The sequence below is a fragment of the Diorhabda sublineata genome, chromosome 8 (assembly GCF_026230105.1).
Source record: "Diorhabda sublineata isolate icDioSubl1.1 chromosome 8, icDioSubl1.1, whole genome shotgun sequence".
NCBI lineage: Eukaryota > Metazoa > Arthropoda > Insecta > Coleoptera > Chrysomelidae > Diorhabda > Diorhabda sublineata.
The window spans coordinates 3,457,122-3,601,300 of record NC_079481.1 but is presented as its reverse complement, the minus strand read 5'-3'; the positions used below and the strand labels follow the sequence as shown (position 1 = coordinate 3,601,300).

The following is a 144,179-nucleotide window of genomic DNA, read 5'->3' as shown; positions in this document are numbered from 1 at the left end:
TTCAATAGAGCGTAGTCTCTTCAATGAAACAATCTACTCTCAGTCTTTGGAGTTGTACTACTTAAAAATGAAAATTTGCGGACGAGGAAATTTTTGGGATGAGCTTTTGTGTTATTATATCCATAACAATCGAAACATTTTACAACTTAATATTATTCAGTTCATTCAAAAACTGTGGAATACTCGATACTTTACAATATCAGTGCATGTGGAGTATAATTGGAAAAGAAGAGAATCGTTTTTATTTTTTTTTAGTTTAGAAGAGAAGCTGATGATAAAAATTTTATAACGATAGTAATATAACCCATCGCAACTTTGATATTTATATAACTTTCACATATTATTTGTAGAGAGCATATTTACAGTTAGAAACTATTTTTTTCCATTATTTCATATTATCAACAACAATAGTATCATACAATGGCTAAAACGTGAAGAAAAATATAAAGCTATTTCGAAACAAAAAGTATACAGAAACTTACTAACTAGCTAATTCGATATTATGTCTGATTATACGTTGAGAAATCTCTTTGGGCGTGTTTTAACAGTTTAACCATGCTAAAATGCATTCATTTAAATAGAAATAGCTTGAATTTGCATCTCAAACATTTGTTAAACTTTTGAAATAATAGTACGTCTCGTGTATTTTGTAGCTTTGTAAGACCTTCAACCTTCAAAAGAAGACGTTAAATAGTGATTTCTAAAGGACTCCTTTTGGAATTACGGATGATGGAAACGTTTTTCATTTTCAAATGAATGTTTCTATGAGAATTGAAGGAGTGTAACTCAATATTCAGGAATAATTAATCAGTTCGGTAGTAGGCCGCCATTATTTTAAATGTATGTGAAATTATAAAAAACTTGCGAAGTGTTGGTATGTGCATGATTATTATAGTAATGAAATTCATCATATGAATAAATAATGAAAAAATCACAACAAAGGATACAAATATTTTCATAAGACTATTGTTGTTGAATGGAGAATTGAAAGTCTTGAATGCTGTTGAAATACATGATTGTTTAGTGTGATAAAGTTCAGTGTCTCCTTCGTCCTTTGACATATTTGAAATATTATAACCATTATAAGTCTTTTAAAATTATCTACAATCTTACAGAATGATCCAGAATGCTGTGCCATAATAAAGTTTTATTTTTTATGGAAATATCCTTTATTTTATTGCATATTTGGAATCAGCTTAACTTAACTAAAAAATAATCCTAATTGAAAATAAAATTATTACACCATTATTCAAAATAATGGCCTATGATGAAATATTGATTAATTGAAATTTATCAATATTTCTATCTTACGTCGATTTTGAATATTGAATCTCATGAATTGAATCAAGTTTTTACCAGAATTAATACAATTGAAAGTTACCGCGAATCTTAATTAATTATTTCTCAGACGATGAATACATATGAATTCGAAGAAGAAAAATATATTGAGGTTTGTCCACTTTGGTGTTTCCTTGCTACGTTCCCAATGAGAAAACGCTCATACTCCAGCTTGCAAAGTCTTCGTAACAATTGAAAACGTGTCATTAAAAGTAGTATATCGTAAGATATCGGATAACTCACTAACTAGTAGGTCCTTAGAGTATCACCACCAACTCAAAATTTCATACTCGATTCAGCGTTTGGTCAAAGAATATTGGTCCTATACTTTATTATTTCCCATTCCATGCCAAACTTTTACTTTTTCGGAGCGATAAATATGGCCTTTCTTCATCCAGCGTGCATTATTATCTTACTTTCCACCTTGATTCATCAGGAAACAACTGGAATGTTACTTTTGAAAAGCGGGAAATTCTTTCACGAAACTACAGTCTTGTACCAGGAGCATATTTGAGTAATTTTGGGAGAGGATCGTACAGATGCAATTTATGTGGTTTTGACGACTGACCTACTTGCTAGAGACTTCGGAATTTTCTTAGAAATAGTAAACTGATTTTGACATATTTCCTCAACTCTATTTAAAAAATCGCATTTGTAGATTAATGCCAAATGATCCAATCATTTCTAAAAAAAGTTAGCATTTGAATATTCTAATTCATTACAGACTCGTATTTCATAAAAAACAATCAATAGCATAAAAATGGGAAATTCAACTATGTTTTGGAAATTTGGGAAATGTAATTTTTTTTATAGTATTGTTATACCTTTGTTTTGAAATTTCATTATTCAAAAATTGTTTTTATCCGACAGTGAACAGAAAGAAATTCATTATTTCACAACAACTGACTCTTTTATTCATAGAAATGATTGAATAACCTTTTTATTTCAACGACATTTTATTATCTATATCAATATAATAATATAATTTGACGAATTATTGAAGCTGAATGTTGTTCAACAGTTGAGCCACGTTTTCCGCCAAAGTTGAAATTCTCTCCGCATTTTCGATTTTTACTCGCGCTGTTTGATCTAGTGAAATTTTGTGGAAAACTCTGAATTTTGTACCATTCTTGCGGTGTCTTTTCAAACCTGTAATTTTCTACGAAAACGTGAGCTGAGTATGATTTCAACAAATTCAGACAACACAATGTAACCTTACTCGAAGATTCATCTTATGTATAGATGTTCGTTCAATTAGACAAATGGAGAAACATGATATAAAAAAATAAAAAAGGTGCAAGTAAACTAAAATATACAAAATTGAGATATAAATGAAATTTTCGATCTTACCACTAGCAAAATCATACGTAATTAAAGCCACAACACCAGTTAGTGTTGGCTAACCAAGTTGCGTTATCAACAATTTTGATATTTTCGAGATATGGTGTATTTCAGAAAAAGGAAAATTTTTATTTCACAGGTCTGAGATTTTAGTGATTTTAGACTTCCATTCGTATGACAAACAGCTGTTTGAGTTGAATTATTTCCTGGCGTCGACCATTCAGGTAATGAATGAGGTTAATTACCAAATTACAAAATCACCAAATTACAGAAAACAGCTGCAAACCTGTAACATTTCATGAATTCATTATAGCAAACATAGTAACTAGTGCTTTCTCGATATCACAAACAATTTGAAAAGTATTTTCCTAAATATTTCAATCATAGAAGGGCTGCTACTTTTGCTACTTAGTTTTGAAATATGGCAATACTGATGTGAATATATCTGGCTATCATATAGTTTGACATTTTTATTGGTGAACCTTTCCAGAACGTGTTGTCACATGAGTGCTATTTGAGTTGTTTACAGATACTTAAAACATTAATCTCGGTAAGTAAATCACATTTTCTTGTGATGAATTTCTATGACTTTCGACGTGGATTGAATCAATAGCAGTGTACCGATGATTAACTTTAACTTTGGTGATGAAGCACCATCTCGAGCCACCATGTTTCGTTGGTTTTCTACATTCAATCGTGGTCGCAGGGTCGCACGTTCGCACGCAAAATCGGCTGTTGTGCCGGAAAACATCGATGCTGTGCGTCAACTGATATTGTAATATCGTGATGTGACATACCATAAGATTGAGGCATACGTGGTCATTAGTCTTTCAAAACGAGACAAATTCAACAAAAGTTGTTCGCGCACGAAGCACTCGAAGTAAATGGTTACCTGTTTTTTCGGAATAACTTAACATTTCGCTATTATAACAACGTAGGACGGTCAGTTTTTAATGATACATAAGCATTTCTTTGCCAGATTTGTTTGAAAAAATCGCTGTTACGCTGCATAGATGACAAACTTTACTTTTCTTACCAACTGGTCAGTTTTGCGTTCGAAAGTCTTCCAGTAGATTTCTTTCACGTCTCTTCCAGTTATTCCTGGATCTGGTAATGGGGTTGAGATCTCCTATCAGGGCTTTTGTCTATGTAGGTCTTTGTTTTAAGTCTCCACAAATATCAAGAATGGCGGTCCTCTACTTCTCCCTTTATCCTATAGTCTGGTCAACGAATTGTTTTCTGTATAGCGAATTAGATTATGAATCTCATCAGTTTGATTTTGGTTTTAGTAATTCACGGTTCCAGATTTAACTAGCTTGTCTTGGAATGATATGAATATTTCATGAGCAGCTAATGAGATTCTGATGATTTTTTCAGATATGCCTCGTATGTGCTTATTTTCTAAAAACATGAGTGCTTTTCTATCGATTTTCATATTTCTCTGTATTGGTTGAAATCACATACGGTATTCCCGATGTTTTCCTAGTACTGTTTTTGTCATTTAGAAACTTTGTAACGACGTTGTATTGAAAAAATACGGTAGTAATCAATAAGATGATTGATCAAGTCATAAATTATCAAATAATAATATGATACACACATATTGGAAAACCTTTTAATCATTAAAAGTTAATAGGTTTCATGAATTGAAATCTCCTTGGATTCATTTGATTGTCCGTACTCGAACAATTGAAATTTAATATTCAATTTCCTGCAAAAATGCATTCAAAAAAGTTCAAAATTTCTATATATCTGCATTATTTCAAAAAATTTCAAAAATAAGCACCGTGAATCTGTCAATTATAGTGAACAGCAGTGAAATATATATTCTATAATTTTGAAATGTGTCGGTTGATTCTGTTTTCGTTTCTTTATCATAAATTACTGGGACTAAAACAATTCTCTCACAATGAAACTTGACCTTTGTTATCAGTTATCATATATATTTATTGTGGTCTCTTTGTTAAATACCCAGTTTATATTTGAAATTAGTTGGCATGTTACATACAATGCCATTAAAAGTTGAATTTTGTTTTTAAAAGTTGTATCATATGAAAACCTCAATGTTAATGAATTTCAAAAGTTCTAACTTGTGTTTGAATTTAAAACCACAGCTAACTTTCTGACAAAATTTTGTTCGGGTCGCTTCCAAAACAAGGAAACGGTCTCTAATACTCGTTATTCAGTCAAAATTTCCAGAATAACTAAAAGAGGGAACTATTCTCAATATTTAACATAACATAGAGGTACAGGAATAAGCACATTCCGTTAATTGTGTTAAGGTGATTACAAACTTTGAAATGAAAATCATTTGCAGATATATCAAAACGTATTCATATATTTATCTGAACAATATTTTGGTTTTTATCTATCAACTCAATCATACCTCTTGACATATGCTGAATTATATTTTTCTGAAAAGTATATCGTCATGTGATAACACCAAATTAAAAGTAGTCAATTTATCTAAAAAAACTAGAAATATACGTCTACCATTTCTTAATCAGTCCCAATTTCGATTACCTTACTATTAAATTTGTTGATCTACTTTTTTCCAAGAGAAAACCAACAATGAGAATTCGCAGTCGACATAGATCTTTCGGAACATTATAAAAAACATTCACACCTTTCTTTTCCGGGGGAAAAATTACTCCCAAGAGATCGAGAACAGCAAGAAAATAAGCTCTATCTACAGAATTTTCACATTACGCCTTGCTAAGTCTGGTAAATTCAGTCTTTCGTAACTTTTGTAGCGTTGGTAATGCATTTCAAATGAGAATTATGAATATTTCAAACCATAAACGCTCCACGAGTAGTATAATAAGTATGGCCTGCAAATAGCAGTTTTCAATAGAATTGATATCCGAATAATTTGTAACTTCAACTATAAATCCAAACAATATTGTGGATTATTTTATTATAAATTTTTAAAACGGATAATATATCCATCTATTAACAAATATGCAATGGATAAATCAGATGGTGATACAAATCTGCAATGTTCCTAATAACTTGACGAATAGTTTACTTTTATTCGGGTTCGAGCCGGGTATTCTGGAGTACATTGAATAAATCTTCCAAATCCAAATTTTCCATCTAAATAGATCAGGAAAATCTTCCAAAACATTTCGAATGCTGTAAGTACTTTATAGAGCTTCGATAACTTGAAGTTGATAATTCCCAAGCTAAATTCATTCATTTATATTATAACAAGAATTCAGGTCTAAAAAAGAAAAGAAAAATTTTCTGCCGATGGAAGTATCTAGCGTATTGTTGAGTCAAGACGAAGAATAGCTTTTTTCTTAACGTTGTTTATTGATAATTATGACGATAAGTCAAGAATCATTTCAGAAACCTTGTGATTTGTAAAAATAGGTAGTGTTAATCAAAATATTACTCAAATGTTGAATTCACCGACATATTATTGACCTTAGACGAGTAATTAGAAAACTCTAGTATAGCTGTTACGCGTGATACATAGAGGTTTTCTGGGGAAAACTTATCAATTAAATTTCTTTTGGAAATGTGAGACCAAGGAAAAATGGATTCTGGTATGCTCAAACAGCAAGAGCCACTAATGAAGGAAATACCATTTCTAATTGATTCTATCAAGATCCAACAATAAGCGTAGAAAATATGGTGAGACCAACAAATCCATCTACCTCTAGTTCTTGGATATTTTTTGCGGGCAGTTGCTTTAACCTTTTATCCTTATAGATAAGTATGAGATCTCCCACCAAAGATTTACTGGTCAGAATGGACTTTTACCAAACATTACAAGGAAGGACAGCCTTCAAAAAAATTTTTTATATTGTTCTCACGGCTACCTTTACACGACAAGGTATGTTCAACTCCAATAATACCACTTGACCAACACTTAGTTAATATTTGGGCAACAGCTTTGGGAAACACATTATACCTGGAGATTTAAATGGTGATAAGTAACTGGATTTTTCAAATAATTCAAGATTTTGGAAAATTAATATTGAATTAGGAAAGAACTTAATTTTTCATGCACGATATAGGTCCATCACACTTTGCTAGGATTAGAAACCATTTTCCTAATTGTTGGGTTGGTAGAGGTGCTCCGATTAATTGGCCTCCTCGGTAAAGCAAATTCATCCCTTTGAACTGCACATTTTTGTGGAATATTGAGAAAAAATCTACATTACAGAAGTAAATTGACGTCAACAATTGGAAGTCAGGATTCCACGACATTTTGATGACTTCATAACTGATTTCCAGCCGTTAGGAAGATGGATTCCTTGGAAGGAAGACAGATTTGTATTCGAGGGAACAGAAGACATTTTGAACACCCTCTCTAATTGAATTTTATTTTATGCTCTTGTTCTAAGTCGATTTTTTTGTTATTTTTTGTTGAAGTATCAACAATGTTGTAGTATAATTCCACAAGTATTCTGTGTTCTAGTACTATTTATACTGAGTTTGAAGAACTATTCTAAAGAATAGAGTTAGTAATAAAACGATGAGAAAATGTAACAGTAGAGATTTTGGAAATTCGTAAGCTTTAAACCCCCAGACATATTAAATCGACTAACTGACGTAATTGAATAGTTTTCCATTACTAGGAAATGTGAGGATTTCGTGGATGAATTAATAATCGACACATTAACTTACCAATGTACGTAATGTAATGAATAACCTGAATACTAGTTCAAACGTCAGAGTGTGTGGAATTAACATCGAACATATTTAATGTTGAAGGTGTAACATGAACATATATGCCTATTAATTTGCTTTGATCATTCGACAATTTCCTCGAATGAATAGTTCGAACTCCACATGTGGTTGAAATGAACAGATAATATATTAAATATTGATTAAGTCTTGTGGTTGCATATGACATTCAATAATATGGTGAATCTTCTTTGCTCCAATAGTCTAGATGTAGACTTCGCGAACCAACAAAGATAGGTGTCAGATCAAAAATGTATGTTATACAAAATATTGCCATTACTTTTTAAGCCGATCTCACTAGTCCGAAAAAATATGCTTACAAATTACCCATGGTTTAACGCGAAACAATATGTTATAGATGCAATCTAAAAAATTTTTAACGTACGGTTTGGTTGCTACTTCAGTCTATAGACAGACAAATAAAAATATTTATAATTGAATTCATTATTTTTCAAAATAAACTTGTCAAGAATTGTTTTACCGTTTCTTTGGGTGTAAAAGAATGTTAACCTCGCAATTTATTTTTGATCTGCTGGAATAAAAGAAATCATTGGTGCCAAACAAGGGATTTTACGGTAAATGATCTATCAATTCAATGTTTTAACTGTTCAAAAACGTTTTTCTTTAAACTGATGTATGAGTGCTCGCATTGTCGTGGTGGAGAATGATTTGTCTACTGCTACTGGTTTCCCTGATTTTTCAGAGGATTTCTGGTGAACAAATGTTGGTGTACCATTCAGAATTGACCGTTCTCCGTTGCTCAAATGGAACGGTGGCGCCATTACTAGTTATTCCGAAAAATTAAGCTTCGAACTGCATCACGCGCGAACAACTTTCGTTCAATTTGACTCATCTTAAAAGGCGATTGAAGCACCGCGGTCAAATTTCTTTTTACCAATCGATTTTATTGGTTTTTAACATAAACACCCACATTAGAAATATTTAGTATTTATATATATTAGGAACCTACTATACTCAACGCGCAAGGCATTGATCTGGTACTAACTCTTGTCAACCCAAATAGATATGAACATATATAAACATAGATATACTCTTTTAGACAGTGCCACATTTTTGAAACATTTAAACGGCTTTTATAATGCTTGCATCGCACTTGCATATTATTATCATCATTGACTGAGTAATTTATAATAAAATTAGCCGATAGACTTTACGAATTGAACATGAATGTAAAGATAAGCGATTATATATTTAGCGAGGTGGTTTAATCACTTCGTTTTTTCACAAAATATCATAAAACTTCTTCGATTCATTTTATCAAGTTATGTTTGAAGCTGATCAATGAATATCATCCTAATATCGTTGGAAAAATGGGAAAAAAACGTACACTACCTATATATCTAGCTCAAGCTAATTATATCACTCTCAATAATTATATGACTGATATTTATATAAAATTAATTTTCGGCCGATTAACTAAATAATTATAACGAATACCGCTCGAACAATCGAAAATGAATGATCATAATTTTCAGTCGAGTTTCAACGTAATCCTCAAAAAAACACTCGAGCTACGCTCTGTTGATTTTCAACCGATTACGTCTCATTACTCCTAAAATAATATATCATTGTTTTAAGATTTCTGTGGTTTAAAACTATGTAATTATTATACCCAGTTACTACTATATGAAGTTTATACAAAATTTTACGAAAATTACCAAATCTTTAACAAATTGCTTGAAAAAAGACAAATTTAGGCGAATTTATATATTGTTTTAATTATTGTCAGAAATTGTTAATGTCAGAACTAATTTTGGCATATCCCGTCTTCTAAAAACCGTTCAAAATAATGACAGATGCTTCTGAAAATGCAACCGGCGCGATACTAAGCCAGAACAACCACCCGATCTGTTATGCTTCCAAGACGTTGAACTCCGCCGAACTTAATTATTCTTTTTCCGTCCCTATTTATTTAGCAAATCATTCAAAATTTTTACAAACCACTTGAATGGTTATTTTCTCTTAAGGTACCAAATTCACGCCTTAAGTTAGAAGAGTTTGACTATGTTATAAAATATCAAAATGGTAAACTAAATCATAAACACGACCTAAACACATTAGAAACAGCCTCTATGTACGTTAATCTACACAACATGGACGAAATTATCCAAAATGAAATCGATAGAATTGACAGATTGCCAAACTTATCAACGACTGATATAAATCCGTTGCCAGACTCACCAACAAACGACATTGACGCAATTCTTAACGAACAAAAACAAATACGAATCTTACAGAACATCCAATTTCAACCCCCTTTAGCAGGAATGAAAAAAATAGATTTTTCTTCAATCGCCCCTTGCAACGTAGGAAGAGTGCAACTGACAGGTGATCCAGCATTATTGGTTACATGTAAATTTTCTATTCGGTATTGAAGCCGCAGCTGTTACTTGCCGGGCCCTTAATCGAATTTAGATTTCTCTCTATGTACACACAAAAGCACACGATTTTATATTTGTATTCAGAATTGCAAGAATGCTATAGATTCATGTTTCAATCGTAATAACGGTGATATATATTCGTATATATTTCTGTTTTGATTTTTGTTTGTATATATTGATATTTGAATACTGAGGATTAAGTTTTACCTTCTAGTCACGATGAAATATATATAATAAAATCAATATTGTTCGAGATATTGTACATAATCGAAAATTTTTGGATATACAGATTATTAATTAAAATTTAGAATATTAGTATCTGGTAAACACATATCTTGCATATGAAAAACTCATTCGAAATGACATTAAATTCACAAAAAAATTCAATAACATGAAATATTTTAAGCTGTTAAAAATGAGAAAGTGTAGTTAGTATGAACCAACAAAAAGTGGAATCAGCCAGTTGATATTTCGAAACTATCTTGAAATAATCAATTAATTATGTATTCAATGGTTTAAAAACCTATAACTCTTAGGATACGAGTGAAGGAATGTAAAATTGTAATCATGGAAAAATGTTATAAGTCTAATTGATGGCAAATGCTACTAAACATTCATAACTATGTTGAATTCGAATCGCTCAAATCTATGAGCGAAGTAGATTAATTTATTCGATCTAAAGATTGTATTAAGTCCGACGTGCGGTTGAGAGCCTTAAAGTCAAAAACTGTGCAAGACGAGGGTAATTAGAAAGAAAATAGTAATGGAAGACTTAATGAAGCAGTTCTGTTTGACTAGATACATTGAACAAATACTACTACTAAGATTTATACCTATTAGGACCAATATATTTAATTTCAAACTCCAAATTCATTGAAAGAATCGATGCAGTAGATGAAAAATGAATTTGTAAACCTAGACAAGTGGAGGGTATGTAGAGGAATATTCTTAAGAAAAAAATTATGTTTAATCCCAATTAATATTGTTAAAATTTATCATTTTTTTTAATCCCTATTGCTTGTGATGTTAACCGATTGATTTTCGAAATATAATAACCCAATAATTGTTCACACTTCATGAGCTTTTTGGATAAGGCGAATAACTATTCGATAGACACCTTTTTGCAAATTCTCCCCCTGTATTACTCAGCATAGCAGACATTTCAAACTCTCATTATCCATATCTAATGCCTACAATTCCAACTTGGTTCAAAACATCCAAAACAAAGAATAGATGTTATAAACTGATTTGATCTTCATCGAAATCAATTTTTCATTTCATATCATTGTTCCCTCTGCGGTCAGTCAGTTGCTTTCCCGAGCTAGAGATAGATCGGTAAATATTATACTTGTGTATATTAAAATATAATTTTAAGTAATTGACATTACATAATGTTCTGTGAAAATATGTACTTTATTTAATGATTAAATAAACTTCAATTATATATTTTGAATATTGAATTTTGAATCATATGAATTTAAAATTTTACGACTCAAAACCACCACAAATCTCGATTAATTATTTCACAGACGATGAATACATAAGTATTCGAAAGATGTATTAAAATTAGTCTACTTCGGAGTTTCTTTGCCACGTTCCCAATGAGACAACGCTTATATATATGGGATAAAGTCAAAGCTAATCACGACAAACCAATTTTGAGAACCTACCGGACCCGGATAATTCAGTTTATGATTGTAACCAGTACAATGGATAAGATGAAATACAAGTACAACAGTTTAACGTGAACGGCCAAGCTCAAAGCAACGCAAATATTCGTTTAGCTTATTGTTCTGAAACGAATATAGAGTAGGAATAAGGGGGGTCTTGATGCAAAATAATCTGAAGTGAGTGATTGATATAAAAATAATGCCAATGGGTAACTTTTAGAGGAAAAACGTGCACAATATAAAGGTAGCAAAAATTAAGTCTTAACTCGAGAAAATTTATGGTTTAGGAAGTATTATTATAAATTATTATTATGCATTGGAAATAATTACAGGGGGTATTAAAGAAAAATCAAAAATTTCTTGGAGAACTATTGAATAAATAAATAAATATTTGTACTACATACTTTCGAAGATATATTACTGATATAAGGATTAACTTGATAGAGATCAATAATTATTTTTCATTCAGTAGGCTACTGTTAAATAAGCTACTGCGTGATATTCAATTAAAAATAGTAAGCGACTTAATTTGTTGATGTCAGTTTGTTGTCAATCCTTTAGAAACCCGTCTTCAATAATTATCATATCCTATTTGAAGTTTCAATATGGTAGAATTTACATTATTAGAATAGAAGTCGTTTACAGAGTAGAAGGCACTTTCCAGTAAATATGCCCTCAAATTATCGCGGAATGCGGGAAAAGGTGATATCGATTTGATTTCAATTGGCAAGTGATTGTGCATTTTTTGCATTGTAAAATATTGAGCCCTCAACTAATTCTGAACGTGGAGTGGTCGTGCTCCACGTCCCGAAGTGGATAGCCCTGCAACGACCTGAAATTGTAGAAGCGTGCTTACAAATTAGGCAAACAGATTCAAATATGTATAAGGAAGAAAGGGAGCCCTTCTGTTTAGTCCGAATAAATAGCTAACAGCTCTCTTTTGTGGTTTGCAGATTCGCTCAAATCGCACCACACGTACCCCAGAAGGGAAGGGCATATCAGAGATGCGACTCAATAAGGGCATAATAGACTGTTAAGGAGGTGGATAAGTTTAGTTCTTTGGAAACTAATCTCAGCGGAAAGCAAAAGGAACTAAACTTATTAAATAAGGCGGCAATGTGTAACTTTCTTTTCAAGGGATTGTCCACAGCAAGCCCTAAATATTTTACAGATTCAACGGCGTCAATGGTGGTGTTATCTAATAAAAAAGGCTGCAATGTATTTTTATATGATGAAACTTTGGTTTTAGAAACGTTGACACAGAGAAGTTTACAATCGCACCATGATTTAAGGGTTATTAGGTCGCTAGAAATGGCCCTGACATCAAGGTGGCTACAAGAGAAACTAGTGTCGTCTGCAAATAGATATATTTTATCACTGATGCCTCTAGATAGGATTTATAAATAGAAGGAACAAAATAGGGGCTAGCTAGGGCTATTTGTTGATTAAAATATTATAATTAAAACAATCAAAAAAAGTTGTTGCAGTGGAGTGACGGCTAGAGCACACATTATTAAGGAAGGAGAAAACAGCATCATTTGTTCATTTGTTAATTAAAAACCCAAATTGATGGGTATTCTATACTTAAACAGAAATGACAAAAGCCTCTTTTTGCCCAATCTTTGATTTTTGTCTACTCCTTTTTTTGTTGAGGCGCGAATTTTGGAAAAGAAATATTCCTATTACCGCTTATTCCATTTAAATTCAAAACTACATGATAAAAGAAAAAATAAACCAAGGAAAATAAGTAAATAAAGAAATACAAACGATTGAATGAGAGAACAAAAAAAAATTTGGAGAAATTGAATATTTGAGAAACAAAATTAGCTCAAAGACAAGAAAACTTGGATAAAATGTGTAGAGAACAGAACGTTAGCACTAATATTGACATTTGGAATAATGTGGAGGTTTTTGTTGAGAAAGAATTATATTAAGACTAATCTGTTAATGATACTAACGACAGAATTTGGTAGTGATTCTAATATAAGAGATCCATGTTTTGTTCGTTATTGAATAAACATATTAATTTCGACAACATAAAAAAAATGAATTTATGACAAATAAGTTTTCTCATACGATATACAAAAAAAAATAATAAATCCAAATTTCGATAGTCAACTGTAATCGATTCGAAATCACGTGGTATTAAGTGGTAGTAAGACATTGTTGCCATCAGACTGCTTTTTTTAGACATGAATTCGTTAGAATTTATCTATAGAGTTAAAAAACAGAAATTGGAGATAATAAAATTTTAATGGCCTTTGACGTGAGTTCATTATTTCCATCGTACCGATCAGACAGACCTCGCGTTTTCTGGAAGATTTAGCCAACTTATTTTTCGCTGAACTATTCATGAGTATTTTTCTTTCCCAAGTTGTGATACAAGTATGTGGACCATATTTTTGTTGCATTTTATCCATGAAATAGAAAATAATGGACATTAACATTTGTATTTACTAACTACGTGCAGACTGATGCATTTCATGGTATCCAACATAAGATCGACAGTCTCCATTTCCTGGTACATCATTCGATCCCTTTCTCATTTAACAGCGAAAGGTGTAGTGAAGAAAAGACTTTTGTTAAGAATGTGGCTGAACTTAACAGCTACGTTAAAATAATGTAAATAGGTTATTAATAGTTATAGATTCTGACAAAGTTTAGGTTATTGAATATGTCCAATAGAGCTATACTTTCTCTTCCGTGTACAAAAATTTTAGCAGAATACGATTTTAAGAACAGTCACAAACAATAGAAAACAAGCTTAAATTACCACTTGATGCAAAAATTCATTATGGTGGCAGTGCTTTTTATTAACATAAAACTTTTCAAACGTAACTCATGAATGTTTTCTTTTTTGTAAAAACTTTCCAACGAAATAATGAAAGAATAGTTTTAATTATCAGTATAAATTACGAGACTTTTTAACGAGCCATGCCGTAAGAAATTTCACCTTTTTGCACTTCTGCAGGTCATTTACTGAGCGGAATTGTTTTTTGAAAATAATATTCAACTTCAAAAATCGTCTATTGTCATTTTCATTTTTAATGTCTTACAGGTATACATATAGGCCAAATAAAATAATTCATGTATTATCTAGGGATCCCCCTAGTCTAAACTTTTTCATTTTATATTGTTATCTAGGGAATATTTCAGATAATATGGGCTCATTCCGCTCAATATTTTCGAATATTAAACGTGCGACGATGATGATCATAGAAATATTCTAAAGAAACATCATACGAAGATCATGTAAATTGTTGAACTTCTCTAAGTAAGTGATGTATTCAAATAGTAAATCAACGCCATTATATCGCTGCTCATATCAATAGAAGGGTTCCTGAATGAGAAATGCTAAGGAATATCTTGGAAACTGTATTATTATTCAGTGATATTGGAAGAGTTTTGGAAAAAGATACAGAGCAGAGGACGGGTTAGTTATTTAGTCTTTTGGGACGTCGACGTTCCAAAAATGCATTCCAATATCTAATTTTGAATCATGGATCACAAAGAGTTAGACTTTTTTATCACTGACTTTTTCCTCTATAAAATTTCATATTCTTTCCTGTAGCCTCTTTCATGTATTTAGGCATGAAAACAATACAGTGTTGGTTGACAAACTAGAATCGAGTACATATGAATATACCTTGACCACAAGAGATCACTTCAAATGTTTAAAACTTTTCGATTACCGTTTTAACGTATATGGAATCGGACCATTCAAGATCTAACTAATTTTCCAAACTTTCAACGACAATGTTCTCTATCTCAAATGAAAATTGATTAATTGGAGAATCCACCTCTTGATGAAGAAGCTCAAAACCTAAATAGATTTAGTTGATTCACAAGACAAATTGATATTGTAATCATTCAAATGTTCCAACAAACAGAATTCGTAACGACGATGAGATTGAAAATAAATAGATTTGAGTTTCTAAGTATAAATAATTCAAAGGATTTCCGAGGTTTAAAAGAGTCACATGGTTTCTCTACTATAGGTTTCTCAAACCCAAGTAGTGGGTATTGATATTGAGCATTGAGCATTGGGCAAAAGATTATTTTATAATGGATAATGGTTGAGGGGAAAATGGAATATGAATAATTTTGAGAAAGTTATCTTCAGTTCAGTTTTTGATCGTTATTAAACTAATCTAAAATCAATATTTGATGGCACGTGGTTCCAATTGATATTGAATTTTACCCTACTAGCAATCAAAGGCATCTTCTCACTCATTTTTGTTGTTTTTTTATTGGTTTCGAATAAACTGAATATTGTAATTGCATTATGATTGTGTTGTTGCGATGCGGGGCAAACTGACGATTCGATGTGTTTATCTCTAACCGCCATTGCAGTTAAACTCAATTTATCTGAAGCGTAACCGAGCGTGAAACGTTTGTTTACCCCGTTGATCAAATATTGAGTATTTAGTGGAAATAAACGCATATTACACCTTTCCAATACTGATAATAATCTGCATAATTCGTTTATCTAAACATATATATCTATAGAGTAAACTATACACTACCACGCAAAGTTCCTAATTGAGAGTAAAATCTCAAAATGGCCAGAAAAATTAACATTTATTGATATACCCTATCAATCAAGTTATAAATATTTTTGTTTTGTGGCAGTGGTAAGAAATGATCTTCCCCTTTTTCAATCTAAAGGGAAAATGTTTGTGGTGTTAATGGATATATAGAAGTGAATTGAGAATTATAAAATGGAACTAGATGATATGTACAATTATTCCTGAAGCTTAATATCTATTGTAGATATTAGACGTAGAATCATAGGAAAAATATTCAATATGAGGAAACTATACTAGAGTGAGTAAAACGCTTTATAACTACTGAAAGATCAATGTTCGTCGATTTGTATATTCATTATGGACAGTAGGGGGAGGGTGATCTAATATGCAGGAGCAGCGACATTTTCAGGAAGGTAAGTTGCCTAGTTCACGTATTAGTTATGGAATTTATTAGTTTTTGGTGATACAAAGATAGGTATAACCATTATTATACCACTTTAACAGACGTTTCGTAGATTAATTTGAGATGGAATTCGAGGAAGTTTGAAGAAAATGAAGTAGATATTCCATTCCAAAATGTAACGTCACTCATATGTGTATAAGAAGTCAATTAAATTTCTTATAATAGAACTAAGTTAACAGTTGTAGAGAGAAATGAAATTTTATAATATATAGTAGATATCATTGATTTAAAAAACAAATTCAAAATATTTATTCCTCTCAAAAGAACGTATCACTTCTTTCGTCATTATATATACAACACAAAGACCACTGCAAACAATTCATGAGACTGTTATTTGAATGCTATTTTGCTTCAAGTCCAGGGACTCGTTTGTTAGAGGAAGCAGATTCAGTGGTATGCAACCTTATCTATTTGGTTAGAATGATAACATGTCAGTGGTAAGTAGGACTCATCTTGAGCTGCGAATGTACAGTTACATATTTACATAAGGTTACATTATTAATCAAATATTTTGTAAAAAGCTAATATAAAATCACGTAATTGCTGATTTGCTATTCTTTTTCTCATTTCATTTCAATGGTCAGGTTTTGCCCGAACACAATTATTCCGAAATATCCTCATATAATAATTTTAGGATCATCAATATAGATATTCTGTGGCACCCTATTGTGTCTTCTATTCCAATCCTTCCCAAAAAACTTGATTCAAGTAATCTCGAACTGTATCACTGAGGTTAAAATTGCCCATTACGAAGAATATCAACAATGTTGTCGAGTTTTTTCATGATCAACATATTCTTTTGAGTTAGAATGTACGTTTCAATAGTTTACTGTACTATTTGCATTACTGTCGCAATTCTCCTTGGCCCTGTCTGCATTATGAAAAGAGTCTCAAAAAACCTGCATGATATGTTGTTTAATATAATAAACAAATATTTTTTCTAATAATTAATTCTCTGATCACTTGGTTGTAGGAAATATTTAATTGTTTACACAAAAAGTACGCTGTTCACTTGTGTACTTTGTAGAAGCAACTTAGTTCTAATTTGTGGACGATTCTTATATCAATGTGAATGTAATGAGGTTTAAAATGAAAGTTTTCTTTGCATGGACGCTTTCTTAAGTGGCTCTAGTGAAATCTGACATGTATTAATATACAACTTCCATTCTCATTTCTCCTTATGCTGCTATTCTTCCAGTAATAATGACGACGTCACAATATATCTATACAAATGTCAAAAAATCAATTTGTCACATAATACAGACACTTTTATATGGCATTATTTGTCTATTTCGTGCCCATACGATTTTACCAAAGATATTGATGTATATTAAAGAATTTATTAGAAAATGATGGACGCTAGAGAATCTACACAAAATCAAATTGTGTTTTTGGATCGAGGTGATTATACTACATGTACCATCTTCCTTCATGGATGCACCATATTGTCTTGGAGAATCCACAACGAAGAACAAATTTTTCTCAGCAGAGTTTCTCCGCTCTCCCAATATCATTACATTCGTGGAGGGATCCGTCTAATTTGGCCTCATTACTCTACATGGAGTTTTGGAAGATTTAACGGCTTTGCCAGAGATATATTATGGACTGTAATTAGAGGGCCCGAGTCTTTACCAAATGGAGATGTCTTTGTGGATGTGAGCTCATCTTCAGAATATTATACAAAATCCATGTGGTGTTTTGACTTCGAATTAATTTACAGGTAAACCAACATTTCTCATATTATTGTGAATGATTCCAACGAGAATTGTACTGCAGATCAAACGAGATATAACAGTGGTTGGTATTATTAGAATTTGTATTGTTAGTTTTATTCGGAAATATTTTTAGAAAAAATTTATTCATTACTCATTAGTAACAGACGAGTTGCTTATCCTTATCTTTGATTGAGGGCGTAATCTTTATTTGGAGCCTATTGATAACTTTTTGTTTCTGTTTTAAACACGTAATATATATGAATGCATAGATTTTTTCCTATTATTTGTTAACTTCGAATGAATTTTCACTGAAACAGCTTGGTATAGGATATCTTACATTCTTATTGACTTGAACATAAGGCTATTTATCGCGCAAAAATATTATATAAAGCCAATCTTTATGAAAAAACAATTGACGAGTGTCACTTCATGCTTATTGCATATTTTTTGAACTGTGCTAAGCAAATATATGTTCAAAACAGTAACTGAAGGTAAGACTATTGAATTTCACTCACATTTCTTTTTAGTTCCAGTCTTATTAAAAAAGGAATGTGAAATTTTTCACCTAAGGTTTTTCTCGCTTAAATTGTTTTTCGCGTACGAAGTACCCACTCCTTATATCTATCTACTTTTTCGAATGTAAGAAGTGTTTCTACCCTGTCCTCAATCGCTTTGTTGATTTCGTCTATCCAGGTTTTTCTCATTTTCTCGTTCCTTCTGTTCTGGCTTCTAGTATTCTTCTTGTAATCCTTTCCTCATTCATACCTTCTACATGTCCAAACCATCTCAGTTGATTTTCTTCTATGCATTGGTTTGTATTTAATATTTGTCTGTATGTTTCGTTCTTGATATTGTTTAATCAAGTCTTGTTTTCTATCTCTCGAAGGAATCTCATTTCCGTTGTTTGTATTTTTTTTCTGTAGTACGGGAAAGTTTGATACAAACAATTTTGAAAAATATTTGGATTGAGTCGCTCCAAGATTTATATCATGGAATTGGCTGCTTATCTTCACGAATGGACTCCCTAGGTCTATTAGTTCCTACGAAATTTTATATTCTGAACACAAATAAATTTTCTGTGGAGTGTAGCATACCATGCTGATTCTTTTATTCTGTCCCATTCGGTATTCTATATTTAGTGATGATACTTCCTCTATAATTCTGTCCTTTAAGAGATTGAACAGAAATGGGCTGAGGATGTCGCCCTGCCTGAAGTATCTCCTGCCTTTACTTTGGTCGTGTTGTTAGTATTGAGACTGCGGACTGCTCTTACGATGGTGTCTGGCGTTTCTTTCGATATCAGTATATTTATGCTATCGAAGAGGCAGACCCTATCAAATGCCTTGGTCAAATCGATGAGACAGACTTTCGCTGGCTTATTAAATTAATAATAGATATGACGTCGGTCGTGGATCCGTTTCGATTGAAACCTTGTTGTTCTTCCCTGTTCGTTATTTGTGTTTCAAGTCTTTTCTTTAAAATGCTAGTGAAGAATTTCATGCTGATGTTCAGCAGCGTTATGCCTCTGTAGTTGTCTGGGTGCGTCTTCGGTCCTTTCCTAAATATACGAATAGATATACTTTTGTGCAATTCCGTAAGTATTTCCGATGTCCATAAAATTTTGTTTTAGAGGATTTTTAAATGTTTTCTTAGCTCAGGACCGCCATATTTTAGAAGTTTGTTTGGGATGAGGTCTGCTCCAGGGGCTTTTCTTTTACCATTACCTCTTTGTTTGTTCTCTTTCTTTTCTTAATACAGCAAGCCAGTATTTTTTAAGTTACTCTTGTTCCATCTAATTTTTTCACAATTTGCTGATTTTTAATTACCGAAATATGTTTTTTATAGAATCACGCTCCACTTTAACCAATTAACATTGAGTGTAACAATAAAAAATACGAGCAAATATTTCAATTATGATTTCAACGCGGTACTTCAAGCGAACATAAAAATTAATGACATCAAAGATGTGAAAATTGTGGGACTTGAAAATTGTTCCTATGTCGATATCGAGGTACCAAGGGACAGCAGTTTGCTTAAAGTTACATCTGAAGAAACAGTAATCGATAAACACATCAATAGGGCATACCAAGATACTCCCGATGTAATTGATGTATACACTGCCAGTAACAAGTTGTTGAAGATAACCAAACATAACCTACCAGATGTCAACGTGTGGAATCCTGGACAAGAAATTGTGAGGAAAATACATGATATTGGTAATACTTATCCATTTTATAGTTGATTCCTTTAAATTACTCCATTATTTTTCAACTAAATATTAATCGAACTTTGCCTTTCTTATCAACTGGATTGGCCAGATGATATATGAAATCATTTCCCTGATTGACTTGAAAGAGTAATCCTCAATCAACATATATTACACCACCCTGCATATAAAAATTGATTAAAGATGATTAAAGGAAAATAACTCCTTCTGAAATTATTTCTGATGCTGATTATATATCTACTTTCTATTTTTTTCTGTTACGTCTAAATTTTGTACAATTTTATAATCTAATTTCACTCGATTATGATATGTATATTATGTGGAAGAAAGTATATTATACTACAAGGGACGAAAGTTTAATATTCGGCTTCGCCTCAGAAATCATGACGTGCAGAACCCGTGTAATATATACAATTTTTCTTCATACCTTGGTCAAAGGTTCGTACCTTCGTCCTTGCTACTATTTCAGGATCCTCTTGACTGTTTGTTTTATCATTGTTAAAAATATTGCATTCAGGGATATCTGGCAATATATGGCGTAAATTGTTGAAATACATACACACGTAAGTGGTAGGTAATTGATTTTTGTGGATAATTCAGTAAAACTATTGAAGCGGTAGCTCTTCCTTATTTTGTTTTTAATTTCCAGATGAGGATGAATACAAGTACTTTGTGGCTATAGAAAGTGGTTTAGCGTATAAAAAACTCCCAGTGAAGACATTCTCTGATTATAAATTGTCAATCAATTTTGAAGTGGTGAAGTTGGATGTAGAAAAAGTACAGTACAGAAATTTCTACGATTATTTTGAAGGATACTGCTAAATCAAAAAATATTTTCTTTGAATTATTAAATAAATTTTTTATTGAGGCACATGAAGAAAATTAGAAGTGAAACTCTACCTATTATGGTTGGCTTTTCAAAAAAGTCATCATTTATGCCATTGTTATTCAGTAACCAATAATAATCACGATGATTTTGTTGACTTGAAGAAAAGTCATAGAAGTATTAACTATTTCAGACTTTAGATTCTTAATTCCATACTTCCTTACACAGTCTAAAAACTAGCCTCATAGTTCCTGTGATAATTTGGTATGGAAAGCGAAAACTGTAATATTATTATCAAATAACACTTTTAGTTATTACCACCTTTATTATTGAAAATAATAATACGAAAACCTATACGCAAGCTACACACCTACTCCAAATTCATATAAAACATTTTATTTTATCAATATCTTACATGCAAAGTCCTCTCAGTGTAGAAACTTTCCACCTCAAGTAATTTTATGCAGCTACTAATGACCAAGGGGTACATTACATGAAGACAATAGCAACCAGTCGACTTCTGAAACTTATTGTTTTCATAGGAAACGCAAGCAAAATATTGATCAGATTACTTCGAATGCGTCACCTGTTGAAATACAACAAAAGGGCTTCAAAGTAAGTTTGTTGTTTCTTTCTAGTTTTTTTGTTTGGTTGTGAGTTGAGTATTCCTAAGCTGCACGATGGCTGAAATTCTTATGAAACGAACAAATCTAATCCAGTAAGACATAGTTGTTTCAAATTTGTTGACATTTTTATCAAAAATGGGGATATTTTCCTTCCCTCAAAATTATTGGAGATTGAACCATTCTGATTTTGAAAATAATGAAAAATTTCTAGTTAATTTACAATGGAAACACATTTACATAAAATTGATGGTAGTAAAATGGCCTATGGTGGTAAAAAAGTGTCGCAAAATCAAAGGACAAACCGACGCTTCCCTTTTGGTGAAAATACCGCTGTCACGTTCTCAATTAATTAGTCACCTTTATAAAAATGTGGAGTTTGATTATGCAGGCCAACGTCTGGTTAAGTCATCAGGGCCGTTGATAGAGAATATTTAAAAGTATACAATGCGCATTTCGTATGTTTTGCTTTGAAAGTCATTTAGAATTAATGGATTATCTAACAACGATTTATCGACTATTCCCGGTAGGTGAATAAGTGAAAAAAGTGTTATGGAATATCTCGATGCCTTGGAGTTCTTTTCATGAAGATATGATGGAAAGAAAGTTTTTAGGTGAAACTGGTAAATGTTAAAGAGTTGGATCAACTAGTTAATCACGAAAATTAGTTGCTTAATTGAAATAACATTTGAGAATGCAGTAAAGTAAACTATGTATTAAAATGGAACAATTAAAACCCATCCTTTCGTTGCCTATAATGCATGAAACATTATGTTTGATATTCATCACAACACAATTCTGCACAGAATTATGTTACCATTTCATTGAGAGTACAATATATTATGTAGCAGAATATAATTAAGTGAAGTATGAAAACCATGATAGATATCCATGCATTTTTAGCTTCAACTACCTTCAATTAAACTTACGACAGGATGGGTGAAACATTTTTCATGACACACATTCCACATTTGACATTTTAACTGGTAATGTGGAAAAAAATATTTCCAAATAATGAGACACACACATCGATCTACATCTGTTTCAAGTGATCCTTTTGTGATGTCACGTATTGAATTCAAAATATCTTTTATCTCATTTTACTGTTTATTTTCGACAAAGCCCTCATTTTGCATAATTTATCAAGTTTATATTAGTTAAAATTAAATGTGGGTATTATGTGTACTTTTCATTATGAACGTTCCGAGCATCAGCACCTGCCGTTGGGCGAAAGCTCATCTGTTATAATAGAGATAATAGTAATTAGGTGGGAAAATCATAATTTATCATCCACCTTGAAAAGAAATAGGTTTCGTAAATTTGAATAAAACAAACCTTTTTCTAGAATTTCTAATTTATGGTCCACACTAACTACCTTTTATGCTCTAGGTCTGGTATAGAATAACAAAAAATCACTTAACACTTTATTTAGGGTGGTATATTTTTGTTAAATAACTCGGTTATATTTTCCACTTGGTGGATCTTTCGGCATGAAACGATTACTGAACTGTATTCCAGGAGCTATTGAATGTTAAGTATAGGAAATTTTATTCGACTAAGTGAAATTTGATATACGAAAATGTTAGTTATATTAACTCCTAAAAAATTAACTATTCCGTTCGTCACGCCTTTAATTTTAGTAGAACAAACTACAATTTTATTTAAAAATATGTTTGTTCGTTAAAAGACTGATATATCTGCGCCTGTATCTATTAAGAGTGATGATTTAGTGCCGGTAATTGAACGTTAAATAGATTTAGATCAAAAGTATAAATGTTACACGCACTCAACTCTATGACCTGTTAGGATTTTCCGGATTATTATTTTGGTTTTTCACGAAAATTTTCATAAGGCTTGCTAATGGTTCTAAGATCCATAAAAGTTGAGGTATTAGTAGCGGATGCATTCACAAATTTCGTACTTCTTTGTGTATATAGTTAAACATTGTTTGTAAAAGCAGCAACAGCGCTTAAAAATAAAAGTTCAGTTTGCCACAAATGATTAGTGAAGTAGGGTGTTAATTCTAATCGACAGACATATTATACAGTAAAGCTACCCCCTATTCAGTTACCTAAATTCCGTCATTCTCATGAACAAACCTTTCAGCTCTTGAGGCCTTAGGAGGTTGGGATATATTAATCATTCACATTTTGGTTTCAAAATTTGACATGGCTACTAAAGCCAACCTTTAAAGATATAGAAACGTTTATAAAAAATAAGTGCGATCTCTTGGAGAAACTATCCACCTGGAAGGTGAATAAACGAATGTCAATTAGAAAGGTTTCTGCATATATTTTAACATCCATCGAGAACATAAATCAACATAGAAAATGTATATATAATCGTAAACAATTTTTAAAATTAACATTATCAGAATGGTGGGCAAAATTGAGAGAGTTGAAATTGTGTCCCAATTGTTTAAAACCGAATCACGTTTCGTGGAAATGTGAAGCAATAAATGTTCAAAATGCCAAAAATCCCATAATGTACTACCACATTATAATAAACCTAATGGTGGAATAGATACCGAAACAACCAGCAACATTCTTCGTAGCAACGGTTCTGGCATAGCGACTAACAGCCGAGAATGAAAACGCTGCGAATAAAGCGAACGTTTCATTGGTTAAACATGCGGTAGGTAATTCTATACAACATAAGGCATTACTTTCAACGGCAGTTGTAAAAATAAGAAATATTAATGATGAGTACGTAAATTGCAGAGTGGTTTTCAAAATAATTTTGTTACCGATAAAATCTCTCTAAAACTAGGTGTACAAGCACAACCGGTGAACTTTTTAATTAAAGGAGTAGGTCAGTACTCAGAGAACAGAAACAAATGGGTGACTATTACATTAAAATCATGTTTTTATGACTATGAAGCCAATATCGATTGTTTAGTTTTGCCTACAATAACTGAAAAACTACCATTGGATTATAATTTCAATGAAAGCGATGTTAATTTATTAAAAGGTTCCGCTTTGTTTCGGTCTTTATTATTAAATTAATAAAATTCTTACAGGGTCGCTATTAGTCGATGATCGCCCATGTACAAAAAATGAACATTCAGAAGCCACAATAAGATATCTATCGTATGCTTCAAGGTCTGCATTGGTTAATTTATCAAAAAGCAAGCGTAAAACAAAGAAATGAGCGTGATCATGAGTTTCAATGGAATTCTAGACAGCGTCCACGATTTGTTGAATTTTAGATCCTCAACAATTGATTAGGAAAAGTGGTTGCCACGATTCAATTTCCTCAACATTCTTGTGAAACTGAAGTGATCATTGTTAAAGCGAGTGAGAGTTCTATATTCATACTCACCATTGAAAATTGCCGAAGAAATTTTCTCATATTAAGATCGATTGTTCCTTTATAATTTCTCTCTTTTATCTAGAAAATGAACACAAGAGGGTTCTTTCCCACCTTCTAAAACGTAGTGAGTTTGGGATGTGAAGTGTATTAGTGCTGGCGATCAAGGTTTATTCTATTGTAGTCTATTAATTTTCAGTATAAAATGACGTATTATTCACATAATATATAAATTGTAATAATCTTATGATACTGTGAATAGTTTTCTCCAAAGATTAGTGGTAGGTGAATTATCAAGTAATTATTTAATATTAGTGTTTTCTAGACCTGAAATAATGGCTTGAAATTATTTAAAAAAATTAATCAGACATAGATTCGGACATCAAAGAATTTTAGATTGTCTTGTTCAAGATGTTATAATTATGAAACCATTCAAACACGAACAGTTAGAATAAGAAATTATGACGAATTATCACTAAAAACTTTTATCCGTGGATTAACAGGCCTTATATAAGATTTAGTTAGATTGAGGAATCCTGATACACTGGAATTAGCTGTGTTATACGTGGGAGAGGCAGAAAGATTTATACTCACTCAAAAACAAAACGGTTAATTTTAAAATAAATCTTGACCCAATCCGGTTAACAGAAAAACATTTCATAATTGAAACTACCACTAAACCTCCTCAGTACCAATACCCAAATAATAATAATAATAATAATTTATAGTCAATATAATCAACATAAAAATTTTCTCTCACAACCTATCAATATGAATCCAAATATTTCACAAATTGACAGGTTATTGAACCTCAAACAAATGTTTCCAGACTTACAAGTCAAACTCCAAGTAATACTCCTATGTTGACGTTTACTAGAAACTCTACAGTTTAAACAGTTTAAAGACAAAATTTCACTAGAAACTATTTTCAAAGTACAGGTCCCAAAAATTCCACACAATAAGAATTATATAATATAGAAACTGATGGAAGTAATCATTATGCTAATTACTCTGAGGTGCAATAAAAAATGTGCTTTCTCGTACAAATTATGTTCAGAATGCGCCTCAACTCATTTTTTCTTCGTTAAAATACCGATGCGCAAACTCGAGATAGGGATATTTTAGTATAAGAAAAGTTAGTCCCAGTACATAATACAACTTGTGACGGATTTACTAAGATGACAATAGAAGACTGTAGGCCTCGGAATTGAAGAAAAAGTAACTGATTCAAATCCAAGAAAGTAACAGGAACTTCTTACTAAAATTACTTTATAGATTGTAGCATATTTTTGATAACATTGTAACGCATTTTGAACTGTTCTATATTTTTAAAGCAGACAGAATTTTGCATTAATTCGTGAAATAACTTACAATGTTCAATTTTTTAGATTTATCTGAATTGTTTGTATACGATTCTCAATCATTTTGAACCCATAGATCTTTGAAAATTTATTAAATATAACAAAATTGCTTGGAATGTATTCTGGGACATTCGATTATGACATGAAGTGAAGAAAGACTTTGTAGATTGATTTGCAGCAATGTTTCGAATATATTGTCCCTTTTTATAAACTGAATGATCAGTATAGGAACTAGTGCTATGACAACTCAAAAGCATTTGAGTTCTTGGGAATCATTTATGTTAAGTTTGTCAGGATAACTTCCTATGAAATGATGCAAACTGAATCTATAGTTCTACGCATTCTTTTAGACCATATTTTATTATTCAACTTTGGATACATCAGATTCGTATAGCTGGAATATGTAACATCATCTCGAAAAAGTTATTCGTTGTATAAAATATATTAATTTAATGAGTATTTGGTGCTCAAACTAAAGTTTGATTTTGAACAAAATGTTCTAAAAGCTAATGAAATGATGATGACAGTTTTTTGTTAGTAATATCTTAACCCTTTTCCTGATACTGTTCTTAAATAAAAATACGTACACAATTCTTTATTTCAACTTATTCCAACCGACACACTGGGAAGTTATTGTCTGAATTTTTCTTTGTCCTCAATTGCAGCGGAACAGCAAATGGTGCGTTCACAAGTAGCTCTTATTTCAACTTTTCTACTCGTTACTTGGGGGTCCAATTAGGAAGTTTTAAGTAAAGAAACACAAGCACTCGAATAAAGGACGACATAGGTGTAAGAAGTTCGCTTATTTGAGTGCGTTGTACTTCATAACAGTAAGATTTCTCATTCTCTTCATACTAGATCCTCATTATTATAAAACTAGATAGAAACTACCACATTTTTTTCTAGTTTTTTCTAGTGGGTGTTAATGAACTTTATTTTCAAACATATTGAAAATAAGGTGTTTTTGTTATACTGGTATCAGATATTGTGCTATTCCACAATGTCTCCTAGGGCAGGACAATTACCTTGAGTTTGTAAGTCATTTCTTATTACACTTTAATCAGTTTCACCTGAATGTTTGCATGTTTATATCTGACTTTTCAACAGCTACTGTATTATCAGGGTTTGAAATAGTGAATTGAACTACAAACACGAAAATTAAAAATGACAAAAAAAAATTAAAAAACACGCAATATCCAAAATATAAAGAAAAAAATAATTCTTGGCATATATCGTTGTGGTGGAACCTTTCACGAAGAGATGTAAAAATTTCCATGTTTCATAATAGACAGTCTGTGTAGGACGTAACTTTATATCAGGCAAGCTCAAAGAAGGAATGTTCATTCATAGAACCTTAAAGACGACAACTTTTTAAGGACCAAAATTTTTAAATTACACTTTCAAGAACACGAATTATTTTGCCCAGACCAATTTATGTATATTTAGAGGCAGTTTAAACAATATATGTCAATTTTCTCTTGGAATCAATTGAAATTCTCATGGTATATCGATTATGCTACTTTTCTAAAAAAAATGATATTATTGTCCTGCAATAAAAACAAAATATCAGTTTATACTAAAAATCACATATTTTTCCAAAAATATAGTTATTTGTCTAGCTCTTAACAATAGAATTGAATCGGACGCCACGTTTCCAATGGAATACTAAAAGTCCGGTAAAGGACTAAACAATGACTTTCTTGAGTTACAAGTTTGAACATTTGTTGAAAGAACAATCTATTTCTATAAAGCATCTGATTAAAAACGTACAGTACCAGTAAACGTCTCAAAAATTCCACATTATAGGCTCAACATACTTTTGTATAAAAATATGATTACATGTTTATAGACTTCTGTGACTATTTATAGTATTGTAGTACCTTCAACCTGATCTGAATTGAAGTAAATAGGTTTCCGACTGAGATACATCTTTATATTCTATAAAATCAAATCATATCAATATTTATTATCCCATATACGATTTTACGATGGACTCAGTATAGACCCAGACTTGGGACAAGTATGTACAACTCTGGTACTAGTTTGGAAGTCATTATTGGTCCAGACTTGGTGGGAAACTGGGATGAATACAATGCCCCTAGCTTAGTTTGCAAGACTGGACCAGGCCTGGTTGCCTAGATAAACCCAAGACTGATTTGCCTGTGCCAGGCTCATTGCTTGTAAAAATAGATTTTTAATGTATTGTTGATAAAATTATAGTTTTATGACAAATTTCTATTAATGCATTCTACTAATTAATGAACATTCAAATATTAGTTAAATAACTAAACATATAAAGAAATTATACTATTTTTTATTGTCTTTTGTGCATAAAAGGATTTATTCATAAAAAATTATTGTTTTTAATGTTAAGATATTTATTATGGATAAGATATTAGAACATAACTTTATATAATTATTGAATGTTCCGCAAAGACTATAGCTGGGGCTAAGTTACCCAGACTTCAACAAGGCTTGTCAAGGCCGGATTTCCCAGCCTTGGTCCAAGCTAAGCTCCATAGTTCAAGTCTGGGGGCTCCTACAAGGGATACTGTAATATTAATGAATTTCTTTTAATATTGTTTCTTCTAATCACATATATTTGTTATTGTTATATTTGCAGATACTACACAACATTGAACTTCCAGTGAACTTTTCAATGTCGTTCACATTATAGGAAATAACAAGATTATAATTTCCATGTCACAATAATTGGAATCTGAATTTTAAAAAAATTTAAAACCTAATCGATTAATAACAAAATTCCAAAATAAAGGATTTGAATGACTTCATCTAATTCAAAATCATTATGAATTTTACGTCGAATAATTACCTGACAAATAATGGTGCCAAGAGGACCATATTGAAGTAGAAATTCTTGACAATAAAGTATCTGATATTACGTTCCAAGTCATTATGTAAAGAACCCTATGTACCTTGGTTACCCCTAGTTATTATATGAAACGTAATTGTGAACTTGATTTTATTACCAACATTATTCAATCAAGAATTAATTAACATGCAAACAAAAACAATTTAATTAATTACAGTATAATATATGTCAAACATAAATTCAATTCCAATTTGTGTTGGCTAGATTAGAGAATGTTTTGTATTCCACAATAATCACTTTAATTTTCGGCATGATCGATTGCGTTTATAAATCTACATTTTATGGGAATTGCGTACATTTTGTCACTTATTAAAATTTGAGAGAAAACCTCGCTGTGTATTCTAATTTTTGATTGAATAAGCGCGGAATTGCAAAGATAAATCAACGTTTTCAGTGTTATGTATGTTAAGCTTGCTCAATAATTTGATTTGAATTATGAGATATAAGTTGGATAAATATATTCCTTGTTATGGTTCTTGTTATATTTATTGGACTCCACGCCATCGGAAAACTTATTAAATAAAGCCGAGTTTTCCTTTGAAACTTGCTGTTTAAATTCCAAATTTGAAAATAATCGTCTTACAATCTCATACATTCATTATTTTTGATAAAGCAAAATTGCGTAATATCGTAAAATTCCGTTGAATATGTGTGGAATGAAATGGTGCAATGTGCACAATCTTCCAAATACTTGGCACAATTCATCGTCTAGATTAAAATGGATAGAAATTAGTTGTCATAACTGGACATCGACCTACCTTTTGGTGACAGTATCTAGACGTTTACAGGATTATATAAATCTACGGGCTGACACATTATAAAATTTTTACTTAGCATTTATAGAATTGTTTTAAAATATTACTATTTTTGAGCATATTCTATAAATGAAAATAATACGCTAAAATTACCCATAAATGACAACACTACAGCTGTGGCATTTATCTGTTCCATTGAACACAATTGTGAGTATTTATTCAGTGGTAGTTTAAACCATGTGAAAAGGGTTGTCTTCATTAGAAATGACAACAGTTATTGAAGAACTATAATATTGTATTCCTTGTGATGGTTTTAATGAAGACGAAAAATCTGACAAATCTGACCTTAGATCTAGAGCTATTAATATATTAAAAAAATTTTATTTCCGTATGATAAATGATGATCTGATGTTAGTAAATATGAATTACAGTCTCAAAATCTGAAATTCGATGATAACAAATAAATGCAGTTGTACTAAAAATGAATGACTTATGAAAACTCACAAACCAACCTTAAGTAGGAGTCCAGTAGTGAATTGTATTGATTCCTCTATAATATAAAATATCAGTTTTTGTTAACAAGTTATTATCGCCAATCACCACGACGTTTGTACATAATATAAAAAACTCATATGAATTTTTCATCAAAAGATGTAACACTGGATAATGTTTATATTCTGATAGTTATGGAAGGAATTATGGATAGAGGAGGATAAAGAAGGAAGTGGAAATCGTAAGAAACCTCGTTTTCAGCTTGTTCCCGCGTCTATTTTACCAACGACTTCATTTTTTATCCCGATCACGTTTTTATGATTCCATTTCACCTGAGGAAATTGTACGGACAAAATCTAAAAAAGTGCTTTTATGCCAATATGATCATATTATCCAAGAAATTTTCATTGATTAGAGATAATAATATAATATACTTTGTTTCTAGGGTAAAATTTATTGAAGTCATGAATTTATAGATTTTTCTTTGGCGCAAAACAAACGGAAACAATTACATAATTAGGAAATATGCTATTGTGCAAAAACGACGGTATAATACCATCACTCTAATGAAAAAGCAGTTCAAAATAGTACACAATAGTACGTTGATAATATAAACAACAAGCTTGTAAAAAATGGTGTAAGAATTTGATGTTGATACACTATGAAAGAGACGCTACGAAAATCTTGCCCCAATGAACAATACATATATGATAACTACATCATATGACATTGCATCATATAAATTTCGCTCAACTTTGTTTTTGTCGACTTTGATGCAATTCGCGCCACCTTGAATATGACTGAAGATTTGGGTTAATTATTTCATTCTTGAGTGCATCTTCAAGTATTTTCCCTGCTTCGTTCCTTTCCACTGTATTATTAGTTCGAATGTTTGTCTATTTCATATTTTGTCCAATTGGGAAGAATGAAGGAATAAAAATCAATGAATGCATTTTCTTCCAAGAGTTGATCCAGCCATCAGAATGTTGTAATTTGTAGTCGTAACCGCTAGGCTATGGCGCTTCTTTTTTAATCATAATGCCAAACATTTATATGAATCTCTAAGACGAAAAAAAAAGGACAATAATTAGAAAATAATTAGGAATAAAAAGGATATTATCACACGAAGAGAATATGCTATTTGAAAAAATTGAGAACTTGCTGCAACCAACAAATAATTGTTTCTGATGACAGAGTTCAAATAGACCACATAATAATAAACGTCTACAATAAATTTCCAGTGACTACTTATTTTAATGTCATAATTCAGTTTACTGGAGTACAAACCGTGCTCCCTAAATCCATTAATTTGAATTTCTGAAATTATTTGCTGGACAACTTTTCAATATCTGATATAAACTGAAATGGGCTACCTTAATCGAAAAGTGGATGAAATAGATTCAATTTATACATAGAAGATTTATATATCTATATAATAATCATTTCTATAGATGGAATTAGTAGGAAACTGCAGAAAATCATTATTCTTAACTATAATGTCAAATTATAAATTTTTCTGTTGTTGGCAATTCAAAATATAACAAACTCTTTCTCCAGAAAAAGAAACTAATGTTGAAATTCATATATTCTTGCAGAACTATTCATCAAGAAGTCACAGTGTATAAAATTAGTGTATAGGTTTAATCGATATCGATCACCGTCATCGAATAATTCTCATTTACTTGAACCTTATCTGGCTTGTCTTCACGTTTCACCTAATAATTCATTATTAGATGAACGAAAATTCTCTAATGTTTCCCTTTTATCTTCTTGTGTATGCTGGAATTGTGTCGGAACTGGTCATACCTCCACAAAATGTCGTTTAACTGGGTTTATTTTTTGTTATGATTGTGGTGCTAAAAACACCAAAAAATAAAATTGATATGTCAAACATTTTAAATATTCCTTTGTTCACGTATTGTGGCACGGTAATCACTACTGATTTATTTATTCTAACATTAAAAAAATTATTATTAACGACCCTCCAATCCATTCAATAAATTCAATGAAACCTCTAAATGTATTCAAAATAGTTCACTACCTATCTAGACTTAGGCTTTATATTGATTAAATTCTGGTAAATTTCTGGTGATATTATTCTTTATTTTCGCTAATAAGTTTTCTATCTTTTCAACTTTTTTTTATTATAGTTCGTACAAAAATTTCAGTTATATTTCCTTCAATTTCCTTCCGTTATAGCAATTTTTTCATAACAGTTTCCGTGTTTTCTATTTATTTGGGGAACAGAACGAATATGAAAGAACAGATTCCTATTAGATTATATTTTGAAAAAATACAAATTCAGTTTCATATGTTAGACCACAAGCTTCTTTTTATTCAAATATCTGTTCCATCTACTCGTTCCTACTTCAGTAATTTCCATGTGTGTCCACCTAAGGATTCAAACGGTGCATCACAAGCAATAAATTCCACAACTCAAACTTCTGGGAATCCAGTTGAGAGCTGCAACTATCTCGGATTTCCGTAGATAAATCGTTATGTTGTTTTGAATACGCAGTCAATGCGAATTTATTATTTTTTCCATAAATTTATTTGTTACTGAAACTCTTTTTATTGTTCACAGTAATAGATATTAATTTGGATAGTTCCAGTTTGTTTAATTTTTATTATTAATTTAATTCATAAGGTCTTTCCAGCTTTTTCACCTAGTCTATTCACTTTCAACGTCGTTCGTTGAAAAGCTGGTGGCTTCAATTTAATATTAATTGTTCACTCCATTGTAGTACTAGTACCACAAATAATAATTTAGTTAACAATTTTTGAGACATGTCAATATCAAACAGAAATTAAGAATTAAAATGAATTTCGGTCTCTCCTGTGTTGAAAATTACTAATTTTCGAATGATATTAGTAATCAAAACTAGATTGAACGCAATGTTGATGAGTTTTTTTTTTTAATTGTGTCTCTTTATCAATAAATATTTCTGATACTGTGACTCTCTATTATGTGCAATTTTTTATTTGAAATCCACAAGCCTTGAACCTTCGATAAAATATCTCCCAATGTAGGTTTTGTTATACTTTTTTCCGAATCTGTACTACGATATGATCCTAATATGTCTTCTCAGAAATTTGTTACGTCAATATAAGTTTTAGAGCTAAATAGTTACTTTAAAACATGTACATAGCATAAACAAACCTACAGAATTCAGTAAACTTCAAATAACTGCTCATTTACTAGATTCTATTAACTAAAACTTCCAAAGTTATCTGAAACTGAAGGTATATATGTGCACATATACGAACTTAAGCAACTTCTTACCAATATTTGGGCTGATGATTAATATAATGTAATATCATAGACAAACAAAGTACGTACAATATTCAGATTACTATTTCGTGTTTCAGTAATTATTTCAGCGATTATTCCAGAGATTTGTTTTTGAAAGTTAGGGAAGTTTTGTTCAATATATTATTAAATAGTTTTCTTACACACTCATACGGTCATGTGAGACGATTGAATTTTAATTTGAGTACTGTAAAATGATAAACAAAAAAGCCCATAATAAATTTTAGGAATTGGTGAGGACAACCAAATAGCGACGAACTTGGGACTTTAACGTCATTTATATTTGCCTAATAAGTCTACATAATTTTATTTCCACATATTCGACTAATGGAAATTACAAGGGATGTTAGACATATTGGCATAGATTTGCTTTGATAGTGATTTTGCTACCTTCGGTCTAAAACTCGAGTAAACGTTATGAAGCGGCCGTCAAATGAATGCGGTCATTCAATAAGATGACTCAATTAAGTTTGTCACTTCAGGTCTCTGTAATGGTTAATATAATGATAATTAATCATAGAGTTTATCGTTGGGGTCTTAAGAATTGAAAGCACAAGATTTAAATGGAACGGTGATGAAAGGATAGAGAAACTGTGAAATATATTAGTTTAATGAAAATTATTGAATAGTAAATAATATAATGAATTTGGAGTGGAAGAAGCATCTGTGAAAGATACTTGCGAATCCTATATACTACAGTATACATCGGAGTAATGAGGACAATAAATAAACCTCAATATTAAATGTTGATATACACTGTTAGGTGAATATAAAGAGCCTACAATTGGTAAAACCAGAGATCCTACAACTCCAATCATATGGAAAGTTATATTTACATAGATATGAAAGGAGAAAAAAGAGAATTTTCAGGAATATTATGTTCTGAATTTATGTTAGATCACATCTAATATGAGAAATATCAATATCTTTAGAAAAGCAGCTCTCAAAATGATTTATTTGTCAACTTTATAAGCATTCTGTGTTGAGAATATGAGAATGGAACTAGTTCGTACATTCAAAGAATCCTCTTAAATCTTAAATCTTAAATGTTCTGCTATTGTGCTATTCTCATTATGTGCTTTAAAATAGTGTGTATAAAGTTATAAAAAAATTATAAAAAAGCTAAAAACTTAGGTGTAGTGACCAGTTAGAAATGTGGATACCGATGGTATTGATGGTACAAAGTGTTGAGTGTTGTTCCATCTTTTCTTATGTTTCCCTTCTATCCATTCTCCTATTTTATCATTATGATGGAAACTGTTGATAATTTAAAAACTCTATGACGTAACGGGGAATTTTCGAAGGTAGGATAACTAGGATAACGTACAGGGATGTTCAAAAATTTTTATAACTAAAAGTTGCACTGTACGTTAAGTCAAAGCAAAAGGAAAGTCATACAGAATTGAGAAACCATTATGATCCCATAACAAAACAGCTGCCCACTATGAAATCCCTAAAAATAGATGTGAAAAGTTAAAAAAAACCGTTGATCATTTATTTAGTGTCAAATAAATTTGATAGTGTAACGCGCAGAGATTGGGAATCGTATAAATATGAGGTAGATTTTCCCAAATTGGACGATCTAAACAAGTTCTTCAAAAATAGGTGTGAAATTTTAGAAAAAGAGTTTTGCTGGTAATGTTAATGAAAGAAGTGAGAAGCATGCTATTGATTTGTGTGAAAGTTTTAAGCGGCTTGGCTTGAATGAGAAATTAGAGAGGATAAAGTAGGCGAGGTTGTGTTTTAACTGCTCAAAAGGTGTACATTCTTATTGGAAATGCCTACTACCGAGATGTTCGTGGTGCAGAAAACCTCACCATGTCATGCTTCACAAATTTAGTGAGTATCACGAGGAGAAACGTAATAGGTATTGAGAAGCGAGAACCGGCAACATTGCAACGACGCCAGTAAGTAATGCGGGTACTGGGAAAAATAAACCGCCAGAAAACGCCGCGCCCGTTCAGAGGAGTGTGATAAGGAAGGCATAGTTGACACGTCTTCTGATATTTCTCAAGTTTTATTTTCTACTGCTATGATAGAAATATAGGGTGGAGGTAAAAAGGTGATTTGCCGTTGTTTACTGTATAGTGGAAATCAAAGCAATTTTATTTCACAAGGGCTTTGTAAAAGGTCGAACCTAATCTCCACTCAAATAAAGCATGTTAAGCGCGTAGGACAAGGCTTGGTAAATATAAAAGAGAAGTTCGACGTTACGATAAAATCGCGTATTAATCAATATACCACCGAGGTGGGCTGTTTGGTTTTGCTGAAAATTACCGGAAAACTTCCGCTCTATAGTTTTAATGAAAATTAATTGAATTTACCAAAAAATATAACCTTGGTGGACCCAAATTTTTACACGGGTGCTGAAATTGATATTTTACTAATTCCTAAAAATTTTCATAGTTTTCCATCGATAGAACTAAATGGTCGATCGGAAGGGGAGCGAAAACATTGCTATTATGAAAAAACTACTTTTTGAAGAGTTAATGAAAATTCGAGTATCACGGAGCTCGAAGACGAGTAACTAGTTCAGCAGTTGCTGGTACCCAAGTGATCCGATTTGTGCCCAATATTTTACAAATTCAGCCTCACTATTTCAATACCAAGTGGAGGTAGTTTATTGGGCAAGCAGTTTTTTTGCTTCCTAAGTCTCTTACTGAATTATTTATTTCGATATCTTCTTTGATTACTTTGATTAGGTATAACAATACTGTCAGGAACGAATTCGATCGATTTATTGTTTTCGTTTATAATATTTTCACTGATCCATTTATCTCAAGAAAATCTATGTGTGATTCTGTTCATGAAATTACTAAAATCTCTTTTTCCATTCTCTTCAATACCTTCGTCTTTATCCAATTCTGTTTTAATGTGTAATCTTATTTATTACATTCTATTAAATGATTCGTTTTTTTATCATGATTTTTATATTCCATTCAATATCTCGTTATGTTTCGAGTGGTATTCGTCTTTGTGGTTTTGAATTGTTTCTCATCAAGCATCGTTTTCTTATAATAGAGAGATTTATGAATTCAGTGGTATTTTAATACAAGAGTCATTATAATGCTTTTAATTTTGACCACATGTATCATTCATGTGATATCTTTGTTATTTTTATAACACACTTAGTATATACTTAGGTAATAAGCTTATTAGCCCTACCTGGTATTAATAATCCTGATTTATAGAGTTGTTTACGTAAGTGGCACGTTGACGTTTGTTCTGGAGGGAAAGTGTTTACCTGAGATTCGTCGTTGGGAAATGATATTTTTCTCGTTCTCAAATAAGTCATACTTAAAGTCATATTACTTTTCATATTTCTCACAAAGCTTTGTAGGAGCGTTGGAATTTATTATAGGTAACGGGTAGTTAATGTGACGGTATAATAAGTTCAAAATTTGTATGTTAAGCTGAAATTGGTCGTATCATTTTCGCTTAGAATTTTTTTTTATTTCGTCTCTACCCGGAATAAAGTGGTTTTTAATTAAATATATATAGTAACGTTTTACTTTGATAATGTTTAAAAAAATTCAATCCCCCTTTTTTCACGTTAGCTGAATAGTAGAGATATTGAGAGTTACTACTATTTCTGTTAAACATAAAAAAGCCGTGAGCAGCAGATCTCCATCATGAAAGTCGAATTTTTCGTCGAATGAAGAATTTAACTAATACACAAACAAATATTTCCATAAAATGAATTTCTTGGAAATGATATCAATTCTCAATCATATTTCTTTACATGGAAAATAGACCCGGTGCTCTCGAACCCTCTTGTTCAATACCAATTGACAACAAAGAAAAAATTGTTATAATGACAAGAAATTTCGGAAATGGGAAGTAAAAAAAATCACCCTAGCAACGATCATACTCGTATTATTCATTAAATAGGAGGCGGTCCAATTCAACAATTACAACGATCAAAATGATTTCGGGCGTTTTGTGCTAGAAGAACTGAAGGAGAAAACTTTGAACTTGAGAAAGACAATTCTTCAACATCACCCCTACTTGCATGCGAAGTTCGAACCCTCTAGTTAAACTTTTTCTGGCCAAAAAATAATAAAATATAATAAAAATGACCATAAAATGGAGAGGGGTGGAAGATGGAAAGTTTCGACCTTAAACAGGAAATCATCTCGCAACTAATTGAACCTACATGTGAAATTTCATTTTTCAGTCGCTTTTCGTTTGACCTGCAGAGGTGAGCAAAGGTCAAAAACCACTTTTTTGCACTGAGACCCCTCGAAATATCCATTTGTTTTCAACCAAACTCTAATAACATCAATTCGCCGCCAAAAAAGCCATGTATGCTAATTTTGAACCAAATCGGACCCATATTAATTGCTCGAGAGACGAAAATAAGAATTGTAGCTTTGTAGATATATATATATATATATATAAACTACAGACATTCGAAAAACCATCATAATCGTGTTCAGAAGGTCTCAAAATATGGGAAAAATGATGTGCCCCCCATTTTTCTTTTAGTCATGCCAACTGTAATAGTCTAATATTTCCTTGAAAAATTCGACTAAAAAGATGCCCGAAGACAATATATACAAACAATTATGACCACAAACAAATACTGGTACGGACTTATAGTTTACAACTATGGGGGGACTTCAAACAACATAAACAATGAAAGGTTGGAACTTCTCGATGAGTGCCCGTAAAGGTTTAAGTGGACCATTGAGAATACTTAGGACAGTAAAGTAATTAGAAGATTATGTTAAATATGAAATGTCGGTTAATCGTGAGGTTAGTTACATTGTTTTTCTCGTGGTAAAAAAAATGTCCATTCTATACTATTATCAATATATTCGATTATATTAAACTTTTTATTTCATTTAGAAAAAAGGTATTATTGGATATGTTATATCTAACGTAACTTTAGTGTAAATCATTATATGATACTAATAATGGACTCTTAAATTATGATTATGAATAAGTCTGACTAGATTTCTGCATTGTGGCAAATCCAAGATTTATGGTAGTCCCAATTGTGGGTAACATCATTTATTTTGACTGTTGCGTCTCGGACGGTGGTGTCTCTGTTACTTTTCATAAAAGTATGTAAGAACTTTGTGAAAATTGCTTCAACTCTATTTTATCTAGATTCTGTAGTGACTGTGCATATTTTAGGTTTAATGCTGAATCTTCTACTACATCTACTCCTCCTTCATTCAAAATTTCTAATGACGATGTTCTCACAACTCTATTAAGTAAATGATATCCAAGAGCTATTGATCTGTAATAATAAAAATCAATTTTTTAAGACTATAAATCACTTTTGTAAGTATTTTGTAAACACAAAAATGTGGAAGTGTTTAACTTTGCAACTTAAAGACTCTACCGAATTACCATAATTTTGAAATGATGTCAATTCAGAGAAACCTTTGTCTTTTTCAAAAGAACTTCCATTTATTTAACAGAAATAAATACAGTTCATCATTGAACTTTGAAAATTATTATGTATGATATAAAATCAGAAAAGAAACACGATAAAAATAAAATTCTATTTTGTCCAGTAACCGGTAACAATATTCGAATGATAACAAAAGCTAGAGGTCTTCCTTTAAACCGACTTTTATCTTAAAATAAGTCTGCAACTTAAATTGACTCACATGTGTACAAAGTTTCAAATATATTCCTGAAGTATAAACCGAACCGAACACAAAAACTTGGAATAAGAGTTTCCAGTAAAAAGAAATAAATGGTAACTTAGTTTGTGAGGGATAAAAAAGTTATTCAAGGTTTCAGGGTATAGAAAACGGAAGTTTAACTTAATAACGTGTAGTATTTCACAAGTTATCAAAGAAGTAAGGTTGTTAAACACGATTGAGATATTGACGGAAACAATTTCCCGAATTTTTTAAGTTCGTTCCGATAATAGCAATATCTATTGCGTATGACCTACATGCCGATTATAAATTGATTGTTTCCGACATACATTATTACATGTTAACCGTGATGTCGAAATCTGAACTATGCGTTTGAACTAGAGAAATTAAAGCGGTAAAATAAAACACGATTTGGTGTGAAGCAAACATTTTTTTTAATAAAATATATAAATATAAATGTTCGGGAATCTATGTATTAATCAACGTATAATTAATAGATCGGTTGTTGTTATATCTTTCGTGATTATTTGTTTAGATTTTAGGTCTCTTTTCATTGATAATACAACTTTACACTGGCATTTGTCTAATAATAATAAAATTAAATCTAATATAAATATGCTTTTAAAAGAAAAATCATTTCACCTTAAATTTTACACTTTAAAAAATATGAAGTATTAAATTCTTTGTAGTTGCATTGAAATTTTTAAAATGCGAATGTAAATTTTACTTATATTGTTTCAATTTTTAATAATTGATAGCTTTCTCGTTCCTATTCCCTTCTAAAAATCTCTTTTTCGTGTATGTGATTCCGTTTTAAAAAATTTTGAATATTTATAACTCATAATTTGTTAATAATAAATATAAGTTACTTTCAGAAATATTGCTAAAAATGCTCATAAATAAGGTGAAAAGGAACGTTGAACTTACAAGAGGATGATCACTGGTGATGTCTTCTGCATACTACGTTTTTCTCGCCTTGGTTCGATAAATCGTCTCCTTTAACAACTAAAGTTGACCAGGAAACTTGCGTTTCTGTACGAATTTGATCTTGTTTGAAGCGCCAGAAATGTTCTTTGAGACACTTTTACTTTTTTTTGAAAAAAACAATGGATGAACCCGAATTTATTGCAATGAACTTATATTTATTTGATACGTATTTTGGAATCCGCTAATCGTGTAGCAGTGTCGGGTACCTTTCACATTTCTATATGTATAAAGTACAATATATTTCTTTAATTTCTTATTCCTCAGACCTTTTGATATATTAATGCATCTAAATGTTATTGATTTTAGGTCTCTTCTGTTTGAAAATTTTTAAAAGATAGATAGATAAAGTTGACGTTTCGACTTTTCTTTGATAAACGACACGTCAATACGTAAATTTTTTTCCAATCTATTGAAAATTATTTTTTAAAAAAACTGATTTTCAAACAGAAGAGACCTAAAATCAAGAACATTCAGAAGCATTAATGTACCAAAAGGTCTAAGAAATTAATGAAATATTTATATTCTTCTGAGAAGAAGAATTTCTTCAGTTCTTACATCTCAAATATGTAGCAGTAATCAATCAAATTATTAGTAGTTTTATTAGAATTTACGAAATGAAGCCATAAATTTCACTCAAATTATTTAGGTCTTTTATAGCTTTTTCATTCTTATGAATGTGAACAATTTTTAAGAATTCTCTTCTTCGTGTATCAAATTCCATTCCAAGAGTTTTTGAATCTTTATAATTGAATTTATGTTTATTTGATATTTTGTGGTTCGTTAATACAGTTTTATCTTTTTATCCTATGACTCTTAATCTATTTTCTAAATACTGAGATGTCTGCCCTATGTAGACAGCATCGTTTGTTTTTTTATTTTAATCTAGAGAAATATCTGCATAATGTATTCTGTCCTTTATGACTTACTCGTAGATTTATATCATATTTATTGAAATAATTCGATAGTTGTTGGGAAATTCCTTGTACATAAGCAATAAGAAACGTTTCGTGTCTGTTTTGCTTTTCAATTTATTATAGTATCAATAAATACTTAATAAATACATAAAAGGTCTAATGTTTTTCAATTTTATTTCCATCTTCTTATTAATTTAGTCATCAACTGTTTCTTCATATTTTATTTTCATCTTCCTGTGTGTAGTTGCTTGTTATCTACAATTGTTTTCTTTATTTCCACACATTTGTTCAATTTTTTAGAACGCTTACCGTTTTCTTTGTTTTTGAGAAAGGTTCGTTCCAGTGTTGCCGTTCACCAGAAGTGAATATACTATTCATGACACAAGCAATAACATTTATAATGGCAGAAAAATAGAAAATAATATTCCATTGATGAACATTGGTCTGCAACAAAATAAAAAAATTTCTGTTTTGCTATTAATATATTTCTTCACAAAAATCGAATCTATTAACCTCTCGATTCCTCTCGATTTATTTATCCATACATAGAACAATTTTCAGTATTTGTAGACAAATAGAAACAGATCAACCTATCAACTCATAATATATGGGCAATTGGACAAAATATCTGCCGTACGAACAAAAACGTATTATTGTGAAGGCGAAATGCTAGAAAGTTTATACAGGCTAATATAATCCAGACTCAGTATACATAATCATGAAATTTCTGTCTCAACATTGTTAACCAACTAGCGCCAAAATTTTTAAATTTTGAGAAGTATAAATCATGAATCCATGCAGCTTACCGGACAAAATAGTTGTAAGAAAACATTACCCTACTTTAACGGTTTATTGGCAGTTAAAATAATATAATAATAATTGCATGATGTTTGCAAATGACATGAAATTTATAAGTAAATATACATTACGAATAAGATGGAATTAAATTGATAACCGAGCAACACTATCTAATATTAATGACAATGGAAAGTGATGAAACATTCTACACCCATGCCAAAAATACATTTCATACTAGCGATTGCAGTTTTCAATTATTCTTCAAATTTCCTACATTTCAATGGATATACTCAGAAATGCGATTATCACACGAAAATCCAACTTTATTATAACAATGAAAGAAAGGAAAAATTATTGATATCGGGAGCAGATTACAGGTTTAGCCCAACTTCCCATTTTCATATCTTATATTTTGTAAAAAATATGTAAGAGAGAATTTGCTGCTTTTTCAAATATTCGCACACCTACTCGTAATGATTGTTATACATACAGTGTGTCTACTTAAATTGGAATCATATGGAAAACTTTTTTATTAGTGGTTTTTGAATTACTAGAACACCCCCTTGATCACCCTTGATCACCAGATTTGGCTCTGTCCAATTATCATCTCTCCCATCTAAAAAAATGTTTAAGAGGTCGTAGATTTTCTTCCAACGAGGAGGTAATAGAAGCTGTGGAGGTCTGGTTTGCAGAGCAAGAAGAAACATTTTTTTTGAAACGTCTAGAGACGTTGCCGAGGAGAATATGTTGAGTAATAAAATATTTTGACATTGGAATTTTGTTTGGTTCTATAGTAGGCTAAGAATTTTTCAATATATCCTCGTATATCATAAAATAAAATATACATATAAATATGTTAAACAACAACAATTATGGAATGTCCGAGGTGGAATTCTTCTCTTGCCGTCACCGCACATTCCGATTCGACTCTTAGCAGGAGGAAGACAATAGACAAGGCTGCACGGAAAAAGCTTCATCCAAGAATAATAAGTTACCAGAGGTAAAGGGATGACATTATATATCATTTTTCCAGTGGCTTACGAGAAATTTCTGCATATTATTGGGAAAAGTGCATAAAATATATAAAATTTTTATTTTTAGCATCATGGAAATGATTGAGAGAGAAGTATTCATTATATTTCATTCTCGGAAAGTTCTATTCTTGATTATATACGGTTCCAAATTGATAAAAACAATTATATAATTCTCGTAAATTTGAAAAGGCAACAAGAAAATAACATTCTAATAATAAATACTATAACCGCATACACCCGTTCATAATTATTTCATTGTCTCAATGGCTTAGTACAGTGAACTCGCGATTTGTTAAATATGTTATTGCTGCAAAAATCATAATATTTTCCCGACAAATTTCCTAGTGATCTCTATGTTTACAAGGTCATTTTCACGTGGAACTATGTTTTTATAGCATGTAGCTTTATAGGTATGAATGGTGAAATTATCAATACCTCCTTTTACAGAATTTTCAGTTGGAAACCCGCCAAACCAACGGTTAGTCACTTGAAGTTAATATAGACAATAGACAATTAATATACCCATATATATCAATTTTTTAAATTCTAAGGATTATAAATAAATAATACTGGAATAAAATTTCCATATGTAACACGTATCTCAAAAAATGACAAAAAGGATCAACCTATGAAGCTAAACTGATAATCTTTAACTAAATTTGTATGCATTACTGTAGGCTGTAGTACTGTGTACCTGGAAAACCTCCATAAAGAAGAAGAGTTGGATAGGGCTAAACGGCAACGCAGTTAAAGGTTTAACTTTTGAGGTATATACAAATATTTCACGTAACTATGTTACAAGTGATGACAAATACTTTTGTAGACAGTGCCACGAACTCTCATCAAATGTAATTTCCAGAATGTATAAGCAAATTAATTTTCCTGTATGAGATGTAGGATTAATACCATAAAGTAGTTCCATTTCTTAGTACATTGATTGGTTAAGTTCCTATTCAATATTAGAGGATGCAAAGAGAAGTATTTGATATAGCTCTTCGTAACTTATTGCAATAATTATAAACAATGTCCTTACAGTCTACTTCTTCGCTAAAGTAGGTAGAATCATTTCTAGCTAAAGATGCCTCTCATTTGTCGCTGTTTCAAATTGTTTTGCATTTTGAAGGTACTTACTTCGTCTTTTATAATAATATAGGCAAAAATTGGAGCAAAAGCCGATGCTATTACGGATGAACCATTTGTGAATCCCATCAGAATTCCAGAAAAATTTGGGGCGAGATCCATATGATTGACGACGTGTCCAGATTTTGCAGGCCCATGGAAAGCTCCCACCAGAACTACTAAAGTTACTGTTAGATAAGCACTGTCCGTTCCAATTTTGGTCAACGTGAAAAGAGACACAGCTGCTACAATGAGTCCTAAAATATTGTTTATTAATGATGTATATACGAGATAAATATATATTGTGGCAAAGTGTATGAATTACCAAAAATACCGGAAATCATTTTTGGGAAGACCCCCAAATTCAATAAGACTAATATGTTATTGAAACACTCATCGCAAAATAAACTTGGAAAAAACCCAGACACGTACATACTCAGGTTAAATAAAATATCGACTACAATAATATCCTGAATAGTTTCAGATGGGTTCAGATCCATGTTAATGATGACATCAAGTAAACTATATATATATTCGAAAGCTTGGAAAATATATTGAAAATGTATAACAATAATAAAATGTACTATGTACCTTTTTCGCAATATTTTAAATCGAAAATTATGAAGTAATAACCGATGCTAGTATAAAGTTTTGATAAAGTTATCAATTATTATTATTATCAATCAGTAAACACTATGAGAATTGAAAATTTTTTGTCGCTAATTCAAGACCCCATCGATAATTAAAAAAAAATGGGACTGGGTGCTTTCACAAAAATCTAGTCTAATCAATAGGCACTGGGTTACTGGAGGCCTATTTGATGATCATGATTGCGGTTCTGGGACACAAACTATTGTTTGTTTCATACTAAGGCACCCAATAGCTGAGTACCCATAATCATTTAACTTTTAATTTCACAAGGCAATAACATTTTCTCTGCAAATGAAAAACAGTCATTCATTGATAGTTATAACGTTGACTCAATAATAATTACATTTCTGAAGCCTTGTTATTTGTTAAATCAGATATTGTTAATCAAAATTTTGAATACACTTTCATATTATTAACCTTAGGCGAGTGTTTAGGAAACTCTAGTGGAGCTGTTACGCGTTATGCAGAAAAATTTCCTTGAAGAAATTTAACAAGAAAAAATACATTTAGAGCCATTGAACGACATTATCGAGAAACTGGGAATATGAGACCTAAAAAAATAAAGTCTGGTACGCCAACAACAAGAATCATTAATGAAGAAAATGTGATTTTAAATGTAATTGATCCAAATTAAAGAGTTAGCGTGAGGTAAAATAAACAAATACGTCTTTGAGTACTTGAGGGATACTTAAAGAGCAACAGCTACATCCTTATGATAACAGACAATTCCAAGAGCTCTTGCTACCGGAAAGGACGAGGCCACATTTGAAGTTAATGTTTGGGCAGCTACTTTAGGTAACAAATTGATAGGTTATCACAATCTACCTGGAAATTTAAATGGTGATATGTACCTAAATTTTTAAGCTATCACTTATTCAAGATATTAGAAGATTTAATGCTGAACGAAGGAAGATATCTATTTTTTTATGAATATTTAGAAGGTGTCTTGATTGGTTGAGTAACTATTTTCCGAATTGAAGGATTGGTAGAAATACAGAAGCTCCGATTTACTGGCCTCCTCGGTCATGCGATTTCAATCCCTTGGATTACACAGTTTGGTCATATCTCGAATAAAAAGTTTATACTACAGAGGTGAATTCACCTCAAAAATTGAAAGACAAAATCAACGTCACTTTAATAACCTCATAGCTGACTCCCAGCCATTTAGAAGATGGATGGATTTTTTAGAAAAAGGGTAGACTTGTGTATTCGTGAAAATGGGGGAAATTTTGAACACCTACTCCAATTAAATTAATCTTCAATCAACTGTTTTACACACAGTATCTAGTTTTATTAAGAGTATGGTGTAAAATTAAGTGATGTTTAAATTTTCTTGAAATTTTGCTTAATGATGAAAAAGAAAAAGTTATGTAAAATACTTCTTGGTACGAATCTGGTAACTAGCGCCCTCTATGAGAGGCATAAAAACGAATTCATTGGATGTATAAATTTCCATAACATATTGATATAAAATTTCAATACAATGTTGCCAGTAGTTGCGGCAAAATCGTAAAAAATGCATTTTACCTTAAATACGGATGGCGCTACGAATTTTCTTACTGTGCAAGCCCCAAATATCTTTCCCAAAGACGGGATCCCCTTTTTTTAAACACCCTGTATTATCAAGAGAATATGAAGGGGAGTCCGAAACATCGAAAAGTTTCGAATTTCCTATGCCACAATTTTCAACTTAGTTTTAAATGCTAAATCAACTCTAGCTGAACCTGATATTGACAGAAAACGTACCGATGTTGTTTGCTGTTTTCCTAATGAATGTGATGGTTACCAAATTTCTTGTTAATAGACAGTCTGCTATAAGAGACGCAATAAGTCCAGTTACCAATTCTATTATATACGGAAGGGATGAAAGGACGCTGTTCTGTAAATAAACATATATTATTATTCCAATCATATCAGTCTATAATAATACTATCGCAGCATGTATATCAGTAAATAAAACTTCACTTTTTGAACCATCACTCTCAGCTCCAGCACCAGGCAACCAACTCATAATAGCTGCATTGCTATTAAATAGTCACAAAGAAGCTTAAGAATATTTTCTCGCATCAAAATAGGTCTATAACTAGCCATTAATCGAATTAAATGTATTAACTAATTAAATATCTGAATTATATCGTAGGTATGTTCTCTAAAGTTTGGCAGTAGAGCAATCTTTCTTCCCAGTTCTTCTTTTTCTCAGTTTTTGTGATAAATGAGTAAGGCACGGTTTTAAATCTCAACATCAATGTTATACAACGCAATATTCAATGGAATAGTAGTAGGAAAATGACCAAATATTTTAAATTCAACGTCACTTTTACCTAAGCGTTCAATATCACATCACAAAATTTAGCCACTAGTATTTTATTATGTCATGGACGTAGAAGTATATTCTTTTCTTTTCAAAAGATACTTTCTGAGCTCCAGAATTCTGTTGGAACATTAAATATTCCAGCGGTGGATATCGCGCCACTAAATAAATGTTGATCTCGCTTCCAAACTTGGAGATATTTGCAATTACAGGTATTTTTTCGAAAAATATTACCGCTAAAAATTATATATGTTCAGTTTGTAGGAAACTTACAGAAGTCAAATCAAAATGCATAACTTTGTTCAGGTATATAGCAGTTTCGGTGATCATTGTCCAATGGGTGTAACTAAAAGCAACATTCGAAATCGTCAGAGCAAAACAAGGCGAGCTCGTGAAAATACTTTTCCATGGAACTTGTAATTTTCTCTGAAAAATACATAAATAAAATATATTTAATCAGTTGTAGAAATGTTGAGACAAAATCATTATTAAAATATTCGAAAGAAACTTAGTCTTTTTCATCTCTGTCTCAAAATCTTTTCAAATCTTTATATAAAATTAATAAACGGTGGAATTAAAAATTTCGTTATAAAGTAGTTACAGATAATCTACGATTGAAATCTCTGGCTAAGTTGATGGGCTCATTATTTATACAACACAAAATTTTACTTGAGGTTGTCCTAACAAAACTTTCCATGCCAAGCAACAATTCGAAAAAAAAAAGTTTACTGAGATGATTATGATAATAGTATAGATAAATACATAAAACAAGAAAAGCAAGTATTTTTTAGCAAAAACTGTCTTGTGTATTTAGATCTCAGATATTTTGTTTTGAGTTTTTATCAATAAGCTCGACTTGAAACTTAAAATATACTTAAAGGCGGGTTTACACGTTACGATAAATCGTAACAACTTGTCTGAACGATAAGTCGTTGCATGCAAGTCGGTGTGTGTAAACCGCAAGTCGTTACGACTTGTCTGAGTTGGAGCCAGGTTGGAAGGTTGGTGCAAATTTCCACAAACTTCTCGGGTTTGCAACGACAAGTCGGAGGGCTTCATCGATAAGTCGGAACGTGTAAACGGTGACTCCGTCAAATCGGTCACCTAAGTTCTATTTTTGGAGCGAAGTACCTCAGTTCTGCCGTTGTGAAGCCATCTAGACAGTGTAGTAAATTTTGTATTTTCTGGTTTTGAGTGAAAGTTTTTGTTGTTAATCAGTTTTTATTATAAGTTTGCTTCGGTGAAATGTCGGACCTACGTCAAGCCTCTCGGGAGTTCCTGTTAGAGTTCATTGAATTGTACCGAAACTCTACATGCTTGTGGCAAACCAAAAGCAAGGATTATTCTGACAGAAACAAGAAGGACTTAGCCTACGCCGAGTTAGTGAAAAAATATCAAGAGATCGACCCAAAAGCAGACAGATCTACAGTAGTCAAAAAAATCAACTCATTTAGAACAGTATATAAAAGGGAACAAAACAAAATAAACAACTCCCTGAAATCCGGAGCAGGTAGTGATGAAGTTTATAAACCAAATCTGTGGTATTTCGAACATCTCCATTTCTTGAATAACGTCGAACCAGCAAGGATTTCCAAAAACACATTCGATGAAACCGAAGAAGGAAACATAAATGAGGTTAGTAAACCCATTTGAACCAGGGTCTAGGGTCTTTTTTGTAAGTTTATTACAGGGAATGTTAACATTTCCTCTTCACACTTGTTGCAAGGCAAGTTATGTACATATACCATAACAGTAATTCCTCCATTGCTGGAAAGCACTTCACAATTCACCTCACACAGGAGAAAATACTGACTGACTTGAACGAAAAGTCGGTACGTGTGAACGGACATGCGATATTCGACAAATCGTTACAGCTTGTCAACGACGATTTGTCGTTCAATTTGTCGTAGGGTGTAAGCCCGCCATAACACAGCAAACATTGACGTTCCTTCCAATTTCTCTTAGTAAGAGAGCCTCTCACGTACAAGGGTCGCTACTTAAGTTTTGAGATATAGCAACACTGATGTGAATATGTAAAATCTAGCATTACTATCATAAAGTTCAACATTTTTTATGGTAATTATGGTAATATTGCAAATATTTTCGTGGGTGGATTTTTTATGACTTTGCGTAGATTGAACCAACAGCAGTGTGCTGATCAACTAGCTCCGACTTTTGTTGATGATCTCGAGCCACCGTGTTTCGCTGGATTTCCGAATTTAACCGTGGTCACACTTCGCTACAGGATGAATTTCGTAAAGATCTTTTAAAATAAGCTGTTGTTCCATAAAACATCGGAGCAGTACGGAATGTGTGATGTGATATACCGTGAGATTGAGGCATACTTGAACATTAGTTCAACTTGCATACATTCAATATTGTTCCAACTAGAACCACAACAATGGGAGCTCTCACACACCAGCCCAAATAGAACTTTTTTTAACAGTCAAAGCAACGAATTGATGGGTCATCCGCTGTTCATTCCTCGTTTGGCACCCAATGATTTCTTACTATTCCCACAGTTCAAAAATAAATGGCGAGGTCAACGCTTTTCTATACTTGAAAAAGCGGTTGATGCTCTCAAATCACATGTTTTGGAAGTACCTCAATCGAAATGAAAAAAACGCTTCGACAATTTGTTCAAACTGTTGTAAAAGTGATCTAAATTGATCTTAATGAAGAATATTTTAAAAAATAATTAAGCTATTTCCAGTTATGAATATTGGTTAGGTTTTCTCCATCTCAAGCTTAAGTACCAAACATCGTATTAACAATTTATTTGTATATATATGTGTGTGTGTTTGTATGTATATATATGAATTGCCACGTTCCCAATAAGAAACCTCTACCTAAACGCGTTACTTATAACCTATTCTGTTCTCCTCAATTCCCAATATTTTCGCAAATATTTCGGAATCTGCGCGATTGCGAAAAGAATATAATAATATTAAAGTCTCTTTTTGTCCCTCGTATGGTTAGTTAATCTCCAGCTTCGGCTAAATGCCTTGGCAACTAATCTCCTTCCTCGTGACAAAAATTATGACTTTATTGTGACAAAAAGTATGACTTAAGTACCTTGATTCAGAAATAACTATTTTTATATTGTCTAAAAACTGATACTTACTTTGACAAGGGAAGTATTTAAGTTAGTTACAATATACATTTTTTCATCGAATGAAATACTGGGATGGCTATTCGGGTTGCTGCTACCCAACCAAGCATAGATAATAGCTATCACTAAACTGACTCCATTAAGAAGATAGAACACGAATGGCCATCCATAACGTGATGAAGATATGTATCCGGATAGCAACATGCATGTAACGATACCAGCGGCTGGTCCTTAAATTAATTGAATGAGTTTATAAATATTGATTAATGTATATTTAGTAGATGTACATCATGGTTCCGCGAAACGTTTTCCAAGTATAGTTAATGGACGAAATTATAAAGATAACGGACAAACATCTCAAACATTCATAAGCTAGTTCATCCAAATTAATCAAAAGACTTAAATCCGCCGATAAAACCGGTTAATTTTTCGTTACAAAATATCTTTCAATCATTAATATATTATTCCATAAGGAAATTTCAAGCAGATTCCGAATATGCAGGTTGTCGGAGAACTTCCCGTCCCTTCTGGCGTAATTTTTGCAGTGGGTGGTCGTGGGTTATTGTGATGATTACAGCCTACTGCTTAATTAGTACTGATTAATCTTTTTCACTTAAAAATACTTTATTCTTAACGATTCGGTTGGTTCGTATAAGTTCATAAGAAATAATTCCTTAAAAATCTCAAATAATACACATCCCCACTTTTGCGTGCAAGTAAAGCGTTCGTTACAGCACTTCGCAGCCATTGAAGCCGTCTTTCTGAATCAACAGAAAACATCCATTTTTTATCCCATTACTCTAAAAACCAAAATCTGACAAAGTGCCGATTTCTACTTTTGTTTGCGGTTGTTTCTGGTTAACTCGGTTCCCGAACATTTTAACCTTACCAATTCGACTGCTTTACAGTGACATTTCGGATGAACTGATTAATCATTTTAATAATTTTTGGTAATTAAGCAGCTTGCTTTCTTTAAAAAGTCAAGTTATTCTAACGTTTATATCATCCACATGAAAGAGTAGCTTTTTCTGAGAATCGGGCGCTATTTTATTCTGAATAGTTTTTATGATTGAGTAGTAATAAATAAATAAACATTACCTGAGTAAACAAGTGTTCCTAATCTATTACGCTCTGGTGAAGGCACCCACTTTCCCAATATTCCATGAAGACACGGGAATATAAAACCTTGTGCAAATCCTTGAAGACATCTAAATGTAATGACTCCAAGAGAACCGAAATGTTTTGCTGCAATTGGTATGAAAAGGCCAAATACCGCAGTTATACTTGTTGAAGCTACTAGAAACCATTTTCCACCGTATTGATCAGCAAGAAATCCTGCTACCATTTGAGGTAAACAGTAACCCCACAGAAAAGACCCAACGACTAAACTTTTATCAGTCCAATTATAAGTCTGAATAGGAGAAAAGATTTGCGAATTAATATTCTTTGTTGATCTAGTATAGACTTAACTAAAAATTAATTATCCCAAACAAATGAATCATAGGTTCTACTATAAATATTTTTATTTGGAAATGGAATACGTTAGCGTTTTCTGAAAAATTTAATCATATGTTTGAATCAAAAGTTCAATATTTTTAAAATTCAATGAATGATTTGAAATGCACCGCGATAAGTTGGTGAATCATTTGAACTTCTGATCTAATCATCTTGAATTAGAAAAAGCCGAAAGCGGTATCCAATTGTGATTTTCTCCTTCCAATAAGAAATTATGAAGATGACAGTGTAAAATTGATGCAGGAATATTGATCTTCTTAATTAATATCTGTTATTTTCCGATACATTAACCTAATTTGGCTTTAAATGATTGGACTAAATGGAATAATGTTAAATTACATGAGCTCAATACTCACAGGAATATCTCCATTCATACTAGCCGAAGGATCTGTCATTGCTACAATGGTCACCGATAAACTTGTTCTCATCAAAAAACAACAAAATAATATCAATCCCAACATAATAACTTGTGAATGCCTCTTTCCAAACGTTGGTGCTGGAAATAAATCATCATAATAACTCAAATTTAAACAGTACTAGAAATTCCCTCATCGTTGGTTTGATAGAGGTAGTGAATGTTAACGGCCATTTCCAAATCTATTGCCTGGTTTTCTAGTTATGGGGGCTCATGAAAGCACTGGTATATTCACAAGAAATGAATTATCGTTATAAATTTTAGAAATAAACTTCGCTCAGTTGATTGCTGATCAGACCAGGTATTTTCAAAAACTAGAAATCAATAAGCGGAAGAATTTACTAAGATAAAACTGGGTCACATAGAAAATTTGTTCTGTAAGTTTTATTCCTGTTATTTGGTGTATATATGAGAAGGATCTTTCATGTACTCTCATGTACGCTCTTTTGAAATTTTCGTGTCATCAAAATAAATTTCCTCCATTTAGATTATAATCTAATGATTGACTTAGGAGACGCATTTTTTTGTGCCAAGAAATCCCTTGCACTTGTCGTGCAAGGGATCTGGTTGTTGCAAGAAATATTAACTCAGTAAGTTGTATAGTACAAATCTCATTCATTATTCACTGTAGTAATAATCTATCAAAAAATTCAGTCAATTCTCAGAATAATTGCATATTGATAAAAATATATTTATGATAATAGCTTCATACCTTTCTGATCAAGAAATTGAAGGAGAATATGAAGGAATGAAAAAAAATATATGAATTAACCGTGGCGTCCCACAAGGCTCCGTTTTTGGCCACACACTTTGGTATATGACGGAATCTGATGGTCTGTTAACAAAAACTTCGCGATGACATAGCATTGGCTTTTGTTGATAAAGAGGAGATAAATTGTATGGAAAAGAAATCTCTCAGACTATAACCAAAGAAGACAAAATTAGTGTGGCCAGGATAAGTGGCTTCTGTAAGAGGATCCTGTTCGCAGCGCCAGAAATGTCGTTTGCAACATGTCGGCTGGTAACCGTTTTCCGTTTTCTTATGTTCACGTTTCTATATACAGGAGAAGAAAGATTAAATCTTTATGATTGCTATATTACAAATAATAATAGTTCAGCCCTTGTCCTAAGAGAATATGGAAGGCGTTTTTACAATTCTCATTTTTATGCGCGTTCTATTAAATGTAAATATAAATGTAAAAAAAGACACTCAGTGTCATAAGTTTTCAGTTTAAAAATTAATTTTATATATGATGCCAATAAGTTCAATTTTTATTTTGCTGAATTTTTCAAATATAATGATTTTTCAATAAAAATTCAAATAACTCGGTTTCATGAAAGTTACCTTTTATTTTTACCGCCAAATCAAAAAAGGGAATAAAATTTAGGATGTTCTATTTAAAATTTCCAAGTTACTGTGGATACTTAAGAATTGTGGCTCCCTCTATAATCCATAAGTCAATAAGATTTTTTCTCCTTACACATGAATAAATAATATCCCAAAAAAATCATCCAAACTTCCCATAAATTATTTAAAATAAACAATCTAAATAAACCGCTTACTATAAAATAGCTGGGGATCAAACGAATTCAGTCATTTATAAAAAGTTTGAAATTGCAATATAGCCAAGCTGGGGCGGCTTAAGGACCCATTTCGCGAACTTGTTCTCCACATAATCCTAGAGGATTAAAGATCTTGGAAGTCAATGACAAAATTGAACGCTTTGTGTACTATTTGTGGATATTTGAAAAATGCAACTCATCATTTTGTGGTTGCCGTGGTACCATACACGGTGAGTCGAGAACATTGGTAATATCGTTGCGTAATTTGACTCAGTGGTTATCCCATATGTTACAGTATTTAATTGAAATACTGCGATGTGATCCGGCGGGCTGTTACGCCATAAAATTTGCTGCAATGAACGATTATCTGGATGTACTGTAGTAATTGTCGATACATTTTTTCTATGTCTGCCTTAATAATGTACTTATGTTGTCGAAAACTTATGGGGTATGGACAGTAAGTTCTCTTGAATGGTCGGCTCAATCAACTGTATACTATTTGAAGACAGTCATAACGTAGTGGGATAACTGCTGCAATCGTTGGCTCTAGCAGTTGGCAATTATTGACGTTTATTATCATGATCGATATAGACTATTGAATTATATCGTTTCTTGTGAGTTTTATATCCATTCTTTTTACATTGGTTTGCATAGTAGCCTTTTTTAAAACAATTAAAACATACTTTGAACTTCAACAACAACAACATTCCACAAGTCGATTGTCGTTATTACACTTTGGACACGAAACATTGTTTGACTGTGATGATAACTGAGTCGATGCAAATTTTCGACGGTTATCATGCTTCCAACGTTTCAAGGTCTGCATTACCACTCAAAAAAGAAATCATGCTTTCTAATGTGATAACCTTTGGTTTATCTTCTAAATAACTTTTGAGTTCTTCCCATTCACGAAATGATTTTGCTTCTAATTTACTCACGATGATGTATATAAGAAGTATATCCCAGTGGTCTGTGGGCCAAAAGACGTTTCTTTTGTTATGGGAGTCATATTAAAGATCACGTAAACATGGTTATTAATTATAACTCGCTATCACTTAAAAGTTTCCACGCAACCTGGGAGTTGGCTGCCGAAAATTTGATTGTTTTGGTTACTAATTTATCACTTTCCTCTAATGACGCACGTAAACAAAGGAATTTGTCAATATTTAAAATTTCATCATTATTATGTATGAGGCTAAAGAATGTTTCATGAAAACTAAACCAATTCTCATAACTACCGTTGAATTTTGGCCGGTAAATAGTAGGAAACTTAAAAGAATTTCGTCCATGGATGTTGATATTGTACTCTATTGTATTTTGAGCTTTACCTAAACTTGAAAGACAGTTTGGACACTTATCATCAAGTCCGAATTACTCCAGAAGGTTTCAAACTGAATCCCGATAAAATAAGTACCATCCAAAAATTTCCGATACATAAAACATCTTTAACTAATCGGCTCAAAAAAAATGCAGTTATCAACATAACTATCCTGATTATATCGATTGTTTTGACACATCTAAAAAATATTATCTGGACTTTTCACGTCCATTCGATCCCACAACTGATGCGAGGCGCTATTCTTAGCCAAGAAAAAGTCATAATTGATATACCTGTGGCCTAAGCTATCAGGACACTTTCGATTCTGAAATAATCTATTTAACAATTGAAAAAGAGCTGGCTAGGCTTATTGGGGCCATTAAACGATTCCAACATAATATTTTTTGAAGTATCCTAGTTCCAAATTGATTAGATTAAATTAAAACTCGAATAATATGATATAGTACATGAAAAAGGAGCCTTGAACACGTGTTTATCGCGAAATCAGTTGAATTGGATTGTACCCTTCTAGCTTAGAATAACTGTATTCATTCAGAAGAAAAACTAAAACCATACGAAATTATTGCAAGTAATTTAGAGAATAATTCTTCTGTTGATCTTCATATTGATAGACAGTTGAAAAATAATTATATTCATAAACACTGTGGAAAAATGTAATTACTACGTTCTGAAACCAAATATAGAGTGATATCATGAGCTAGAAGAAGTAAAAAATATGTACCGAATCCTCTATCAACAAAAATATTTGTCAAAAATAAATAAATCCAAAGTAAATAAAAAACAATCAGCATCCAGAGCAAATAAAACACGTAAACAGAAAAAATTAAACTGCAAAAATTGCTACACATCATTTTGATCTCGCAGAATACAAAAAATATATATTGCCAATAAAAAGAAAACTTATACGAAATGTTGAAATAAGAATCGAATTAAATTTTGAACATTCAAATATTTATTCAATAAAAAACGATAAACGATCATTTTGATTCTCAAGACGAAGAATGGATGAATGCAATCTTCAGAATATCACCATAATCGAAGTTATTAGACATAAAAGATATGCTTGATCTTCAAGTGCAATATGTATAACATTCTTATCTCAAAGATATTTTAGATGAAATTTTAATTACTTATAACGTAATACATATTAGATTTTGTAGATAATTCTTGGATATTTTGCAAACTAAGAACATTACATCTAAGTATAATGAAATCAAAACAATTATTTACAAAGTTGCGAAAACTGTCTTCGTACTAAAAACTTTGTAATTGAAATACGAAAATACTTTGAATTTTGGATCAATTTCAGATATAACACGTAGAGTGAGAGGAACTAGAATATTTTAATCAATTCCCATAGATTTTAATGTTAAGTTTCAATTATTTTACTATATTACCTATACCCAATAAGTCAGAATCAGAATTCAATACCAAACTAAAAGTATTTGCTAAAATGTGATACGCAGATAAAGCCTCTCAACAACACTTGTCCTAGAAGTCAGACTTTTCAATGTGCTTCTATCCTTCGAGACAATAATAAACCATCATGTGAAGAACAAATTGTTTTAAACTATGTTACAAAAAAAGCAAAAATCAAACTTTTAGAAAAACATACCAGAAATAAACCAATACCAAAAAAGAAAATCTGATCATGAAATGTTCAGAAGATGCAGAAATCATAATATCAAAGCCTTTGTGAGTGTTAAATTATGTATATAATATAGTGAGAATGATAAAATGGTTAAATTTAACTTTACTGTTGAAACATCTGTTCCAAAATCCAAGCTATTCTTTAGAATTTGATAAAACCCAAATAACAACTTACCTTTGACTACTGGTGTTTTTTCGTCTAATAGATTAGATGTAGTATCAAATTTATTTTCTTCAGATTCACATTTCATCTTGGATTTCTTTATAAAATAATTTTTCAGTGAATTTATTATTCCAACATTCGTTATAGTTTGTTATCTCTATTTTAAATCAAGAAAATTCCACTATTGTGATGTATTGTTGAACATTGTATGTACAAGGATTGTTGTATCAGTATTAATAAGACAATAAAATATAAGTTTAAATAGAAATCTACAAACCATCTATTTCATTTTAACAAGTTTTGTTCTTATTATTTGCTGAGCTTCTGCGAGTAAATTGTCTCTCTGATTTATTCATGTAATAAGAAATTTTTAATATCTTTTTTGTTTTTCTAAAAGCTATCAATTGAATTTGTGTGGTAGCATTGAAATTTATAGATTGGAACTATAAATTTTACTTAGATCTGTTTTATCATTGATAGCTTTCTTATTTTCATGTATATGAATAATTTCTAAAAACTCTATTTTTCTTGTATCTGATTCTGTCTCAAGAAATATTGAATTTTTATAATCGAATGTATGTTTTTGTGATATCTCATGGTTTTTTAATGCATTTTTTCATCGTATTCATGACCTTTCAATCTATTTCCTAAATAGTGAGATGTCTGTCCTATTTTTGAGAAATAACAACTGGAAAAAAATGCCACTAAACATCAGTTCAATTATACCAATACTATAATTATTGAAACAATTTAAAAAAGAGAGAATTCCACGAAATGGTAGCAATCCAAAGATCCTCATCTTGCATAAATGAAAAAAGGCATAAGACAACACCATTCCATTATTTTGAATTGGAACTTGTTCTAGTCGTAGTGTCAAATCATACCACTGATTGGCTTTACAAAACCACATATTCCTTCCATCAGTATAAATGTTCATAGTATGTTAATTGTTCTGGTCCTCATTGTGATGATTTTAACTGAAAAATATCAACAGTAGATTTCAATTGAGAAAAAAATAAATTTTAAATTTAGAAGCTAGATCTCGTTTTTATTATTTGTTATATATAACAATGTAAAAGGTCTAAAGAAAAGAAAGTCTGACACAGAACAAGACATATCTGATAGGGAGATAAATACATTTGAAGAGAAGACATCGTGAGCTTTGGTTCATATTAAAAGATAACACCAAAACAATTAGGAAAAGGTTCAAACATCAGAACTCGTGCTGACAACATTATAACTCAGCTGCTGAATGTGAAAGGAGAAGCTGAACAGAAGACAGTACCAGCTGTAATATGGTTGCATACTCAAATATGGAGATTGAAAAGAACCAAAGTTCTGCTTGGATTGCTTTATATTGCTGGTAAAATGAAAAGCAATCATCATAATATCGAGCACTATCGAACAGATTGCATGGGATTTGAAATATTCAGGCTGACAATGTCATTAGGAAGATTCGAATTCTTGCTCCAAAATTCTGGACGATAAAACAACGCCAGAACCACAAAAATATGATAAACTGAGAATTTTTTTTGTGAATTTATTGCTAATCTCTCATTTTCCCATATAACCTTAAATTCCCTGGCACGAGACTCCTCCTCAGGAAGTGGTATGCGGCCTTAGTTAAAGTATACAAATAACTGGTACTCAGATGGGGTGAACAGTTAATCCCTATTAAATTGGACGCCACCAGCTGTAGATTTGCGGGTAAAAAATAAAATGAGGAACCGGAAACACAGATGGAAATTACGGAAGAAGGAACGAGTAGAGAGAACAATTTTGAACAAAAGAAGCTTACGCACCAGCATATAAGAAAACTGAGTTCATATTCTTTAAAATATAACCAAACAGGAATCTGTTCTATTCTATTCGTTCTGTTTTCCAAATAAATAAATAATACTAATTTATATGAAAAGTGTCTTCCAAAAATTGCTTAAAACAAAAGAAATCCATAGATATATTTGTGTGCACAATAAGAAGAAAGAAAAACCTAACCAGCGAATATAATGAATCAAATCATCACAAACTCACTAAAATTTACTTTGATAGATGTAGTGTTGATAGGTAGACGAAGAATTCGATTCAATTTCCAGCTTTTATTAAATTTAACGAGCCTAATGTCATATCCTCGGAGAAAAAAAGAAAATCAAGCGATCCTTATCACAGCGGCGCACCATTATCAATTTATTATATAAATTACTTATTTATTACCATAAACTCTAACCTCATTAAGTTTATCATCACTATAAATTATTTGTATTTCATATTTATAGATTCTCAACTTTAACCATCTCCAATTATTTGTTATTTGATTATTTTTAATGTGAATGTAATCAGCCATAAATATATTTATCTACTTTCATAATTATCATTGTATAAGATAAAAACTAATATTTAAAGAAGTTTGTAAACTAATACTTCGTTCATTTGATTTGATATTCGTCTAGTACACCAGTCAGATTGGTATAACCATTTTTAACTTTAAATTATTGTTAAATCCTCAGTTTGCTAAATAAATTGTTTCTCGAAACAAGTTGGAGAATTGAGTTATTTAATCATAGCACACACGACATATTTGATAAATCATGTGATAAATTGTAAACCAAACATATTCGTTACCATTAATAACGATATCATGAAGTGCAGTGTTTTAAAGCACATAAATAGATATCTAAAAAAAATACTTTTGCCAACAACAGAGAAAAGCAAGAGATATGCCTAACAAAATACTTTCTTAAGTACCAGTACATCAAAAATAGTCAATAAATTGTCGTGCAAAACGTAAACGTGTTATATTCATATCAAAACCAAAATAAAGCTTATACTAAGAACAAAAACGCTACCAAACAAACAGATAATTTATCAGTACATATACACTAAAAGGGGGAGAGACTACAAGAAAATTTACTGGATCCAAGATTGCATATAGCAAAGAAGTTCGAAAAATACTTTGGTGTTTCAAAAACAACCTATATAACTATAGCTTCTAGACGATAGTTATTTTTAGCAATTGCAATTTTAAAAGGATTATTCAACAATACTAAGGTGGAGAAGTGCATTTTATCATTGACTAAGTGGTCTATTATTTATTGTATTACAACATTGAAATGTTCATTATAGGTAATAGGCTCTTTTTAAATGATTAGTAAGTGCATGTTCTCCTAATTAAGCTTTTTATCTTTGTTGGAAAAACATAAAAGTGAACAAAATGCCGACAATAGATTGGTATTCACATATGAAATTAAGAACAGCCATTTACATCATAACATTTTTTTCAGTATAAAAGTGTTTCTCACTATGTAATTTATTTGATCTGACAATATACAATTTTCACAGATTTATATTTGCTTTTGAAATATTGTTAAATTACCAGTAAAGAAGAACAGATTATAGAAATCAACCAGTAGGATTCTAAATGAATAAATATTGGGTATAATATAATTAATTAAAACAGACGTTGGTTATAACTATAATTCAGGGATAAAAATATATCTATAATACATCAAATTTATGCTGGAATTGCTGTCACTTTGGGAGAATATTGCTGAGTAATTTTGTGGAATTCATTTTCTTTCTGTTTCAAATCTGTAATATATGGATGATCAGCGTTTGTATCTTTCAATTGTGACAGATATCTATTTGTGATCTAAAAAACAAAAAAAAAACAATTAAAAAGTGTATGACTAGATCCAATAAAATATTTCAACATAAAAGACAAGTATCAAAATCATTAGCAATGTCATTAGAGAACTCTATAACAGTAGAAAGAAAAAGTGACAATATTGCCAAAAAACGCAATTTTCAATAAAAATAGACATAAATTCAAAAATATTCTGATGGAAAATTGACATGTGCAAAATTATATTAATCAATAGATCACCTAAAACATGAATATTGAAATAGGTGACTTATTGATTGATATAATTATGCAAATTGTAAATGTTCAAATCATATTTTGATAAAGAACAAAATAGGTCGAAACGTCTATTTTTTAGATGATTACTGCTAATTAATTGATTACTGCTATTTATTTGAGATGTAAGGATTAACGAAAAATTAATTTTTCTCAGAACCAAGTTCTAGTTTCATTTTATTCTTATTTAGATGTTAATGATGTAGGTGATCTATTGATTAATATAAATACACAAATTGTCAGTGTCAATATCATATAATGATAAAGATGGAAATTAAGTCGAAATGCCAATTTTTCAAAACTTATTGGAAAAAAACTAATTTCAAAACAGAAGAGACTTAAAGTCACGAGCATTTAGAAGAATAAAATACTATTTATTTTATTGTTTTAACATTTTGCTTCTTAACAGAAGCATTATCAAAAGAATTATAATTAAATAATATTATATAGATTGGATAAAATATGAATCCAAAATTTTTGCTAAAATTAACATTTAAATGTGTTCAACTTACCTCGGGAGCTTTACCCATATGACGTTGAAGTGTTATCATATTAACAAGAGTATCTGGGAAATTGGAATCTTTGTCCAATGCTTCTTGTAAAGCTGCTTCTGCTTCTTCATACTTAGCTTGTCCTATAAAAGCTACTGCCTGACCGTTGAGTAAAATAGGCGTAGATCCATATTTGTCAACAAGATCCTGATATATGTAATAAGCATCTTGGTATTTCTCACCTCCCTAGATAAAAACATAACAAATTATTTACAAAATAAGCAATGCTCCCATGTATCATTCTATAACATCCAATAGTTAAATTGATATAAGCTAAAAAATCTTCTTTACATCCTTATTTATTGTTATTTAAAATTAAAACTATGTATTTTTTGTGCTCCATGTTATACTATTACCTTTGAAAAGTGCGTATAATTAGGGATAAGGAAACAATATAAACATATTTAAAAAAGACATACAGTTTTTTCAATTATCTGTTCAATGTATACTAATTTCGTGTATGTTTTTCAGCATCCATTATTCTCATCCGATAAGGTTTCTTCATAACTATGCTAACAAAAATTTTCTTCCACATTTTCTTTTTCCAAATTTTTCAAGAAGCTGTTTTCACTAGCTTTTCCTCATTTTCTGAAACTCCAGAGGCATTATCATGCTCGGATTGCAAATACTCATCTTCAAGGCTTTCATATATAACACGTGCATCATTTTTGGCTTCATCAAACCACTGCATCATAGTTTCTTCAAAGTTTTTATCACCATTATTTATAATTGTGATAAAAACACTTCACTAACAGAAGAGTAGCCTCTGACAAGGATACACTGATTTTAATTTCTATTAAACACTTAAAATTCCCTTAGAAATTCAAAAGTGGGGAATAAGGAATCTCTCCAAAAGGATTACATTGTGTCACTATGCTGTAGGCCTGTTATTTAACAAATAATTTACAAATTTTCTCCTAAAGTAATCTGCCAAATATTACCTTTCCAATTTTATATAGAACCTTTTACAGCTTCTTCATTATTTAGAAAAAAAGGAGAAGCATTTTTATATAAGAAAACTATGATAAAATAAAAAAAGAAAATTACCAAGTATTAGTCAATAGTTTAATTATTATTCAATTTGTTGCTACTTAACTATTTAAGATAGGTTGTTTTATTATTGGTAGGATCTTGTCAATGCTCTCAATTTATTAGAAGAAGTATGGTTCAGACTTCCCTAGTATAAAAAGAGGTTGTAAAAGGGAAATAATACTTACAATAGCAAGATTGACCCAAGCTTGAGCAAGCTGCGTTAATGTAGCATCATCATCTTTATCCTGCATTTCCTTCAATTTTTTTTTAGCTAAATCAAGGCGATCTAATTTAAGTAGTATATCAATAATAAAAGCAATAGCTTCCAGGCTCTCTGAAGCATGTAATACTTTATATGCAGCTTCTAGATTGGACTCATTAATGTATATAGTTGCTGCCACAATAATTAATGTTTCGCTGTTGGCATTTATAGAGATTTGATGTTCCAATTGGGACAAAATACTTTCCTTGTTGTTTTTTTTAGATAGATACTCGGCAAGGAATTTCAAAGGTAAGATGTCATTAGAGGAACCATCGTGAATTTCATCCAATACAACTAGAAATTTATTTTGAGCCATATAGGATCTATATGTAAAAATGTCTCTTTGGGTAGCAATTTCTGGACTTGATGGCTGTAAATAATTGCAACATCAATAAACAAATATAGAAATTACATGAAGATACCCACATTTCTTAATTTTTGAGCTTCGTTTATACATTGTTGATAGTTTCCAATGTAAAAATAATTTTTTATTTCAAAAAGTTCATCCACATCTGATTGCTGACGTGCCATTTTTGTTTTAAAATGTCTTGACATTTGAATCTTGACATGTGACAGATACGGCTACGATCAACTCATAGCTATGAAGCTACCTTCATTCTTACCTAGCTATAATAAAATTTAAAAAATAACTTTTTCAGTATATTAAATTAATTAAATTATCACAAAAGATTTAATCATTATCAGAACTAGAGGAAAGAGGAAAACAATCTACCAGACCTTTTGTATAACGTAACTGTTGTGTATGTATGTTTCTTCCGTATAAATTATATTTCGTCCGTGTAAATTATGTTTCGATCCTCATTACGATATTCTAATTGTTTTTTAAGAAACCTTATTTTTTTCAGGCGAATATCTTGAGATTCGCACAAAACTTTTCTTCTATCTGGCATTGACTGCCAAATAACTAAAGGGTATATATGACACTGTCAACTTGATAGGTAAATAATTAAGTCTGTTTATTACCTGAATCCAATCTGTTTGACAAATCGATTCAAGCTGGATAAAATTACATATTTATAATTATACAGGTATATTAAATTATTAATAAAAATTTCTCACATTTTAATTTAGGAAGTTTCTTCTCTAGCAAATAGAAGCCATTTCTCGAATTGTCTTAATTTTATCAGAAAAAATAAGTTTAAGTTTTCTTTTCTCATCCTCAAGGAGATTCTTAGACGATTTAAATGACGTACATGGCCAACTCCATTCAACTTTCTGGCTTTCTCACTAATTTTTTGATAAGTAGATTGGGACATACCCGTAGTAGCTATTGTCCTTTCTCTGCAATATTCTTTCATATTTTTCAACAAAAGTAATGGAAAGTGTAAAATTTGCTAATATAAAACTTAAAACACCTCTTGATCGGCTTAGCTTTGCTATTAAAAAAGAGCTAAAACCAATTTTAAAAGGCCACTTAAATTGCCCAAGTAGTAGTCACTTGATTTTTCTTTGTTATTTCTTCAGCGTGTATCTTTTATTTCCGCTTGGAATATCTCACGATTAAATATATTTTGAACCTATAAATATCTTGGCTTCTTTTAGTTCATATTACAACCCTCATTTTTCGAAATATAACCGAGTTTTCTCAAAAACACTAATCGACAGATGTTTTATTCGTGCATTTTCTGTGTGGTTGTTGGGTATATAACTAAATATCTTTTTCATATTGAATTCTTTCAGAGAAACTACTGAAGACTAGTTGCTCTGCCATCTATTATAGGCGTTTTATTTGGAAAAAGGATGTTGCTGCCTATATATCTAGATAGTTTTAGTATTCATTAAATTAATATCCAGTAATTAGCTCTAACGATTGAACTGGTCTGACTTAGATGACTAATACCTGGCTTAACGGTGATTCTTGCAAAGGTTTAGTTTGGTTACTGCAGCGTGGTTGGTTAAGATTGTTTGGTTAGATCACATTACATAAAAAGCAACAAGGAGTTTCTAATGCATATTTATTAAATGAAGAGTCACTTAAAAAGAACAAATAATCGTTCTATTGCATCATTATTTATACAGTGAACTTTTAATTTCAATAATAAATTAAGAACTTATAATTAAAATACATTATTGTGAATTTATTTTTAAGAATGTATAGTCTTTTATAATGATTAAAATCTTATTTATTCAGTTCAGTCTTGACAGAAACATCCATCTTGTGAATTTTCCAAAATCCAATCTAAATACCTTGTGAGTCTGGTATAAACTCCTGGGTAACCGGGTCGGGCGCATCCATTTCCCCACGAAACAATTCCTGAAATATTAAAACATCATCGTCTGGGAATGAAATTATTGTCAAGTCCAATTTAAGAAATATTTATAAATGTATAACAATGATAAAATTTATTTACAATAATTAATGAAGATTTTCGGTGGCTTTAAATTGTATTAATTCTTGTCAAAACATGAAATTCATGGGATTCAAAATTCAATATTCAAAATCGATGTGAGATAGAATATTGATTATGGTTACTACAGGAATTAGATAAATTTTAATAGGCTAGGTCGTTATGAATATAGTTGATTCTTTATTGGCTCGAATATAAATGACAACACTAAACACTAACTGCTTGCTAATTATAATAATTATTCACTGATACTTAACTATTCATTAACTCAAATAATTTATCGGTTACTTCACACTATTTGTATCCGTTCACTATTACATTTACTGACTTCCTCATTGATAAACCAGCGAGTATTTATATAAAAAGAATTCCTCGATAATTCGGTTTTAGAAAGAGATTCTGCTAGAAATTGATTCTATGAAAACAATATAAGCAAATCACGGCTGTAAATGAGTCATAAAAAAATAATATCAAAGGTTTTCGGTTGTACTTAGCGCGTCCAGCAAATTTTTGATTTTATTGAAACAATCATAATATATCAAACGAAACCAAAAAGTTTTTAAAAGAAAATCCAAATTTATTAGTAAGGAGAAGGTAATTTCATAGTTATAATGAAGAAACAGTATTTATATTTATGCAGAGAACTAATTGCCAAGAAGTAAATCATATAAAGAACTTTCAATGATGCAACTTTCCAAAAAACTAATAATTGTAATGAGTTAACCAGAAAAACTTTAAAACAATAAACAAATTGAGAAAGAATGTAAACAGAAATTAACGAACTATAATGGTCTTACTACCAAATTCATAAACCTAAATAATCAGCGAGATCAATAATTATTGTATTAAGTCGAATTGAAAATCTTCCTTGTTTGTTGACTGAAATTTTCACAATATAAATGACGATAAATATTATGTTATAATGATATTTATATAACTATAACAATGATTATTACATCAAAGATTGCCAGCCACAAAATTATTTTTAAATTAGGTTTAAATATATTATCACACTTTTTAATAATGTCCACTTAAACATATGTATAACAAATTAAGAGAAAATCGCAAACTTTGTTGGAAATAATAACATACATTTTTAATAAAACTTTGGACAATCCTCATTTTTTCTTGACACTTAATTTGTTCGAGTGAGAGACAATAAATTTCAATCGACTAGTATAGGAAACCGTAAGTTACGAAAGATATGTACATTATCTTTCAACAATGAGATTAATTCGAACAAAGAGGTGAAAATAAAAATCTCTAGTCCAATATTTCACACAAAAAACCCACTGTACATGAGTTTTCATGAAAAATTATATATACCATGCTTTCTAAAACGAATCCTTCAATAATACTCTTGAAATTGATTTTGACATGAGGCAAAAACTTGTAATCTGAAAATAACTTCAACAATATTTACACTTTTTAACATGTATGAAATTAGTTACTTCTCAATTTTCCGAAAAATCAAAGATAAGACACGAACTGATGAGTTGATTATCCAAAATGAATGTCCCTCACTCACCAACATCAGTGTTATCTATGAATATCTTTAATAAAGCCAATGCTATAAAAATCAACGTCATTCGAATCGACCTAAAGTAATCTTACCTGAAATAAATTGTATCTATCTAAATAATCTATCAATTCACATATAATTATCACAGTTGCTAATGTGAAGTTATTGTCCTATATTTATTTTTACTCTGATATATTATTATTTTATGATACTGTCAGGTATATCAGTCATGTCAGTAGTTTACTTTTCAGTTTATTAAAGCCCTTAATCTTAAGGGTGTTCATTCAATTCAGTTGAATTGTGAAACAGACTTATCATATCTATATCAGATTAACTTTTATGTAAAAAGACACAACGTACCTATAAGTTCATATCTTGAGTCAGCTTTTTTTGTTATCAATGGGCCTCCACTGTCACCCTAAAAGTAAAAAGAAATTGAAAATACTAAATACATTCGAAAATATAGAGTTCACTGTTCCAAAAACCATTTTTATGCTGTTCCATCAATGTCTAAAAAGTATTATTGTCAATTTAGAATACAGTTAAGTTGTGAAGAACTCCTGAGATTAAGTATTGCCCATTATATATTTGAGGTATCTAGTTATTATCAATTTTACAAGGGAGTCCAGTTTCTTATTGAATTATATCCCCTACGAAAAACGTGATGTCATGGGCAAGCCAACATTTCGAATCATGGAATTTGAAATAATAGATTTGAATAGATATTTTTAAATTAGTAAGCATGTCTCCTATATCAGCAAATAATTTCAACTTTTTATTTCGCCATCAGACGCAAAAAAATTGAAAATTCACAATGCCCTACCCCCTAAAATATATGGTTTACCAAAACTCCACAAACCTGACATGTCCTTCGACCGATTGTTTCAAGTTTCAAGATTCAAACTTCTCTCCCCCATTATCTAATTATTTGGAAAATATTTAAAAAAAATTTTTATATCAAAACAAATACTTTATCAAAAACACATGGGATTTCAAAGAAAAAATTATTAAAAATATGAAAATTCCTATTGAGTATGTATTTATTTCGTTAGATGTGGTTTCTTTATATACAAATATTCCTATTACCATCGTAGAAAATGTATTAATGAAAAATGTGATAAAATTAAAGAAAATACAGAAAATAAAAGCTATAGAACTCACAATTACAACAACGTACTTCAAATATGAAAATGAAATATGCAAACAAATTGCTGGTTGTGCTATGGGGGCTTTCATTTCAAGTGTTATAGCACAGTTGGTAATGGAAGATCTTGAGGAAACGGTTCTTGATGTCGCATTATATAAAATTAACAATAACATAAGAACAAAATTGTATACGAATCCAACTTGGTCCTCAAGATATTCAAATTGCAATTCGTGTCATCCTATGTCACAAAAAAGATCAGTGATAATAAGTTTAGCTGATAGATCTATCCAACTATCAGATCCTTATTAGCTATTCAAAAAGCAAAAACTGCATTGAAAGAAAATAATTATCCAGATAAAATGATAAATAACATATTTAAGAAAACGATAAACAGATACTACAATCAATTTAAAAACAAAACTGAAACGAAACATCAAAACATAAAACATTTTCCATTACCATTTGTAGAAGGACTTTCCCAACAATTATCGAATTATTTCATTAAATATGATATTAGTATAAGTCATAAAGGACATACATTATTCAAATATTTCAATAAACTATCAAGTGCCTTGTACTAATTATGACGCTGTCTACATAGGGCAAACATCTCAGTATTTAGAAAATAGACTAAGAGGTCATCAATACGATAAAAAATAGAACTGCATTAACGAACCATGAAATATCAAAAAAACGGAAACGAGAATAAGAGAAAGCAATACTCGGCATACGGTAGATTTTGAAATAGTGGGTAGGTAGAATCTGAATCCTGAATTTCTATACAAAACTTTGCTATATGGGATAAATACAGAGTTTCTACTTTTTATCGTCATTGACTAATCAATTAATGTTCAACGGAGCTCCAGCTAAACTTAGTTTTATTGCTGTATTGGCAGACTCGGATTTCAACAAGTTAGAGATTACAATAGATACGGAAAAGTCAGTAAAATTCAAAATTTTTATAAACAAATGCATGTAGCATGTAGCTAATAAACAATAGATACGAGCTTGATCTTAGATTTATCTGGAAGGGAAATTTATTCTCTATAAAAAGACTTGAATGTTTTCTATCGTATCATTTAAAATGTTTTAACTTACAAGTCGCTAGAGCTACGTATTGTATGATATTAGAAAGTTTTGTGATAAGGAAAGATTACACTTTTTTATTCTTCAGAAAAAAAATAATTTTCAGATTTTAATTTTGCTATGAAAAATCATAATTAACAAATAAATAAATTTGAATAAATTATTTAAAATTTATATATTCTAACAGAATAAGTAGGGACATACCTGGCAGGAATCTTTTTGTCCAACTTTCGGATATCCAGCACACATCATATTATCCGATATCATGTTTGCAGAATAATTGGTCTTTCTACAGTCTTCGTTTGAAATCACTGGTACTTCGACTTTTTGAAGGATGCAGGTTGGCTTACCATCTTCTCTTAAAGTTCCCCAACCTGATGCTATTGCAATAGTACCAACATAATCATTATCTATAAAAATATATCTATAAGTTAGTTGAACAATAGTAGTAATTGTAAATGATAAACAAAACAAAACGTTTTCACACTATAAAATTAAAGACAATTTATTCAATCTACTTGAGCCATATCTTTACATTCTTACAACGAATTCGAACACAATTTTCTCTTCCGACTGTGTGAAGAAAAACTTGCCCTATAAGGCTACCGCATCTTTTATCATTTATCAATAATACAGAAAAAACTAACAAATTTTGTCAACTTCTAGAGAATTCAATAAATATTATTTTTCTAGTAGGAGTATCACGAATTTGGCGGTTTTTTTTATAAAAATAAGAACTTTTATGTTAGAGCGATATTAACTTGACGTAACTTTCTTGAAGCCATATACAAATTAGAACAAAAATGTTGATTTAATAAATAAAATATCACGAAATTTTTTTCGTGATAAGAGATACCACAATCGACGAGTACCATGACAGTTGCATTTTATTCTCAAAATTGAAACGAAAATTTCATCCGTTCTTAGAATACGATATGGTAACCTAAATATGTTCTCATTAAACTGGCACATCTAGAATCACGACGGATTGGTCATTACATACTTATCCTAAATTTGCCGAAGCAAATATTATAATCACTTTCTCACCTTTTTTCTTTGGTAAACAAATTGGTTTTATGAACTGTGTTATCGGTACTCTGTCATTCAATCTCAACAAAGCTATATCGTTGTCGAAATGAAGAAAACTGAAATCTCCAGCAATGGCTCGAAGAACAAATCTTGATTCGGGTTTCTTATTGTCATTACATCTATCGTGTTCACCGAAACTGACTTTTATCATGAACCACATAAACCTTAAAACAATGAAGGTGAGAAATATTATGGCAACGCATAAATGCAAATTGAAAAAAAATTTCATGTGTACCTTTTATTGAATGTTTTATTTAGATTCAATGAAATTTTCGGAGCTCATTTGGTCAGGCTCATGTTGAAATCTATTCAAAACATATAAATTATAAATAACTCTTTCAGCATTAGATGTGTGTTCTTGATTTTAGGTCTCTTCTGTTTCAAAATTAGTTTTCTTAAATATGATATTGACATTGATCAATAGATCATCAAGAATATCGAAATAACAATAAAATCAAACTAGAACTTTCGTTTAATAAGAACAATTGATTTTTCCTTAGTCCTTACTTCTCAAATATTAAATTTTTTGTAGTTTTATTAAAGCTACAAATTTTACTTGAATTATTCACATCTTTTTTATCATTTATATATTTTCCGTTGTTATGAATATGAACCATTTCTATAAATTTTCTTTTTCGTGTATTAGATTCCGTTCAAAGAATTTTTGAATCTTTATTATTGAATTTATGTTTTTTTCAGTGTTTTGATGACCTTTTAGTCTATTTTCTGAATATTGAGATGTCTGCTCTATGAAGACAGCGTCACAATTAGTACAACGCACTTAATATATAATATTACTTCTAGTCTCAATAGCTAAGTGTTTGTGTATAAGATGTGATCAGATAATTGTTTATTAGTACAATTTTTCTTTAAATGAAGTGGAATCAATTAATACAGATTTCATATTCTCATATAATTAAATTTAAACTTTTGACTGAGGTAGTGAAGAATAATGGTTGACGTTTGCTGTTACAAAGTTAAAAACGTCAAAATGCGTTAAGACCTGTTGGATAGTTCAAAATAAAAAGATGAAGCGTCAGTACACATGCAATCAGATTTAAAACAGTGGAAAAGAAATAACTCGTTCCGCTAGAAAACATACTTAAAATTTTTTCTTGCAACTTGAGATTTGCGTATAAAATCGCGATTGGATAATTATTCCCGCATTCTTGAATCGAATTCTAAAAGACGATTCTATTACCGTGATGCGAAAGAACTTTGATCGATGGTTTATAATGATTCTTTTGCGACAAGCAAGCTACATATTCTACATGTGATTTTATTCCATTTTATTTGAATCAACCTAATCCAAATTCCTAACGGTGCTAGGCTCCTTTGAAGATTTATAACTGCAACGAGCTGATTTGCAAAAATTTTACCAAATTGAATCAAGAACGCGGGCTTAAAGTCAACTAACAATTACAGGTACTAGCAAGGTACTAGCATACTTGGGAGAAACTTCTAATATGTAAACGTGTTGGTGGTTTTCACTAAATTCAGTTTTATTTTTTTGAAGTGATAATTATTTTCACCCTTATTCTTCATATTTGATTATTTCAATCCTTTTGTTTCTTCAAGATAGTCGAAATACTATTTATTTGATTTCTCTGGAAACCGTTTTCTCTCATTCCGCTCTGTATTCAATGCCATTTTGTATTTTAAACGGTTGTTGAATAACGGTACTGTTTGTTATTCAATATAGTGGACATTTAAACGGTAAACATATTTTCTTTGAAACGTACTTACACATCTGTGGTATTCGTGAATTGTTTACACCATTATTTTTACAAAAAAAAAAAAAGATTTCTTCTGTATATTCATAATGCGATTCGTTGCTATATAATTACGATACAAATTTAAGTGTAGTACGATCCACTTTAATTTCCATAATTACAGATTTTAACAAATATAAAAAAGCTGCTGGATATAACCAGTTATGGTGATCATTCATAGGAATGAAGTCATATTAGTTTCAATACATCGTCTTAGACATATTTTATATCAGAGAGATTTTAATTGTTATAAAAATTTAGATCTCGATGAATTGATAATATTCACAAAAGAATCAATAATGAAATTGAATTTTCAATTGATAGTAGAAAATATTTGGGTTATTTAACAAGACTATTATATAATCTATAATAATTTACCCCTTCACACAATGAGCTGCCGTTAAAACGTATCTGTCGTTGATAAGCATCCCACCACAGTAGAATCTATTGAAATATGATAATCTTGCCATCCAGGGAAACTCATTTTCATTGGTTGGTCTTCCGCCAACTATCCGACTATCTTCATTTTTTTCTCCACAAGCTAGAAAAAATTTGGTGTGGAATTGTAAATATTCAAAACTACGATAAACAAAAATTTGAGAAGTTATACATTGATTTCACAAATCTTATTTTTTAACACAATCAGTTATCGTTATCAAATAACTTCTTGAATTCCTTAAAATCATACATGAATGAAATATTGTTTCATGATTTCATCTTCATTATGAGGAACGATATAAATACAGTTTGTTATTCCTTTTCACTACTGGCATAACATAATGTTTGAACAGTTCTAAGTATATAGATATATCACATCTATTGACTATACTATTACAGTTTGAACTTAAGTATACTCACTACATTGACATGGGGATGAAGGCGTATCATGTCTAGGAGGTGGCCGATTTAAGGCATTTCCAAAAGTGGAGCTGAATAATTTTGAAAACGGATTTGTATTTGACGCTACCTAAAAAAAAATATCATGTTATTGTTGAGATTTTTAATTATTGGGAAACTTCGTTAAAACAGAGTACTCTCATCTCATTATATAATAATTAGTGCAGCTCATTTTTGGATTTTGGTATATGTCTATTTTCAATGCAGACACTAAAATTATTTTGAAGAATATAACACATTTCCACACACACAGACATATTTATCTGTACAATGCATTTCTTGATTAGGTAACCTCTGCCACGTGGAAGCAGTAGTACCTAGAGCAGCCATGGGACGCACTCTCATCGTATTATCCACCTTGTAGGCCGCGTGTATACGGTCGGTATAATCCCCAAGACTAATACCATATAGGAGGATAGAAACAGTTGTGAGAAACTGATGCTAAGGAAAAACTACGCTTTTCGCAGAGGTTGCTTCACCCTCGAAGTCATTCATCTCATCGTCAATACCGCCAAGAAAGCGATCTCGGGGTTACACGAAACAAAGAAATGATAATTAATTTTTAGTGTGCTACGTTTGATGTGAAGAGCACCCTTGCCATACCGAGATAGGACTGTATTAGGAAGCCTCTGCATCAGATAAAAGTTACCTATTTCAATAATATAACTTTCTTGTGCGACACGGAAGATGGTACATCTACTTCTGTGGAGTATCATGTACGAGGACAAGCTGAAACTGATATTAGCTAAAGATATAAACTTTATAACATTAACAGACAATTGGCCAGTGCTGATTGTGGCGAAGCACCTGAAAGCGATCAATTTCACTTTTGATATGGTACCCGAGATCTGTCGGTCGATATACGCAACCGGCATGTAACTAGTAGAGCTCAATACACAAAAACAAACCCTAAAGATAATGTAGCTGCATTTAAATGTTCTCTTTTAAAATATACATAATAGACATAAAGTTTATGGCTGATGTATAGTGGAAATAACTTGAATTTGAGATATTTTCCGTGTTTTAATAATTATTCGGGCAGGGAATAGAAATGATTCTTTTAATAAATGAGAAATCAGCATTCTGACCTTAAGCTAATTCATTTTCAAGTAGAAAATTAAAATATAATTTATAAGCAAACTCAAACTGTGAATATATATCGAAAAAAAACATACAATAATATTTTTACCAATCAATCGTATCAATCACGTTACGCTCTACATTCTTCGATGTACTATCATAAAATAATAAGAACTTACACGTCCAGTTTGTTGTTCTGCAACAGTCACCCAACAACACAAAACCAAGACACTGATAACTCTCACATAGTTACCCATGACTTCTAATGTGCCTCGCGATCTATCTTCGAATAATAATTTATATATCGTGAATGACTGCTCTTCAACTGTTTCACCCAGAAGACCGGACGTAAGTTGCCGCGGGTACCTACTTCTTTAAAACACATGGATAGTACAATAGAATTAGAAACATCAATTTTACTTAATTTTCATATTTCGCTGAACATTAAGTCAAAAAGTGAAATTTGTCAGGCATTGAGCTGAAATACTACAAACTTTCAATACGATCATGAAAGAAATACATTTTTATAATGCTACTAGCTTTTACCCGCGGCTTCGTTCGCATCGAATCAATCAAATAAGTATCAGAAATAATTATAATAGAAAAGAACGAACTCTGTAGCTATATTAGAATCTGAGATATAGATCTTTGAATGTAGAAGAATTGCCAAAAACCTACAAAAATCCATAACTCCACATTGAATGTCCGCGCCTAGCTCCTTTCCAACTCAACCGATTTAAGTGTTCAAAAACTCAAAAAAAAAGGTATTTCAGCGAGTGTTCTCAAACTAAAACGAACTCTGTAGTTATATTAGAACCTGAGATATAGATCTTTGAATGTAGAAAAATTTCCAAAAACCTACAAAAATCCATAACTCCACATTGAATGTCCGCGCCTAGCTCCTTTCCAACTCAACCGATTTAAGTGTTCAAAAACTCAAAAGAAAAAAGGTGTTTCAGCGAGTGCTCTCAAACTAAAACGAACTCTGTAGTTATATTAGAACCTGAGATATAGATCTTTGAATGTAGAAAAATTTCCAAAAATCCATAACTCCACATTAAATGTCCGCGCCTAGCTCCTTTCCAACTCAACCGATTTAAGTGTTCAAAAACTAAAAAGAAAGAAGGTGTTTCAGCGAGTGTTCTTACATCAAAACGAACTCTGTAGCTATATTAAAACCTGAGATATAGATCTTTGAATGTAGAAGAATTGCCAAAAACCTACAAAAATCCATAACTCCACATTGAATGTTCGCGCCTAGCTCCTCTCCAACTCAACCGATTTAAGTGTTCAAAAACTCAAAAGAAAGAAGGTGTTTCAGCAATTGTTCTTAAATCAAAACGAAGCAAATCGGTTGGATAGAACGCCTGAACGGACTCGGAATAGAAATTATCAATTGTGTAATGTAGAGTACCCATTTGCCCAAAAATATTTGGGTATTTGGGTGTAGAATCCGATTTATTTTATTTAAAATTATCATTTATGAATCTCTTGTACCTTTCACACTTATTTCAATTGTTCGAATAATTCTACTGGATTATTTATGGTCCGGTATATCTTTGTTAGTTAAGCAAGTTTATTCTTCTTCATTTGTTTTCAAGGCTTGCTGGCTTTTTGGAATTTTGTAGTCAACGTAGGCGAAGTAGCACCTACTGGTTTAATGTCGGCACGTATAAGTGAAAATTTGAGGGAAAGTGGTCTTCAAGCTTCTATATGTAAAAATATCAGTTGATGGGTGTATTTAGTGTGTCAAGTTGAAGCAATAATTATTCTACACCGTTATTGTTGGTCATGTTTGCAATGGAGAATGAAATACATAATAATCGAAAATATTATTTAAATTGAAGTTTATTTCGATTCATTTTTTATTTAGAATTATAAGAAATTGTGAGAATTGTATGACACATTACATATACAAATACCATTAAGAAAAATAAGATTTATATGATGTATTAAGATTCAGAGAAATTGATTGGAATTCTGTCTCTTATTCAAAAACTACGTATGAATGGACCTTATGATAAAAAATTTCTCAAGAAAACATCAGAACACTCATTATAAATTAGAAGAAATTGAGCTAGTCGTAGTAGCTAATAGGTAAATTAAAGTAATGATGGAAAATCTGAAAGTTCTGAATGTGAAAAAATAATTTACGTATAAAAAATAACCAAGAAGTATATTTGGATGTCAATTGAACATAGAGTACACATTTTAGATAAATAATTTTGCATAATTTCATATATAAATGTACCATAAAAAGTGATTAGTGACTAGTGAATCGTTTCAAACTATAAGAAGCTGGTAAAAACTATTAATAGGTAACTAACAAAAATATCAATCAATTATTGATTTAATAATTACGAGAAACATATCAACAAATAAAAAAATAAATTCAAAAAATTCTATTAGTAATTCTACATGAAATGAAATTAAACTAAACTCTGATATGTGGCCTAAAAATATATCTAATTCATACATAATAAATGACATAGAAGTATTAATATAAGGTAATAATTACGCGCGTTAATATAAAAATAATAATGAATAATCCCATATACAGAATCTTCTATTACACATTAATCAAATCAAATGAAAGATTGTCACAAACCACGAAAGTATTTTAATAACTCCGATATTCTTTTTATATTTGTGGAGAATTAATTCATACATCTTACCGTCAACATATCACGTCATTTCAAGTTCCAAGTTCCAAGGGCACAATCTTGGCCCAGGCTTGGCCCAACTAAGTAGAACTCTGGCCCAAGCTTGTAAGCCAGGCTTGGCCCAGTCTTGGTGAAACTCTGGAGTGATAACTGGGCCAATCTTGGTCACCAAGACAAGTGTTTGATATTTTTGTTTGACTCAAACAAGATGCATTACTGTATTACTACCAATTTAAAACACTCTATCAAGTAATCAAACTTGTCTTTGGCTTACAGACTCACACAACATAGTGCCAAAGACTCCAAATCGATCAGAAAAACGGGATTTTAATTCAGAACTTGTTCTCCCTTATTGATACAAAGTGATTTAAATCTGTCTGAAAAACAGGCTGAGCTTTTGAGGCATATTTTGAACGACTGGAATTTACTATCTCCTGATACGAAAACTTTTTTTATTTCCGACACTGTGGCGTTAAAGTAGACGTTATAGTCTATTCTGATAATTTCCTTCGGTGTGGTTGCTCATGGTTGTAATAAGAAAGACGTACGAAAATATGAGACTTTGTTTTGGAAAAATGTAATAATAGTAAGGCTAGGAAAATTTTTGACAATTTAGCAGTCATTGCACTTTTGATTGGACTACAGCGGTAACACAAACTTTTTCTATCTAAATTACTATACATATAAAGTGTGACCCAACCGTAAATCACTTATTCTTGGCCATAAAAATGTTGAAAATGATCTTGTAGTGAGCCCTGGAGACATTCTTTCGCAATGGTTGCTTATAAAGCTCAGCCAGACAAAAATTTTTGTAAAAGTTATACCTTAAGATGACAAAGGATTAGATTATCTGAAAGAGAAATTCCCCAAACCCAGAGAGGCAAAAATTACAGCTCTGGGGTATAATATGTCCTTAAAAATACATATGTTGGACTCTCATCTGGATTTTTTTTGACAAATTTCAGTACTGTGAGTAACGAACAAGGCGAGAGATTCCATCAGGATATTTTTAAATAAAAAAGATTTATCAAGGGAAATGGAGGCCAGAGATTCTGACATTTATCTGATTTTAATACAGGATTTATTTGGTTTTCATTGTTGTATCATTATTTGTTTGAAATTTTAATAAGATGGGACTGTTGAATTTCAATCATAAACCTATTAAATAATACACAACATATTAATACATATATTAGATTTTATTCATTACTAGATTTTATCTAGTTGAATTTTGCAATCCCTACTATTTTGCAAATCTTATTCCCTTCGTGGAAATAAATGTCACGTCCGCACAAAAAGTCTTGTATTCCACTTTTTCTATTACTGGAACCAGGTATCTTATTCTTTTGACGCACTATGGTAGGATGCATTATCCATCACAATATTCATCACTGTGTGCATTTTAGTGCAAAAAATAAAGTAAAACAATTACAAATATTATTTTGATTATCTGAAAAATGGTATTCTCATTCATTTTCACATACCAAATTGATTACCCAAACAATATTCTAGTGTTCATACAAATTAAGAGTTCAATAACCCAATTGAAATTTTTATTATGTTTGATATTGTGGCTAAGGACAGGTTTAACCAATTTGCATTTTATTATTGTGAGCTTAAGATTCTTGTTTGGAATTTTTTTCAAATGTATTGTTCTCATATCGTTCGATCAGAAATGAGGTACGCAATTTATTCAATGAAAATGCAAGAAATCTATAGGAAGGATACAATTCATCTGGTTTTCGATTAATCAAACAAAGAGGACCATCAGTTGTGTATGATGTGCAATCGAATAAAAAATAGAATAGCAGAGCAAAATAGATCAAATAACATAGTCTTCAAACGGCAAGTCTACTTCCTACATTCCAAGATTCACATTATTGTTTTGACGATGTATTTACAAGAAAATATTGAACAACGTTCTCAATTTGTTCGGTACATATACTCTTCGGAAATGTGTTTCAACTTAATATAAAATTAATCAATTTTTTACAAATAAATAAGGTTTATTTTTAATTATGTACAAAAACAACTGTCTTCCAAAACTCGATGCAGCCAATTAACGTATTTGAATGCTCTTGTATATACTCCTGGATATCCCGGTCTACCGCATCCCACTCCCCAGGACACGATACCTGAAAATAAAAAAGAAATTAACGAATATAGTACACTAAACGAACGTTTTTCATCAAATGCACATAAAGATGATGAAGATATTTACCAATGACAGTTATATTTCTATGCAAAATCTTTGCAGATCATATCAAGGCGTTGCTGTAGAAATAGAGATTTAAAAATCATCAATTTATATTAAGCTCGAACACTTGGTATGTTTATAAAAGACCACTAAATATTACTTCTCTTGAAGTTGAGATATTTGATTATTACTCCCCTAATTTCTTTAAAGACCGATACTTTGGTTACTAGAAGATATATATTAGTAAACGAACGAAAGAATTCTAAGCTTAATAACTCATTTCACAGGACACATTGCAAAATTTGAAGATAATTTGTTTCTTTTGGCACAAGGGTGTGCACTTTTTGAGAGTAATGCTGCTATTAAATCAAAAGTTCAGTTACTGATATGCATAGTTAACTGATTTTTCTCTACTTATAGTTATGTATAACTATAGGACTTTTCGGAAACAACAATATATATAAAAATTTCTAGTTTCTTTAATTTGATAACATAAATTCAATTATAAAGATTCAAAAATCTTGGAATCGGAATCGAATACACGAAAAAGAGAATTTTTAGAAATGGTTTACATTCATAAGAACGAAAAAGCTATGAATGATAAAAAAGACCTAAATAATTCAAGTAAAATTTCTAAATCTATTTTGTAAATTCTAATAAAACTACAAATAATTTAATTGATTACTGCTAATATTTGAGATGTAATGATTAGGAAAAATTAATATTTCTTATTAGAGCAAAGTTCTAGTTTAAGTATATGTTTCTAAATCTTCTTGATTTTAGGTGTTTTCTGTTTCAAAATTAATTTTTTTAATAATCTTTGAAACAGATTACATAAGTCTTTATCAAAATATGATATTGACACTGACAACTTGCTGATTTGCGATTTTATTAAACCTTCATCAGGAATATAAAAACAATCAAAATAGAAATTTGTTTCGATAAGAAAAATTAATTTTTCCTTTGTTCTTACATCTCAAATATGTAGCAGTAATCAATTAAATTATTTGTAGTTTTGATAGAACTTACAAAATAGAGCTAATGTCATATTCATTAGTATAAGTCATAAAGGACATAAACATTTTCCAAATAATTCACTAAACTAAAATGTAAAACATGTATATGTATATTTTTCTTCACTTGAATTTATTTGTGAACATGGATTTATATTGTTATTATTGTGTAATTTATTTTTGCGTTGTCATTGATTCGATTAATTTGATTTTCTGGATATTGATTATTTTTGAGTTTTTTATTACTTCAGGGTGATATTATGCAGAAGATAATTTCAATGATCTATCTGTTGATCCTATTATGACGATGTTTTTTTGTGATTTGGGATGGCATGAATTATAATTAAGATATCTTCCAGACCATGTTTCTTTTGTATAATATTCAGTTTTTATTATTGATTTTAATGTCTCTAAATAATTCACTTTTTCATTTTTTTCAATTTCTAAAGGGAATTAGAGACTTGGTTTGAATTTATTAAGTTATTAAGAAATGTATTTCATTTGTTACTAGTAATTACCGCTAAACACGGTCGTCAACGTATCTTTCAAAAATCACTACATCAATATCCATATCATTCAGTATCTTCCCTTCTACATATTCCATAATAATTTACGCCAGACTTGAGGAAATTGGAGGTCTCATTATACATCCGATTAGTTGTTGGGAAAACTTGTCCTTATATTGGAAATAATTATTAGTTTGAATAAGCATAATATACCTTACAAATTCGTCATAGCTGAGTGATGCATGTTGTTTGATTGAATTCCATCTATTTTTCCATACGTGTGTTATGAGTTATGAGATCATTACGAATATTTGTGTACATTGAGACAACGTCTAGAGATATGATTTCGTAATTGTCAGGAATATGTACGGAATCTAAGAACTGCTTTTATGTGAAAAAGATTTTTGGCTATTTTTGATAATTTGTAGAAAGGTGACTGGGTATATGACACTATTGGACCCATTGGTACATTCGGTTTGTGTAATTTTGGTAGACCATATTGGTTTGGTGGTGAAGCATTATGTGTTTGTAATTTTTTGTAATTTGACGATTGCATTTTATAAATTCTTTAGTTTTTTTCAGTTCTTTTTGGATTTGTTTTTGAATTTTATTAAATTTTTGATTTTTATTATGACGGCATTTTATTTTATGATTAGTGATCGCATTTACTACTCCAGCTCAGAAATTGTCTTTCATTTGATCTGGTTTATTTATAATAGCAGCTTCTTAATTATAATTCATGCCATCCCACATAAAAAACAGCTTCATTATAGGATTATTAGATAGAGCATTGAAATTAACTTCTCAAGAATATCATCTCAAAGTGATAAAATAATTCAAAAATTATCAATATCCAGAAAATTTAATTAATAGAATCATCCGACAACGCACATATAAATTACACAATAGGATCTATATAAATTCAACTACACAAATAAATTCAAGTAAAGAAAAAGATACATATATAGCACTACCCTATGCAAATGAACTACCAGAAAAAGTGAAATACATTTTATCGAAAAATAACAATATAAATCATAAATCACATAACACATTATCACCACAGTAAAAAACAAAACTGAAGACACTAAGAAATCAAATATTATATATTCCATATCATATCGAATTGTCCTGAAAATTATATAGGAATGACTACATAATACTAGGAGAACAAAACAAATCGTCACAAAAGCACCAAAAATGCTCAAGACAAGAACTACCAAATATTATAAATCAAAGAAATGATATATAACATGAATGATCTGTGAATGATAAACAAGATGTAAGAAACCTGAACCAAATTTATATATAATATCGTTTTATTGAAATTTCGAGGTAAATACATTGATTCTAATACTATGTTTTTAATAATGTTTTTAAGATATCTACTAATATATTTTTATCTATTCTACAAATACTTCAATTATTATATATTAATTATTCTTCTGAAAGTAGTTTATTATTGGGAATGTGACAAGGAAACACCAAAGTGGACTAACTTTAATATATTTTCCGAGCTTTCGAATACTTATGTATTCATCGTCTGGGATTGAAATTATAGTCAAATACAATATAAGTAATATGTATAAATATATAGCAATAATAAAATTTTACTTACAAAAATTATTTAAGATTGCCGGTGATTTTTGATATTATTAAAGCTTGTAAAAATTTTCAAACTCATAGAATTCAAAATTCAATATTCGTTGATAGAAATATTGATTCTGGTTACTAGAGGAATTTTCATTAATTTTTGATTGGTTAGGTTATGAATGACATATAGTTATCGTTTGTGCGAACGTTACTTACCAAAAGATTGAAAAATTGAAATGCAAAACAAACTATCTTCTATGAGACTTTTTCAATTGGTACAAATGATGAGTATATGAAGATGCAAGAAGATTAATGTACCTCAGTGAAAAATATATTGATTAATGCTCATCATTGTTTCCATTCGTCTTTGGTCTACAAAGTTTCATAGGGAATTTCAATAGTTATAAGCTTACAATAATTACTCACCTGCAATTTCGTACTTATCTCCGTCATGGATTAGAAGTGGGCCACCACTATCACCCTGGCAAGAATCTTGTGTTCCTTTTCCTGCACATAACATGTAACTCGTTATTCTAGATGCTCTATATTTCATAGCTTTACATTGATCTTGAGTGAGTATTGGAACATCAACTTCCTGAATAATATTTGGTAACATTCCACCTTCTGATGTCCGACCCCATCCAATGACTGTGCCTATTCTACCGGCAGGCTCACGAGCTGTAATAATTAGGAGTATTGCTGAATTAATTAATAAATATTAATTTCAGAAACCCTCTTATCATTGTCAGAAAACTCAATCTTATGTCATTAGTGTAGTGATACTCAATTTTTCATAATACAGCAAATGAAAGGAATGAACCATTATATTTGCGTTATTTGATGATAACACTGACATTTTCCCTCATTGATGTATGAAGAATTTTTATGGACTTAACTTTCCAATATACCCTATATCAAAAAATCGGATCATATTCCAACTGTTTTCCATCAACCCATCATTGAAGCATATCAATTTTGAGCTGGGTTTGACACTTTGTAGGACAAAAACCTTTAAAGTGACTGATATTTAACATTTCCGTCAGAGCATTATCATTTTGAAAATGGTTCTTCTGAACTGTTTGAATTTTATATTTAATTATAAAATTTAATACAAATTTTGATACAGTTGGTTGTATTTGGGGATGTATTTTCTGAAATTTGAATATGTCCAATTTCAGGATACGCCCGAATAAATTGTTATAAATAACAATGACTCTTAATGGGTTAGATAATGGATGACATTGAGATTTTATAGCTAAGCAGTATCTCCCAACCTTTTTTGTGCCCTCGTCCTACCCAGGCTCTACTAAAATTCTCATGTCCCTCAATATAACAAAGACATAAGTTGAGTAAATTCTCAAATTATACTGAAAAGCTAAAATTCAAATTTGAATTGATTTAATACAGATTTTGTCTATAACAAATTAATATTTCAAATGCAGTGGGATCCTTACGCTTGTTGCTTGGTGCTTAGAGATTATATGATAGGTTCCGATTTGGTTAGCTTTAATCTAAAGTCTCTCCGTTCTGTTATATCCAGACGATTTTTTTACCAGTAAATCATTTACGGCACTAAATCCACATTCAGCTGAATTTGAAGTTGGAAACGGTAACAATAGTTTTCTGAGTTTTGATATATCAGAAAAATCCTCTAGCATTAGCTGCAGCATCCCTGCGAGCTTCTTCAATTACTAAGTATTATCGGGGGACTACATATTGCAGAAGTTTGTTATTCCTCATGATCTGTACATATATAGGTCCTCTAATGGTATAGCAAAAATTAAAGTTTCGTGAACCGACTTACCGTTACAGAACAACTACATTCCAAGCAACTCATGGTTTTATCTTGTTATATGGATAACCTCTCTTTTGGATCATAATATATGTAATAAATAATAATCATTCATTAAATTGAACATTACTTTTAGGTAAACAAATCGGCCTGATCTGCTTGGTGAACTGGACTGGTCTCCTCAGTTTTAAAAGAGCTATGTCATGATTGAATGTATCACTGTCGAAACTTTTGTGCCTAATAATGGCGGCGACAGCTCTCATCATCGCTGGAACTTCTGCAGTTGTGGATACGTCGTGGTCTCCCAGAACAACTCTTATTTTGGACTTTTTCAACCTAAAACAAGTAAAAAATTACGTAAGACTGGGAAAATGGGGGATATTACTGAGGAGTCCGGAAAGTGGAAATATCTTTTGAGTTAAAATTCTAGGAAATCAAATCGTATCATCGGTAGAATAGATCATTTTCAAGTACGTTTAATGACAATTGTCAAAATTCATGCAATTGATATGTACGAAAAATAAAAAGGACAAAACATTTTATTCAATGATATTTGAACTTACTTCCTCATGCAATGGGCAGCTGTTAAAACGTATTCTTCTGTTAATAAGGAACCTCCACAATGATAATGCCCGTCATATACAATCCTTGCTATCCATGGATAACGATTGACTCCCGTTGGACGGCCTCCGACAATTCTGTTTTCTTGATTAGAAACACCACATTCTAAAAGTAAGTTTTTTGTGTACATAATTTCAATTATTATATATTTAATGTGATGTATATCATGGATTCCTTGACACAATTTCCTTTCAGCTCATGATGGATTTTGTGGAATTCTAATACAAATTGTGGTTGGTGGAGAAAGATTAGTCCAAATGATTGAATAATTATTTATTACATCGATTGGATCAGAAAGATAGTTCACAAATATGGAAAAGTTTTAAGCGAAAAATTCTAGATTGGATCTGAGTCGAAATAATTATTATTCGCATCCATTTCTGATTTTATCATACCGTCGAATTGGGCTAAAACGGATATCTGAAGCACTAAATATTTCATATGATCGCGCTCATCAAATAGTTTACGTCAATTTGGACATGAACGTTGAATTTTGACCAAAACCAGGCAAGGATAGAAGCATCGCGTTCGATCTGTTCTCGATTTGAAAATGATGTAGACATCTTAATAAACCGAGTTGTTACTATGGATGAGACTTGGGTACATTTCTACGATCCAGAAACAAAGCAACAATCGATAGAATGGCGACACTCTGGTTCTCCAAGACCTAAGAAATTCCATGTTCAAAAATCTGCTGCAGAAGTTCTTGCTTAAGTATTTTGAGATTGCCATGGAGTAGTCATGATTAATTTTTTGGATAAGGGTAGAACAATAACTGGAGATTACTATTCAACATTACTGACCACTCTACGGGAAGAAATTAAAGAGAAAAGTCGCGGAAAGCCATGCAAAAGTGTTGTGTTTTTGCAGGTTAACGCCCCTGCACACAAATCATCTCTTTCATCGACTGAAAAAAAGTTGAAAAGGTCGTGAATTTTCTTCCAACGAGGAGATTATAAAAGCTGTGGAGGTCTAGTTTGCAGAGCAAGAAGAAATATTTTTTTTGAAAGGTCTAGAGACGTTGCAGGTTCGCTGAAATAAATGTATCGTAGATAGTATTACTTAGGTATATATAATTTATGTTCTGCAATAAAATATTTTGACATTGAAATTTTGTTTGATTCTATAGTAGACTTAGAATTTCTCAATATATCCTCGTAACTATTTTTGTATGATTTTGAATAATTCCTACATTTAACGTTCAATTTGAAAGTTCGATTAATATTTAATCACTTACCACAAGAACAATTTCTAGATTTTATTTCGGTGCTTCCACTATCATCATCGACATCGTAACCACCTCCTCCTTCAACACCTCCGCCAAAAAGTCCCGTTAATGTCAAGATTTGATTGAATAAGAATCTGCCCGTTTTTGAACGTGTACTGTTTACCAAATCGCTCTAAAATAATAATTTGCAAGATAAAAACTATCGTGGATCGTATTCACATACAAAGCTATCGTTAATATTAATAATAGATATTGAAGTTGTATTCTGAAGTCTTTGCCGGCTATATTATGAGTAGTTTTTTTTAGGGAACGTGGCAAATAAACGTCAAAGTGGACTAACTTTAATATATTTTCGGAGATTTCGAATACTTATGTATTCATTATCTGGGACTGAAATTATGGTCAAATACAATATAAGAAATATATATAAATGTATCTTCATCTTCATCTTCATCATCATCTTCATGTTACAAATAACGATACTTTTGAATATCACGCGAGCCTGTTTCCGAATTTCTAAAATACGATTGAAGCCCGCCTTTTAGCTTTTTTGTGCAATGTATTTGAAAATTCTTTATCAAGAACAGAAAAATATGAGGCTCTTATAAAAATACTCACATTATTTGGAGATATTCTTTGTCCCCATACAACTTCTAAAATTATCACAACAAAAGTACACAATTTCACGAATAACATATTCGAAAAATGTTTCGAAAAAGTCACTACATCAATAAAACGCTGTCGAATTTTCAACTCATTAAATTTTGCATTGGGAATTAACAAAATTCTAATACGTTACGTTTGAAAGTGAAAACATAAAACAATCCGATACTTCTAGTAAAGTAGTAGCAAGTGACAGTGAGTACTTTCACTATCTTACTTAAACTGGATCTGAGAAATTCCGTCACCATAAATTTCTGAAGAAAGTTTGTTAATTAAGTTGAATAAATGCAAGATTTGAAAGAAATAATAAAAAAGAAATGAAAACATCACAATGCTACCAAGAGGATAAACTGAAAGTAGAAATCAGATAAGTGGAGTACCATGATGTTTCCAATACTCGTACCCGAAATAATTTTTTTGTGTCTTTAATTACGTGCTTTAGATTATAAAAGATGTTTGCCAACTTGATGAGGAGAATAAATGTGATGAAAGTGTCGCTAATTTAATGGAGAAGAGATCTTCTCTTCGAAATAATAGTATAATATATTACTAGAATTACATAGTGCTTGTTACGTTTTTCAACTGCGTTGTACTCCGATAAATATATATTTTGTTCATATTTCATATATTCATGAAAATATTGCCAAGAAATCATATAAGTGTGTTACAATAAGTGTTCCAGTTCTTGCTTTAATTAACAATTCAATAATAAATACTCATAATTAAACATCGAGCTATTTAACTATCAGATCCTGAATTTAGATTTATAGCTAATATAAAAGCAAAAGCTACAAATAGCCACAGAACCGAACCTTAACATCAAAATGATGAACATATTTCCTTACATACGAATAAATATTACCGAACAAATCATGAAGAAATACGAAAAATATCACAAAAACCGAAGAATTGAAATTGACAATTTGCATAATCGTATTAATCAAAACAATACAATCACCAACAATATGGATACCACAATGAAAACAGAAATATTATATTTATAAATATGAATCCCCTCAAAAAATAACTATGATTTAAATTATTACATGATTATGATGATTACGTGATTACATCAAAATTGGTATGATAGAATTATAAATTTGAATCAAATTGCTTAACTCTTTCCCATCATTAACAACTTTCCTGTTCCTATGCTTTTGAACTATTTCTAAATATTCTCTTTTCTTTGTATTTGCTGTTTCAAGCATACTTAAATCTCCATAATTGGATGTATGTTTTTTTGATCGTGGTTTGTTAATGGTTTTCTATTGTTTATCGTATTGACGACAATTCATTGTATTTTCTTAATACTGATATGTGTATCCTATATAAACAGCGTTAAATTTGGATAAAGTCGGACAAAGGTCGAAACTGCTTTTGAATTGGAAGAGACGATTTAGTAAGAATGTATATAGACTTTCACGACAAAAGGAACTTAGTTATTGCATTGGAGTCTCAATAAGTGCGTAACCCTTTGGTACACTCAAAATTACTATTGATCATTATTGTTTTTCAAACGAAAAGATTCCATAAATTGACCTCATAATATAATCAAAAAGATTCAACAAACTATTGACTCAATGGATGAGTGCAGTTTCTTTTTCTCTTATCGAGAACTTTATTCATAAGCGGGAGTTAAAAAATTCCAAACAATAAAATAATTGAAAACAAGAAATTCAGTCCTACCTTTGGGTAGGGCTCTAGTTTAGTTCTTGTTGTCCAGGGTATTATTCAGAATAGGTTTAAATCAAAAGAACAATGGAAAAAAATAGTTTATTCACACATCTAAGTTTCAGATTCAACCAACCAACCGTTTTAATGTCATCCATGTAACTGACTTTTGCATGTTTTTATTATATGAACCCTATTATCGATATTGCAGGTTGACACAATCGCTACCTTGGAAACTTACTTGAATTAGCTATAATAGAGATTGAGAGGAAACGAAAAACTATAACTAAGTGAAAAATAAATAAAACTAGCAAATATATCTTCCTTAAATCATGGCCGTCCTGCCTAATTCCGACTCGAAATAGCTCTACTCCAACCAAGGCTTTATAAAGCCTGCTGTAGTTGACTTGTAAATTGGATCTTCATGGAGTCCTATTATCACTATATAATATCTCTAGTTATCTCTACCTTTGTACATTTCATAAGTTCCTAAATATTATCATAATCTTCCCAGGTCTCATTTGATAACAATTCCTGTATTATATTATCTCCTTTATTCCTCATATTTCTCCGTACTAATACTCAAAATTGTGTCAATTCAATTTTTCAATGTTCAATCTTGATATCCATTTTCGGAAAAAAACCTAACCTAACCTAACGCATCTTTCAGTTTTTGTTCAAACTTATCTCGGTTCACTGAATCACTACCCATTTTCTAATCACTTATGATCACGACTCGCAGAAAAAGTGGGGCAGAGCTGAAAGCGATTTACGATGGAAAGAAAACGCGACAGACTTTCTCTTATCGTAGCTGTCAACCGAAAGACTGCTAGTTATCGATAATTTTCTCATCCCCTGGCATTCTGTCAACTCCCTAGGCAGTCGGAAGACTGCCGGCTTTCGATAGATCGTCCTTCAACTTGCCGGCAGTCTGTCGACTGCCTGGACGAAACCAGGCAGTTGGAAGACAGGTGATTTCGATGATACATTCTTCCATCTGCCGTCTGCAGAATGTCGGATTCTGCCAACTGCCTACGACATATCCAATCTTTAATATTATATTTACTTTGTAAGTCCTTCAACTTATTATTTTTCCCTTGAATTGGCCGACCGTGGGTGAGAAACCTGTGGCTTTCCTTTATTTTATAGATGTTGTGAAATATTTTGCAACAACGGTATTGAATGGATTTTATTTTCCCACTCTATATTCTAAGCTTGTTCTGTTTTGTGATATGCAACAGCCAAGTATCCTTAGGATTTTTAACAATCTATGGAGCTTATATCCACTAGTTGTTAGTCTATATGATATTTTTTAGTTTCCCAGATGCCTGCAAATCCAATCCAAATTGTGATGGTATAATTTTTCAGTTGGTAGCTATAGCTAATACTAGAATAAGGTGATCAATTACAATAAATCGGCTTCTGGACGTAAAAAAAATCTATACAGCACGTTAATAAGAGAAAGTCTTTTATTACAAGTTGCTAATATCAATAAAAAACAAAAATGAATGTGTATGTGAAAATTCACTTCATTTGCATACAGAACGCATAATATGAAACAAAGTTAGACTATAGTGGTAACGTGAAAAGTAACTTAGTATATAGAGCTGCAGAAATAAAATAGAAAAGGTATAAGGAACTAAAATAACTAAGAAGCAACAAAGGTGGACAGGAGCCTATATTCTAAAACAGGAGAATCGAGTAAAAGATTTGGAATATAACGGTTTCTATGGCACAATACACAAATTATAATTTAGTCATACGAAATAATTATATTCAACGTGATTTTATTGAAGTGGTAAGTGAAAATATAATTGAATCAATATAAATGTGTGCATGAGTGATATATTATCGAAAGTGATTCAAGAGACTCCATTACTAGGATAATTGTTCATTCCATCAATGACGAAGTAATCTCCTTCTATACCGATGTTGACAATCCAAAGTTGTTATGTTGACAATATTTGAGTGACTACTTATGGTAAATTAACACCAATACCACTATTGAATCTTCTTCTCAAATTGTGATATATCAGTCTCTTCTGATTCCATAAGTTTTCTGCAATCATTATTAAAAAGCTAGCGCACCATACGAATCCAAGAAAAAAGAACGCTGTAGATAGGTCAACAAGCCTAGCACTTTGATAAGTTTTGGTTTTTACGCATTTTTGTAGCTCCGGATAAATAATAGAATAGATATATTTGTAGATGCCAGTTTCGTACATTTTAATGAGACTGAAACAAGAGAAAATATATTCACCAAACTAGAAATAGTACAGAAGTATTATATTTAGGAAAAACGTATACGCTAATAAAAACAGTTTCTAAACACACCATTTACTGAAGACTATCACTTGGTTATAAAAACTCGTGTCAAACAGTGTTATTGTGAGTGAATTCAACTCGATTAATCGCATATGTTTTCCATGCTCCAAAATTTCGTCAATTTCGTCAATTTCAATAAATTGAAATTGACATGAATTTCATGTAACTACGAATAATTCAATTTTTCTTTTAATATTCATGTTGTAAGTGATCTATTGACTGATATAATTTTGCAATATATAAAAAGGTCTAAGAAGTGAAAAGTTGAAGAAATTTGACGAAGTGATTCACCGACTCAGATAATTTTCTTAATTTTTCTTTTTTTCGCCCTATTCATTACATGTTCACTCTTATTAAACTGTTATTCTCATTGATTGATAAGCATCATTTCTGTTATGTGTCTATTAAAAATTTGTTATTTCAATTGCTTCCATTTCATACCCCCTTTGAAATATCATATAGACATTACATTTTGTACTCTTGCTTCAATAGTTATCTGTTTTCTTTGCTATTCTTTATTTCATTGGTTATATTTATTTCTTTCGTTAACAGAATGTTTCATTTATCTTCCAACGGTGCTTCATATATTTAATATTGAATCTGCAATCATTACTCTTTTATCTAACTCATCTATTACCAAAATCTCCACTTTCCAGGATTCTTGTTACCAATATACATATTTATTTGTATTGAAAAATATTTGTTTTTGTATAATGTCTAAAGATGAAAATATGGTATTGTTTATCAAAGCTTTAAATTTTGTTTGTTTCTTTACAGCGGTATCTAATCATTTTATAGAAAAACATCAAAAACTAATAAAATTGATGCAAAGTATTATCAGTTATGGAGTATAGATTAGTTGAGTACTTTTAACATGACTATTTAATATATGCCTTTATTGTATACATATTAAATTACGAAAATATTGTGATATTACCTTAAATTTATCAACTTTTTGTACGGAGATCTTTTGGGCATGACAATTCCATAATATTGGACTGTATAGTGTATATTGATTTCATCAATATCAAATTTACATTTACATTTCGACATATTCCATAATTCTATTCTAGCAGCTTGGCCAGAGGCGAATAATCCATAATTACTCTGAATTACTTTGATTATTCCTTCGGAAATATTGTGACTGTCCGTTTGAAGATAACCTCTTAAATATATTTGCTTCAATTCGCTATTATTAGCAGACTAAAACAAAAAATATATAGAACAAACTTAGTGGAGAATTTTACAGAGATGATCTAGTTTTTTCCATTGGAATGTGTAACAACAACTCTTGAATTTCAATCATCCAATTCTAGAGGAAGCTTGTCGATTCAAAAAACAGATCGAATTCAAAAAAACATATTCATTTAGTATTACTTCTAATAAAAGTGACTTATGATCGGAGATCAAATTTCTTAGTATGCGTTTAAGTTGAAACTTGTTCTGCAAAACTAGACATTTTGGGACGTTATTTTTTAATATGAGTACTGAACTGTAGATTCCCAGAAGTTTCCCAAGTTCATTAAAATTACTATATCAATATGAGAGTTGAGCGAGCTCTGTAAAACAATCTCTAGATTTGGGTAATACACCCTTTCTATCGTAAAAATATATTTGCAAGAAAAGACGTGACTGCCAAAGTAATTAGTTCCAATTAATGTGCATCTATATACCATATAAAACTAAAAATAGGTGTAATTTATGAGGAATATCTCTAAAGAGAGATTAAGCAGCAATACGTCGAGAAAATCAGGGTTGGACAGTATATATCTTTTCATCCATAAACATACATAAGTACCCCTTATTTATATAGAAATCGAGATGAAGTTCTTGTCAACTAAATTGTGATCAAATTATCTGGAAAAAATGGAAAACAACATATTCAATGAAAAGATAAATAAATACTATAATCAATTAAGGAATAAAACAAAATCGAAACATCAAAACATAAAACATGTTTCCTTATTATTTGTATAACGACTTTCCCAACAATAATCGAATTATTTCAATAAATATGATATTAGTATAAGTCATAAAGGACATACATTATTCAAATATTTCAATAAACTATCAAGTGCCTTGTACTAATTATGACGCTGTCTACATAGGGCAAACATCTCAGTATTTAGAAAATAGACTAAGAGGTCATCAATACAAAGAAAAAAATAGAAATGCATTAACGAACCGTGGAATATCAAAAAAACATAAATTCAAAATTAATTCGCAATTAACATAACATTAACGAACCATGAAATATCAAAAAAAAGATGAAAAAAAAAGATTTTAGCAAATACTTTGTATTTGGTATTATGATCATGAATTCTGATTCTTACTTAGTGGGTATTGGTAGTAAATACAGGCGTTGTCCTGCAAAATCAAAACACGTTTGGATGGCTTTCCGCGACTTTTCTCTTTAATTTTTTCCCGTAAAGTGGTCAGTAATGTTGAATAGTGATCTCCAGTTATTGTTTCACCCTTATTCAAAAAATCAATCATGATTACCCCATGGTAATCCCGAAAAACTGCAGCAAGAACTTTTCCAGCAGATTTTTGGACACGAAACTTCTTATGTCTTGGAGAACCAGAGTGTCGCCATTCCATCGATTGTTGTTTTGTTTGTGGATCGTAAAAATGTACCCAAGTCTCATCCATAGTAACAATTTTTTGAGCCACTATAATAAAATTTTGATTTGATTTGTTTCAAACATATATAGATTACTGTTTGGATTGATACGTTTGATATTTGAATTATTAAATTTATATTGATCTTAGAAAGTTGGAATTCATATCAAATTGATGACATGTATGTCTTAAAAGATATAGGAGAGAAAAAAATATTGGGAAAATCTCTTTTCGCATTCTCTGCTGGAGACTTCAAAGACGATTTTGTCGGTTATTGAAGTTTTTCCTCAACCATAAATGGATACCCAATGGATATTCCTCAAAGATATATTTTTCTTTGAAAGAGACACTTGTTTCAAACTGTTCTACTAAAACCTGTTCGCTGCGTCAATTAAGAAATTGGCGTAAATAGTGATGTTAGGAATATTTAGATGTTTTAATATATTTATTTCTTTGATATATCATTTTTGTTTTCTTTTTAAAAGAAAGAGCAGCTCAATATATAACTATCATTTGACACGTAGAAACCAAAGATATGGAGAGGAACATACCCTTAAATATTCTTCATCTTCACTGCCCTTGGTATACCCAATGGTGTAGTCACTTTTCAATAAATCTGTTACGCTACGAATACTACTCAGCTCTACAGATAGAACAGATGTAATGAAAGCTGAATAGGAATTGTAAATTATCAATGAAAGCACTAATGATATTAGAACAATAACTTTTTGAGAATTGGAATTTGGCTTCCATATACTTCCTAAAAAAATTAACCCAAAATTATCATAATTACTCATGAATATGAGAGATTACAATCCATGGCTTGATAGTATTATATACACGTGAATAAGAGTACTGCCATTCTTATTTCTTAACCTATCAAATCGTTCTTTAACTGCAACATAAGAAACAAATAAAAAAATTTGGTATACAAAGGAAGAAATGCATATTTGTTATGTATGTATGTTGAAGATCAGGTTTTTGTCAAAACCGATTCTAACCCAACTTTGATTCGAAGTTGAGCAAAGAAGAAAAAAGAGTTTGGGTGGCTTTTGTGGAGGTTTGTCATAATTTTTTTGGGAGTACAAAAGCTGAGAATTACCGAATCATTCGGGAACTTCTTTCTGCTTATGAAGCTTTAGGATGCAATATGTCACTCAAGATTCATTTTTTGGACTCGTATTTAGATTTCTTTTCTGAAAATTTGGATTCGTATCAGATAAACATGGTTAAAAGTTTCAGTAGAATATAATGCAAAACTGAAATGCTGAAAAAGGCTTCAATGGGAAATGAACAGCAACAATTCTTGCTGATTTTTGTTGGTCAATTCGCCGAGAAGCTCCAATAGAAACGATGAAAAGGGAAAAATCACAAAATAACTTAAATTTTCTCACAATATATTGAGATGACTGACCGATATTTATTAATTTTGTGACTACAATTTAGGATTTTTCACTGTAAAACTTAGACCGTTATCTCGTTATGATAATTGATACTTTAATTAAATAAATATTTTTTTGCAGACCAGGGATTATCTCACTCTCCAATACCTGCTATAATTACAGCAACTCGAAGGCCGTACTTGAATGATTGATATAATTATCACAGCATTGCAAAGTGATATATGAATAAATCTTGGGCTCCACATTCGTCATTGCTAGATTCACTGACACAATGTAATATGATATCATTTTATATATATTTTACCTGATATTAAAATCATAAAAATCAATGTGTCTCAACTGTACCTTGTTGAGAGAAAATTCCAATGCACCATACCATGGAATCTGCCAAGTTCCTATTTTTTATTTGTATATCCTTTGAACAGAATCTAGAGTCAACAAAATTATTTATTGTAATAGTTACGGATAATATAAAGCCAGTAGCAATAACACAAAACATCATTCTGGAACCGAAAGGTACCAAAAATATATTACGTATTTCTTCGGATTTTGCAGGTTCTATATAAACATTTTTCCTGTAAGGAAAATCAACGGTTATTCAAATTTTTCACGTATCTATGAGAACATATTTCAATCTTTGATTTGAATTTCTGGATCAATTGGAAATTATTTAGAATTGCTTAGTTTTCATGAATTGACTAGTAAGTTTCCAGCTTCAAACAGACTACAGAATTGAAATTTTGTATTCAACTTCAAGTGGTAGCTGAAATGAACATAAAACAATTCACAAGTAGATTGTATTGTGAAGCTGTGAAATTGTAGAACAGAGATGAGACTAAATATATCGATGGCCTATATGAATTTCGAGGTTGATTTTATTTCATTAGATTTAACAGAAATAAATATATTGGTGGGCAGGAGATTGATACTACAATAAATTATGCTTAAAGTAGTTCATGACACAATATGTCTTGACCTCACGGCTAATAATTATCTCCGAATAGATCAATCAATGATGAGAACCAAAACCTACTCTTCAAAACTTTTCCCCTTTCTGTTGTTTGGGCTGTATACCAATATTTGAAACAGAGAACACACAACACTAAAAGATTCTAGTTCATCGTGAATAAATTAATCAAAATCAACAGAAAAAAGGGTAAAAAGGGCTGGAAACCCTAAAGAGAAAAAGGGACGGCGATATTAATACTCCAAATATGAAGAAAATTACCAATATAAAAATTTGTTAAATTTGGAAGATAGACTCCAAAGATTTCGTTCATAACTCAAAACTAAAAAAATATTTATAATGAGTTTAGTATGCGGCAGTCGTGTAAAAATGCATACACAATGTAATTAGTACAACGTAAGTATAAATGCATAAATGCTAGAAAATTATTTGTATTTTCTTACGTATTTTTCAGAATAGTGGAGCTGAATGACATGGCACTATATTTTTCTAGAGTAATAGCAACTCCTTCGACACTCAAATCAATTTCTTCGTCAGTAATTGCTGCTAAAAGGTCTGTCCATTCTCCATTCTCTTCACGACCTATTTTATTGTATGCTAGGAATATTTTACTGAAAATGAAATATTATTTTTTTAAAATTCTTCGAATAAGCTGGGTCCTCCACAAAATGAATACTTTTAAAAGATTCAAAGTGAGCATTAAGTGAGCTTATGTCTCTAGTCTGGAATGGAGAATCCAATAAAACCACAAATAACATCTAACGTACCTTGAGTTTAAAAACTCCGAGAAATAATTTGCGAAATGAGTAGTTGTAGGATCAAGTTCAGATTCCTGAACAGTTCCATCTAAATGTTTGTCCACGGCTCCAAATATAATTGGGAATTTATAAAAGTTACGTCTCTTCTCATAATTCCAAAATGGCACAAGTTTTTTCGTAGAAGAAGCCATGTTCCATAATCCTACAATTGAGAGATCGTATTCATGGCATATTTTACTTAAAATTACTTGAAATGATGAAATTGTTGCTTTGTTTCTGGATCGTAGAAATGTACCCAAGCCTTATCTATAGCAACAATTCGGTTTAAGAATTCTACATCGTTTTCAAATTGAGCACAGATCGAACGCGATGCTTCTACTTTTGCACGCTTTTAGTCAGCATTCATACATTTGGGGATCTATTTTGTAGTAGTTTTTCTCATGTCCAAATTGACGTGAACTATACGATTAACACGTTCGTATGAAATATTCAGTGCTTCACATATCCGTTTTAGCCCAATTCGGCGGTCTGATAAAATCATGTCATGAACTGCATCGATATTTTCGGGGATTTACACAGAAACTGGCCTTTCCGATCGGTCATCATCTTCAATGGAAAATCTACCTCTTTTGAAGCTTACAGTCCAATTTTTCAAGGTCGCATACGAAGGACATAGATCACTAAGGGTATTAAGTATATCTTCGTAAATCTGCTTACCTCTTAACCCTTTTAAATGCAGGTACTTGATGATGAAGAAAAAGTTGAAATTGTATACTCACCAAGTGGATGCATAACTAAAGATGTATTAGTATTTCTTTTTATTTTATATATCTGATATAAAGAGTAGCTTTCATGATTAGTTTTACTTCTATTGTCATTTAGATCAAAGCAATAATCTATACTTCTGTTTGAATTGCGATCAAATGGTAAAAACGCCTCTTCTTCGGTGAATAACGATTTCCAGCTGGTATAATTAAAATTATTATTTTTCTAAAAATGTGTACAATAAGGAAATTTCTCAAAAAATGATATTCGATATATTTTTTAGAATTAATAAAGGGCAACTCACTCATATTCTATAAAATGAAAACCGGGTGATCAATGGTTAGATAAAAGCATTACATTTCAGTTCTTATCATTCGAAACATAAAACAGAGAGGTTTAGAAAATTCTATATTAGACAACCTCATCTTTAAAGTTCTTTAATTGGCAAATCATTGGTTGAGTGAAGTTAGTGTGATTGAATTATCTATAGAGAATGTTGAATAAAATATATGAAAAGTTCGATGCATGATTTGCTCATGTAAGTCATAAATAAGTCATCTACCACATGAGTTGCGCATATCGATAACTGATTTTTGAAGCCAATAATCTTCCCACAGTATACTAATCACAACCAACAAAATTTAAACGCTTAATGATAGTAAGTTCCATAGTCAATCCTTTCCTATAGTTTATTTTAGAAAGGAATAATAAAATCTCATTACGTATGCAAAGGGACCACAGAGTGACCCAAAAATTTTTTTATCATGTGCAGGTAGTACGACCCGGGTTGGGGTCAATATATGGGTTTAGCCTATTATTATCCATTCACAAACACTGAAAATAGTTTGCCAAAAGCGTGCCGGTAAGATACTCGTAAAAAGGAAAGAATTTTATTTTAACAGAATAAAAATTAGTCATTATGTACATAGTATTAGGTACACTTATTTTTTATTGAACATTATACAAAAAATACATTACACAGAAATCAAATTATAAAAAATCATAATATTATTTGTAATCTGAGGAACTGTCATCTTCTCCTCTCCATTAACGGGTCGACGGTCCGATCTATCAAGTAGTCAAAATCCCACATTTTCTCCTCTTCTTTAATGACATGCTGGACTGCTTTTCACCAGTTCTCTGGTGTCACCTCCTTAATGGATTAATCAAACAGTAGTTTAACGTCTTCAATTTTGAATGTCGTGGTGTGTCTTGCTACAAATCTTTTCACTTGCGCCCTTATAAGTTCTATAGGATTTAGTTCGCAATGATATGGCGCAGCACAGTTGCAATATGTTTTTCTGCTATATCTTCCACGGCGTATTCAATAAAACGATGTTTGTATAAATTTCCTATAGCTAGTTCTTTTTTTATCAAATTATCTTCAAATTCAATACTTTTGGTGGTTAACCAGTCAATAATTTCTTGTTTTCTCCAAGATGAAGTTGGAGTCTTCTCAGTGCGTCGACAATGATTACTTGCGTTATCCATAACTACCACTGAATCAACCGGAAAATATTTTATCATTTCACCAAAATAGTCTTCAAAAACATCCGAATCCATGTCCTCGTGGTAATCTCATGTATGGCACCACTGAAAGGTTAGCAAACTTCTTCTAAAAATCCCTCTTCGCGTCCAATATGAACGATTATTAGTCTTTTCCCTTTACCTAGAGGCACCTTAATACCCGTTGACAGGCCTTCCATGAAAGCTTGGCAAGCACTGGCTATATTTTTGTGTTGCCACATTTTTGATACTATATAACCTTCATTAATCCACGTCTCATCAAGATAAAAGATTTTTTTCTTTTCTGTTCTGTATTGCTTTATACTTCTTAAGTATTTTCGTGGCCAGCAAAAAATTTCATCGCATTCCAGTAAAAGTGCTTTACGGTTATGCTTTTCCTAGGCAAAATCCATATTTGTCAAAGTGATTTTCTTCGAATTAAACTTTTGGTACCTTCATCAAGGACTTTTGCTGATCTGCCTGGACTTTTCTTGGGAGGTTCCACTTGGCCTGCTATATTTCTCCCCCGTAATAATTTGAAAAGGTGGACTTTCCAACACCAGTCATTCGGAACATCGGTCGACAATTTCTTGTACAGTAAATTTCGGGTAATCTATGGGTATTCTAAGCAATCGTGTACATCTTTTCGTTGATATAAATTTCGCCATTCTATTACTAATCTTATGATACTGTGAACACTATTTACGGCTTACCAGCAAATACTGATGCGTTAAACTAAACAAATATAATTATATAATAATATAATTATAAAGCACGATTGCCGTTACGGCGCATGGTTAAGCTGAATCTGAAATAGGGTAGGAATTAGGCAGAGGTACTAATAGAAGGTTAAACAGTACCCGTTAAACGCAAAACGTAACTATATAATCTACTACCTAAGTATTTATGATCTACACCTATGGCCGACACCTAAATTGAGCCGAACTGGAATTCCCCATTTTATTACTCTATACATTTCTGAAATAGACTATAATTTTTATTAGGCATTTATTTAAATATATTACTTTCGAAATTTATTGTTCATGTGAAATATATGAATAGAGTAAAATGTGATATTTACAAAAAATATTGTAAGGGGCTATATAAACATCTTTACATATATCTACTTATACAAGCAAGCTGGGTTAATCTATGTGCAGTCTAAAATCACTTGCTAGGAGGTTTCAAGGACCTAACTGTTATACAAAAAAAAAAAAAGAAAAATGCGGGCTTTTACACATTGATCAACGTCAACAGATACAAGTCGGTACTGACTCATTTACCTGATGAAAATGTGGAACAAACGCAACAACTATGTCAATATCAAGACCAAAACTCCCTTGTCGTAAATAATTAATAACATCTGTTTGCACACAACAGCTGGAAATAATTAACCAAGCTGCTTTTCTTTTAAATTGGTCAAGTTTGTTCACCTAAAATTGAATTTCTGCTAAATAATTAGAAGCTTTATACATTAAGTAATTAATTATACCTTGCAGATCACATTAACAAGTACAGAGAAAAACTAGTGCATATTTTTCAAGAAGTTCCAGAAAATGGAAATAAAAATAAAGAAGTAATAACGAGTAATAACAACTCAAAAAAAGAGATAAAATATTTACAATCTAAAATATAATCTAGCTCTTTTTTCTCTTTATTGAGGAACATAACATATTAGAACTTTCAAATTTATCCTTCTAAACAATCAACTATACGACTTTCTGAAAAAAGGTTTCAATGAATTATCTATATATTTCTGTATACTGATCTCTAGCCATCACCAGTTACTTCGAAATTTCTATATTACTGTCAATTGTTGTCAGAAAAATAAATATTCAGTAAATAGAAATCAACCAATGGATCGGAATATCTCCAAAGGATATACAAATCAGTTATTCAAAAATGTCTTAAAGACTAAGTGAAATTGGAAAGATTAGACTGGATTCTGTTAGTTTCAAGAAAATCAGTTTCCATACAATTTTATTGTTTATCATTAACAATTTTGACTGTCAAATAGCGAGATTGTTGCAACTTTACATGATTAGATGTACGTGTACAAGTATATTTTTAAGCATCTGTTTGAGTAACAACATATCAGCTGCAAATTTTTATATTAAATAAGCATAACTGATTACCTTTTGCAGCATTTGATCATAACTAACATTTGTTCCTAAATACGTCACTATAGCAGTTTTATATTCAGTCTGATTTAAAGCTTTTTCTGAATATTTTAATGATGAATGAATCGAGGAATAAATATTTTTGTTTAGAAATATATCCAAGTTTTCTTTAACCAGTTTGACGTTGAAGCCTATAAATGATTGAAAAATGTTATACTCGTAGGTATGAGAGAAATGTGTAATCTCAATATACCATTCCGATTTTTACTTATTAATTTTGGAGTCTTTGAAAAAAGGACATCGTAATATAATTTTACTAACAATTTTAAAAGCAACTAAAATTATATGTTTGTTCAAGTTCAAGCTTCATATATTATGTTTCCTTATATTTGTATTTCAAAAATCAGTTTTAATAGCAAACAATTTAGTGAAGATTAGGATTGAAAAATTGGAGATGGGATATTTTATTCAATCGTTTGGTTTAAGTTATTCATCGAAATATTTTGTTTATTTATCATCACTTTCTTTTGTCCTCTTGATTGGCCAATCTGACCAAGCATATATTCTCTCCTAACTTTGCCAACTTTTTACTGCAGCTCTTATTATTTGAAGTTTGTCCTTCTGCTTATTAGTTCTTCTGAGTTATCTGTGTCAATTCTTACTCCTTGAACGACAACATTATTCTTGCTTACCTGGTATTCCAAGTGATCCAGTCTGTTCTCTATTTCTATAATGCTTTTTTCAATGTACTATTGACTTCTATTAGTTTTTGGTTTGTTTTCTTTAATTGTTTCATTTGTTCTTTGTATCCACTTTGTTCTTCTCGAGTTTCCATGAGCTCCTATTTTCCTCCATTTTGTCTTCTATACGTTCCTTCCATGTTTCATGTTTTTTTTAAATATATCTTCTTCAGTTTCTCCGTATTCCTCTGTCGCTTTTCTTCTTTTTATAATGTTCATCATAGCTCAATTTGTTTAGATTTCTTTCCATTGAGATTTATAGATCCGTCTCTGGTTTTGAATATTTCGTTTCAGTTGTTCAGGTTTTATCTATTTAGAAAGTTGTATTTATCGCTATCACATCGCGAAAAAAGCCCTCGGTCGGCTATCCCGTCAGACCTTGGACTTTTATCTATACTAGGCTTTTGTTAATTTCAATGTATATTATCAAAAAATTTTGTACTTCACACTTTAACAGTTAGTAAGTACAACTACTTGATTTAAATTGCTTGTAATTCTTAGAAGACCTATCGGAACATGTAAAATGGATTAATTGATTCAATAAAATTCACAATTGTCAAAATAATAATTATAATTTCAATATCAGCGGATGGTAGTTTTCTAATGACTCAAAATGCAACTAAAATGCTTCCCATTCAAGAAATTAACAAATTTGTCTAAATAGTATATCGTTAGTCGAAAACTTTTATGAAAAATATTTTCTATTACATAAAAAATCAATAAGAAATCAATATTATCAATATTTGAAAAATACATGGATCCCTTACCAACACTAGGAATTCATGTCATTGTTTTTAGAAAATTTATATGATTTATTTCTGACCCAATTAATCATATTGAGAAACAAACAATTCTTCAAATTTGAATTTATAATTATGTTTGGGAATCGCAACTAGAACCAACGAGCAACGAGATACAGAACTAAATTTTTTATTATATACATTAAATGTATTAAATTGTCTTTCTTAAAGTAACATGAACAAATTCAATAATTAACTGTAAGTGCAATACGCCAAAGTAGAGCATAAAGTAAATTACAACGTTCCAAATAAAATAAATTAACATTTGTATATCTTACTTTGATATAAAATATTCTTCTATCGTCGCATCAAAGAGATACAGAACTAAATTTTTTATTCATTAAGTTTCGTCCGCTAATTTTGTGATTTTTATTATTCCTTTATATTTTCTAAACTTGATATAGAAAAAAAAAGTAGATGAATACCTGAGTTCCTTGAATCATCCAAAATAATTAAATGATGAATGTCTCTCCATTTGAGATAATCGGTTATGAATGACATAACCTTTGAATCAATAGAGCCAGTTGATATGCGCGTAACATGAAGAATCAGATGGAGTAGAGTGAAATACTTCACAACTTTCATATTTGAAGAATGCGTTCAACATAGTGATTCATTATATTCAACTTGATTACGTTCACGTGTAGTACGATATCTCTCCATCATACAATCATTGTGCTATATCATCAAAAATTCATTTAATCAGCACCTTTTCATAAAACCTAATAATAATCAAGTATAGCAAACGAACAATGTGGAAATTAGGTCATACTCCAAATTAGAATAATTACTTTTGGGTATATGAATAAGTCATATCGGCAATGAAATTATGTACTATGTTATTGATACCATTAGTGTTTCCACGTTAATAAATTTGGAATACGCAGGTACAAACTTATCAACGTAATAAAAATTTACAAAATTATTATTGATTTAATGAACTTATGTTCGCGAATATAACTAAAATTGACCAACATTATAATGCCAGTTAAGATATTTTCTACACAAAATGAATATTTTTATGAAGAGATCAAGTAAATGATTAAATACTCGATAGATCTGCCACTCTGTATAAAAGTTTGACGACAAAGTTCGATCCTAGCGACATCTCTCGGACTGGCTCCGTACCAAGAAAAAAGATTTCTATAATCAATGATTTGATTAAGGTTCATATCCATGCTAACTTCGCGGGAAATTTGAAAATAACTTAAATAATTTTAAATGCTCGAAGCTGGTTGTCGCATCAAAAGTATTATGCAAAATACTTTCATTTCATTAAAATGCTGTTTAAATGATGTATTTTGTAAAATATTTTGGTTTCATTCACAATTTATCTGACAACCAGATCCGACCATCTAAATTTCACAATTAAATGGTTTATATAAGATATAGGTAGATGGAATATTGAAACACAGGATGATTATTATAATTTTTATTTTGTTTTTGACATTTTATAACTATATCCACAAACAAAAAATTTTCCTTCACACTTTAGCAGGCTTAGGACTGTCAACAGTGAGATGTTGGCGTGTTTAAAAAATGTTTCTGTTTGTACATGGTACATGAAAAACTTATTTTATAACGATTGATAATTAATGATACCGTTGTCTTTCGTGCAGCTTTCCCTGAATTTAACATATGCCATATTCATCACAACATCGTAGTCTTTATATTGTTGATCTTTTCCCTTACTCATATTGACTAAGTAAACACGACAGCATAATTCGCAATAAATAATAACTTTTAAATGCACAAAAATGCGAATAGCTAATAAACAAACAATATCAAACACATTTGCAAAGATTTTATACACCTTTGCAAGATGGACGTTGTTTCTCGATGCATGATTGCATGATTAGTTTCAGAATCCAGATTGACAAACATTCAAAAATAAAACACCAAAAAGTAAGCTTTTAGATGTGAGCCAGTTACAGAGATGGCGTTGAAAATCATCCTGAACTTCTCCTATTCCAGTGCACAGGCTCTGACAAAAGCTTAAAGAGTGTGGTTGTACGGTCCACAAAATTAACAATAAAAAATTATTCGATAATTGTACGGTATTGAAAGAACTTGTAAATGTTTATTTAGGAGGTAATAGGATTGTAAATGACACAAAAATGGTAATGCCTAACCTTTTTTAATGCATTTGGTCAAAAACATTTAGTAAATATGAAAAATGTTTTATTTTAAAGATATGAAATCGAATGTAATGAGTTTTAGTAAAGTTACAGAAAATAATACAATAGTATGTTGAGGAATTCAGGATAATTAGTTGGAATGTTTCTCATTATTTATCTTATATTTTTTTATATTTATATAAAAAATATATTATATTTATATATCTTTATATTATCTTGAAATAATTTAAATAGCTAATTAGCTCACTTCATGACCTTTAAATATCTACAAATTAGAAGTTATCCACTTTAGTTCTTTCTTTCTTACAATTGCTCAGGTAATTCATGAAATTGGCTACAAAAAACAATAATTAAATGATTTTTGGTCCTCAGACCTTAGATTTTTTTACTGAATAATTCAAAAACACATATTCATTTAAATACAAAAATTAGTCGACACAATTGTTGACAAGACATCTACTTTCAATTATTCTTCGGTAAAAGCCTGCAGAAGGTCTGGGAGTCCTTATCTTGTTTGGACTCTTGAAATCCACAGCGTATAAGCCGAACTGATTACTGGAAACAGGTAAAGATATATCAGTTTGAGCAGAATATCAATGCAAATATCGAAATAAATAATCAGAATGGATCAATAAGAGAAAATTTGCTACCTCGAAATAATCCTTTCTTGATCATTTCCATATTATTTTATCTAAAAATTCTGAAAAGTTTAGAAGTTACTGATTTTTTATATGGTAAAGTATAGATAGGAAAACTATTATTGTTAGATATAGTATCACTAGACTTTAGTCTTCACATCAACGTCATTCTCAGAAGTATCATATAGAACTCGTTTTAAGACATAAAGGGGGTTATAGAGGGGGTTTTTTGCATATTGAATTGGACGTTTCAAGGGCTCTTCTTGGTTCTTATACGAGTCAATTGAGGTTTTATTGTCTTTGTTTCCAATGAGTGTTTCCTAGTGTTCCAGTGAATTAGTATTATAAATAGTATGTAATTAACTTTCGCTACCTAACGTTGGTGAATTAGATACCCAATAATGCGTCTAAACTCAAATAGGCTCGTGTAGGGGGGCTTATTAAGACGACTCCCCACAGATCAATTGTTTATTGTCTCGATATATTAGTAAAGAAAGTGAATTTCGACTACATTCAGTCTTTATCAAAATATGATTTTACACTGACAATTTGCGTATTTATATAAATCAATTGATCGCCTACATCAGTGGTGCGCAACCTAGGGATCGCCAAATTTTTATGAAATGCATTGTGCCTGCATACTGCATACCATACACTGTATATATAAAATATATAAAAAGTGAAGCGTCGTCACTCACTGTTTTTTTTGCAATATCCTTCTGTCTGCTCTTTCTTTGACCCTAATGCGTAATGTATGTAAAGTGTGGTGCGGTTGTGGGAACGTGGCAATAAAACGTCAAAGTGAACTAACTTCAATATATTTTCCGAGCTTTCGAATACTTATGGTCAAATACAATATAAGTAATATGTATAAAAATTATAACATTTCTACTTACAATTATTAATTAACACTGTCGGTGGTTTTGAATCGTGTTATCGTGAAAATTTCAAATTCATAAGTCTCAAAATTCATTATTCAAATTGACGTTGATGAACATATTGATTAATTGAAATTTTGATTCTGGTTACTATAGGAATTTTCATTAATTTTTGATTGGTTAGATTATGAATGACGTTGAATTTTTATAGGTTAGATAAGGTTAAGTTGTAATGAATGATTTTCAATATTGATTGGTTAATTTATGGTTAATTTCAATACAACAATTTCAATAAACTATAAGAACGATACAGAAAGAAGAAATACTGAATTTAAAACATGAATGGACGAATAGTTTAGTCTTCAGTATCTAGAGATTAGTTTTTTTACTACTCACGTATATCCAAAATTCCACTGAAAGTTATCCATCAAACTCCAAACTGTGTAACCAAGAAAAGTGATATTGTCCTCGTATATTGAGTTCAATATATCGTTCAAGTAATTCTGAAAAATGTGAGAAAATTTTCAGTAAAATGATTTGAAGTAACGTTCTAGAGTATTGATGATTCTTTTTGTACAGTAAACACTTATGTAAGTGTTGATTAAACGTATTAAATTGTCTTTCTTAAAGGAACATGAACAAATTCAATAATTAACTGTAAGTGCAATACGCCAAAGTGGAGCATAAAGTAAATTACAACGTTTCAAATATAATAAATTAACATTTATATATCTTACTTTGATATAAAATATTCTTCTATCGTCAAGCTGATTTCCATGAGTAGGATAACCATTTTCAGTTACAAATATCTCTGGATTCTTGTATAAATGTTTGATCCATTTAAATATATATCTCCCAGTCCATGGTACTACCTATGAGTACAAAAATATCTCATGTGGTTTCTGAATTACTTATTCGTAAACCGTAATCAACAATAGATTGTAAGTGTGTAGGAAGACACAAGACTATTCAGTTTTATCAGGATAAATGATGCAACGCAAGAACTCAACGAACTAACCAATGAAAAATTTGTTATAATTGATTAATAATCTCATTTTAATTAGTAGTAAGGACTTTTCATAATCCTCAACTGGCACAGTGGAGTCAATTATTAGATAAAAACTATAATTATAATCGAATTTGTGGTCTATTGAAACACTTTTTAAAAATAAACTTTACCTATCTAAAACTAAAAATGAGACCCTCCAACTCGAAAGCTGTATGAAATCTGCATATAAAATTTGAAAATGCTTCAAATAAAAATCAACTTCAAGAGTGCTATTCGACATTCTGTAAGTTTCACATTTCCATGTATATTATCGTGAATCCTCTGCCCATATACATAAATTCGAAAGCTGTTGAATTTCAGGAATATTTACTTAGAAATTGAACACAAATAGATAAAAATATACAGGAGAAAACGATAATTTCCAAACTAGACAATTACGAAGACAGGGAAGAAATAATTGCCATCAGAAATGAATTTTGTACTCTAGCAAAACACTCAGTAGTCTAATAACCTTTAGTTTTCAAGCCTTGGGAATTTTATAAAAGTACCCCACTCATTTGAGGTAAAGCCTAAATTAAGAACAATGTATCATCAACAACGAAAACTATCAGTACTTCAAAATAATGTCACCCTTATCTCAAGCAGCAGCTATGGTTACTAACAATATTAAACATTTTATCAGATGTTTGCTTCTCGCAGCAGTCCTCACAAACAATCAAATTTCGATTCTCCTATAACTATCCATATTCCACGTCTCCCCCGCGTATGTTCTTCCCATAAATTTTATCCTTCAAACTCTCAATTCTCTTAACATTAAGAGAAAACTGTCTGTCAGCTTCTTCTTGATCTAATTACAGATAATTTATAGGTTATATGGAAGAGTGAATAGATTTACCTTTATAAAAGAAGCTGTAGTGTTCTCCCAATATGGAGGCTGAAAGATAGTCACGCCTTGGTCTCCAGATATAGTCGGAGGATTAGTAATAGGTGGCTCATAGTCTAAATCAGCTACCTTGTATGCGGTATAAACATTAAATGCAAAAAAATCAGATGTGCCTTTTATATATGCAATTTCTTCTTGAGTTAATTCTGGAAGCCGTGATTGAGTTCTTCCTTCTGCTTTACTTCGTTCTGCAACTCGAAATTTCACAATTTCTGGAAAATCTCCAACATAGAGCGGGTTAGCGAAAATACCAAGCTAAAAACAATTAATGAAATGAAAAGCTGAAAATATCTATAATCTATTTATATTCTTGAACTATGTGGTATGTTTACAATGGATATCTTTTGATCGGCTCATGGGTTGGTCAAAATTCTGAAAATAGAAAACATAGAGAAATCACATATATCAGAGGAAAGGCGCGAGCAAGTAAAGCTTGTAGTGCGATAAGGAGTACCAGCGCCTCTCTCTTATCAAAAATTTGTACCCTTGAAAATATAAAAACGGTACAATAGTGAGTTTACCTATTCTATTTATATCGATTATTTTCCATATGTCATCTTCTGTCTTTTTGATCCTTTCAAATTTGTTTGTTTTGCAATAAAATGAAATATTACACTTATATATTTCTCAAATATAGTTCTTATTGGATCAGATATGTGATTTTCATCAGAGAAATAGTAAAGTAATATAATAGAAGTGAACAGAACAGATAACTAGGTGTAGTGCAATCAACTCTTTCTGTAACCCCAATCCACATATTCTTGAAATCGAAATTGATTTTTTTTCTCATTTTTTTCGAAATGTTCATCCGTAAAGTTCACTTGTGAAAATGAAAATAATAGACAGCTGCAATTTCTTTGATACTATAGTAATTAAAAATAGTTATAGTCTAGAATTTGATGTATTTAGCAAGAACGCTGATATGTTCAGGTATATCTCGGTTGATTCTTTAAGAAATCTCTATATGAAGCTACTTTTTCCCAAATTAAAATATAATGCACAAAAAAAATGTTCGGGTGCCTTTGTATCCTATTTATACGAGAGGATTAGATATAATTTTCAATAGAGTGGGTTTGAAATTTGTTCAAAAATCCAGCAATACATTGAAACATTAAGTAGTTGAGGAATTAATGTAAAATTTCTCGTCGCAAAGGTTGGGGTTCTTTTTCGGAGGGAATATAGTGTAAAAAATAGTATATCAATAGGTTTCAGTTCTCCTTCAGTCTTTGAAAATTATAACTTGGTTATCTAATGGCACTTCAGACAGAATAATTGTTGGTGCTGGTGTCGTGGAAGTGAAAATAGTGTGTTCAGTATGAATGTCACCAATAGCATAAAAAGATCCAGAATTTTTTTTTTATTTGGAATTAAAATTCTATTAATTATAAAGTTGATCATTTGTTACTCACCATAAACTGCAATAATCTATCCGCCGCCTCTATATCGGTTTCTTTGTTAGATGCAGGTATGTAAACGTCATTATTTAAACTCATGGCTAATTTACCTAACAAATATAATGGAAAGAATCATTTACTTGATTATTGCAAGTGCTACTTGCTTTAACGATGAAAAATTATTCCTCAAAGTATGTCACAGCAAATTGCTACATATTCAGAATCTAAAAGGTATTATCTCAATAATTTCATCACTCATTGTATCAAAGTTTTTTATAAAGTCGAAGCATTATTCAGAAGAGTACTCGTAGTTGATCATGATATTATATTGTATACTGCAGCTTCAAAGTTCAACTGATATCAAATTTATATGAATTTAAATACCTTTTTGAATCAGCCTAAATTCCTCATCATATAGATGCCAGGTCCTGGCATGAGCCAATAAGACATTGTATATACAGCGATAAATCCAAAGTGCTTCGCCATAAATATTGGGTGCAAAATATCCATATCCATATCCTCCAAGGCAAATATGCACAGGTTCATTGAAAGTTATCCAATATTTAACGTCACTACCAAAAAAATGGAAACATACTTTTGCATAATCTACAAACCATTCTGGAAGAGAGTCGTTGAGAAATCCTCCAAGATTTTGTAGACTCTGTGGCAAATCCCAATGATATAGTGTTACCATGGGCTCAATGCCATTTTTTTTCAGTTTCTTGATGAAGTTTTGATAATGAATGACAGCTTCCATGTTTATTTCACTCTGAAAACCTTCAAAATAATAAATATGTGATAATAATGGGATCAATATGGAACCAATATATTCTGCCGTTCTCAGAAGAGCATGATGTCCATCGACATTTTTCAATAATAACATTCTTGTTCAAAACTTTTGGTTTAACATTATTTTGAAAAAAAAATTGACTGTTCCCAATTATAGGCACCGACTCCACTAGAATTCTTCAGCCAGCGTATGACTCCAATTTTAGTCCGTTAAAAAATCTTTGGAAAAAAGGAATCCTTGAATGGCGTCAAAAAAATACATTTTGTAAATTTAATGACTCACAAAAAAAAAATAGAAATATAGAAATCGAGTCATTTATTGTAAGAAATGATGGATTAAATAACAAAATTGATGATGATACTAATAATACCGCCAGGTCCCCATAGGGGCAGATGATTTCAAATTTAGAATATATTGACTGACTGACTAAAAAGATCAAAAATAGTGGTGTTTTGTTATAATAATAACACTGCTCACCTCTTGGTAAAATCCTTGTCCATGGAATTGAAAATCTATAGTGTTGTACACCTAGTTCTTTCAAGATAGCGACATCAGCTGCAACGTTGTGGTAGGAATCACAAGCTACATCACCATTTGTGTAATCTACGGTGAGGTTTGGATATTTGTGAAGTGCATAATCCCAGATATTTTCAGATTTTCCATCTTCGTTCCATGCGCCTAACAATAAAATTTTATAAATAAATGCTAAAAATTATCAGTTTAAGCATTTTCTCTCTTTTAGAGTTCCATTATGAGAATGACTCATTTAAAAATCATCATACTAAAATAACTATATAAGATGCTATTGTACAAACACCTTTTTTTTTGTTATTTGTAAAACTTGAGCGGTAAGGAGATACGGATCTATACTTTTCTTTTGTAATCTTATTTTTGAAAACATTTTCTCTTTTTGGACATCTGTATTTTATCGTTTTATTACTTTATAGTACGCAAAAAAAATACATTATCTGGCAAACATATGGCTTGTCTGTTTCTCGTCTTCTAACCTTTTTCTTAGTTACCAATCGTAATTGCATTTTTGGTTAACACCCCCCGCCCATGGGTGTGCTTCCAAATTCGCATACCCTGGCTAGTAAACCGAACATACCGTTCAAGTTACCTATTTTTCAAATTATTATAATTAAAACGCTAATTAAAAAACTATTAACTTGATATTAATTTATTTAGTTAATCTTTCCGACTTTGATTTTTTAATCCCCATTTAAAATTCGAAACAAGTTAGAGATTCAAAAACAGTGATTTTACAAAATATTAAACTAATTCCAATTCATAAAAAAAGGAAACATTCAACAGCATTGGAACTCTTCATCGTCGTTAGGCTCAAGACCAACGCATTCCTTGTGATAGCAACTAAAATAGTTTGAACACATTATATGAACACGCATATTAAGTTGGTCTTCTATTTCACAAGCTGCAAATATCCATGACTCCAGTGTAGCTACATTACACGTGTACTGTGGGATGGAACTTCGTTGTTTGGAAGTTGACGGAACTGAAAGTTTCGATGTTGGATATTCCCTAGCTGCATGGCCAAGTCCCTTCGTGAAAAGGCTTTTTGTTACTTGCTGCGTTTTATAATTTAACGCCTTTCGCCTAACCCTAGTCTCTCCAACATTCTTTCCTTCGGTAGGTGTCGGAAGTATTTCCTGACAAGACGAATTCATTGTCTTAGTTGGAGAAGATTGTTGAGGAATTGGTTTGCTTCTCTCTCCGCTCCGCGTCGTTCGGGACAACTGCAGTCGCGTGCGGGAAAGTATCACAGTCGAAACGTCAATTTTATTTATCTTTCAAAAATTTCACTACTACTACTACTTTTAAAACAGAAGAGACCTAAAATCAGGAAGATTTAGAAACATAAACATATTAAAAGGTCTAAGAAATAAATGTTGATGAGGACCAAGCCCGTGAGATAACTTTTATCTGGTTGGGAGCGAGCGAGAGCTCTGAGGGGAAGGGTAGATTGGGAGAACGCCCCTATTACCCTTATTGGTAAGATCAGTTGAGCAGTGGAGGTTTACTCTTATGGGAATGCTAGTCCTACGAGATATACAAAACTTGAGATTTTATATTATTTTAATCTTAAGGACTTTGTGTTGGGATTCGGTCTAACAGGTATGTTTGAATCTAGTGAGGGTAGGAATGAATAAATCTTACTAAGATGGTGTAGGTCTGTTTTTTGTTTATATAGTTTTGTAATTAAGAGATGTAGACCATTTCTAGGAAGGTTCATTTCTTCTGATGTGGTTCAGTTGTTAAAACGCTTGCAGCATTGAAATCCTTGTGATGGTTGGTCGAATTGACATGTTAGGCCAGGGCATATCTTTGACGATGTAATCTGCAGTTGCTTTTATAGGAAGTGATTCTGTTAGATAAGGATCTAAGGGTTTGACTGATATTTTGTTTATTACAGTCTTCACAAAGCAAGAATCGATGGAATGGCGACATTCTTGTTCTCCAAAACCTAAGAAGTTTCGTGTCCAAAAATCTGCTGGAAAAGTTTTTGCTTCAGTTTTTTGGGATTCCCATGAAGTAATCGTGAGTTTTATTTTTCGGATAAGGGTAGAACAATAACTGGAGATTACTATTCGACATTACTGACCACTCTACAGAAAAAAATTGAAGAGAAAAGACGCGGGAAGCTATCCAAAGGTGTTTAGTTTTTGCAGTACAACGCCCCTGCACACAAATTTCATTTTGCCATGCAAAAAATTCGTGATTTAGTGTTTGAATTACTAGAACACCCCCCTTATTCACCAAATTTGGCTTTTATATTTACACTGAAAAGTTGAAGTATACTAATAAATATATGTAGAACTTACCTTCAATTTGATAAGCTGAAGTAGCAACACCAAACATGAAATCCTTTGGAAATCTCTTGTTGCTATAATGGTGACCTAGACTGTGATGTCAACTTTAAAAATTGTGCAATACAAACTTAGTTCAATTTCAAAATCGCACATAGTAGTTAATAATTATATGAAGATTATATATTTCATGAATAAGGATCAAACGAACAAAAAAAAATCGTGAACATGCTCAAAAGTCAATTAAATTCGAAATGAGAACTTGAACCAGTGAATATAGCAAAGAGGCTAATAAAAATAAGCTGAATGACAAATACATTCATCCTGTGGGAAACGGGGTAGAAAAGCCAACACTAAAGCTAATATTAAATTTGTAAATTTTTAAGAAAAATAAAAGATCACGACTGAAATTTATCTAAATGCAGCACGTAAACAGAATCTGAAATAAAAACAGAGGAAAAAAGGATAGAACTGAGATTGTTTGGACATTTCTAACTAATGGTGAAATAAGTAATAGGAAATTTTGTATTTGAAGCAGGAATCGAGAGAAGGAATACTGAGAGAAATGAGTTATTTATTTGATTTGATTCATTTCAGCTTTCATTTATTTTAACCTTCAATAAATATCGCGGAATATTTATACTTTAATATATACTCTATATACTAATAGTTATACTCACCAAGAATTCACCAACAGGATAAATATAAAGTTCATTTTGTCATGCCAGAAACAATATACAACGTGACATTTGAAATACTTTTCAAGCATGCACTAAAATAATCATAGAACGATTGCTTTTTAAGTCCTCCACTTAACACCTTTTAATCAAATTATCGTTAATAGCCTTGCAGACCTTGTGATATACGATATAGCACAAACGGAAACTCATAATTTGATAATTTTGGATACTTTTTAACCTCTTATTACTCTATAACAAACGTTTTGTATGCAATAACTCTTTTCACAAATCATCACCTGCCGTTTCATTTCTTAAATAAAATAAAGTATTAAATTCCCTTGGAGCACATAGAAAACATAATGTACATAAAAATTTATCTTTAAAATTCATCCTACTCAATTAGATTTTTATATTTTTATCCTGACAGTGCAGTGGATTATAATGCAAGATGTGAAAAGTAAAAGAATTGGTAGAAAAAGTATATGTATGTCCAAATTCTGGAAAAGCCACAAAATCTTCTGTAATAAGTTGTGACAAAGAAAAACTTGACTTTTTAAGTTATAATGAATAATAATAAGAAAGTATAAACACCTTAAACTTGTTTTCATCTGATGAAGTTAATTGAAAAATTAAATGATTCCAACTAAAATAGAAGCTTCTATAAATATATCATCACACAATAAGTCGTGTGACTGACACACAGATGTCACTGCTATTGTTAAATCCATACGACGTTTACGAAATCCCAACTTTCAAGATACTATGTGTAAAATTTGATGACATTTTGATTAGTCAGAAAAAAGTAAGAGCCATTTAAGTGAAGCCACTTTTGTTATTTTCAATATTAATGTCCCGAGTGCATGTCAAATTGTCGATAATTCGCATTCGCGCACTCGAGGAAATTATGAGACAATTTGACATGCACGAGAGGGCATTTTGGCAGACTATTTCCTGAGAAAAATTTAATTTAAAATAAACTTAATTCTGTGTTTAAAATTTGTTATTCTTTAAATTATACCGTAGTTGACGATCATCATATTGGCATTGAATTGGTATCTACGGTAACTTATTGACAACAGTTTTGTTCGTGAAAAAATATTTCAAAATGAGTTTACGTTTTGGGCAGAATTCCACGCAAGTAATAGACGCCGCAGTGGATAAACTAACTCCACTGAATACGAAAAAGTCGAGAGATTCTGCGTGGCGACAGTTTCAACAATTTTGTGATGAACGAAAATACACTTTGAACAAGGAAACTTCTGTCGCACAGCTGGCCGTAATTTCGCTTTCAACATGAAACGTAGTGATGGGGAAGAATATAAAGAAGGTGTTGTCAAAACACTTTGGAATACAGTAGCGAAAATTTTGCAACAAAAATGTTATGAAGAGTTTAACATTATTTTCGATCCTTTTAAAGATGTAACGTTTGAATGCGCCAGAACTGCGAGAGACGCAAAAAGGAAGCAGTTGCAAAAGTGTCCTGAAAAAAGAAAAACAAGTGCATCTAGCTTATCAGGACAAGATATTGATAAAATGTATGCCATTTGGGACGAGTCGACTCCGGACGGACTTCAACGCAAGTTCTTTCATATTGCTTCATATGAACTGGCGTGGAGAGGAAGAGAAGCATGTAATTGCCTTTTGAGTTACTTTGAAGAAGAATTTGACAACTACGGCAACCCTACAGGACGCATAGCTTATAATCCTATTTTTTCTAAGACAGCGCAAGGAGGGAGTCATAGGTTAACAGAAAAAAGATGGCTAGTCCAAAACACCACCGAGCCTGATAAATGCCCAATAAGGTATTTAATGTAAAGCATGATATCAAACAATCTATCATTATAATTTTGCAGGCTTTTTAAAATGTTGAAAGAAAAAAGAGGAAAACATATTACGGTCGATCGTCTTTTCTTAACTGTAAACCCATCATGGATGAAAGAAACATCAAAAAGTTTTTTTAAAAATTGTCCAGTAGGACGAAATGAAATTTCAAAGTGGACAAGAGATGCAGCGGAAGCTATAGGAATTGACACGAAAAGAATAAAAGTGATAAATCACTCGAACCGTGCTGCGGCAGTTACTCAGCTTGCCAAGGTTGGGGTTTCAGAAAATCAATTTATGAAGGTTACCGGACACTCAAATCAGGCCTCGATAAAGAGTTGTCTCCAAGTAAATAGTGAACACCACGAGGAAATTGTACAAAAAATGCGAAATGACAGTAGCGAAGTAACAATAAGAAGTGGTGGAAGCAGCATAGAAACACCATCGTCGGCCTCCGGTAAAGTTGTATATTCTAATTGCATTTTCAATAATTGTTCCTTTTCTTAAAATATAAAATTAAAACCAAATGATGTTTATTAATCCTAGACGAAAATTTGGCAAATTATCGATAATTTGCACTAGTGCAGTATTATCGCTGAAATTTGATCGTTGCTAGGTAAACAGAAAATATTACAACTTTTTGGTTGGCTTAAATTTTTCGAAGGAAATAGTCAAAACAATTTCGTGTGTTATTTATCATTGCTTCTTGATGAAAAAAAATACTGTACAGCAATGGTTCAAAGTGTTATCAGGAATCTGCTTAATCGAAAAGAACATTCTGTTATCGATTTGCTGAATTTCAACGTGGTCGTACAGTCACGGATGATGTTGATCGTTCTGGTAGTCCAATTGAAGTGGTTACTCCAAAAAGTATAAAAAAGTCCACAAATCGGTTATATCTAATCGTAAATTGAAATTGCGTAAAAATCTGAGGCCGTAAAGATATTAGAATGCAGGGTTTTCACAATCATGCATGAACCTTTCACCACGAGTAAACTGTTTTCAAAGTGGGTGCCGCGCTCCTCACAATTGACCAAAAACAACGTGTTGATGCACCAGAGCAGTGTTTGGGCATATTTACATGTGATAAATTGGATTTTTTGAGTCGATATGTAACATTAGATCCATCACTTCACTTCGGGATCAAAACAATCATCATTTGAATGGACTAAAGTTGAGGAACCATATCCGAATCGTTCAAAGGCACAACAGTAGGTGGGTAGGTTATGGCTTCAGTATTTTGGGATTCACATGGAATATTTTTCATCGAATATCTCTAAAACGAAGAGATAGTCAATATTGAATACTACTTAAAGTTGTCAAATCGTTTGATTCCAAAAATCAAGGCCTTATATGTCGATGAAAAAACCACTGTTTTACTAAGACAATGCACCAATTCATAAGTCGATGGCAACGATGGTTATATTGAACGAGTTACATTTTAAATTGCTTCCTCATCTACTGTAGAGTCCAGATCTGGCCCCCAGTGACTACTGGCTATTCGCTGATCTCAAAAAAATTATCGCCGGTAAAAAATTAATCTCGAATGAAGAAGCGATTGCTGAAACTGGAGCCTATTTTAAAGCAAAAGCAAATCCTTTTATAAGCACGGCATCGAGAAGTTAGAGAAGCCTTGGAATTATTGTATTGGTCTTGAAAAAGATTACATTGGATGAATAAAATCGATTTTTGGGAAGAAAAATGTGGTTTTTCCTAGTTAGTCACACTACTTAATGAGTGGTGTGTTATGTGTACTGCTTCCATGTTACGGCAATATGATTAACGTCAGAAAAAATGAGAAAAAAGAGAGCTCGCGAAAATGAGACTTATGAATATTGAGAGTTTCAATGGAAGTAAAAATTTATGGGTTGAACCCACAATTAGACTGTCTAACAGACGTTGTGAAAGTTATAGTCTTCAGAAAGTAGAGGTGAACTGTCTTCATTCTTTAGAAAATTATCAAAAAAACTAATTTTAAGACAGAAGAGATCTAAATTTTAAAATTAGATTTTTTTTGCTTTTGCTATATAGTTTGATTAATTAATTATCTCGCTGCTAGATCTTTATCAATTGAAATTCCGTTTAAAATTATACAATCTTAACGTTTCAACTACTTTCGGCTCTTATCGAAATATATTTTGATAAGGTATTCTAAAAAACATAAAACTGCATTATCGAACCACGAGATATCAAATAACTTACATTCAATTATAAAGATTCTAATATTCGTAATAAATTCAGAGCGGTGTACCAGTGTTGAAAGAAAACTAGTAGTCAACTGACAACAGATTTTGCACTTTTATCCTTTAGAGAACTTTGTTAGTCCATCTCTTGTCGTAAGGACATAATTTCTTTCGGGAACTCCAAAAATATCAATATTAATAAGTTCGAAAGGTGTTTTCGGAGTTTCGGTTATAATGAGGGGACTATCCAAGCTTTTGCGGCATATTTTTGATTCTCGACAAGCGCGGCTAGACAAATATAATTTTCAACATCTCGAATTTGCCCGGTCCAATTATATCTTTGTCGTATTCGCCTAATAGTTTCATTAATGCCGCGCTCAAGATAGTTTTTGCCGTTATAAAATTGATCTAAAATAGTTGGAATTTGATTTTGTTTCTGATAGTAGAAATGAAAACGTTTCTAATATTGGTAGATTGGGGTTATTTTCAACTGTATATTTTTATGAGGGTTTAAACAAACTTCAGTTCCTATAAATTGCTGCAAATAAGTGTTCACAATCACTAGTCTGTTCACATGGTATAGGAATAATAAGGTATTTTATTTATTGACGGCTCACTACTGAATAAGTTTATTGTTACGTAAGAAAACTTGGGGTTTTCTTCAAATATATCTATTACTATTTTTTTATGAAATTCTTGTGAATTAGTTTCTTCGGAAATAGTTAAAACGTTTTTATTTTGCTTGTCTAGTATTTGGTTAGTAGAATATTCTATTTTAGGATAATCGATTAATGATTTTTTTTGTACAGTGCGACAAAAAAGAAGAATTCTTTTTCGGTGATTTCCCTGTCGACTTCCGGTTTACCTTCGTCAGTTTGTTCGGATGACCCTGCAACTTCATGAGTGGGGTAGATTGAGTGAGGTAAACATTTGGAATTACCTAATATTAGAAGCATCTGCATCTTTATTAGATTTGCCAGATTTCAATTAGATTTGGTAATCATATTCTTCTAGTTTGAGGCCCCATCGAGCAAGACGGCTACCAGGATCTTTTATTGATTGAAATTTACTTTTAAGAAGTAGCTTTAGAGAAAAATTAGAGAGTCGAAAACAACTTATTATTCATCTAGCTAAAGATTAGAAAAAAAATGAAAACAATATATGACAAAGTACATAGAAGTTTACTTTAAAACAAATCAAAAACATCATACGACAAAACAAAAAACATGCTTCTCCTCAATACCATATACGAGTCTACAAATAAATATTCTAAAATCTATTATCTATCTTAAAAATGAGTAATGATCGTTTTAATAACAGATAAATCAGTTGAAATAATTAGGATTGTTATCAAAGTATGAAATGCAGTTTATATATTCCAATTTGATGATTACTACCTTAAGGGAGTACTTCACAACGTTAATGTTAAACCATAGATTGACTTTGCTTTGTGATTATGGCCTTTTATGTTTTTAAGAATTTACATAGCATGAGCAAGGTTTTTCTACATAGTTCTTCAGGTAAGATTCTAATGCTTTGCAAAGGTGGAAATTGATCTGATCAAATTATATCCCAACCTCTCTGAGATGTTCTATGGGAGTCCACTGAATCAATTACTTCATCATGAATGAGGTGAAGGTTTGTTCAATTCGTGAGGATTATTGAAAAAGACAATTCTGGTATGTAATTTTATTTAATTGGAATCAGTTTATGACCAAATGTTATTCACTAAATACAATTATCTACAAGGCATCTAGTTTCAATTACTTTTTTATAAAAACTTGCTGATCCTCTGGCTCTTCTTGTTCTGTTTTCACTATTAAAATCCACTTCATACAGTCCAAACTTTTGCCTGAAAATAAAATTTTATATTTATAAACTACATTCAGAAAACAACGATTTCTTATTTATTTTTACTAGAAAAATGCGTGCTGCCATTCATAGACATTAATTTTTCCTTAGTTTTTATACCTCAAAAATATGTAGCAGGCTAACTATCAAATTATTCGTAGTTGCTTTAAAATTTGTAAAATAGAACTTTATATAGATTATTAAGGCCTTTTCTATCATTGATAACTTTTAGGTTGATATGTATAATATATGAAACTCTCTAAAAACTCCCTTCTTCTTGTATTTGATTCCTTTTCAAGAATTTTATTGCAGTTTTATATTCTTATCGTATTTATGACCTTTTAGTCTATTTTCTAAATACTGAGTTGTCTGCCCTATGCAGACAACGTCATAATCATTACAAGATACTATAATATTTCTTTCTTGTTTCTGGGTTATATTATCATTATATTTGGATAATGTATTACGTCCTTCATGACTTATATCATATTAAATTAATTGAAATAACTCGATAGTTGTTGAGAAAATCCTTGTACGTATAGGAACAATGTTTTATGCTTTGATGTTCAGTTTCTGTTTTGTTTCTTAATTAATTATAGTACATATTTATATTTTTGGTTCCCATGTAAATACGTATCGCGAATTGTTTTTGAGTCTTACCCGGGGATGTAATATGATCTGCAAGTTTTCCTAAATATACAAATTTCTTTAGGAAGACGTTTTCCAGTCCACCATTTTGTATAGGGAAGGGAAGGTTGAATGCCAGTTAATAATCTCCCGCAAGCGTAAATTTTGGTGGTTTTTCGTGGTTTACTCTTTGGGATCTTGGTTATGCGATAGAAGACATATTTGACCCTTTTCTTATGATCAAGATTCCAGGGCTCTTGTTATTTTGGGAAAATAGAAAATCTTTTTCTGTCTATCGGGTTGTGTAACCATACATTGTTCCTTTCCTTAAAATGCCACCTGGGGGTCCCTTCTCGTATCGTTTTCCGTTTTTCGTTATCGAGAAAATGATATTTATGAAACTACCAGAAATGATTGTGACAGGAAATTTCTTGGGCAGACTAAGAGGTCTATTTATGTCCGAAGAGTATAAAGCTCAATTGAATTTAGACCTACTCAGACATCGAGTATTTCAGAGCACGTTGTCAGTTACTATCAGGGAATAAAAATAAATAATGAGAAATTTTTAAAAAATGTAACTAATAATAAATTGTTGAATCCATGTACGTTTTTTAATGTGTATTCCTTGCTTTCGAATACTTCTGTAATCATCTTGGGGAATTAATCAATTGAGAATTGTGTTGTCTTGAATTTTCTGTAATATTAGCTGTAATAAATGTATCCAATTCAGAGGAGAATATTTTGAGTAGTAAAATATTCCGACATTGAAATTTCGTTTGGTTCTATAGTAGGCTAAGAATTTTTCAATATATCCTCGTAAATAATCATCAAAGTGTTAAATAAGAAAAAACATTTTGAGGTGGAAAAAGAACTCAAATACATTCGATATCACAGCCTGTATAACAGTAAAATTTTATTCCCGTCTATATATTATTGACATACTCACGTATAACCTGAAGCCCATTCAAAATTATCCATAATGCTCCAAACAGTATAACCAAATACATCTACTCCATCTTGTTCCATTGCGTCTCGAATATTACTCAAATATCCCTGAAATTAGGAAAGTTATTATCTGTCAATTGATGCAAATCTAGATAATTAGTTGTTTGAATGCCATAAAAAAGAATCAAGTCTTGGGCTTGTTATGTTGAGTGGATTTGAATGTTGAGGTATCGCGGAACTACTTTGAAAAAATCGGTAGGGTTTAATAATTCCATTCGATACAATCTTATCAACATATAATGTATAAAATGACCATCATTAATTTCTTGTTCCTTGCGCGAGATTATGAGAAATTAACAATATTTTATTTTCGTTCTACATTAACAAATTTCATCTAGCTTATAGAAAAATTTGAGCTTTATACATAATAAAAGTATCATTTATCTTCATTTGCACACAGAATAGTCTTCGTTTATCAAATTTCTGCTCATATACTGGAAGCTCATTGTACGTAATAAGATTTCTTGCATTCATATGAGTATATATTCTGCCATGCTTTCTTTATCAATAACTTCATATATTAATTTTTCTCCTTTTCCTATTTGTGGTGAATTTGGTATTTGTTTGTTGTTAGAATAACTATATGGTTTTTACAATAAAATTTGCCAAACGTTGACATCGATTCACATAATCGAACAGGACTGGCTTCATGGTATATATTAGTGGACGAGCTCTTAACATTTTACAATAAAATTTCTAATTTGTGAATCATCTCTTAATATTTACCAATAGGCGATGAAGTCCTACATCCCATTTCCAACCACGGTTGGTAGTATAATTAGAATATCATGATTAAAAAAGTAATTTTGTATTCTTTGGAAACACACGCATTCCAAACTCACACGAACAATTTTTGCCGCCACTAGGAAGGTATCTATTATTAGTACTGCTTCAATTTATCTACTAATTAGGTTGGTTATTGCACAAGTATACCATATCACAATTTACTGTACTTTATCTGGGTATAAAACGACGATTTCACGAATTTAATGAGAGGAACGAATATATTCTGGAGAAACTTTTTAAACTCACTCACTTTTATATAATATATTCTTCTATCGTCCTTGTCATTTCCGGAACTGGGATACCCATTTTCTGTTATCATTATCTTGGGACTATCATAATGATTTTTAATCCAATTGAGCAATGACCTAACAGACCATGGTACAACCTGTAACGACATTTTGAGGAATATTATTCGAGGACTTGAAATATAATGTAAATATTAATCAACTGAAATATGAAAATAATTCTGTTAATGACTTTAATATTTTTTTGAAAAGTACGTGCTGATATATAATAAGAAAAAAAATTATCTAATACTTTCTTCGCGCTGGGATAGAAATTTTAATAGATTTTTTTTTCACCTTTGTGTACTGCGTTGAAGTAGTCTCCCACGTGGATGGTTGGTACGTGTTTACTGCCTGATCTTGCCACTTACTTGGTGGTTCAGAAACTGGAGGATCGTATCCTAAAGATTCCACTAAATAACCAGTATACACATTCAATCCAAAGAAATCATGAGTGCCTTTGATAAAATCGATTTCCTCTTGTGTGAACTCAATTAATCGTGATTGACTCCTTCCTTCAGCAATGCTGCGCTGAGCAACTCGTGTCTTGACAACCTCTGGCCAATCACCATTAAAAATTGGATTCGCATATATACCAATCTGAAAATAAAATTTGGTGAAAACCAAGAAAACACACATCAGAATTATTCCTATTAAATAAAATTGGATTACACCTACGTCACGTAAATTATTATCGATGTTTTATGTATTGAGAACATCTGTCTTCATTTCAATCAATTTTCTAGAAGTTGGAATTTGCCAATATACATACCGTGAACTGTTGAATCCTTTCAGCTGCCTCTTTATCTTCATCACTGTCGGAAGCAGGTAAGTAAGCAGAAGTGTCCAACGTTATAGCTACTTTACCTATAAAGTTTGCATTAATTAGTTTAATGATTCGTGGTTATTAACGAAATAATCTAAAAGGACTACAATATTGAATATTGCATCAGTGGAACATTCGTAGCTTCCATTCAAATATATTTTTCTCAAATATTGGCCATTTATTTTGTACAAATTTTTTCTTTTGTCCTTTTTCATATATTGATTTCGTTGTAATTCTAGGTTTTTTCTGTTTCATGGTCTATATTAGACTGTAACACACTGATATAAGCATCATATCGTCTGCTGTTTTATATAGTTTACAGATACTTTGAAGTATCATATTTTCATTGTAACCCGTTTTATTATTATCATTCAAATTAGTTCTCTTGGATACAACTTTCATAATGTTCCCTACTTCGAATTTGATGAAACATATAAATAGTTTATTGCCTAACTCTGCTGCTTTATTATTTGTATGTTATTTGTTAAATTTTCCAGTTTATACGCTTTTTGTTATTTCCACTTTTCTCTATAACTTTAATCGATTCTTCCATTGAATACTGGAAAATAACACGATATTTGTCATTGTTAGCAGAAATGTTTTTGTTTATTAAAGACATTTTTCTAGTTTAGATATATTCCGCATTCCTATATTTCATCTATGCGATGAAGTCTCACAAAAAAGACGCCTAACATATTAGTTAAATATTTTACCGTTTTGCTTAGATCTGAATTCGTCGTCATATATGTGCCAAGCTTTCGCATGAGCTTTCAGTAGATTATGGACACATTGGTATTCCAGAAGAGCTTCAGATTTAATAGTTGGTGGGAAATATCCGTAACCATATCCACCTGTGCAAACTTGCTGAGGCTCATTTATCGTTATCCAGTACTTAACGTCGTCACCAAACATAGAAAAGCAAACTCTTGCATATTCAGCGAACCAATCACTAATAGAATCATTGACAAATCCCTGTAAATCTTGAAAATTTTGGGGTAAGTCCCAATGATAAATAGTAACAACTGGTTCAATCCCATTTTCCTTCAGCTTATTGATCACATTTTTGTAATATTTGACTGCCGCGACGTTAATATTGTCTGGATAACCTGCAAAATATGAAAAAAGTACATAGTTATCCCTGGAATATATATAGGGAAATAAAGTGGTGCCATCAATTATTCACGAAAAACTGATTATTGAGTCGGAAAGAATACTCAGAATACGGTATTCAAATGCCTTCACAACGGCAACAGGAACGAGGATAGCCGTATATTGACCACGAACCAAAAATCATCCTGGCAAATCTGAAGCCGAAGATAGAGAAGTTGTGTACAATTTAATTTGGAAATGAACTATAGAAAGAGAGATAGAGAAGAAGTACTTTACGACCGTCAAGTAACTAACTCAATCAAAAAATTAATCATGATCACTATATGAACTGGTTGAATAATACATTGTTCACATAATCGGATACCAGCACATACAGGTACACACGGCAACGTAAAAAAAATGATAATCTGGGAAGAGCAGGTTCAAATTTTCTACACCAGAACAGATCTAGTTTCCTGGAAAAGACCAGTGAGAAGCAGAACTTGAGGATATAGGAATCCGAAGCAGAGTACTTTAATTTAAGACTATATCAGGTCTTTATTTCTCTAGACATTTGGACAGTAACAATGACCGTCGAGATCTAATAAATACATTAATGTCACATACAATCAAAATAACGAAAAATCATTGGTGACATATACATATAACTAACCTGTCGGTAATATTCTAGTCCAGGATAGAGAAAACCTATAATGGTTCACACCGGTCTCTTTCAAAATAGCCAAGTCTTCATCAAATTTATGATAAGAGTCGCAAGCTACATCACCGTTTGTGCGATCTGCTATAAAATCAGGATTGGTGTGTACCATATGATCCCATATACTTTCGGATTTATCATCTTCATTCCATGCACCTACGATTTAAATGATTTACATGTAACCTCTTTCTGGTTTGAGCTAATATCGATAATTGTATAATAGTATGCATCGGGCATGTACAAACATGAGTCATACATTAATGTGGTGATATTATAGAGAAACAAAGGCAATACGAATATTGAGGAGTACGGTCAAGCCGGTTATGGTTCTTCCAGAGTTGGTAATTTTGGAAATATAAATGGAAAAATGGCAGTTAATGTGTTAGTGATGGAAATAAAATAATTAACGCTGTGAAGGAGGCAACAATCATTCATCGCAAAGCGCGACGCTACGTTGATATTTGAAATCAATCTTTATTAATAATAGAGGACGTCAAAGCTCTATATAACAAAAATGACAATGATAATAGGAATAATTCTAATTACGTTAATTACAGAAACGGTTGCGAGAGAAATGCTTAACGGAAGTTATGGAAAGCAAAAGAAATCAGGTATTCGCGCCATCCAAAATCAAAAACATAGTATTGTCGAATGTTATTTAAAATGGGAATGGTTCAACTTTTGCGCACTTGAATTATGTATCTGATAAATATGCTGTTGAAACCTTGATTTTAAAAAAGCAATAAGTCGCCAACCTCGTAACTCCTTAGCACCACATTTCACAGTAGTCACAAAAAACCTAACGCTGAAAAAAATAAATCAAGATTTGATCTGTTTTTGTTTCAATGAACGATTGAAATTGTAAAAAACTTGTGAACTTGGGAAAAGTTGCGTAGTTTTCCACCGACGAATATGATGAAAATTATTTCGACTTCAGAGTTCGTTATGTAGAGTTATTCAGACACCGTTTTGTTATAATAAATTGATAACGCCATTAACGTTATATCATGTTATGATTTTTTATAATAACATCATGATACTTTATATGAAGAATTTGGTTATAGATATTTTTTATTGCACAAAATCTCCTCAACTATTTCTACAGGGAAGTGTGTCTTCCTCATACTTCTTTGAATATCGTAATTCATCTGTCTGTTCCCATACCAGCGTTTTTTCTTTTGGTCATCTTTTTTTCAGTTACCACTTCGTTTATAGTTCCAGTTAGTTCTTGTAAAATCACTGGAGGAATAAGTACTTAGAAGTTGTTTATGTCGCCGAATGATCTTATTGGATGGTTGGAATGTTTGTGTTAATATCCTTAACAGAGTGATTGCTGTGAGGTTTGGAAGCGTTAGCAAATATTTCACTTCTAGGTTCATATTGATCGATATTTGTCTTTGGCGTCTTTGAATATCTTTAGTTGAAAGTTGCTTCGTTCGCTGAAAGAATCAACTCGATTAATCGCCGCAATTATCTCTCCTATATACTCAAAATGGTGCCTCGAAGTGAATTTATAGTGTGTATTAATCTGAGATCCATTCAATGATCGAGCTTCACCATATCTCGAATGCTTTTAATTGTATTCCATGACTCATAACATATTCCTATACATTATAAAAATCACAGGTAGATGGACGGACCAGATGAAACAATCTAGAGAAATTCCAAGAGAACAATGTATGACTTGCGTTAGGAACATTACACTGGTAGTATTTGTCCTTCGACAATCCTTTGGAGTGAGATTTTGGAATGATCGATTTTCCATGTATTGTATTATTTGATTTACCTTCTATTTGATAAGCAGAGGTTGATACACCAAACATGAATTCATCAGGAAATCGTTTATTGCTTATCTCATCATCAGCTAGGCTAAAACAAAAATGAGAATAGAAGTTACGTTTGATAGAAAAAAATACAGAAGTGTTTAAAACTACTTATGGTATGTTTAAAGTACAGTAATAATTGTGATATTTCACAGGGCAATCGTTCTAAGAAAGCTAGTTGAGATGAAATGCCATGGAAAGCATGCATGTCTAACAAATGTCCCTACTTTTACAGATCGCGAATCTGAGATGTTGGTTTATTATGAATATTCTTAACAAATTAAACAGTAAGAGTATATAATACATATTAACCTAAATTTACAGATTAGGAATCACGTCAATTATAAAATTTTCTATACCTGTCTAAATTTGGATAGGAATCGATTATCATATATAGCGTTATGCCAGTGTGACTTGAACATAAACTTGTAGCTGGGACGTGCGAAATATGAAGAAAATGTTATTCTTAATGAATAAACGCTTGACAACTCTAAGGTATTCTAAAGTACTTGAATTAAAAATCTTCGTTTTGACAATTGTTTTAAAAACCCACTCCGTTTTAACACGTTCAACTCAACCAAAATTGTGTTTACAATACATGTGGGGTGTAGATCCTTGAAAAAATAATGAAAAGATTTGTTTCGAATAAAAAGTACAAAAAATGATGTTTTTTTGCGTGGAGTTGTGTGTTGAGGAAAATACTTGTGAACAATTTTCAACAAATGGAGCGGGATACAAATGGAATATGATAATTTATGCTAGGAGACAAAGAGAAGAGGAGGTGTTTGTACCCACATATTTTTTGATGAGTCTGGCGGCAAACCTTCTGATCAAGGGAGAACAATTGTAACAGACAATTCCTGAAAAAATAGGAAAGAACTATCCATAGAAGTTGTACAAAAGAAGCTGAATAAACATGAAATTAATAGCGAAGAGAACGAAAAAGAAGTAACAATATTAGAATGGAAGGATGAGCTTGACGTGTTGATACTTTCTACATAGCATGTTGATGAGACAGTGAGCATTGACAGAGGATTAAAAGAGGTTAGCCCCAAAGACGTCAACTATAACAAAGACAAATCTATAGATTGTCTGATCGAATGCTAAATTGCGACACTTCTTTGAGAAGGACATTGAAGTAGTATAGGAAAATTGCTGTTGAGCTGTTATTTGGTACCCAAGTAATAAATCCTCATATTTATAAAAGAATAACCAAAAAGACTATAGCAGCGTAATTATCAAGTCAGTAACGAAAGACGAAAGAAACTAACCGATGTTGCTGATCAAGAGACGCCAAAACAAAAAAGAAACCCTTTGCCTAGTGAAGAAAGAAGGTTCAAATCACAAGGTGATAAGATATTATGTAAAGTTTAGTGAAAAAAATATAAAAAAAAATTGTGAAATACAAAATAAAAAAAGTGATTACTTTTTGCAGTGTTTGTTTTAGAAAGCCACATTATTGTATTCCGTATTTTGCAGACAATAAATAATTTTTAATGTAACAACAATTTTTTATGTTTTATTTAATCTGTAGTAAAATCTCCAATAGGTACAGGTTATGTAAATTAAGACTTTTAAGCAAATATTATTTAAATTATGTTGAAGAAAACAAATCAAAAGGACCTAGTGTAGGGTAATGTTCCAAGGGTTTAACCAAACTATGACAACACATTTAAATACGGTTCCTTGAGTCGAGGAGAAGGATTGAAATAAAATACATCGTCCGATCCATAGGATCATAGTATTACTTTGCATCACTTTGATATTAAACTTGATTAGGAATATTTGCATAACATATCCTGATATCCCTTGATATTGCATTTAATTAACGCCATATTTAAGTTGGAATAAGCCTCGTATTTTTGTATCCTACATAAAACCTCAGTTTAATACAAAATTTTCCATTACCAGAAAAAATATTCATATTAGCAGTACTTCTTTAATGAAAAAAAAAACAGCAAAACAATTTCATGATAAAATGATAAAATCATTCATAATTATTTAAAATATTGGAATAGTAAAGTTGATTTAATGAAATTACAGATATATAAAAATGTATCATTACCATAAACCCAGTAGGATCATTAATAGTGCAGTCTTCATTTTGTGGATTATCACACTGAAATAAATTTCAATTAGTGGTATCCTAAAGAGTTATTTAGAGAGAAAAATAGCACTTATACTGAATAGATTATAAATGTGTTGCGTCACAAATTAAAGTATCTTTTTATCGCAAATTTCAAATGATATCTCATATTATTCAGCTTTTATTAACCACTTGTCATATGATTAAAATAAATGTAGTACTATTTTTCATAAATACAAATTTTATGACATCTTCAAAATATCAAGTAACATACGAGGATGGTCCCAGAAGTACCCGGCCCAGTGAAGAAAACACAAAAATTTTAGAAAAATATTATATTTATTTTTCAATTTAGTCCCTTTTAGCTTTACACACTTTTTCCAGCGATGTTTATTAAATTTCGATACCCTTTTTATAAAAGGAAAAGTCAAGCTCCTCAATATAACCATTAACTGCCAATATCGCCTTTTTATTGCTGAAAAATCTTTGACTACCAAGGTCAGGCTAGTTACAATATAGTATCATCACAACAAATAACATCGGTTTCAAGACCCCAATATTTGATATCTTCATTTCTCAGGTTCCAAATTATTATTTTTCTCAATCTTTCTTTTTTAATACGAACATATTTCTCAGTTATACAGTGTGGAACAGCCAAATGGAATAAACTCGTTAGTAAATAAATAAGAGCGTATTGGGACAACTGCTTATACATATACAATTTGTATTTTAAAATGCGCAAACTTTTCCAAAAAAAATATACAGGGTGTGTCGAGAATTCATATATAATATCTTAACTGTTTCGGAAAAATAAGATTTTTTTCACATTTATTACAACATTGATATTGAGAAAGTAAGCAAAAACCATTCCTGCGTTCTTTTTTACTTAATGAATTAGAAAAAAATTTGTTATTTTCATTTAAATCTCATAGGCTTAGCAATTTGTTGTCTGCCTGCAAGACAGTAGTTATCAGTGTCAGTGATATTGTCTATAAATAGTTGCATTAACAGAAATGCACAAAATAACTATTTAAATTCATAAAATTAAATTTTTTTAGTAACATATTTATGATTGCCAATTGTTTTAAAGCCCTTAATAAACCATGAATTACATAAAATACAGAACTCTTTAATAAACTACTAATCCAAGCATTCGGGAAGTGTTCTTTCCATGATCAAGGAAACTACAATATAAATAGAGAAAATCATATCGAGTGTAAAACATGTGTATTTAAGGATATATTATTAAACTGACTTAGGATTAATTCAAGGATAAATTCCTAGGCATTTTCATAACGGAGGAAGCCATGGTAGAAGTTAGGGTTTATGAGTTATGATTCATATTGAATATTTATGTTGTAATATTTGAATTGGTTGAAAACTCATGAAAATACCAAAATAATTAAAAATATTTAATGATTGAATAATGATCACTGCGATATATAGTATATACATTTTTTCAAGAATTTGAACAAATTCTTGATATGAATTTAATTAAAAAACTAATATTTGACATTATTTTTCGAAATAGTATGTAGAATCTTAATATCTTTTTGAAATCCAGCTTAGCAAATTAGTAAAAATTGTTAATGTGATAACAGCTGTTTTATCTAATTTTAAATAACGAGTTATGGACATGTTTAATTATAATAATTGAATTATACTTATAGATAAACCACAAGGTTGAATAATGACGGATTGTGCGATATCCTTGCAAAATATTTTTAAGTAGTCTCTTTCGATATTTTAATTAAATTGTCAAGTGCTTTGTTTACCCGTAATGTTACTAGCCAAAGACTATTATCAAGGAATGAACTTCTATTTCATAACTATCCAAAATTTTGTCATGTACATAAATCATTTCCACTTCAAGTTTACGATTATTCTTCACATTGAACAGTTTCTGAATCAAATTTTATAATTTCCAAAACAGTTTTATCTCCGATTCAGGTAATAAATGTAAATTATGTTTCTTTAATATCATTTGTAGCATTGACCGATTGAGCACAAGTCACTTGCATGAGTTTCATAGATATATTTCTACGAATATTGCACAAAATTTCTTATGGTCTTTATTTGACTGACAAAATTTTCTGGAATTTATTAACATTTTTTGTATTGTACGACGGTACTGATGCACTTTTTATTGAATTTCTATAGATTTTTCAGTTACATTCTTGAATTTTTATAAGGATTCATAATTTTTTTGAAAGAATATTATCTTTCACGTTAATTCAGTTTCACTGATCAAAAATTTGAGTAGAATTTTAGCCCAGTACTATTCACGGTACTCAATTAGAAAAGACAAAAAAGGTAAAAATTTGAAGCTTCGCCATATTTCGCTCTTTTCAAAATATGACTAGACCAAAATAACTTAACATAATAATATTAATCAATAGATCAACCTACAAAAAGAATATTCAAATAGTTTAAATCTTTTTATCATCGACAGCTCTTTTTCTTATATTCAAGTATAAATTTTTGTAATTGAATTTATGTTTTTATTTATTTATCATGGTTTGTTAAAGTTTTTTATCACATTGATGACTTTTTCATCTATTTCCTAAATACTGAGATGTCTGCCCTATATAAACAATTAATACAACGAACTTGATATATAATATTCTTTTGTTTTTGGGTGTTTCAATTTTTAGTTGGATATTTTGATGTTCTGTTTATGTTTTGCTACTCAATTGACTAGTATTTTTTAATCCTTTTCATAAATATTTATAATTTTTCTAGGATTCTCTTTCAATGTTTGGGATCTAAATTCCGAATCTTATATTAGCTTACCTCTATCAGCCAAACTTGATGATTTTGTTTAAGACAAAAGATGATATGAATTAAAGTATAAATATCATGAAGACCACGTTGGTTTTGTACACCATTGAGTTTTTATGTTATTGCTTATTTTATATATTTTAGTATCAAGAAAATTGATTTTATCATTTTATTTTGCCTCATCTCGATTGTTAATAGGAGTTTCTTATAATAAGAATTGAATTTTTTCCTTATGTTTCCAATTTCAGTTTAGTACAACAGTGATACAGCCATCAAAATAACCGAAAAATAAAGGAATAACTATGTTAAGTTGAACTATAACAATTGTTATTTTGATTCTGTTATTCTGTTCTAATAACTTGTTTCTGCAGCGTATCGCATATCTTCTGAAAAAACAGTACTATAACATCGAGATAAGTGCAAGTTTCTTCTTTCTTTTCCTATCTATTGCCATTTTGTGGAAAGATATTTCATAAAATATTTAATACAATAAAGAATATAAAAACCATAAAAAAATGTTTTCTTTTCTCAAAAATTGATCAGGAGTTCTATTGGACCTTTCCAACAATGAATTTTGTAAACAAAACTAAAACTGAATGTGATAGATTGAGTAATTAACACGTTGAGCACTGGTGCGGTTCATAGGCCCGCAACTGAACTTCCCCTACAACCCAGAGCGATCCTATAGACCGCCTTCTCCCCGGCCAAAGACACCGTATTTAAATGTGTTTTACAGTTTGGTTGGACAGTCTTGGGTCCTTGGAAGAATACCCTATATTTGGTTCATTTTATTTTGCTCGAGGCTTTGCAACCACTCAAAGTCAATGCTTACTGTCTCATCAGCATGCTATATAGAAACCACCAACATCTCACGCTTTGGGCCAAGTTTTAGCGGTAAACTTTACTTTGAGCCGAGAGCGGACCTATGAAGCACACACACAAAAATATTATTTTTTCACACTTTTCATTTCAAATAATTTCTTTCCTATTTTTCCTTGGATCTGCACCTCATGTGAAGTGCGAAAACACATACAAAATTTTGGACCCAGGGAAAAGTTTGTCAATTTTATAATGGCAGTAGTAGTAGTAACGAATTGAATATATTTACTTTCTTATATGAAAACTCAAATTATGTTATGATAAATTGAATGAGAAAATTAATCATTTATTTATCAAAAGTTGTGGTAATGTGATGCTGTTAGAAAAATGGCTCAGATTCCTTGACTCAAAAGCCAATCACAACTAGATGAAATAGAAGTGGAAGCTAATTATTATTCGAGAACATTTGGCAAAATATTCACATACATTTTTATGACAAAATCGCTTTAAATAGACTCATAGCTGGTGGAACACTGGCAAAAATACTTAAACAAACTACGTAAGAGAAAAATAAAAAAAAAATCAAATAATAATTACCAGCAGCTATCGCAATTTGATCCACAAATGATCACAAGAAAGCAGTATTACGCTCAAAATACAAATGCGAATCGAATTTAACTAAATTAATAGAATGTTTGCTCTATGCCCAGAAATAGTTTTCAAAACGGTTTTCCATAACTGAAGAGATTTTTAATAACAACTTAGTTCCAAGCGAAATAAAATACAATAACAATAAAGGGAAATTTCTCAAGAAGTTCACCAGTACTGTCTTCGATGCCGGTGGAAGATGGGTGAATAAATAATTGAAAAATACAGGCTCAAACTATTCAACAACAAGTAAAGTGTGAAGAAGCATTGTAAGTACAATAAATATAAATTGATATAACCAAGCCTGGGTGATGCAAAAAGTTATGTGCTGATATCGCATGAAGAATAAAAGAAAGAAATTGAAAAAACAAACAACACCCGAACAATATCAAACTTCAGAAGAAAAATTTCAAAATTTTGAGAGCAGATAAATCTAATAAAACTGTTATAATAAAATCAGAAGATAATAATAATAAAATCATGTAATCGTGAGTCCTATAGCTTTTATTAATTCGTTTTGAGGTATATATTCAATTTGTCCCATTATTTTCTCAATATATATTTTCACAATATAATATATTCTTATTACCATTTTCGATACCTCAATTTTTCATCAATCTTTCAAAAATTATTTTGAAAAAGAATATATATGAAGTTTTTGTAGCGCAGTTTAGTTTAGTTAGGTTAGGTTACGTTAGGTTATGTTCCGGCGCATATGACGCGATGTTCGCTAAGAACGGTTCCACATGCGCCAGTGGAGAAGAGGGTGGGTTTTTAGATGGTAGGTGCCCGGTTACCGGGCGAATCCAGCTCACCTGGGGCACCTTCCCAGGCGTCTTTTGAAGGTTTTCCCACCCACAACAAAAAAAAAGTTAGGTTAGGTTAAGTTAGGTTAGGTTAGGTTTATAATAAATATTCTTAGTGAATAAAACGAATTAGCAAAGTAATCAAAGAAATTAAAAAATTATTGTTAGTCAAGTGCAGTGTATAGTATTTAAATAATATGAAACGTATACGAATAGAAATCATATGAATAATTAATAATTACAATACATTTATTCAGTGAATATTTAAAAATAAATTCCTTTTATAGTAAAATATCAATTAATCGACGCATTCATCCGTTAAACATCTGGTTTTACAAACATTGGTATAAAATTCAGCTGACGGTCTAGCCTTTCGCGTCCGGTTTTCGTCATTGAAGTCAATCTCGTAAAGTCCATATTTTTGACTGAAAATGGAATGAGAAAGAATATAAGAATTCTCAATTTTATTCAATGCTATATTTTTGGCTACTTTATATTAATCAATTTTGGAAATAAATATAGAATTTAATGGTTTTCTGACTACAGATATACAATATATGAACCACACATAATTATAATTTGTATTTTCTGCTAGATTGTGCATCCGTATATGCGTCAAGAAATATTCTTCGTTGTTTGAATGAAAAATTATTATTGAAGGAGCAATAATTGTTGTTGATGATATTTAATACTATGAAGTTATTTGAATTATAACTTTTTTTTATAATTTCCATGTCAATAGCATAAAATAATCTTTCTTTTGTAAGTTCTACTGACATTTCCGCATATACAGAATTGTGTGCGGGATAAAAAGTTTGATCAAGGTCATATTCAGTCTTTGTTAGATATTGGCTTGGGAATTGATAACTGTTTTTCTTTCTATTAAAAAATGATTATACGTTGTTTCAAAATTACACTTTTCAAAGCTATGGATTGTCCGAATATTTTTTCTCTTTATTTTTCCTAATCTCTTTTCTTATAAAAATCTAGTGATATCAAAACTGAACTCACGTGTAGCCCAACTGCCATTCAAAATTATCCATGATACTCCATACTGTATAACCGAATACTTTCACATCGTCTAACTCCATTGCATCTCTCATGTAACTCATGTAATTCTAAGGATAAAATAAAAAAGTTCTTTTCATATTTTTTTATTATTTTAGATATTTACCTCTCTACGAAGTATTTAGGAACGCTTACAAAAAAACTATGGAAAATATAGAGGAGTCATTTACCTTTATATAATATATTCTCTTCTCGTCATCATCAGTACATAAACCATTTTCAGATATCAATATGTCTGGATCTTCATAATGATCTTTGATCCACTTCAAGAGACCCCTCATACACCACGGTACAATCTACAAAAGAAAAGTTATGAAGAGTTCAGTTTAGTCATAATAATACCCCACTAACAAGTGGCCATTTAAAAACATGATATACAATATAATTTTCTAATGTTACGAGTATTATTAATAACATTACCTTAAACCAACTAGGTTGGGTACTATTTTGCCATTCCGAAGGTTGAAAATCTCTTACACCTTGATCCTGATATTTTGAAGGCGGATAGGAAATCGGTGGATCATCCATATGTTGAACTATGTTAGCAGAATACGTATTAAATGCGAAGAAATCTGCAGTTCCTTTAAGCAAATTTTTTTCCTCATCGGTGAATACTGGAAGACGAGACTGACTTCTTCCTTCGGCTCTGCTTCGTTGATCCACCCTTGTTCTCATGATTTCCGGGTAGTCTCCATAATGAACGGGATTTGCAAACCATCCAAGCTTGAATAAAATAAACAGTATTAACCTGAACAACAAAACTACTATTCAGATTCATAACCAAGTAATCGGATTCATTTATCATGGATTAACAAAGCTTGAAAGCTGAAGATTATATAAAAGTGACAGGCAGCAGGCTGAATACTCCTCGATAAATAGTATATTTGTTTATATTTTCGCTCTAGCAAATAAAACAACATAGAAAAAACGATGCTCTGATTAAGCTTACTCAAACTGCAGAATACGTGGTTCGAAAAATGAAATAATTCATTGCTAAAAGTCATAAAATGAGAATCAGCTGCAAGATAAAAAACGTTTTTCAACATTGCTCTCCCCCGTGACAGAAAATTTGTTATTGCTTCCAAATGTTCTCGATTTTAGGTCTCTACTGTTCATTCAATTATTTACAACAAGGATAAACATAAACTTCATCAAATGAATAATACGCAGAAAGGTATATTCGAAAATAATGAACTCTTCAAGGACCATCTAATAAGTAGTAAACCATAGATTAGAATTTAGATTAATGTATGTATTTGATCGTATAATGGTCCTAGATACCAAATACAATAAATACTTGGTCATTTTTTTTAAATATATCAAATATAGGAATCAATGAAAGTTCCCTACCTCAAAATAATACTTTGTGTCTGCAGCTACTTTATCTTCTTCATTATCAGATGCTGGGATGTACGCACTAGTATCAACCACAATCGATATCTTTCCTATAAATTAAAACTATAATAGAAGAGACGGATGCAGGTATATCATGTATACGCTAAAACATTTCTTTATATGATTTTATAAATATAATCAAAAATATGGTATCATATATTTTTTTCGAGTTCCTTTTTGGGTTTGTCTATTGAAATAATGTCACTAGTATGGTCTGACAATACGGTCAGAACAAGTCGCAATTCAAATTATGGGAATATAAATGGTATTGAGTTTACTTATGCGTTTTTTATCATTTGTGCAAGATGAAGATTTTTGTATTGCTTCCATTCCATAGAATTCCCCCTTTTTTAAATTGTTCTTTTTTTAATATTTGCATAATCAAACTGTTGTTTCTTCACTTTCTCATGTTTTGTTCGAGCTGTGGCATTTTTCTGTCATATTTGTGATATTTTATTCTTTTTTCGAGGTATTGTCTTGTTTGACCAATATATGTAGCGTTACAGTTATTACATGGAAATTTCATAAACAATATTTTCTTTGATTTTGGTGTTATTGATGTTAGTACAGAGAAGTATCTTGATAAAAGGTTATTGCGTTTATTACATATTTTAAAATCATATTTCTTGAAAAATGTTGTGACAAACTATTTATGAAGGGAAGAGGATTGTGAATTTTTTTCCTTAGTGGACCATTCTGTTTTTAAAATGTTATTTGTGTGATGTAAAGTTGTACGTACAAAGTTAATTCTATCATTTTCTTCAACTTCCATTGTTAATTGTAATTTTTCATGAAAATATTATATATTCATCAAATTTCTTGCAAATACATGTTTTAAAATGGTAATAAGTTTTGAGGAAGAGACACATTGTATTTTATTCGTAGATGTTCGAGTCTACCCTGCTCTTATATCACTATACCATGTTGTAATAAAATTATCCCGGACTTAAAAATGCAACCAAATTTTTTGGCATTCTCCCAAATTGATTTCTATGCACTGAAAATTTCTACCGCCTGAACACCTACTGTTTAATTCAAAATTTCGTTATAACATTGTCTATTTTGATTATTACCATCGTATATATACATATATCTGATTTTCTATGAATATTCATTCTTCTAGAGATTTTCAGATAAAAGATTATAATTGAATGATAAATGAAATGTTTTACCATCTTTATTCCATAGAATCCTTAAGTTACGACGTTATTTTATAGTAATAAAATATTTCCGTGATGCTGAAAATCATTATGATATTTTATGTATATTAAAGTGTTTTCCATTGAGTCATCCCCAGAATTATTGAAACTCGCTTCCTAAACTGATGAAATCTTCAAACAAAATTGAAATATCCTAGTAATAAATAGTGGTTAAAACTTTCTCTGAAAACTATAACATGATAGTACAACTTATACGCAACAGAAGCTTCAAGCCACCATTTGAAATATAAATGGACTAAATCGTGTTTCGTATGGATGTTAAGGTACTTATAGTAAATAAATAGTTTCAGATGGAATAATAGAAATAATCACCTCCTTGAGTAGATCTGAATTCGTTATTATAAACATGCCAAGCTCTTGCATGGGCTCTAAGCAGATTATGTGCGCAAACGTACTCCAAAAGACCTTCAGAATGAATGGCTGGTGGATAATAACCGTATCCATATCCGCCCATACATGTCTGTCGGGGTTCATTAAACGTTATCCAATATTTCACATCATCACCAAATAAAGAGAATACAACTCTGGCATAATCTTGGAACCACCATTGAATATCCTCGTTTAGAAAACCACCCAAAGCTTCCAAAGTTAAAGGTAAATCCCAGTGAGAAATCGTTACTAACGGTTCAATGTCGTTGATTTTGAGTTCTGCGATTAGATTTTTGTAATAAGCAACTCCCAATTCGTTGATTTTATCTGCGTAACCTAAAAACAATGAAATATTTTTAACAGAACTAAGTCAATATGCCTTTTCAATTCTGCTAATCTACATATTCTTGATTAGAAATGGAATATTCATCATGTCTAAATAGAAATTCTGATTCGTGAATGTTAGGTACCTGGTTTAATCTTTAAAAGTGTTTTTTTCCTTCCGTCAAAAATTGGAACCCAAGCCTGTTACATAATTAATTTACTCACCAGTAGGTAAAATTCTTGACCAAGAAAGGGAAAATCTATAATGTTTCACGCCCATCGCTTTCAATAATTTGATATCTTCCTTGTATTTATAGTATGACAAACAAGCAACGTCTCCATTACTTTTATCAGGAGTAAAATCAGGATTCATATGGGTCATGTTATCCCATATACTTGGAGTCCTACCGTCAACATTCCAAGCGCCTTGAAAAAGTATATGTTTCGAAAAAATAAATCGATCTCATTTCCTCATATCATTTTTAATTTGATATAAATATACTGACTAAAATTACTTATCAACCTACCTTCAATTTGATAAGCTGATGTTGCTACTCCAAACATAAAATTTTCGGGAAAGCGCTTATTATTGATAACATAATCATTTTTCAGACTGGAAACAAACATATGATCAGTATCAATTTATCACAAATAAAGTTAATATATCTCAAACGAAGTGTCCTTTTCGGTTATTTTTTTTTTCCAATTATTTAAACAGAATCTGACTGGACTAAATCCATTAGAAATTCAATGATTCCTTCTATTTCAAAAACCTTCTTACAGTCTTCGTGGATAGTTTTCTTCTTTTTTCAGCACTACCATTCGTGTAACTTACGCCTGCTTAAAACTTTTCGTAAATCTTCTCCACTTACCTTCAAATATGCAACCTCTTTCTACCGTAGACGTGGAGGCTATAATTCTGCTCCATATAGCACTTCGATTCAGTCGTGTTTGTTCCATTTTATCGGTTATTTTCAGATTCCACGTCATTATTGATATATCTCTTATCTTTTTGTCTATTTTAGTTGTTGATATCATCTCGACTACTTTGTACACCTCTATTCTTTCTTTATGCCCATCTCGTAGTGGGTATATTTGGCACATATACGAGTCGTGATTTTGGTTTCATGTATTCCTCGTGTGAACACTTGAAACATGTTTTATGACCGACAGATGAGCATTGCTGATCAATACCATGCCTATTTTTACTGCACTTGTATTGAACTTGCAGGGCACTTCCAGAAAGTATCAACTCATATTGTGGAATAATTTCTATTAACAAGTAACATGACGGTCTTGTGTGTATCCACATAATATACAGAGTTTAACTGTAGAAAGATTAGTAGGTTTATAACGTCTGAAGCAGGTGTAAATAGCTCAAAAAATATATTCTCTCAAATACATAACGTCGAGGTTGCGCTGAGAATATGTTTTTGTGCTTCTTTCAAAGGCAGGGAAAGTCCATAAACGCATAAAACAATTTAGCAATGATCATACAAGACTCATACACGAATAAGAAGAAATCATCGGGTGCCGAACAAGGCAGATGATCCATAATTTCGATGTTTTGACTGTTCAAAAACGTTTTTGTTTGAACTGATGCGTGAGAGCTCTGTGATTGGTTTCTCTTATATTTTGGAAGACTTCTGCCAAACAAATACTGGTGTACCATTCAGAATGGACCGTTCTACGGTGCTCTAATGAAACGGTGGCGACATGTCCAGTTATTCCGAAAAAATAGGCGACTATGTGCTTCGAAGTGCTTCGTACGCGAACTTTTATTGGGTTTGACTCGTTTTGAAAGACCAATACAGTCGATTTTTGCTTATTTTTGGGTTCATATGCACAGATCCATCATTCGTCACCTGTCACCTGTCTTATAAACGTCTTCTTGAGCACTGCATTTCAATTTTTTCATCATTCAATTGCACCAATCGACACTAGCTCTTTTTTGACCGATGGTCAAATTATGCGGTATCCAACGCGAACAAATCTTTTTGATAGCCAAATTTTTATACAATATGAATGTATGCGACTGAAACTAATGCCAAGTATGCCCGGATCTCACGGTGTCTGACATAACGTGACATTTTGGAATACCTTCACGAAATTCACCATGTAGCGAGGTGCGACTACAATTGAATTCGAATAGCCAGCGAAACGCGGTGGCTCAAGATAATGCTTCATCACCAAAAGTCGAAGCGAATGGATCGGCACAATGTTGTTGGTTTAATCTATGTCGAAAGTCATAGACAATCATCGAACAAAAATTTTCGCGTTTTAATTCTATTTTTTACCAAGATACTCGTAAATGTTCCAAGTATCTGTAACAACACAAATAGCAGTCGTATCACAAAACGTTCACCATCAAAAATCCAGACTTACTGGAATACTGAAGTATGTTGTATGGAAGTTTTTGCATTCCTAATATTTATTTTTACACGGTATATCAAATTCGGTTGCTGAAGAATTGTATTGACCAATCTAATTAAAAATATTTTTGGATAAAAAACTTACGGTGAGCTAACTACAGCTACAGCAAACAAAACTATTCCATACAAAAACATTTTTTCAACGTGTAATCATACGCTGATATTGAAGGAGTTATATATATATATATATAAGAATATTTTCAAGATAGAAATTATCAATTAAGATAAGGTTTATTATGAAATTGCTAATGTCATAGAAGACATAATTTATCTAATTGTAAGTCTTCCAATTGATCACTTTTCGAATTGTTGATACTTAAAGTGAATTAATTATATGAAATAAATTCAACAAATATTCCCAAGCTATTTAGCTATAGACTATAGACTGCTCTATCTTCACATCCAACAACTGATTAAAGCAAATTTCTTTATTTTTTTTTCGCAAACATTTTTGAAAAAGAAAAATTTATTATTCACATTAGTTCTGTATACTGTTTGAGAAACTTCTCTATAATAACAAATACGCCCTTGTTTTAATTCGATTAGAATAACACTGATAATGCTACATTGTAGTAATTAATTTATGATAACATTATCAATAGTGTTTCCCACTTTGCTTAATTACTTCTATTATCTTATCCAAAAATATAAGGTTTTTAAGTAAATTGTCAGTTTATATCGAGATTGTATCAAAATATCAAATTTTTCAATACTCCTATTACTTTTTTCCATTCCAGTAAACTGAGCATTTAATAATAATTTAAAGTTACAAATGGTTACAATAATACTAGACGAATATCAAACTATATCAACGAAGTATTAGTTTACAGACTTTTTTTATATTAGTTCTTATCTTATACGAAAATAATTATGAAAATAGATAAAGATATTTATGATCAATTACAGTCACATAAATAATCTTATATATTAAAAAAATTGATGATTTCCATTACGAATCCGTTCAGGCGTTCTACCCAACCGATTTGCTTAATTTTTTTCCATGAAAGGTATTGATGCACAGATCAGCCATCAACCATCGGATTTCATCTAATTTTCACCATTCTCAAGTTATACTCAAATGCGATTTCCCCCTGTACATTACTTATGGGAGATTTTCACATATACACGTTCTATCCTCAATATCTCAGGTTCTATTCAAGATAGAGACTTCGTTTTGATTTAAGAACATTCGCTGAAACACCTTCTATCTTTTGAGTTTTTGAACACTTAAATCGGTTGAGTTGGAGAGGAGTTAGGCGCGGACATTCAATGTCGAGTTATGGATTTTTGTAGGTTTTTGGCAATTTTTCTGCATTCAAAGATCTATATCTCAGGTTCTAATATAGCTACAGAGTTCGTTTTGATTTAAGAACACTCGCTGAAAAACCTTCTTTCTTTTGAGTTTTTGAACACTTAAATCGGTTGAGTTGGAGAGGAGTTAGGCGCGGACATTCAATGTCGAGTTATGGATTTTTGTAGGTTTTTGGCAATTTTTCTACATTCAAAGATCTATATCTCAGGTTCTAATATAGCTACAGAGCTCGTTCTTTTCTATTATAATGATTTCTGATACTTATTTAATGGATTCGATGCGAGCGAAGCCGCGGGTAAAAGCTAGTAATTAGATAATAAATAATTGAAGACGATACCTTTATGGGTTTAAAGTGGACAATCTATAAATATGAAATACACACAAATTATCAAGCACCAACAACCATCCTTAAGAATAAGTAAAAATACATAGATAGGCACCACTTTTATCGAATTTTATTTGATTTCAAATAAAATAAATATATACTAGGAGTACTAGGAGAATGAATATAGTACCAGATGCAATCACAAGGATACAAAATTTTATAAAATAAGAATAAGATTAATGAACGAGTCACATATAGATAACAATCACATATGTATAAAAAAATCTGATGTTTCGGAAGAGATACATCAACATGAAAAGCTTGGTAATCAAGGAAAATACAATCAAAATCTGCAAATTATGTGAAGAGAGAAAACACAAGTAGCCATCTTAAGGGTAACAGATATTTTCCCAAAATATACAGCCGCATATCGCTGTAAGAGGTCTAATGTAAAAATAGTGAAAAAAACTTTTTTTTGAAAAAAGTTTACCAAAACATATGATCATGGACAATGCCACATAATTTGGAAAGAAGAAACGGAATTATAACTGCAATTATAACTGCAATCGTTACTAGTATAAGACATCTATGTTCAAACATTGCTGAAAAAGTAATCAAAGAAATTATTAAATATATTCTTCTGGTGTATCATGAGCACTGTAAGTGAGAAAAGAATCTAGATTAGAGTTAATTTTATGAATAGTTCTTTGATAACGGCAACGTTCCAACTCCAATACAAATGAATAAGAAGAAGAAACAAAAAAATACTAGAAAAATATTTTGATAAAAACTGAAAAAGTCAAAACGTCAAATTGTTATCTGTCTTTCTAAATTAATAGTTTTCTTAATACATTTACGTTTCGACTTCAGTCTTTATCAAGTCGAAAGGTGAATTTTCTATCAATCTTCCAAAAATTATTAAAGAAAAATTAATTTTAAGACAGAAGAGACCTAAAATCAAGAATATTTAGAAGTATTTGCTTGATTGCAGCAAATTTTGGAAAATGAGAACTCTTTATTAAAGTGAAAATCCAAGCTTTCGGGTTCTTATCATCAGGGAAACTATAATATGAGTACACTGTAGTTTGTTTGATATAATATTCATAATTTTATAGTTAGAAATTGTGAATTTAGTTTCAAGATGGAATCAACTTAAATGACAAGACTTTTTTGCTCTGGCATCCATATCAATATAACAAAACATAGTTCAAATGAATTGGAAACTAATCTCGTTTCACCTTTCTAGAATTTTCAAATTGGAGGTTTAACATTCATACTTGTGGGAGTATATAGATGAAATCATTATCATTGTATTTTTTAATTTAAATAATGACTATGTTTGGAAATGGAATAAATACGAACCTGATACGTATTATTTTTATTTCTATTGTTGTTCCCTATATAGTGTTTAATTTTAACATAATAATATTATTAAACAATAAATGTCAACAATATCAAAATATTCAAGGCAACATATAAACTCTCACTATATCTTTATTTGGTGTTGAAGTTGGATTGGCAAATCGAAAAAATGTAAGTACTATAGAAATAATCATTTATTTTATCACAAGCACAAACAGAGTGTAAAACATTTTCTTGTTATGATGGAATTATAATCAATCATGACTGATAGTCATAGAACCGAGTTTCTCAAAATTTCGTACATATACGCAAAAACTTCTTTGTCCTGAATTTTCCTACCTCGTATCTATATAATCACGGCAACAAACTCGTTATTCAAGACTGGACAATAATTGTATATAACTCTTGTGTTAAATAAATTTCCAATACATTGATCAACAGAAAATCTTATATTTTATTTCCATTAGTGATATTCAAAATGAATTTGAAATATTCATATTTATAGGATAGTATTTTACTATTTTTCTCCTTCTTCTACTTCTTGGAGATCTGTCGATCTATTAATTCTGAAGCTGCCTCTGCATCTTTTCCTGAGAGGTGGATTGCCAACTATCTTTCCACCTTCTAGGTGGTCTCCAGGGAGGCCGTGAGCCGGGCGGGTTGTTTTCTAGGACTATTCTTGGAAGTCTTACTTGGTTGTACCACTGCCTCTTACGTTGTCTTCCCCATCTTACAATGTCTTGTATCCCGCATTGCTCTTTGACATCTGTATTTCTTACTCTGTCTCTTCTTGTTTTCCCCACTATTGTTCTCAGTGTTTTAATCTCGGCCACCCTCAGCATTTATTTCGTCTTGTTGGTGTCCTCGCGGATTTCCGTGCCGTACGTCACGATGGGTCTAATACAAGTCTTGTAGATTCTAATTTTGCTATTTTTGCACATCTACGAGTTGGACCAAACTATATCTCGTAGGCATCCTGATAGTGCGGATGATTTGTTAATCTGACTTCTTAGGTTTTTAACTGGGTCGTGGGTACTTGATATGTCTATGCCCAGATATCTGAATTGCATCACTTGTCCTATGGGATTGTCCTCCACCACCAGCTTA

General features: G+C 31.1%; 8 protein-coding genes across 9 annotated transcripts; 1 reads left to right on the top strand and 7 right to left on the bottom strand.

Annotated features, from left to right (window-relative positions):
• Positions 1–17,790: 17,790 nt before the first annotated feature.
• LOC130447854 (uncharacterized) lies at positions 17,791–20,398 on the top strand. The gene is made up of 2 exons (XM_056784891.1): positions 17,791–18,161; positions 20,002–20,398. The coding sequence occupies exons 1-2, from the start codon at positions 17,791–17,793 to the stop codon at positions 20,396–20,398; spliced, it is 768 nt and encodes a 255-aa protein (XP_056640869.1).
• A 21,172-nt stretch (positions 20,399–41,570) lies between these two features.
• On the bottom strand, positions 41,571–57,358 carry LOC130447338 (putative inorganic phosphate cotransporter). Its single transcript, XM_056784105.1, has 9 exons — positions 57,157–57,358; positions 52,371–52,510; positions 51,598–51,910; positions 50,512–50,729; positions 47,661–47,813; positions 46,823–46,955; positions 44,438–44,682; positions 41,784–41,918; positions 41,571–41,729 (listed from the first exon to the last, which is right to left on the bottom strand). The coding sequence occupies exons 1-9, from the start codon at positions 57,230–57,232 to the stop codon at positions 41,688–41,690; spliced, it is 1,455 nt and encodes a 484-aa protein (XP_056640083.1). The 5' UTR covers positions 57,233–57,358; the 3' UTR covers positions 41,571–41,687.
• Positions 57,359–60,601: 3,243 nt separating this feature from the next.
• LOC130447701 (coatomer subunit epsilon) lies at positions 60,602–63,877 on the bottom strand. 2 transcript variants are annotated; one of them, XM_056784663.1, is made up of 5 exons: positions 63,641–63,877; positions 63,329–63,529; positions 62,826–63,272; positions 61,570–61,794; positions 60,602–60,790 (listed from the first exon to the last, which is right to left on the bottom strand). In XM_056784663.1, exons 2-5 carry the CDS (start codon positions 63,455–63,457, stop codon positions 60,653–60,655), a joined length of 939 nt encoding a protein of 312 aa, XP_056640641.1. In that variant the 5' UTR covers positions 63,458–63,529; positions 63,641–63,877; the 3' UTR covers positions 60,602–60,652. The 2 variants fall into 2 exon arrangements, with proteins under 2 accessions (XP_056640641.1, XP_056640640.1); XM_056784662.1 differs by having other exon boundaries at positions 63,329–63,525; positions 63,641–63,829.
• Positions 63,878–64,861: 984 nt separating this feature from the next.
• Positions 64,862–86,173, bottom strand: LOC130447853 (transmembrane protease serine 9-like). Its single transcript, XM_056784890.1, has 14 exons — positions 86,096–86,173; positions 85,487–85,649; positions 84,192–84,354; positions 83,754–83,964; positions 82,263–82,506; positions 78,552–78,662; positions 76,554–76,725; positions 73,034–73,181; positions 72,746–72,854; positions 72,266–72,428; positions 70,074–70,279; positions 69,231–69,436; positions 67,154–67,211; positions 64,862–65,177 (listed from the first exon to the last, which is right to left on the bottom strand). The coding sequence occupies exons 1-14, from the start codon at positions 86,171–86,173 to the stop codon at positions 65,056–65,058; spliced, it is 2,154 nt and encodes a 717-aa protein (XP_056640868.1). The 3' UTR covers positions 64,862–65,055.
• Positions 86,174–89,618: 3,445 nt separating this feature from the next.
• LOC130447852 (glutamate receptor ionotropic, delta-1-like) lies at positions 89,619–103,513 on the bottom strand. The gene is made up of 10 exons (XM_056784889.1): positions 103,420–103,513; positions 100,293–100,468; positions 99,441–99,590; positions 96,666–96,876; positions 95,896–96,088; positions 95,572–95,739; positions 94,507–94,736; positions 93,310–93,518; positions 91,074–91,339; positions 89,619–90,046 (listed from the first exon to the last, which is right to left on the bottom strand). Exons 1-10 carry the CDS (start codon positions 103,511–103,513, stop codon positions 89,788–89,790), a joined length of 1,956 nt encoding a protein of 651 aa, XP_056640867.1. The 3' UTR covers positions 89,619–89,787.
• Positions 103,514–104,305: 792 nt separating this feature from the next.
• On the bottom strand, positions 104,306–113,244 carry LOC130447940 (myrosinase 1-like). The gene is made up of 9 exons (XM_056784999.1): positions 113,113–113,244; positions 112,448–112,527; positions 110,085–110,285; positions 109,202–109,594; positions 108,833–108,927; positions 107,376–107,678; positions 106,209–106,343; positions 105,868–105,974; positions 104,306–104,510 (listed from the first exon to the last, which is right to left on the bottom strand). Exons 1-9 carry the CDS (start codon positions 113,199–113,201, stop codon positions 104,384–104,386), a joined length of 1,530 nt encoding a protein of 509 aa, XP_056640977.1. The 5' UTR covers positions 113,202–113,244; the 3' UTR covers positions 104,306–104,383.
• Positions 113,245–118,790: 5,546 nt separating this feature from the next.
• On the bottom strand, positions 118,791–128,416 carry LOC130447676 (myrosinase 1-like). Its single transcript, XM_056784631.1, has 9 exons — positions 128,191–128,416; positions 126,089–126,171; positions 124,258–124,458; positions 123,209–123,601; positions 122,442–122,536; positions 121,967–122,269; positions 121,636–121,770; positions 120,541–120,647; positions 118,791–118,968 (listed from the first exon to the last, which is right to left on the bottom strand). The coding sequence occupies exons 1-9, from the start codon at positions 128,226–128,228 to the stop codon at positions 118,845–118,847; spliced, it is 1,479 nt and encodes a 492-aa protein (XP_056640609.1). The 5' UTR covers positions 128,229–128,416; the 3' UTR covers positions 118,791–118,844.
• A 5,080-nt stretch (positions 128,417–133,496) lies between these two features.
• LOC130448320 (myrosinase 1-like) lies at positions 133,497–140,550 on the bottom strand. Its single transcript, XM_056785607.1, has 9 exons — positions 140,159–140,550; positions 138,169–138,254; positions 137,867–138,067; positions 137,261–137,653; positions 135,684–135,778; positions 134,754–135,056; positions 134,504–134,629; positions 134,277–134,383; positions 133,497–133,690 (listed from the first exon to the last, which is right to left on the bottom strand). Exons 1-9 carry the CDS (start codon positions 140,206–140,208, stop codon positions 133,564–133,566), a joined length of 1,488 nt encoding a protein of 495 aa, XP_056641585.1. The 5' UTR covers positions 140,209–140,550; the 3' UTR covers positions 133,497–133,563.
• Positions 140,551–144,179: the final 3,629 nt, after the last annotated feature.

Excerpts from the sequence above, each read along its gene's own strand:
- LOC130447940 (XM_056784999.1), bottom strand. The coding sequence starts at position 113,201 with ATGCTTGAAAAGTATTTCAAATGTCACGTTGTATATTGTTTCTGGCAT. Across the intron at positions 109,595-110,084 it reads GACAAGGATTTTACCAAGAG|GTTTTCAGAGTGAAATAAAC; the intron begins GTGAGCAGTGTT and ends ATTATTTTGAAG. Across the intron at positions 107,679-108,832 it reads ATAGATTATTGCAGTTTATG|CTTGGTATTTTCGCTAACCC; the intron begins GTGAGTAACAAA and ends AATTGTTTTTAG.
- LOC130447854 (XM_056784891.1), top strand. The coding sequence starts at position 17,791 with ATGATGGACGCTAGAGAATCTACACAAAATCAAATTGTGTTTTTGGAT. Across the intron at positions 18,162-20,001 it reads GACTTCGAATTAATTTACAG|AATCACGCTCCACTTTAACC; the intron begins GTAAACCAACAT and ends TGTTTTTTATAG.
- LOC130447676 (XM_056784631.1), bottom strand. The coding sequence starts at position 128,228 with ATGAAGACTGCACTATTAATGATCCTACTGGGTTTATG. Across the intron at positions 122,270-122,441 it reads AAAGGATTCAACAGTTCACG|ATTGGTATATATGCGAATCC; the intron begins GTATGTATATTG and ends TTTTATTTTCAG. Across the intron at positions 118,969-120,540 it reads GAATGGGCTTCAGGTTATAC|GCAAAAGTTTGGACTGTATG; the intron begins GTGAGTATGTCA and ends TTTTATTTTCAG.
- LOC130447338 (XM_056784105.1), bottom strand. The coding sequence starts at position 57,232 with ATGAAATGTGAATCTGAAGAAAATAAATTTGATACTACATCTAATCTA. Across the intron at positions 50,730-51,597 it reads AGGAACACTTGTTTACTCAG|GACCAGCCGCTGGTATCGTT; the intron begins GTAATGTTTATT and ends AATTAATTTAAG. Across the intron at positions 44,683-46,822 it reads GAAAACAGCAAACAACATCG|GACTCATTGTAGCAGCTGTG; the intron begins GTACGTTTTCTG and ends ACAATATTTTAG.
- LOC130447701 (XM_056784663.1), bottom strand. The coding sequence starts at position 63,457 with ATGTCAAGACATTTTAAAACAAAAATGGCACGTCAGCAATCAGATGTG. Across the intron at positions 61,795-62,825 it reads CTTGGGTCAATCTTGCTATT|GGAGGTGAGAAATACCAAGA; the intron begins GTAAGTATTATT and ends GTTTTTATCTAG. Across the intron at positions 60,791-61,569 it reads ATATGGGTAAAGCTCCCGAG|ATCACAAATAGATATCTGTC; the intron begins GTAAGTTGAACA and ends TTTGTTTTTTAG.
- LOC130447852 (XM_056784889.1), bottom strand. The coding sequence starts at position 103,513 with ATGAGTAAGGGAAAAGATCAACAATATAAAGACTACGATGTTGTGATG. Across the intron at positions 93,519-94,506 it reads TGGAATTTTCTCTCAACAAG|GAAGTATATGGAAGCCAAAT; the intron begins GTACAGTTGAGA and ends TAATTTTTTTAG. Across the intron at positions 91,340-93,309 it reads AAGATGAAGAATATTTAAGG|TCTGCTAATAATAGCGAATT; the intron begins GTATGTTCCTCT and ends TTTTTGTTTTAG.
- LOC130447853 (XM_056784890.1), bottom strand. The coding sequence starts at position 86,173 with ATGTTATTCGTGAAATTGTGTACTTTTGTTGTGATAATTTTAGAAGTT. Across the intron at positions 78,663-82,262 it reads AGATAAGTACGAAATTGCAG|GTATCGTGTCCTGGGGAGTG; the intron begins GTGAGTAATTAT and ends TTTTATTTTCAG. Across the intron at positions 69,437-70,073 it reads TTGTTTACCAAAGAAAAAAG|ATAATGATTATGTTGGTACT; the intron begins GTGAGAAAGTGA and ends ATATTTTTATAG.
- LOC130448320 (XM_056785607.1), bottom strand. The coding sequence starts at position 140,208 with ATGTTTTTGTATGGAATAGTTTTGTTTGCTGTAGCTGTAGTTAGCTCA. Across the intron at positions 138,068-138,168 it reads ATCAGCTTATCAAATTGAAG|GCGCTTGGAATGTTGACGGT; the intron begins GTAGGTTGATAA and ends TACTTTTTCAAG. Across the intron at positions 137,654-137,866 it reads GTCAAGAATTTTACCTACTG|GTTACGCAGATAAAATCAAC; the intron begins GTGAGTAAATTA and ends CATTGTTTTTAG.